Genomic DNA, 144179 nt, shown 5'->3' on the forward strand with positions numbered 1-144179 from the left:
AGACTATTCAAGTATAAAATATTTTCCAAAACACCACTGATTCTTTTCATGCAAGTCTTGCACTGTTAAAAGGAGAGGATTGTTTTTATTAGGCCATTGAATATAGGCAACACAATGAATTTATTAGTAACTTATCATCCATGTGTCTTCTGGCACTGCTAACGTGCTGTTCTTTGGGAATAGGCAGGATAGGAAGTGCACTAGATTTGTGATTTAACTCGTTTGTTCCTACTTTTTGGAACAGTCACAGGCTGATGGCAAAATTGTTACCAGTTGTGCAGTGAATGCGGGGTGCTCCACTGGGGTCAAGCTATGCTCCATGGGCCCAGCAATGGGCTGGGGGCAATGGGAGACAGATCTTACCTTGGCAAGGTCATGCTTCTTCTCCTAAACGCTCAAGTGTATTGGGTTTTTAAAAATATATTGACCAAATTGTGTTTGTTTACCATGAAAATCAGTAGAAAAGAATGCAGAGATGGGGTATCTTTGGGGTCACTCCTCAGCATGAGATCCGCAGGAGTGACGGAGGGAAGTCAGCCAGCAGTGAGTCCATGGTGTGCTCCAGCATGGCTGGGGAAGTGTCAGGGCTGGAGTGTGGAGCAGCAATAGTGGGTTCCTCTGGTTCAGGAGGTAGGGGCGGATAGGAAAGAGATGCTGAGCTGGGCTGAGGCTCAGGATACAGATCTTTCATAAAATATACCTTCCATAGCTTGCATGTGTCAATGTTGGCACCAGAAATGGGTAAAAATCAGGATGCCATTCTTGCTAGGAAAGACTATTTTAGTTTCATAAGTGTATTAAAGTGTACCTCCAGCCCATCTCCACATCCGTACCCATTAGCAGCTACACAGCTGTGCATCTGCAGGAAAAAGCACAAGAGCATTCCTCCTCCTAATGCCGCCCTCTGCGATGGCCATGTATGGAGCAAATTGCCACTTGACTCCTTTCCAGAGCTGCTGCAGCACTCCCTGTAATTTTCGCAGAGGCTCTCCTGGAGCATCATAATGACACTTGCTGCCTTGTTGTGGTCAGTGCTACTTTCATCACCCATTTGCAATAAAGCTCATTATTTTATGTTGTTTTCTTTTTTGGCCTACATTTGTCAGCACCTTGCTCTCCTAGCAGCAATTATTAGTTGAGGCATTTCTAGGAGAGGTTCCAGGAGGACTTCTCGTGGCAATGAAGTTTCACAAGTGGTGCTGCTGGACCTGCCCTGCCAGCCCTGCAGGGGTGGTGGGGACCCTCCAGCCTTTCAGGGGTGCCCAGATTTTAGATAACTACAGCCTGTACCCCCAAATGCTCACATCAAGATGCTGGACTGCTGCTAATGGTCAACATATAGCTTCATTTCTCAGGAACAGTTCTGCCCCATCCATCTGGGGACATGAAGAAACTTGAATGAGCAACGTTGTGCATTTGAGCATTGAAAATTAACCAGAGAACAAGGGTTTGTCATCAGACAATGAGCTCAGCTCTCAGGAAGTCCCAGCCTGTGCTCTACCCTGGGAATGTCTCATCAGAGCCACTGCTGGGGGACAGTACCTGGACAGCCAACACTGCTGTGTTAAATGAAAAATGGTTGGACCTCTGTTTGCTTTTCAGGCTTACAGACTGAAAGAAAACATTTTTGTTTTGTTCACAAGGAGCAAATCCAATAAAAACAGGCAGGTAATAAGAAGCATTGTGCTCAGTGCAGTGAGCTGGGTCTTTTAGACTTAGATATCTTCATTGGTGTTAATTCAAAACATCCTCTTCCAATTCTATATTTTTTTCCATAAATAAAGAAACTTATTAATCTCCTTATATGTTTTATTTTTGTTTTGAATAAAATGATAGAATTTTAATGAAGGGCAATCATTATACAAATACCTTTCATCTTGACAGAGCCACTTTCTGGTGAAGAACCATTTCCTTATTTATAGAGCCAGAACTGTGATCATCAGACATACTCACACAACCTCTGAGTCCTAAATCTGAAAGCTGTAAAAATATAATTTATTTTATACATGCATGCTGCAGGTTTACTTCTCCAGCTCAGGAATGAGAATACAGAAGCTGGTTTCGCTTTTGTGGTCGAATAGGTCAGTGCAGATTTACCATTTTAAACATGTGCAGCCATAAATACCCAACAAAACAAATTGTCGCTGTTGCTGTGATCCAAACCTCAAATTAAAAACAAACACAAATTAGAAATCCCCTTTCGAAGTCTCATCTGTCTCAAGCGGCTGAAATATCATCTCGATGACAGAACTTCTCAGATAACAACAGCAGAATGTTTGGGCTTTTTGGAGTGTTTTAACTCAACCTCTTTGTTGTTTGTTTGGAGTATCTTCATACTTTGAGGCGTTTTTAAGTTTCTTACTCTGTGAGCCATGTGATTGCATGAGAATTTCAGATTATGCTGTGGTTTTATTTTTTCAAGCTGGCTTCCAGCCTTCAGCATTTGCAGAAATGATGGCGAGAAGGAGAACCTCAAATCTTTAAGACCTGGAGGCACAAATAAAAAAAATCCTTGGGCTTAACATGATCTTGTGTTTATTTCCTGGTAAAGTTTGCACAGTTGAAGTTGGCATCAGGAGACAAGCAAGAAGCAGCACAGTGGAACATTCCTACACTGCAATGCTGGGAGCTGGGAGCTGAGGAGCAGCCCTGTTCTGCCCATCCATGGGATTGCAGGGGCTGCCCTGCAAGGGGTTTCAGTAGGATGCTGTTGTTGAATATGGCAGAACCAGAAAAATGGCTCATGGCAACCAGGGTATGGGGTGCGTGCACCGTGGAAATGGAATCACAGAATGGCTTGGATTGGAAGGGACCTCAAAGATCATTGAGCTCCAGCCCCTCGCCATGGGCTGGTTGCCAGTCACCAGACCGGGCAGCCCAGGGCCCATCCAACCTGACCATGAGCACCTCGAGGGTGGGGCATCCATGCCTGGAACCTGACCATGGAAATGCAATCTGGTCTTTAATGCAGTGAAAACAAGAAGCCTTGCTGCTCTGTATTAAGAGGGAACTAACATGTGAAATGGCACAGGCAGCAATGAGAAATTTAAACACATCTATCACGTTGGCTGTCTTGGCACGTGACTGCCCAGCAAGGGTAGAAACTCTGATTTGTAATAGGGAGAAAGGAGCAGAGATCTTGGCCTCGATATTGCACAAGAAAATAAAGTAAGTTTTAGATGAGAGAATGATCAAAGATTAAGAGTCAAAGAGAAAATGAGATATATAGCACCTGATTGATTGGGTCAGGATAATGCAGAGCAGTTCTTTGATACTGTAAGAGGTTTCATTTTATTTTTAGTCAGAACAATTGATCTAAGAAGTATTTGCAATGATGTTATATCAGTATATGCTGCCTAAGCCAGAGAAGATGGAAACAGAGAAGTGGAAGCTGCAGGCTCAGCAATGGGGGCTCACTGTGAAAATGGGAGGAGGAGACAAATGGATTTCCTCAGGCATTGATCCTCTCCCTGATCTATTTTAATACTCCTGGAGGAAACTGATACGTTTCCAATGATGGGTTGGACAAGGTGAGCGATGCCATTGTCAATAACGATGACCAAAATGTTGATCAGGAAGAACGGGGTGATCTTGATTGAAATAATAGAAATGGTATGAAAGTGAATAGCAAGAAGTGCTGCTTGGGCACTTCACAAGGAAAAACAGTTATTCCTTTTACAGGCTGGAGGTAAGAGAGGAGAAATGAGCCCTAGACCTATTAACCACCCAGAAATAATTGCTGTGAATGTGACATGACCTTGCTGAAAGGTATAAAGATGCCAGGATGTATGGCGTGAGGTATTTCCAACAGAGATCAATGAAAGGCTTGGAAATAGTGCTTATATTTACAAAGGGAGGGATTTTAAAGTTTTTTGGTGCTCCTGGTGTTTAGGACTAGAGTGAATCCGATGAGAGAGAAGTAGGAAGAGGCACAGGGTGGTGTGAACTCTGGAAGATGTGGACTTAGAGTTGTCCCATCCATCATACATGTTAGCGCCATCCATCACACCGGTAGCACAAAAAATAAGCACTCAGAAATTATTACATTCCCTCAGGTTCTATAGCTATCTCAGTAGCCAATGACTTGTTTATTCAAAGCAGAGTTAATTTCTTCCCATATGCAACATCAGCCAGACTCAGGGTCGACAAGCTCAGTCTATGTGTGTAGAAGCACCAGCATGGGATGCCCACAGCTCAGCGTGGATGCCAAAGCACCAGTAAACCACAGCAAAGCCCTGAGGGCCTGCAGTCCTCACCACGGGGCCTTGCTGTTTCAGGGTCATGGGTTCCAGGCTCAAACCCCCATCTCCACACCTGGATCCCACAGTCCTGGTCGTGGAGGAGGGGAAAGACTGGAAGCCGAGCCCCAAAACCCAACCCCAGACTGCACTCAGTTCAGCTGGATGAGTTTCTCTCTAGTTAAGAATCTGTTTTTCTTTAACCCGCTTACAATCACTGAATCAAAAACTTCCCCTTTCAGCTTCACTCTGGGAACAGAAAATAACAATTAACCTGATTCAGCTGTGAGTTAATTCATTTAATCTCCAGGTGCCCTTAGCCTTGAAATTAATACCCCTAAAACGCTGCTAAATAGCGCTCAGCTCTCTTCCTTTAATTATGTGCGTAATGAAGCTAATTTAAACAGCAACCAGCAGCCCGGAGACCCCACTGCGGTGCTGTGCCCCGTCCCGATGCCACCAGAGGACTTTTTTCAGGTTAGCTGCTTACCCAGCCAGGGATGCTGGATGCTCGCCGGCCCCCGAGCACCACCTGCCGACACGATGCCTTAAAGCAGGCGGGGAACGCGCAGCCCTGCCCAGAGGGGGAACGGCGGTCTCGTTGCGGTCTGTGGGGGGTCGGTTCTCTCCTTCCCTGTGCTCCCCCTAGACGATGAGATAAAAGGATGTTTCATGCAATTGCTGCCCGGCAGACGTGGTCCTGTGAAAGTTCTGCTTGTGCCGTGGCTGGAATCACTCAGAAAACTTCTGGAGATGGGCTCAGGCTCTTTTTAGGATGGACAGGCCCATACTAATGATCTTTATGAGTCCCTTCCAGCCTGGGATATTCTATGATTTTATGATGCTGTGTTGTCGTGGAGGAGAGCAGCGCAATGGGGCAGACAGTGTCACAGTGTTGAGAGACATCCCAGAGGTAGAATTGCTGCATCTGCAGTCATTGTGTCGTTAATGTTGGCTTGGGGATGGGCAAAGGTGTGGCTGATGGATGTGCATTGGGCTTAATTATGAGGCTGGGGAAGAAGAAAAGCTCTTGTGCCATCATGCTTGGCATTCTTGCAGCTAGGGCCAAAAATCGCCTCTCATACTGCATTGGCAGCAGTTATGCACACTGTCTCCCCCTCAGGCATGCTCTCCTTTAAGATATTCTCAGCAAAACAATGCAGCCTTAAAAATCCGAGGACTTTTGTGAAGGCTCACTTTCACATTGCTATGTGGGTTTTTAAAATTATTTTTGTTATGGATAATTTAATTCTTTTGGGCTGCATCCAAAGCAGTGTGGTCAGCAGGTGGAGGGAGGTGATCCTGCACCTCTGCTCTGTGCTGTGAGACCTCACCTGGTGTGCTGCATCCAGATGTGGAGTCCTCAGTACAGAACAGATGCGGACCTGTTGGGGCAAATCCAGAGGAGGACCACAGAAATGATCCAAGGGATGGAGAACCTCTGCTATGAGGACAGGCTGAGAGAGCTGGAGCTGTGCAGCCTGGAGAAGAGAAGGCTCAGGGGGGACCTGATGGAGGCTTTTCAGTATTTAAAGGGGGGGCTGTAAGAAAGAAGGGGACGGACTCTTCAGCAGGGTCTGTGGTGATAAGACAAAAGGAAATGGTTGTATACTAAAAGAGGTGAGATTTAGACTGGATCTAAGGAAGAAGTTTTTACAATCAGGGCAGTGAGGCACTGACACAGGCTGCCGAGAGGTGGTGGGTGCCCTATCCTTGCAAGCACCTGAGGTCAGGCTGAATGGTGCTCTGAGCACCTAATGGAGCTGTAGGTGTCCTTGTTCACTGCAAGAGGTTGGAGTAGATGGCCTTTGGAGGTCCTTTCCAACTCAAACAGTTCTATGACCTTCATTCAGGAGGCCAAACCAACCATCTCCTAACTGAACACCACTTATTGCCAATGGGTTGGGTTGCCATCCTTACATTGCCAGCTCCAGGCTTCTGAGAACCCACGAAACCTGAATGCTAGGAATTTTAGATGACCTTAGAGGTCTTTTCCAACCTTAATGATTCTATGGTTCTAAACATTGTCCAGGACTGTTATATGGGAACTGCTGAATCACAGCCTGAACCTCTGATTGATCACCTGAGGTGAGCACTGAGTCAGGCATGGAGCACAGGTGAAGGCAGGTCAGCTGTGCTGCAGGAAGGGGAGGAGCCAGGAACCTCTCCTAGACCCCATTTAAGAGCTGATTGCCAGGGGGAAAGGATCTTTTCTGGAGATATCTGCTGGGGAGTTCTGCAGCGAGCCCAGGACGCAGGTAAGCGCTCTATTCTCCTTTGTATAGTAACCTGCTTAGCCAAACGCTCTGGTATATTCCATAATTATAACATCTGTACATTCATTGATTATACAGCTATATGCTAGCATTCTGGCCACCATCACCTTTTTCCTCTGCTTCTCAAAGGGATTTTTAGAACCTGAAGCTGGCATTTAGAACGTGAGCTGCTGGATAGCTGGTGACCTGGACCATGTGTCACACAGCACTTGTGGCAGATGGAAGGACTGAAGTCCTTTCAATATTGGTTGATTTTGTGGAGTTGGAAACTTTTATACACTGGATTTTGTGTGTGTGTGTGTTGTTCGTTTGCTTTCTTCTTTGGGGGTAATTATAAGGAGTGATTTTTGGATAAAACAGTTATTCCTCTGCAGGATAAGTCACCCCATTTCATTGAACTGGAAGAGAGGGAAATGTGTGTGGAAGCTCCTAGTGGTTCCTTACCTCTTCCCCAGCAAAGAAGGAGGAGCAGCACCTTTCCCAGCAAATCATGGAGATGATTTTGTTGTTCTCCATACCACCACCTGCACAAAGCAGAAGGGACGGGACGGCAGCTTGTGAAACTTGCAGATTGACAGGCTGCACTTTGCAGCAGGTAACACACTGTTGATATCATCCTATTTGACTTTTCTACTCTGTTTTCTACTTAGGTTTTAGCATAGAGGTGGGGTTTGGAGACCCAAGAGGCAGGAGATCTCACCTGCACCACAATTTGGGTTGAGGAGGACAGGGATGTGTGCAGCAGTTCCCCTGTTAGAACATGGTGAGTCACTGTAGGACATCCCCACTTACATGAGAACCTCGGCACAGCATACTTGCAATGGCTCAAAGCACAAAAAGGTGTTGGAAATGCTGCTGCCTTCCCCCCCAGACAGCCCCTCCACCAGCAGCACTCAGTGTGAGAGCCCATTTCGCCTCTTGGAGAGGAGGTAATTATTTCTTGTCAGTTAGGCTCAATCACTGAGCTCTGGCCAGCTGGTGGTATATCACCACTTAGCCCCATTTACCACCATGATAGCCTTTCAGCTGCTCCACATCGCACAAGTTCTCTGTCATTGTGCTCATAAATTCGCCTTAAAAAAAATCATAAAAATTTATGAGGGAGGGGAAAAAAAATAAAGCATAAAACAGAGGCAGCTTAGAGAAAAGGTACTAAAATTTCCAAATGAAGATGAGGTTGTATACCCCCAGCTGTGTGAAGTGCAGTGATTGAGGGGCTGGCTGATGAGAGTTGATTGCCTTCCTCCTGCTCCTTGCCCCCATTAAGGGAGAAGTGCATCCTCCCTCTGGGTGCACTGATTAACAGCAGTGCAGGGGAGACCTGGGAACAAGAGCATCTTCTGTGCTTTGATGCTATCTGTGGGTTTTCCTGAGCCTTGTGAATGAAAATAAAGGGGGCTGTAAGAAAGAAGGGGATGGACTCTTTAGTAGACTGTTGTGACAAGACAAGGGGAAATGGTTGCAAACTAAAAGAAAGGAGACTTAAATTGGCTATCAGGAAGAAGTTGTTGTGGCAATGGTAGTGAAGCACTGGCACAGGCTGCCCATAGAGGTGGTGGATGCCCTGTCCCTGGAGATACCCCAGGTCAGGCTGGATGGGGCTCTGAGCATCTGATGGAGCTGTAGGTGTTCCTGTTCATTGCAGAGGAGTTGGACCAGATGGCCTTTAAAGGTCGCTTCCAGCTCAAAGAATTGTATGAAAACAAGCCCATTCCAGCAAACCTCAGAGCCTGAAGAGGTTGCAGGAATTGAAACTGGGAGGCATCGCTTAGCATAGAGGACAACATGTGGCAACATTTAGGATAGATTTACAAAGAAATTACTAGTTGGTTTAGAAAACCCAACCCATTGGGCCACCCTTTGCTGATGGGCTAAAATCCTTCTCACAGAAGTACAGTCCTTTTATCAGTGATATCTTGAGAAGTGATCATGAAAATGCTCAGCTCTCAGTTCACTCCCAATGCAGGTCACACTGCCACAGAATGGTTTTTCCAGGCTAGTACCTTTACCCTTCCTTACCAGCTGAAGGCAGACCTTGCTGCTTGTGGGCAGGGTGGTAATGGGCTGGCAGTTGGACTAGATGGTCTTAGGGCTCTTTTCCAACCTTAATGATTCTATGACTCCCCAGTGATCTTTGTGAAACAATGAATGTGAATGGGAGAGTTGACACTTGAAACCAAGTAGCCGTGGTGCCATGTGATCAGTCACTTCTCACTGAACTGATATTGCCCAGGGGCTGCAGATGCTCTGTTCCTGGAGATTGGATGGGACTCGGCAACCTGGTTTAGTACCAGATCTGGAGGTTGGTGGCCCTGCCTATGGCAGGGGATTGGAACTTGATGATCCTTGGGGTCCCTTCCAACCCAAGCCATTCTAAGTACTTGTATGAAGATGTTTTCTGTATCTAAGGCCCTGGTATTTCAAAGGCAGAACATGGAGAGCAAAAAAAGTGAACAATCTCTGATTGCTGAACTATTAAACAATACATATATTTACTGGGGGGTTCCTTCCACTTATGGCACAAGGGAGGGAGTTTATTTGGTTGCTTTGTATTTTGAAGTCCAGCACTAATTCTTTGTATTACATGTATACAGAGGAGTGTCTCAGCTCTGGAACTGCCTGATCCACTGATCCTAAAAAGGTTTTTCTTCCTTCTTCATGGTTCACCAGATCTGCTGGTCAGCTATCTGCAATTAACTCACTGCTCTCTATTTCTTTCTGGGAGACTCCCAGCTTACAGCAGAAGTCTGTACTTGTTCATACTGGAGTGGACGCTCTTGCACTCCACAAGATTTAATTGACTCTCATCTATATTTTAATTCTCTAGCTCATCCAATTCCTGTATAGTGTTCCAATCCTCCTCCTCCTCACGTCAGCCCTCCCTCGTGCATTTCCCACGCTTGGTGAGCACGCTGCAACTCCTTGAGCCTCAATCATTACCAATTAAGGTCAATCAAGACCAATTTTTGCAGCACTTCACACAGCATCCCAACATTTGATTTTAGAGGCTTGTTCGTTCCTCCCTTGGTCACTCCCTTTCCATTCCTCCCATAAGTAGTTTTCAACCCCATTGATTTCTTCTACCACTTTGCATTTATCAGCCTCAAGCTGAACATAGGGCTTTCCAGCCTTGGCACACACTGCTGTATACGTACTGCATACAGCTTCTGAAAAAATTACAAGTTCATTGGTGGGAGATTTTAACTCTAAAAGTCATGCAGACTGGTATGCCTGATCCCAACTGTGTTCTTAAGTAGAAAGGTTGTTTTCTGGCCTGTGCTGTACAGCCGTTAATCCTTCCTGTTTATTACAAGTGAACTGTTGTGCCCTGTGGTGCACAGTATAATTGATGGTGACCATATTGAGCTTCTTGGGAGCTCCTTTATGTCATAAAAATAAACAATATCTGAAAGCAGAAGGCTTTTATTGGACACGTCAGCATGGCTAAAAACAGTAGAGGAGCTTTTACACGCTTAAGCATTTCTCCTATGTTCATGCTATGAGACCCTTATTAGCCTCAAGATCCTTTCAATGATTCACACAACCACAAGCCCAAGTGCAGGACCATCAGCTGTTTCTTCATCTGGGACACCTTTGCACAGCTCTGGAAGAACTCCATACCACAGCACTGGTGCAGAAGTGGGGGCAGGGGGATGCTGACACAGTAAAACAATATGGTACGCGTAGCTTTTTCTGGCAATGTGGAAGTTCAGGTAGCTGAACTAGGAGGAGGTTTTTCACACAGAGGTGGTGAGGCACTGGCACAGGTTGCCCAAGGAGGCTGTGGATGCCCCATCCCTGCAGGCATTCAAGGCCAGGCTGGATGTGGCTCTGGGCAGCCTGGTCTGCTGGTTGGTGACCCAGCACATAGCAGGGGGGTTGAAAGTGGATGAGCATCATGGTCCTTTTCAACCCAGGCCATTCTATGACATCAAAAGACAACAAAGCAAACATGAAGAAGATAAAGTTTTATTCACATAGTGTTAGGTACAGTAAATATATTTGCACGTTGACACGTTAAACATGGAATTACAGGCAATAAGAACTTGCACGAGATCATTTTTGTGTTGCCACTTTTACATTCACTTAAATAAGTACGACAGAGATCTCTTATGCGAGTGGAGGGTTTGGTATAGCTCAGTTTTACATTCAAGAAATAAAGTGTGCAGATGATGCTGTAGAAAACATGAGGCAGATGAACCCCAGGTGGAGTCAGAATGATACAGTCGGCTGATGGATTTATATTCTGAACTGCTAATCAACAAACTGCCATCCAGATTAGAGAGACACGCTCTGATTCTCAATACACCTAAATGTACACAGCGTTTCAGACTTTACAGGTTAGGAAGGATCACATTCAGTAATAGTAATAGGAGGTAGAATTGTGTCAGCAGAGCTTGTATTACTAAGTGACAATAAAAAAGTGCTATTACTATCACTGAATTCAAGAACAGAACTCCTGAAAAAGCAAAAAGGATGAAAGAGTTGTTAATCCTGTTTCTCCTGGCTTGCATAAATGCTAGAGCATGTATAAAAACTCTGTAATTCTCCAACATCAGTAAAACTGCAAAGCAAAATTGTTATTTGTCCAGAGCTTTGGGATGGGCAGCATCTCCTAAGGTCTGACACCTGCAAATGAGGCCTCAACTTTAGGTACTGTAAGCAAGTCTGCAAAGAAAAATACAGGCTGCTATGCTTCTGTGTGGAGATTTAGGCTTCAGGTATCAAAAGAGCCACTGCTGAGAAGAAAACAGAATACTGCAAATGACTGTGTGCTATGCAGTTGGATGGGAGAAGGTCTGGAGGGAGAGGGATGAATGTGGAGTCAAAAGAGCAAGAACATAACAAGGATACAAATAGCCTCATGGGAATGGAAAAATGGGGGCAAATGAGACGGAAATGAGGTACGGCGCAGGGCAGAGGAAAAGAGCACCTGAAGAGAAAAGAAATTTGACTTATTCTAAGGGTACCTTGTACCAATAAAAATTATATTAGGTGACAGAGAAGATCAGCTGTGAATAAATTAGCATTAGCATCTCGTCTTTGGTGTATCTGTAAGTGAAAATGTGCATTCATTAGGAAATGAAGCAGTTGAAAAGTGTCAGTGCCTGGAAAAGAAATCCTGCAAAAAAAACACCTCCTTTTTATTATTATATGCATGGAAATAAAACTCTTAAGGTTCCAAAGTCAGCCTGGCAGACGCTAGGAAAAAACACAGGGCATGTTAAAAACCATCAGATGTATGCAGAGAAAATTCTGAGCCACGGAATGAATGTAGCATTAATACAGCAACGCTCTGTTCAAATTGTGATCTTCCAAGTAACTACACACAGCATTTGCAATACAGCTCCTTTGAACTGTGCACAGGTTCCTGTACACAAATAGTCTTAATCTGTAACACGGATTGAAATTATTCAGAGGGTTAAAAAAAAATGGCTTAACCTGAGCACTGTTACATGAGAAAAGGAATGTAAACCTGTTGAAAACCTGTGTGCATACAAGGCCCATTTCCAGTTAGTCAGGAAAATGTGTCTGACCAAGAAGTGAGAAAGCCACACAGGCACCTAGAAGACCCACTGAGATGAGGTTTCCCTTTGAGGTTTTGTTTAGTGCAATAGGGACCATACATTCCACCAAAGCAAGCAGAGAAATAGAAAAAGGACACCGTGTTGTAGTTAAAAACCAGAAACTAAACAACAAAAATAAAAACCAACCCTAAAAAAGCAGCATTACAAAGAACAAAATGATCCTTCCCAACCGTATGATACCAGAAGATGGTATACGTAAGGATCCAATATGAATCAGGTTTTGTACACAAGGCCCTTTGCTCATGTAGATAATAAATCATCTTCATGTTAAAAAAAAAAGCGGGTTACAAAAAAAACCCTTACATAAAAATCCTTAGGATTTCATACTAAAGATCAAATACTTCCAGTACTATGGTTATGAATGAAGCAGTATTTGAGGTAGCACTGAAACAAAAGCCCCGTTTACCCTAAATGACCCATTACCCTTTATAATACTGCTAACTTCCTGCAATCCATTCAGTATTTGTTTCCTTCACATTTTTTTCTCATCCAACACGCTGCTAAAAATCAAAAAGCACAAAAAATGATTTCAAAAAGGTTTGTCTGCATGAACAAAAACGTCTCTTGGACAGTGAGCACGCAAAGCCAGCTTTCTACCTTTGGGCATCACAAGCCAGGGAACAACCAGGATAGCAGGGGAAGGACAGAACAGCACAATACTACAAACAAATGTAGGAAATCCCTCCAGTAAGTCAAACAGGCAAAACCAATACATGAAACCCCCAGCCTCCCTCCACCCTCTCAGCCCAAGTATAAGGGCATCACACCACACACACATACACACACACAGTTACTTCATGCAACTACAGAAGTGCATACAGTAACTGCCCTATGTAAAGCTAACCAGGTGATATCCTACGTTTAAAAATTCTCTGCACCAAGTGAAAAGACTTTTCTCATGCCAAAGAGGTACATTATGTAAGGAAAAAAAAAACTATGAAGGACCTCAAGGTGCACATGTTCTCACCTAGTTTTGTTAAAAAAAAACAAACAAGCCTCATCTAAGCCCTTACAGAGGAAGACCAAACACTGAAGAACTAAAATGCTTCCTCTAATTGACATTTTAGTGGTTAGATGGCCTTTTTTTTTTTTTTTTGGGGGGGCGGGGGGGGGGAAATATGAAGTGAATTCTCTGAATTAAACTGGGGACTAAATTCTGTATCTGAAGATACTCTGCACAAAGGGTGCCAGTATTTACTCTTCTTACATCAACTCACAGAGGAGCTTTCTGGGGGGCTGAGAACCATCACCCTGTCTACATTTACTCTCCATCACTACTTGGAGAAAAACCATCAGCGTGGCAGTTTCTGTTAGCTGTGAAGATGCTACGGATCTGTCCTCCTCCCACCTAGCAGCAATTACACTCAGCTCTTCAAACACTCCAGTTGGTTTCACCATACAGTATGTGCCACAATCAGCTGCTAACATTGTGATGAAAACAAGTGTTACACGACCAACTTGAATTATGTGTAAAACAAGAACAGCCCAAACTTTGAGAACAGAATTACAAGGCAGACCTGTCTGTACTGGTACAGCAGAACCAAACAAACCTAGAAGCCCAGGCCTCAGTCTGACAGTGTATTCTATTTATTCTATTTCCCCTTAACAGATAGAGCTGTTTTTTAAACCCTTTTTTTTTTTTTTTAATGTATAACATTTTACTAAAAAACCACAACATATGGCCAATCTTTTAGGCCAATTCTAAGCAGAATATGATTAGTCATGAAGTGAATTATTCGCCAGTGCTACAGTGTGACAGACGAAAACAAAGCAATAAAAAAAAAAGTTGGCTCCATATAAGACCTACTGGAGTCGCCTATTAAAATCAATATAGAACTACTCTAATAAGAATGGTGGACAAATAATACACAGATCAGGGTATACGTATTGACTTACTAGCATCTTTATAAAAATTTGAAGATATACACGAAAACACATCAACATTTATGGAACCATATCCATTAAACTTAGATAAGACAACACAAAAATCTAACATAGCTAAGATGTGGTTGACTGTAAGCACTTCGAGTAACATTTTAATTCCAAAAGTTCAATATTTACATACTACATTAAACGCTTTGTTTGCATTTTGCATTGTATTTTGAATGCATGATCAAGAAAGAACAAGATAATGGTTGCAACAGATCTTCCAAGAAAGTTAACTTAAGATGTTCAGATTTAACTATGTGCTGAAAGAGAACATGGAAATAACACGTTCATCTAGCTTTACCTCTACTTCCTCGGTGGTTTTTTGGGAGGAGACACAACAGAAAGAACTAGAAGAGATGCATCGTTCAAACTGCTCACTTGCCAACAGATCAGTGTTAAGGAAGGATTTGAGAACTAACAAAACACAAACATTTTAACAAGAGACTCGCCTAATCGCTACTTTTGCTACTGAGTTTAAGATACTGGAAAGAAGTGGTGACAATAAGGGTGAGCGTGTGTATGTATGTGTATAATAAAATACATATAGACATACATACATGATGTTTACATATAGTTCTGATACTCAGCCACTGCAGTGAGCAGTTAAAATCACCAGCAATCTGCCCGCACTGTCTATGCACAAGCAATAACTGCAACCACCTTTAAAGACAACCCACCTCGTCATTAAACAAGCGTTGTTAGCATCGCCTCCTACATTTAAATAGATCTGAGGCAATTCAAGTCTTTGTTCCAAAGCCACCCATTTTTGTAATTGTTTAAAAACATTAAAAAAAAAAAAACAAAACTCAACTGAATAAAAATTCATAACACTTGTTTGGGTTGGCTGAACCTCAGCCTCTCTGGGATCGATTCAAAACCCAAAGCAGGAGCAAACTTCTACAAAGTTCTACGAACTTCTTTGACTTTTGAATCAAACCCATACCCTTCAGCTCCAAGAAACCCTCTAACCCCAACAACATTTGCTTATGACAGAACAGCTGATCAACTGCAGATGTTGCTACTGCTGAACTCAGCTGCTGGCCTGTCTGGCATTTGCACCTAACACAGATTTCCAGACACACGCTATTAATGCTCCATTCCTAGATGTCTTTCCGTTCTCCTCAGTACAGAGAAGCTGCTGTCTTAACAGTGGGGTGAATAACTGTTTAATGACTCGTTTTAAATATAAACATTTATTTAAAAACAAAAATAAAAATTACATAACCTGAGCAAGTAGCACAAAGGTCCCAGCGCTCATGGGAGTGAGGAACTAAAGAGCACTTAGCAGGGCTGGTCACTGCAATCACCTGGCATTGGTCTTCAGTTGGCTTCCACCGGGTGCTTCCTACCTGTGACTCTGTCCTGGGCTTACGTCTAACTGAAGCACTAACAGCACTGTATGCAGAGTAACTGTGCTGAACGTTAAGTGTTATGCATAAGAGGGGAACTGCACAAACAGGTACAAAATTAGCTTCTGTATGAATATTGTTCTGATGTTCTTGTGCCTCGTCACTGCGTTGTAACTGGGCTAACAGTATTCACATTTTTTCACCAGTGCAATTAAAAGCACCACATTACTCTGTTACTTCAGTGAACAAAAAGCAGTTCCCACCTAGAGGACTAGGTGGTATTTATTACTCAATCATTAATTTTAGCAACTTCTACTCAATTCAAAGTTTGGACCAAAACTGTAAGAAAGCCAATTAGGTCTTAGTGACTTTGGTTACCATTCGATCTTAAGAAATATGTATCTATGCTACTATAAACTTGCTTAGTTCATCCTTCTCCTGTTTTGGACCCCACTCACAGTTGTTTAATTACATACCAATGGTGCTCTTCTGTGGTCGTTCAGATGACAAAAAAAAAATAAAAAACCAAAACAACAAAACTTTTTGTAGGCTTAAGTCCCCCCATTCAATAGTAGGTGGAATGCTCAAGAGTATTCCTAAAATAAAGGGTGAAGCAAAAGCTCACAGTCTAAAAACTATGGAAATGTTCATTAAAAACTGCAATCCAATATAAAGATGACATTTTAAGAAGTTTATTCAGAAGTAACTGAAAAAAACGGTTCCTTTGGCAATACCATCTAAATGGTTCTAACCAAAAGGAAACATGGGTTTTGCTTTGAATAAAATATAAGCTCCTTAACGTTTGCACGTACTGTTGTGAACTGCCACGTTCACCAGCAGATTCACAATGTCCTTACAGTCTCGTATGCATTGGGAACAACACATCAAACCAAATCCTTTCAGTTAACGGGTTTCTTATGGTTCAGCATTAGTCACAAAGTAAATCTCAAGAGGAAAAAAAAAACAAAAACTAATCCAAATAAAGCATAAGGCAATTATGAAACACTAGCCGAAAAGAACTATTAGGAATACACCACTCTTCCTGTATAACTTTTTGGGGTTTTTTAGGTGAGCCACTAAATATTTCTTTTTTCCTTGTAGCTGGCAACATCATTAAAAACAATTTAGTTACAACTTGGAGTTAACTACCCCAGGATGCTACTGAATGGCAAAGATCCTTGTTTTTAAAAACCAAGGGAAAATACAGCAATGTTATTTCCTACACAGTGTTTTATGGAATAAGTGGAGTTGGAAGGAGAAAATGGGAAGTCTGTATTGGAATAGAAAATGCAGAGACAGACTTAACATATTTACAAAGATAGAAACTACAGTTTTCCAGTGTCACCTCCAAAGTTTCTCAGCATACTTCTATTCAATGAAGTAGACCACGTTTAAACCTATGCAAGAATACCTTCTATGCTCTTGGGTATACAACGTAATTAATGTGTTTTGTTTAGAAAAGTGAGCTCTCATTCAAATACCTCGCACTGAAGATAAGAGCAACCATTATCAAATATTCTTTGCTATGAAGAAAGTTTGTACATCTTTCGGTGTAAACGTTCTATCTCAAAGTCGCTGTGGTCACAAAGTAGTATCTTGAAGAACAGTGTCTACCTGCACTGTAGCTTTTTGAGGAAAAAAACAAAACAAGACTGTAGCTCCATGTGGTTACAACAGAATCTGAAGAAACCGAACAGAAATTCCACCTCTGTAGATCCTCCCAAGTTCAGCTCTTCTCGAGGACACCTTGCTGCTCTCTGTAGTTCAACATGGCATTTAAAAGACTAAGCTGAAAGGTTTCAGAACCTGATAGTTTTGTCACTGTGTCCCGTGTCGCTCCACTGTATGTTTCTGGTAGTGTAAGTAATTCTCTCAGCAGACATCACTCAACTATCAGTGCCACGTTTATGTGGGACAGATCTATCATGTGCCTGTTAAAAGAAATTTAGATCTGGTAATCAAGCTTATTCTAGGTATAGGGATCAGACAAGAAGGTTCTACAACGGTCAGTAACAAGCAGATGCTTGAATGGATTAAGAGAAACACTGATCAGATGCAACAAATTTCACCTTTTGAAGGGAGTGAGCAAACCAAAGCCAGCTGTGCTTAATTACTTACCTGTGGAATTTCTGTTGAAATGCTAAAGCATGTGCTGGCTCCTTAAATTTTGCTATGGCTTTCCGTTGTTGAGGAAGCATCTGTAAACTCTGTAAGAAAAAAAATCAAAATCTGTTGTTAATGAGCACTAAAAATTTCACTTAAAAAAACATCTTGCATGGAACCCACTGAAATCGTCACCCTTCTTTTCTTGGAACCTCTTATTGCTGTCCATGAAATGGAAACAGACTTCTGAGATTCAGTCAGGACCCAGGTGAAGCTGTTTGAGCTCATGAATTAAGCCACTGTGCCAAATGGAAAATTCAATCACTTGTTTAGCAAGGACCACAACTCTTCGATCCGATCCACACCGATGAACCAAACCCCGCAGCCAAACTTTCCTCAACTGAATGAGAAGCATTAAACTGAGCAGAGCTTAATTCACACCTAAGCACCTGGATTCATTCACTTGATCTGCTTTACTGGATCGAAACAGGGCAGAAACAGGAAAAAAAATGGCAGGAAAAAGTCATAGTTTTTCATCTCTGGATTGTATATCCTCACAGTATTTCAATACAAATAGGTAGAGCTTTTGACAGACACTAATAACCTTGTGATGAGATGGGTTAGGGCACCAATTTCAACTCCTCCCAGTAGTGAGGAACCATGTCACACACAGCTACCTGAAAAAGTTCCTAAGATGCATGCCTCCCATACTGTGAAAGCAGCATTTTCCAACACAAAACAGATGTGGTACTGAGGCCTCCAAAACTACAGCAAGCTTCAGCCTAGGAGCAGAACTCAACGTTCACGCTTCCTACCACAGCAGGAAATGCAAAGGTGTCTCCTGAGAGTCCTATGGTCTTTGTAATAATACAGACATAGAATCTCCTGAGTTTCTATGGAAGATAGCCATACAAAAGTAACAAATACCTTAATACCTTTACATAAAGGGATGTTCCTTGGGAAACCATAATCAACCCCACTCTGATACATTTATCAAGAGTGCCACACTTTGAGAAGTCTTTGTGAAATGATTTTTAATCCAACCAATGTGTTTCCTATTCATTCAATCAGCTTTTTAAGGCCAGATCTCAAATGCCAGGATGAAATGTGCTACTAAGATTGCCTACTTACAATCTTTTTGAACGTGTAAGACTCGAGTTGATAGCATGCTTATTTAGCAAAAGCTGTGGCATCCAATGGTCATATTTCTCTATTTTCAGGTCAGGCAATGCAGCTTTAGGCTCTTTCTGCAACTTAATCTATCCGTAGATTTTGAAGGCATTAACTTTGGCAGTTCTTGCATCACCTTGTAATTAAAAGGAAACTCCCCCACAAAATCATAGAAGTTGAATACTTCCATCTTTCCTACAATTTTGAAGTGAAAGCACAGGAAAAGTCAAGGAAATTATCTGCTTCAAATTTGAAATGATTGAGAAAAGAGTGAGAAAGAAAACCTGAAAGAAATCAGGCCTCATAGACTAAACAATCAAGTAAAAAGGCAATGTTCTTTATTTGCTAGACTTACTGATAGCAAAAACAAAATGTCATCATATTTTTTTCTCAGATATATGATTCAGCAAATCTGTAAGGTTCAGGTGGTTAATTTGCACCGCATACCTTTTGGAAAGCTTGCTACAAGAGAAAAGGTGCAGCTAAGTCACTGCAGTTTGTTGGTTGAAGCTAGCAGGAATAGAATTTATCTTTAAAAAATACTAAACAGATCTGATTTTTAATCAGGAAGCTCATTACAAAGCTAAGCACATTTTTACCAACGTGAATACTGTCAAGCTCAACGAAGCATCTAAAAAGGAACTTGGAAAACTCAGTTCTCCTACGAGTTGTTTGCTGGAGTGGATGAAGGAAGCATTCAAGTTTGTATTTTCCTCTTTACAGATGTCTCTTATAATCTACAGAGCTGTAGTTAATATACATTCTCTTCATATCACTTAACAGGCTAGAATGCTAAGTTTTAAAAAATGTTTTCAGATGATTTTTCAGTGGAAGCAGCAACCATTTCATTACCAATTCCCCCTTCATTCAGTTCCCCTGACAGTATTTTATATTTCAAAGCCCCAGTGTAAACTCCAACAATCATGATTTTCCCACATTCACCTGGTTAATGCATCCAGATGCAAACCACCTAAGTGGCACAGATGGGCCTCCTCCAATTGGAAGAGCTGTCCAAAAAAACCTACGTTCATAAACAGCTACATCTAAATTACCAGATCTAAATAGCAAACAGCGTTCATAAATATACTCAGCCTTCAAGAGACTCAAATTATAGTAGAGAAAATGGTGCAGAATAACTTTGTGTTTGTCTTGTTAAGGTATTAAAAAAAATTTTCATCTTGTTTTAGCAAGGAAGAAATTAGACAATTACTGAGCTAATTTACTTGGACTCTATGAACACCATAGCTTGCAATACCAGCACAATACCTTTGCTGACAACGTTTAATATCTCAACATGGGACACGATCAACATCGTGTTCTCAAACAAATTATTACCTATCTTACCTTGCATTCATACCTGCTCACAGAAGTCTCTTGAGAAGGTCTGCTGTCATTTTGAGACAATACAGACTTCCTTACGTTGCAGCTTAAAGCCTGAACTTTACGCTTACATGGTTAAAGGAACAACAGTGCTGATTGTCAGGCACTGAACAAGTCAGTACAATTTTGCTGGAGTGTGTAGGTCCTGACCTGCTGCTATCCTGAGCCTGAACAGATGGGCTATCGGCCGGGAATACAAACAAGTGTTCCACTTCAGTGGCAACCTGAAATAAAATAGCTGCATATTCATCTTAGTGGATGATTTCTGTCTCCTTGAATTCTGGATGATACCTAGCTTAGATCTTGCACTTAAGTGATGCTAACAGCAATATTCTGATGAAACTGATTTAGTCTGTTACCTGCAGAATTTTATACCTCAAAGGTGGTTTTTTTCAAAGCATTACCTTTATAGACTTACTCTGTAAGTTTTTCCTAGATGCTAGGAAAATACATACAAAATTAATTAATTCTGAATATCTTAATCAAACTACCTTATTAGTTTAAAAGCCAGTTTTTTGTCACCCTTCTGAAATAATTTGGCAGCCATTCCTTGCAGTGATCAAGTCAGTATTTCCAGCATTCATATCTTCAGGATAGCCTGACTGCTCACACATTCATTACAAGGTCATCTTGAAATAACCTCCTGGAAAGCTGTTCGCCACACAGACCACCCACTGTATTGTAGGCAGATTACTTGTAAAGAAAGCTTTAGAAGTTTCCAAAATTCCTGGTACTACTGTGTAAGATATTTCATTAACTTGTATAAGTATTTATTATTTGTAAATACATTAAGTATAATCTTAGCCATTGCAGAGCAAGTATGAAAACAGATGCTCATCTGTTTTCAGTCTGATTGTTGCTTCCCACAAAGTGCCTGATTTATATTTCCAGCAGAATATTGCATATCACGAGAGGTTTAAATGTTCATGATTTCTTTTCATAATGCTCATCTAATTCTGGAGAAGATTTTACAGCAACTTGAAGAGAATTATGTATGATTCTATAGATAACTAAATCAACTAATCTAAGATTTGTACATTTTTAACTATAGGTCTTGTTTGCTTTTGAAGCTAAAATAACCTTCAGTTGAAATTACTCCACGTTCAGAGAAGAGTTTTTTCTATTTAATAGCTAATTTCATGAACAGAAACAACATGATTTTAAAGGAAGTGGTTAAATCTAATTTGGGCTATCAGCCTCAATGGCTGCTCAACGATCTGCCTAAAGCATTAAACTGTGGACGCTCCTCCTACAAATTTCCATAGGAGCAGCCTTGAAGTGAAAGAGCTGCAATGGCAGCAGGTTGGAGAAACCACTGTCAACGTAAGGGCAGAAAAACACAAATCATAATAAAAAATAATTCTCCAGCAGCTGACAGCTAGTGGGAACCACAAATTGTTTTCATCCCAAAGAAAATATTTCTACTTGGCAATATTTAATACAGGCAACATTTGCAAAGTTCTACATTGCTCAGACAAGGTTCTATATGTCATTTGAACCAATGATGCCAACTGGTCCTACTGCAAGTCCCTGCAAAAATATCATTCATTTGGAAGAAGTGCCAGCTGTCCAACAGCATGAAATTCCCAAAAATGTCTCAAGTAGGCTGCAGTGGGCTAAGGATCTAGGACCATTAAACAGGTCTTCATATGCTCCTACTGACATATTTTCAAATATCTAGCACTAAAATAAACCTCTCCCTTATGTTCTCCCTTACAACGTTAAAGCATGAGTCTGTATTTCCCAGTGTACATCATGCTTCCCTTGGTCTGAATTCAGTATTATTTCATTACCTACTGATTTTGCAGTGTGCCAAAGGTCAGTCAGGGAAAGCTGGGGAAGGGCCAGCCACACACCACTGCCTTTGGAGATGCACTGCTTCTACCCAGAGTTACTTCTCTGCCCATATAATGCAGGGACACTGAAATTTCCTCAACAGGAGATTTCAGATTTGTCACATTGCACTCCACAACAACCTCTTTCTACGAGCAGTTCCTAAAACGAAGTATCACAATCCTTCCAACCATCACAGCTCTGAAAAAAACAACTTAATTCACATTTTCTCTTTAAGTTGACTCAGTCAGACATCAGAGAATGAAAACCTCTGCCCAGATCCACTCAGGTGTAAAGGATTGACAATGCAATAACTACTAGGGGATTTCAAATGACTTGTTAGTTTACAGATTAGGGCATCCAGATCTAGTATGTGGCTCTTACTGGAGACCAGCCGGAGATCAAGGTGAGATCAGAGGCATTCTATGTATTTTCTCATTTGGCTCTGGTGTAGTAAAAGAGAAATTACATCCTGACACAGTCTCAGTATTAAAAAAGTAAAAATGAGTAGGGCCAGGAAGAGTATTTTATGAAAAAGATTTTGGAAGCACACAGCTCATATTGATCTTGATTATCTCCTGTTTCTGTTTCTTTAGACACTGTCACTGGAAGATACAGATCTTGAGTAGGATGGAAAATGAAATAGTTGCAAACAGCCAGAATTTCATGAACACTCAATGCTTTTGACTGAGAGCTTGCCTACAGCTTTTTTTAAAAACACGTTAAATTTAACAACTCTAAAGCATCAGAAGCACTGACATGATCTACAACTGAACTGTTAGCAGTTACTCAAGAATGAACATTATAAAATGACCATTTCATCTACAGATATTTCTGCAGACCTACGCACTGGTCTCAAATTCCTCCTTTGCACATGTTTTATTCTTAAACCTATTCTTTTCCAGTATTCAGAAAAATAGTATTCAAACAAGCTGTATGATAGCAGCACAATAATCTCACAATAATGAGATGAGCAACAGGGATGATCTATGGTCAAGATGAAGACGAGCTTCTCTAGCTCACACACTGCTCTACAGCTGAACTGGACAGGCTCATTGTGGAGTTGCTCTTTTCTCCCCCAGCCCAAGGACACGGCAGGACTGACCATGCCTTCTTCCACAATCAATGGAGAGAGACTCAGCAGCAACAGCTGAAAATGTTTTTTTGTCTTTTTTTTTTTTTTTTTACAGGCATGAAGAACAAACAGGTCACCAGAGCAGTGCTGTGCACCCCATGAGCTGTGTCACATGGAGAAGAACCCTGCTGATGCTGGAAGAGCACTCATGTTCTGGGTGCACTCATCTACATGTGCTTGTCATTTCCATACCTAAGCCTTTTACCCTTAAAGATAAAATCAGCTTTGCATACAGCATTGGTGCAGATACCTGTCTTTCCTCTAACTGAGCGCTAGGTAGCACTATCACTCTAAGAAAGCAAAGAGAAGCACATCAACAAGGAAAATGTTTTCCCTTTCTGTGACCAGAAAAGCAATAACTACATACATTATCAGAGTAAAACACATAGTTGTAAAAGCATTCAAAATACAACTACAATCACAGCATTCTAATCACCTCTGATACATAACAGCAGCTCCCCACTCCACTATTAATTGCTCTTAAGACATCAAAATTTATGATCTTCATAAAGCAATACTGGGAATTTGCACTGATACTTCATGCTTGGAAGCATCTGATGAAAGAAAATTTAAGACAATCATGGAACAACTGCACAGGATGATTACTTTAGTGTCTAAAGAAGAATAAGGATGCAGAAAGGGACCACTTCTCCCCTGTATACCTCACTATCCACACTTGTAAAATAAGTCTCAAAAAAGTTGAAAAATTTCTGGACTTCTCAAAGTCTGACTTGAAATGCAGAATTATCAGCCTCCAGAATCATTAGCTAATTCAACCACCTCTTTCAAGTACTACTTCTATATACACAGTGAGGTGAAAGTTGATGATTTAGAACTTACCAAAGGTACAGCTGACACGACTGCAAGAACACAAGTTCTGTTACAGAAACACATATATCAGATCCCACTGGGAAATTACTTAATTTATTTCCCATAAACATACCCTCCTAAACTGGTCTGTGACACTGCATTTAGAAACCACCATTTGCAGTCTGCTAAAAAAATATAGTACTGAAAACATTCCTCAGTACATCTCAACTGCTTCTCTCAATTCTGAATGCTTCCTAGCAGGATTTCTATTAATCTCCTTCTAATATTCTCATGCAAGATTTAGTAAGTAAACACTGACTAAACGTGTTTTGGAACTGTATGAATAATTTCCTCGAGTACTACAGAACATGAAGGGACAAAGTATTTTGTGAGAGTACTTTTGCCTTCACAAACAAATTAAACCTCTCTGAATTGACGACATAAATAATTCAACTTTATTCCATTTACTAAATTGGGAAAAAGTGAGACAGAGCATACATCTCTAGGAAAGCACTGTGTTCTACAGCAGAGAGATAATCTTATTCATAAACAAGTCTCTGAGCAACTGAATTGTTTCAATTAATGCATTGCATTTGTCTGAAAATGTTGATCCTGTCAAAACAAGCACCCAAAATGGAAAAATTGGAGTTAAAAAAAACATTGTAATCGTCTGTAGGTTTCATTATCCACTGAGTGATATTTTTCAATGTACCAAAAAGGCAGAAATGGCCTCATAAGCCCTTCAGTGCTTTGAAAGCCTCATGGTCTTGCTTAAAGTCAGTTTTACTGACGTGATACTTCAGGACCTTTGCAGCAGATACACCTCCGTACATATGTCATAACCTTGCTTACAAACCCCTCCCCCTTCAAGGGAAATCTTCCAAAAAATAAATACAGAAAATCCTTCGAACCAGAATGTGTTTTCATTCGAAAAAGCAGATAGTGCTACATGGTGTAACACCCGAAATGAGTAGCCTTCATTAAATACTGTTACCCTAGGACTGCAACAACACGAATCGTACAGTGTAGGTGCAAGCCAACAATAACAACAGCAACAGAATATTTGTTCTTACATAATTTGGCTTTAACAAAACCCCACAGAATGGACGTGCTCATGTTATATATAGAAACAATGGAGGCAGTACAACAACTCCAAAATGAAGGAGAATCTTTTGCAGCAGGAGTGTGACGGTTAGCAAAATTCTACTGTACCTCCTCTGCTGCAATATAATCATGTGCTTGTCTTTGCTATCAGGTGTTGTGTGTGTGTGTGTGGAGGGGGGGGTGCCTTCAAACACGAATTACCAATAAACACACATTGTATTTAGTGTCAGGGAATTAATTGAGCTTTCCAGAATGAAAGACTTTTGGCACAAAAATTATAAACCAAGGTTGACCTACCTGAATGGGTCCCACTGACATCAGCAGGTTTTTCAGTTGGACATCAGTAGTTGATGAAGAAAGCCCTTCAACTGACACAATACAGGGCTGAGGTTTGCACTCCACCACTCGCAGGTTCTGTTTATTTGGCATCAAGCGTCCTCGGCCCATCTGGCCTGCTACTCCTCTGCCTCTCCCATGCATAATGACCTGCCAACAATAAAAGTAACGGTATTTTGATTTACTTACCCAGTGTTTCTGTTAACTACATTTGACAGATGATGTGAAAGTTAGCAATTTACTTAAAAACTTGATTCATGTACACGTCGACTTAAAACAGCTTGTTGCTGTTAGCTTATTTGAAAGGTCACATATTAACACATCCATCCATGCCTTATACAAACCTAATTTAGAGGGACAGAGTTAGAGATACTAAGGCTAAAAGCCTCAGCTTTAGCATAATTAGCCAGACAATAAGAGTCCCACACCAAAATACATATGCTGTACATCAGTAAGATTTAAGGATTGCTCCCACATTTTGAGTCTAGTCAACAAAAACAGCAATACCTCTTCTTCCTTTTCTCATCTCAGTCCAAAGATAAATTTCACGTACACACGAGACCAGCAAACTGCCCCAAGAGCTTCCAGTCTCTATTATACCAACCATTAGTCTGTTATCAGGATGGAGTACCTGTGTATAGCGAACAACTTTTTTTTTAAAGCTCCTTTTTCCCCCAAATCCCATAGGATCTTGAACTACAGTATTTGCCAGAGCAGGAAACGTGCGACTATTCTTGTAAATTCAAGGTTGAATGGTTAGAGGGAGAAAAAATTAACAGAGAAACAGTAACAAACATTCAACAATTAACACATAACATTGAGTTAGCACTCAACGCTTTCTCTTTTGGAGCAGGATTCATGCTTGGAAAGCCTATCAAAGGTCAACAACTCTTCCTCTCTGCATCAGCAAGGAAATCTTATCCTTACACGAAGCAGGAAGGTTATGGTTTACAGTTCGACACCAACAAATAGAAGCCCAAATCACTGTTATTTTCAGGGAGCATCTCAGCTTGAAAATGAACAGAAAGTACACACCAGTGCAGCATGAATGATCTGCCTGCCTCCTCCCAGTGAGTGATGAGTGTGAAAACCTCGTTATGAGCTCACCAACTATTTTGAGCAACACCACCTTTGAGAATCAACCAAAGAGCATCCTGACACCATTGTTGTGTACCCCAGTGAATAAGAGCTTAAGCACTTCAGAATAACTCTTGTTTTTTAAGTCAGAAAGCACATTGGATACCGTTCCTATAGTAGCTATCATGAGACACATGCCTTTCCCATGGGGACTACTGTGCTGGCCAGAAAGTCATCAGATGAAACAACTTGCAGGGATCACCAGTCTGTGCTGGATACAAACGGACCTCTGTAGATTAAATGCTTTATATGCAATTATGCATCTCCTGGGTCATGCAGCCCTGTGCTAGTAATTGACAAACAGAATGCTAGTTATGAGTATAGCAACACAGCTCAACAGTACAACTTCTAGCAGCAATATGCATCTAAAAATCACCTTTTTAGGTTGATGGATTCCCTGGATGTTTTTGACCCCTTGAGGAGCTGCTGAACGGATCAGTGTCTGCTGCTGTTGGTGCTGCTGCTGTTGCATTCCCTTTGTCAATGTGACCTTCCGCACTGGCTGCTGTTTCGGCTCCAGAGGTTGTTGAGGCCGCTGGGGCTGGCCCTCTGGATGAAAAAAGCCAGCGTCCTCTCCCCCCTGCTGAAATCAACAACACAACACGCGGCTCAATGTCTACGCAGTGCAAACGCTCGCCCTGAGAAACCTCCTGTGACATCAGCGCACTTAGCGCAGCGAGCTCTCATCGATTTGCCTATTAACCAGGGGCAGTTGCAGAAGGGTGTAAGGGCTCAGCCTGGAAATTATGCTTTACTTCATTTGGACTTCATTACTGACCACTATGTTCAAACCCAGATAGGTAAGGTATTTTTCATTTCTCTTTCCAAATCATTCTTCCTCCCGGGGATATGTGTGAACTACGTTCAGGTTATGAATATTATTTTTGTTTTGTTTCTTTCACAGAGATGTACACATTACAGGAAACCGTGAGAGCTGGAAAAGCTGCTCAAACACTCTGCTCATCTTTACGAGTCCAACCTCTCTTTAGAAAACAGTATTATATTTATTTTGTAGTGTATGTTTACGCTGTCTGTTCCTATAACAGCAACCTCGTAAGTTATCTCTGTCCCCCAACACTGCCCATGTTTGGAGCATTTAGAACAGCTCTTACCCCCAGGACTTTTTTGTTTAGTTTAAAAAACTCTTAGTACAAATATTTACACTCACAAGCACTAACAACGCCTCACTCCCCCTCTGATCCAATGACCCCTAACTCTCCCCACTACACCTCTAATTGCAGTGTACATACAGCACAAATAAAAGGTGAATGCACTGGAAGATAAGTGATTTGCTTGCATTGCCTCTGCCTGAGCAGTTCAGCTTTCTCTACAAACAGAAGGGCAATTTGTAGAATCATGGACTATCCTTACTTGGAAGGGACCCACAAGGATCACTGAGCTTTGCTCCACACAGCACCACCCAAAATCAGACCGTATGTCTGAGAGTATTGTCCAGAAATTCTTGAGCTCGTGTCAAGCCAGCAAATCAGGGCAGACACTGAAACACATCCCATGGAACAACAGACAGCAGAAGCAGTACCTTGTTTGAGCCTGACAACAGATAAGGTACTTCTGCTTCTGTAAAGTCCTTTGAATTACTGCATGCTTTCTGCATGGCTTCAACAGCAGAACTTATATTTAAGCTGGACTCCACTTCAGAACTCCAATCTGCTAGTATTAGCAAACCCTGTATTTATTTCTTTTTAAAGCGGCTCACTGCATTGTAAGATTTAACTGGGAGCACACTCGCCATTGATCAGAGCTGCAATAACAGCTGGAAGGCCCACAGCACTTACAGCCCTGGGATGCACCCAAGCCACCAAGGGAGCCAGGCAGTGGAAATTCATTAACCCGCAATCACACACCACTGTAACACCAAGAGTCAAGCCAAATAAGCACGGCCTATGCCTAAGCCCATGAAAAACCCCAGGTTAACCTTCAAAAGCTCTCTAATGGAAGGCATGTCTGAAGAATAAAAAACAATTATTGAAGCATCTTTGTTTACATAATTTCTTTCCCTTCCCTTAAATACTGATGAGTCAAAAGTCTTTCTGCAGCTGTACCCTGTGTCGCTAACCAGAGGGCGTCAAATGATCCGACACCATTTTCTGCAGATAAGGAGACAAAATACAAGGCTGCAGAGGGAGCATGTTTATGGTCCATGTGGAAATCTAAATCTTATCTTGAGTGGAAATATAAATCACGACACCTCTACCAGCATTACACCACAGGAACACCTACTGACGGCTGCTTGTTACTACATCTCCCCACAGCCACTGAGGAGAAGTAGCCCAGTAAGGTGTTATCTGGGATATCCTCACGTGCTCAAGTTCACTGGCATGCAACTCAAATCCCTAAACCATATACATACTCTGTATTATCAAGCATATGCAGGCAACAACTTCTCAAGAACTTAAATTCCACACAAGTCAAACCCCCACCAAATTGGTTTCATCACTGCCTCATACCATCTACACTTCAAAAACACCATCTGGCACAGGGAATCCTGAAGCTCTTCCTACTTAAGGGCTTTCTTCCACAGTATCCACAGTGAGAAAACAATAGAAAGTGGCATCTTTTCTCTACTTCTCATCACATTCACTTTCCCTCTGCTGAAATGAATGGCTCCACGTTAAACGTGGCTTCACATAAAATTCTGTACATAAACCTTCGAGATCAGTCACTAGAAGGAAATAATAAAGCTTTTCCTTCAAAGTCTGTCTTTGACTACAGCTCAAAAAAGAAACAAAAACAAGCAACAGCCCTTCTCTCCTGAAAACATAAGCACACAAACAAAAACCTGTACAAGAAACCAGTATTGAAATAACACTAAAATGAAGAGGATTTAAATAGCAGCATAAGCCTTATGCTCTGGTCAGATAATTTCCTTTATCCAACCTTACAGCAGCTGGAAGATTACAAAACTAAAAAGAACCAAAAATTCTAGCAGGAATTTAATCCTAAGAATTGGAAGTTCAAAGCTAATCTATGCTAAATGCCTGCTGTGCAAAACAACCATAAATAGTTGCGACTGCGTCTCTCCAAACCCAAAAATGATTCCTGCACATATGAACAGCGTACAAGTGAAGCCCTCAGGTACAAAACACATCATACATGCTCATTATGGAGACTTCAAAAGCAAGCCATCATTTCCCATAAATGCTCGGACGGCCAACAACCACCCAGTATTTAACTGGAAAGCTCAATTATCACCAAATAAAACTGTTCAAAATACAGCAGGAAACACACAATCACACAAAACAAACGCATAAACACACAATATAGGTTCGTATTCATGAGGAATATGGTGGGATATGCTTCCTGCTGGGGTTTCTCATAGGTCAAGACCCAACCCTGGGCTGAAACCCAGTCTGTGGGTTTCAAGTGTTAACACAACGTGCCTGCAAAATTCTCTCAGATGCCAATCTGGAAGGTGGAAGCATCTCTGGACTTTTTGTAAGTTAATACATCTCAGAAGCATGAAAACCTGTAAAAAACAATAAAGGAAATCCACAGGGTAAGAAACGGGGAAGGAGCAAAGCCTGCTGGCTCCTGCAAACAAGAAAGGAAAAAATGGACAGCTGAATCAAAACCTGGCTTTATAACCTTGCTCTAAAAACACTGCTCCTTGAGCGGGCTTGAGCTCCCTGACAGCAATACGCTGTTTCATGCACAGCTCTCCTGGCTGTAACTGAAGACAAAATTTGGCGTCAGTCTTAAATTAAAAACAAAACAAGGCAAACAAAAACCGAAAACATGGCTCCTAGGTCAGCGTGTGTTCAACAAGTGAAACAACAAAATCTCAGGTAACAAATCTAACCAGCTAAAAAAAGAACTGCTGAGAAAGATGTCACGCAGTGTCAAAACCAAAATGAGTAAAATCTACCCAGTATTAAATTAAAAGATGGCACTTTTAATTTGCCACCATTTTAATTGCCACCATTATCATCCTTTAAACTTATAAGGGAGATAATTGCTGGCTTCTTCGGGAATGCAAATGAAGAAGTAAGTCTTAAGCAAAACACCCATAAAGAGCTTTATCACCTGGTCTTAAAGCCACAAATCCTCTGAACATTACTTAGAGCCACATGTTCGTATGAGAATATTAACACTGGTAGATTGGCGTAACTGCAAACAGGACTGCTCCTGTGCTGACTCCAGACTTTCACTAGGGAGGCAGAAATAAGCAGATAAAACATACAGTAAAGCTACAGGTAAGTGAAGCAAGATGGTACTGCAGAAGCTACCCAAAATGACATCGGAATCATAGAAGCCGAATTGCTAACATCTCTGCATAAAATATCTCAGTTCCAACACATCTGACATCAACTTTTTCTTCAGGATGAAATGCTATTTTTTCATTAGCTTACATCACCTTTCCCCCCACATTTAAACATGTAGGAATAGAATGAGATGCTTTAGGTCTTGTCGAAGTACATTTTTATCTTTTTTTTTTTCCCCCCAAGAGCTTTTTTGGGATATACTGGACAACTCCAGATCTTTCAGAGATGCATCTAGCCATCATCATAGCCTGCTTCCTACAACCTGAAAGTGCTGAAGCCAGGTAGAACACTTCCCAGTTCACCCCAGTCCTACGGTAGGACCTGAGACTGATGAGTATCTTCAATTTTATAACGCAAACTTCCTCTTAAGTCCTCTACAGATAAGTGAATTTCATTTTCTGTCTGCAAGCCGATGAAGGAAAAATGTTTTTCTTATTCCCTACTGTGCATAATTAAGCAAAACTCAAAAGATCAAGACAAAAAAATCTGATCTACATAATAAGTATTTTTCAAATTTGACTGTGAAGGAATCTGCACCTCCTTAATCTGGAACTGGAGACTAACAAAAAAGAGAAATGATGTGATTACTAAGGCCATAAGTTTTAGAAGCCATGCCCTGATACTAATCAAGGCTGTTTGCCAATATTGACATCCTCTCGCTTGTCAGCGTTGTGCATTCAGAAACATGAAGAGCTTTCTGTCAAAAATGAGATCACAAATTCTAAGACCAGAATTGTATGATACTGCCTGAATTTAGTGAGCTGAAGCTTTGCACTCTATCATAATCACGATGATGATAGTTTTGTTACGAAGTTTATTTGCCACCAACATTAGCAGGACAAATTTATTTATAACAAATGCTTTAAAATGTACTGATAAAAATGCCTATTGATACTGTCAGAGCTTCCTGCGATTTGACAGATCAAATCTTATTTTCATTCTTAAACCCCATGAAGGAATGGTATCACCAACCCGCATTCTGTAGTGCGCAAATTGATTAATCCCCCTCTATAGAAATCTCAACTCTTGATTACACCTATCAGACGTTAAGCAGCATTATTCTAGAGTGACAACACTTGACAAATTCCCAAACCATTTTTCTCTGCCTTTGTGGCCCTGCTAGCTTGTATTAACCCTGATGAAAAATTAATTTTCCTTATCTTGTGCTAAACCCCAAAATCCAAATCCGCCAAACTGGCAACTCTTTCTGTAAAGGTATTATGAAAACCTCTAAAAGATTAATTGCATGTCTTCAGGTGACATTAAATTAATTTCTGTACTCGTGACAGACATTTGATACTCCGTACTGAGAGGACAGATAACATTGTCAGGATACACAGAAGGATAGTGGTGCAGTGTCCCAGGGCAGCCTCTTATGAATTCTCCTTTCGATAAGGCCATACTTCACTGTCACTGGCACTGTTAGAGATCTTGCAGCTCACAGACCTCACTGCACAGGTTTCTATTAACGACAACAATGCTGTGTCTATCCATGTAATCTTTATAAAGCTAATTCAAAATCACCCAATAGTAAAGGGATGTGCATGCTGGATAAAGCACTTAGAGGAAATAAACTGCTGATTTGTGTAAAAATAACCAGAGAACCAAATTTTTTTCTTATGTTTACAATACATCAAACTCTCTCCAACATGATGAAGGCTTGAATCTTGCAGGAAAAACTCAATCCAAAAAACATCTTGTGATTGATTTCCTTTAAGAAAGGAGAAACTCCTCATCTCCTACCAGTTTGAATCAATATTTCCAGAAATGAGTACTTCTGCAGTACCACAGAAATTAAGAGGAAAAAATATCTACCATGTTACTGAACTCATCTTCATTCCAAGGACAGCAGCAATTTACTGTTCTTTCACCAGCTGTACACATTTTCCTTTCTTCTGTAAACTTTTTCTTTTTCTCTGATACCACAATTGGATAGTCAGACATCACAACTGTGATCCTCACATAAAACAGTAAAGCTAAATTATGTATATAGCAAGGAAGACAGTCTTCCAATATATGTGAATATTTTTTCATCACAGTAATCAGAAACATAAGTTGAAGGTAAAACCCTAATAATTATCTGCTTTTCCACTGGAGTTCCAAGCAGGTATGAAACAGGCAGGGATCAGGGAATAGGAAGCCCAATCACTTGCCAAACATCCCACAAACCAGTGACACGAACAAGTGCTGTTTCCAAACAGCTGAAGATTTGTTTTCAATCTGTCAAACACCAATGAGAAACATCTGGTGACCTTTTATTTAAAGGCTTTCAAAGACCTCTCAAAGTCATCTTTTTTTTTTTTTTTTTGTAATTCAAGAATACAGCACTTTAAAAAAAAAAAAGATGAAAAAAGCAAACAGAAAAGCTCCTGCTCTCTGGTCAGGCTGCAATACACTGCTCAATGAATGCTTAGTCTAAGATACACTAAAGGTCTGGGCTTGGCTTGGAGTGCAGGACAAAATCAGCAATATCACACCTCAGACCTGGTAGAGTCACACAGCAGAAATATGACACTTGTGGTGCTTACCAGAAATATACTTATTTTTCCCAGCCAAAAACTTTGCTTAAATAAAAAACAAAAGTGGTTCCCTTCCTATGATACAAAATAAAAAGGCAGTTGAGCTGCTTCAATGAACTGTGTTTGATGACAACCTTCCAAGCCTAATGGTGTATGGATAAGTCAGAACAGCAGAAGAAAACGCTTCAAGAAAAAGCAGCCAATTCCACTTAATCCCATGTACTAGCAGGCTTCTTACCTTTAAGAATCACATCACGCACCGAGAGAAGTAAGGCATGGAGAACTGCTCAAAAGGCATGAGAGAACCCCAGCTGTGCTACACTGGTTTCACCAGCACCTAAACATAGCTGATCGGGTGCTCCATCATGACTACACGTCCTTCTAGCACAAAGACCCACCAGTTTGTTATGAGAAATATGTGTCAAAACTACAGCAAAATCCAGGTTGTGCAGTGGGAAATTGTTTAAGCATCACCTTCATCTTTATGTTTCTGACCACGAAATACAGCACTACAACTTAGATAACAAAACCCAAAATTTCACATCTCCCAATTCAGCTGATGGTACCACATCCAGGATACTTGATAGGAATGCTGGACACGCAGAGACATCACCAACAGAAAACACTCCTGTTTTAAAATCTCAGTGACCCAAAAGCCACCCAGAGCTCCTGAAAGAGCCCTTCCCAGCTGGACACGAGGTGTCACACTGCAATGGGAGCTTCCCTCATTTTTAGTTGCTCCAGCTTGCGTTCCTTGAAGCTTAAAACTAAAGACAACTTGAATCCTTCCCACACACTGCCCTATGCTTCTTGCACAGTCTCGGTCGGGACAAACTGCATTATCTCCATTTCCAGCCACTACTGGGATTCTCCCACCTCACAGAACCACAGCATTGCAGGGGCTAGAAGGGACCACTAGAGATCATCTAGTCCAACCCCCTTGCCAAAGCAGGCTTCCTAGACCAGATTACACAAAGAAAAAATGTGTTGATGTCAAAAAAGAGCAACTAATCAAGACAAGGACGACAAATCCACAGATTTATTTATTTATTTCCCTGTAAAGCAGATTCCCAGTCCTCCAACCCACTAGCAATATTACTGGAACAGGTTGCCCAAGGAGGTTGTGGATGCCCCATCCCCGGAGGCATTCAAGGCCAGGCTGGATGTGGCTCTGAGCAGCCTGGTCTGGTAGTTGGTGACCCTGCACAATGCAGGGGGTTAAAACTAGATGATCATTGTGGTCCTTTTCAACCCAGACCATTCTATCATTCTGTGACTTTAATCCAAAAAACAGCCTGCTCTCTTTATTATGCACTTCAACAGTGTTAGCTGCTTTTAGTCCTTTCCCATCAGGTAGCTGGGGAAACTAGATACTCCATAACACCAACATCATACCAATACAAACTCCACATTGTATCACTTACAATGGCAGAAAAGCTCTCCTTTGAGACTTAAAAAAAAAAAGAAGTGACAAGCAATATCAAATGCCTTGCTTCCAGGGTATTCAGGAGGCTGCGCCTCTTCTTCAATACACAATTTGAAAGTCTCCTGAGGAAAAGGAGAAACTTGTTCTCCAGTTTACAGTAGGAAATATTTTATTGCATTTTGGTCCCAAGTTATCCACAGCAATACTAAATTCAGTGTAGTTAGAATTATCTTCTCCCTTTCAAGGATTATATTAAAAACTTATAAAAAGTACTGCCTGCACCTAGTCTAACCCTAAGATTGCTAAGGGTGTCCACAAATACCCTCGTTTCCCCTGCACCTCATCCTCAACAACGCAGGACAGCCCACCTCAGTTCTATAAAGAACTACTCTGAAGTTATGATGTATCCTACCAGGACAATCCTCACTGGATATCTGGGAGGACAGTTGATTGCTGAGAAATATTTCACAAAAATACTGTCTTTTTCATAACTGAAATACCATGGGGCTCCCTGATTTACTTTTGTTTGTTTGTTTGTTTTCCCTTGATACTTGGAGGTGGAAATAAGAAATCCACATCCATTTGTGAAATATTTCTAGAGTGCTACCTTGTAGCTTGTGGCTGGCAGTCCTTTTTCAGCAGGATTTAAATTAGCAGTGCTTCAGTGGTCGCAACCATTCTGACATACTCTGAACAAACATAGTAGCTGAATGTTAAGCTATCACAGCTTCTGCAGCTTCTCCAGTCTGCTTGTACTACGGGCGTTATCCGGACCTCCTTCAAATGACGGGATGTGAACAAAACAACACGTCATTCTGCAGCTTATTAAATTAACGCTGCTGTGTGTGGGGCCAGTTCCTGTGTGCTGTTTCTCAGAGCTGTCAGCACTGCAGAGTTGGGCAGAGATACCTCAAGAACTTGTCATATAAGCATTAAGAAATCCTGATGTTTGTCAGTCCTAACAAATTTAGATGCAAGGCGCTATAGAGATTTCAAGTCAAAATGTTTTTAATTAAACTCGAACATACACATGCAAGCAAAAACAAATACAAACATTCAAGCGAAGTTGATTGATACGGTTACATTATCAAACAAGAATCATTTAAATCAGTGTCTCTTTCCATATTTAGAACTCCACATTCATCGCTTTCCCTTCTCAGTTACTTCGCGTAAGAATGAAGTTTATCTTCCATTCTGATTTTCTTTTTTCTTTTTACAATCCAAGGTTAATTTTGTGACAGACTTCTCACAGAAATCTTGCCAATACTTTCTTCAAGCTTTCCAGATGAAGAATCTCAGGTTTTCAGAAATTAAGATCACTAATAAGATATTGCATTTAATCCAATGGGGAACACTGAGATTTCTACGTAGCTTACATACATAAAAAGCTCATTGTGCAGTTTTCCACAAAGATTGGCGCATTCTTGGTGCAGCGTAAGAAATCAGCATTTTCAGGCCTTTGGTACAGACATATATCACTTTGTGCATGGCAGATCATTTTCTGGCTAGAGAAAATACACCCAACAACAATATAAGATGAATGAAAGATACAGACATTTTAAGATTTTATTATGATTTCCCACAGAACCTCCAACTAAATGAAAAATACGTTCAGCACTCAACTTATAAAATCAAGGTACAAACCTGTTCTTTCCAGGAATAAAGGCATTTACAGTATACTGACTTAAAGAATGCAGTTCTACTACGTACTAGAACTATGTACTGACAAACTGTTTGCAGAGCCCAAAGAAAATCACTATAGAAAGCATAAGGGTTAGAAAAATGTGACCTATCCAAAGGACATGACTGCTCAAAAACACTTCAAGAAGATCTTCAAAAAGAACTGGTCACAAAAAAAGGAAATATTTTTTCTGCTTCTTGACAGAAACATCTATAACAAAACTGTAGCAAAAAAAAAAAAAATCTGGCTTGATCTACAATAATCTAAAAGTACACATTAAACACTGAAGTAGATGGCAAAAGAAATCTTTATAACTGAGATCTCAGAATAAAGGGTGGACAAATCTGTCAGGAATGCTCTACAGCTCATCCCCCCTCAAGGCAGAACAAACTATTTATCTGGTCCTTTTGCTGCTGTTTTTCTGTAACTGGTTTATTTGGGCATCGCTTCCCGATAAACAACAGCCTACAAACTCACTGTTTATTCTTAAGCTGATCTTTAGGACTGAGTTCAGGCCCCTTTCCAAGCCAAGCAAATCTCAGACTTTTTGTAAGTAAAATATGCCAATACAAATAATTCTTAGTAAAATATCCTAGTATAAATCACAGAATGACTTGAGTTGGAAGGAATCTCAAAAATAATCTAGCCCCAAGCCCCCTACCACAGGCAGGGTTACCAACCACTAAATCAGACACCAGCTTGGGCTGCCCAGGGCCCCATCCAACCTGGCCTTGAGCACCTCCAGAGATGGGGCATCCTCAGCCTCTGTGGGCAGCCTGTACCAGTGCCTCAACATTCCCGCAAGTAAAGAAGTTCCCCAAGCTCTAAATTTCCTCTCTTCCAGTTAAAAAAAAAAAAAAAAAGTTCTCCCTTGTCCTATCTCTACCATGTAAAAAGTTGATTTCCCTCCTATGTATAAGCTCCCTGTAAGCACTGGAAAGCTGCAATGAGGTCTTCCCAGAACCTTCTCTCTTCCAGTTAAACAAGCTTAACTCTCTCAACCTGTCTTTCATAGAATCACAGAATCATAAGGTTTGAAACGACCTATAAGACCATCCAGTCCAACCGTCTCCTCATCACCATTGCCACCACTAGTACTAAACCACATCACACAGCACGTCATCCAGACGCCTCTTGAACACTGCCAGGGACGGCGACTCCACCACCTCCCTGGGCAGCCATTCCAGTGCCTGACCACTCTCTGAGAGACATAGTTCTTCCTTATGTCCAACCTAAACCTCCTCTGGGACAACTTGTGGCCATTGCCTCGTGTCCTGCTCGTTGCCTGGGAGAAGAGGCCAAATCCCTCTTCACCACAACCTCCCTTCAGGAAGTTGTAGAGTGCAGTAAGTCTTTGGAGGAGATCATATTCATGGCCCTCCTCCAGCCCCACTCCGCATCGTTCCGGCAGGAAAGTAGGATGCAGTATTCCAGCAGGACGCAACACTCCAGAGGGGGCCTCAGGAAGGCGCAGTAGAGAGGGACAATCCCCTCCCTCTCCCCACTGCCACCCTCTTGCTGATGCAGCCCTGGATACAGTTGGCATTCCAGGCTGCAAGCGCAAACTGCTGGCTCACGGCCAACTCCTCACCCACCAGGAGAAGGTCCTACGACCTTCTCCATAGGGCTGCCCTCAATGACTTCCTCTCCCAGTCTGTATACATACCTCAGACTGTCCCAAGTGCAACACCTTGCACTTGGCCTTCTCAAACCTCACGCAATCCATTAGGTTCATATAGGATCACAAATACTCAGCAAATATGCTGAACTCCTATTTCAAGAAAGGAAGACTCTGAAAAGTCTTCTTGGGCCTCAAATAAATAAAAAAAAAATTAAAAAAAATACCCGACCCAAGGTATTAATCTTCTAAAGATTATGCAACTGCTTCATTTTTCCAAGAGCATAACATCTAAATGGAAAACTATTCATTGTACCGCATAAATTCCTGCATAACTTAGGGGTGTACTGGAAAGGGACGGACATACCAGTATTTTCTTCTGGGGGAAAGGACAATTTGTTTAAAAAAAAAAAAAAAAAAAAAAAAGCACAACATCTAAGATGAGTGATCTTGATATGCAAACTTGCTCTGGTATACAGAAAATACTGAATATTTTCTACTTCTCTTTTCTCTAGTATAGTAAGACATAAATGAAGGCTGCTTCTACATCAGATAAGCTGAACAAATTATTTCTTGGAATTTAATTAGTAATTCTTACCATTCTGTTAAAATACTTAAGTAATATCCTCAAGAGAGAACATTGTAGAAACAGATGAAAGGCTATTTTACCTACTTAAATAACAAGGATTACCTTTATCTGAAAGGTCAGAGATGCTCAATAGTACTGCCCAGCAATACGGATAAATACAGTCAGAAGCTTAGATCATGAAAGATACTGCCCTCAAGAAATGAACCTTTCTCTTCTGACGTTTGTACGTCATAAATCTCACCAATACATTAAATACATCTCTTTAACTGTTAAATAAAAAAGTCACCAGCAGCACACAACCATTAGGCCCTGTTCTACATGTGGTCCTGCTGAATGCAGGGGAATAGCCCTCGCCTCCTGCTCCTGTTCTAGGTTAATTTGGACTAGATAAGTTTGTAATAGGGCTGGCCTCAAAACAGCCAGCTCTTCAGCTGACAGCTCTACTACCATGCTGCACTGCAGCTGGCAGGCAGATAGAAAAGGCACCTTCCAAGTCTTTACTGACATGAATCAAGAGCTTCAGAAAGGAACCTGCATTGTGTCTAATCGCAAACATCTCACTCGTACACAGGTCTTAAAAACACCACTGCACAAAAGAGCTCTAGAAAGCAAAAGGGGTACAAGTGATTACAGTTGAGAGCAACAGCAGGGCTGCTTAATTGCAGGGTCAAGTCAATGCCTGTAGATCAGAGGCACCAAACACCCCCTTGGCCAAAGGTAGGGAACCATATGAAGCACAAGAGATTGCTATACATCTAGGGTTCATACAAAAGGTGTGAAAATAAATTTAAAAGTTGGCGGGTCCTAAAAGGGAAACTAAATGTGATGCGATCTTTATTATACTAAGAGTCCACACAGCATTTAATTCTTTAAAATCCTGTCAAAAGAGACAAGATTGCTCCCCCACATTGCTCTTTTTTTCTTTTTCCTTGTGTGGTCAAAGAAACAAAGTCATATAGATTCAGCTTGTCACTAAATGATTAAAAATTAATCAACCGTCTTGATCAACGCTAAGCAGCTAATTGCAATGCCTGCTCTCATTCTTCCACAGTGGGAAGGAAAAATGAAATTTTCTATGACTATATGAAAAAAAAATAAAAAAAACAGAAAGCAATACATAAAGACACTGCTTTACCTTGGCAAAACCTCAGTATCTGAAAGTTAAGGACAGAACAAATCTGCCTGAGTGTATAATGAAAGAGAAACTACATATGAATGTAATGAAGCTAATTGCTTTTGTTTACCAAGAGATTTATATGAAACAAATCACTAAATCACTAAAACAGAGCACTACAATAAAAATTATTTCATTACAAATGAAAGTTTGGGCACTGACAACCTTTTGTTATGAAGAGCTGTATGCAGTGGTGACTGGCATTGTTTTGCTCCATCACATAATAAAAGATGTTGTGCATGATTGCTTTATTCAATTATTAATGAATAACAAAACTGTCATACCTCTTGTAAACCACTGGGATTCCTGCAGACATATCTCTATATAATTATTTTTTAGCCCAATAGAAACAATTTCTTTCAACCTCTGATACTTTCTTCTATGTTTAAGTTACCATGTCTGAGGAATCAGACACCCTTTAAGTCAGGTTGTTGTCAGCTCTAGTCAGTCAACAACATCCTTTGTGTTAATATTTTGAAAAAACATTATTATGCAATTGAAAGTATTAAGCATATTTTGACTTATGAGCTATATACAAGTAGCTAAGGTTTTAGTGTTTGATTTTCTCCATGTTACTATGCACTAAAGCCTAGCCTCCAAGGCTTCACGAAGCCCCTATTAACACAGGACATTCACTTCATTACAGCAGTTCTGTAAGTTCCTCTAATTAACATTCTTCATAATTTAAGAAGCATTCTTCTTAAAAAAAAAAAAAAAAAGAAGAAAAAAAAGAAAAAAGAAAAACCCACCATAAAAAAGAACAACACAAGAACACCCCAAAAATACAAAAAAATCTGCCCAATCTCCTCCATTGTATCACAGCATTCAAAATATCATGTCCTCCTCAACATAAAAACTAGACAGATTGCATACCGGCAAACATGTCCCTTCATCTCAGTTTCTCCAGAGCCCTAACAAATTAACTCATCTCTTCATTAAGATAGAAGAAAATCTGGTCTATAAACTTTCTAACCAACCCCCAGACCTTCAGTACGCATGCTGCCTTCAAGGCTGGCATTGAGAGTCATCCACAACACTGGTGCTCAAGGGACAATTCTACAGACAACAGACCCCTCATCAAAAGATAAGGAAATCTAATTTAGATGCAGAAGTGAAACGGTAATGTTTTAAACCCAGCCTCTAGCAGGAAACATCCCCCTCCAATATACTGCTTGAATTCACTTCACAACATGCTTCCCTAGAAAACAAAAACAATCTCCCCTTGAGTACAGAAGTCACGCTATTTCCAGTGTTTGCACCCAACTACATTATGTGGCTTCAACTAATGAATGAACAAAGCCTGGCCGTTTAACTGAACCTTACAAACAGCCATATAAGTCCTTTTCTCTGAGCCGTGCTCAGACCTACCAACCTTAAGCTACATGAGCTAAGCTGAGGAGTCTTGCAGACTCAAGTTACAAAGAAGTTAAAAGAATGGAGTATTATTTTCAAAAAGATGGTATCAGTGATAACTGTCTGACAGTAAAGCATTATGGCAAACATACACTCCTGAGTAACTGCTAGTAACTTACAATTTTGAAAATCTAAATTATGGATTATTGAGTCTGATAAATCTGCTCCTTCCCCCTTCGTCTTAGGCCTATTTTTTATTTTGAACTTACACGGAATGAAACACACAGAAACAAACCATGACAGCACACACACACAAGATGAGCCTTGGAAACTTACCCCTCCTGACAACTTAATCACCCTGACTTTGCTGCCGCCATGGGGCACATCTCCACTACCACTGTTTGTCCGCTGCATGACAGTTCTTTTCACGCCAGGTTTCATCTCCTGTGGCCTTGCTTGTACGGAAGCCACTCTAGCAGTCTGTGAGGTGGGCAGCGGTGCTGCAGCAGGTTTTGTCTGTAACACTTTCTGCGATGCCTGAGGCTGACTGGAAGACACTGTTCTGGTCTGCCTCAGCTGTTTCACTGGTTTCATCTGCTGTCCTTGATACTGCGTATTAGCCCCAACCTGCGAGTAGTCTGTGTGTTTGGGCTGAATATTGGGAACTACCATATCTTGCTTTTTAACAAGAAGTCTGTTTTTCACATTTTGCCTGGTCTGTAAGCCAGAGTGGGGTATGTAAGGATTGCCGTTGGTAGGGTACTCAGAAGAGTCATCGTCCTGTTGCATGTAGGATTGCTGCATAGAAGGTTGCTGTTGCTGCTGCTGCTGCGCAAGCCTTTCTAGCAATTCTCTCTTCCTAGCACCAGCCTGCTGCTGCCGTCTCAACTCCTTTTGTTTCAGAATTTCTTCTCTTAGACGTTTCTGCTCTTCTATCTTCAAACGATACAATCTAGTCTCTTCGTCTTCATCTGGATACTACAAAGGGAAATGCAAATTAATTTAGAAAATTCTCAGCATAAGCCTTGCTTGGTCAAAACAGAATGAGAATATTGTTTTAGAAGATGTCATAATGGCCTAAGTCTCTGAAGAGCTTCTGAAATTATCCCTGACATTGAGCTAAGGCTATTAGTAGAGCATATCTGCCAGTATGGTTTATTTGTTATTCATTAGACACAAACAGCTTGAATCAGGTTTAAGACTTAGATATAATACTTCCTAGAGAGGAAAAATAAAATAAAATACATGGAGCTTATAATACCAGTTAAGAAATCTTATCAGAATAGTAAAAAAATTAAGTCTTACAAATTGGAATTCATTTAGAACTTTCTAAAAGCAATTAAACTAAATTAATATAATTCAAGATATCAAAATATGTTTCAAATGGAAAGTAACAATACGAAGGCAACCCACTGTCACACAGGTTTTATCTTGCTCTTTTCTGACAAAGTAACAAAAGGTAGGGTGGTAAATGACCTGAAAGGCCCTGATTAGAACTATTGATTTTTCTCACAGAATTTTCAGCCTGATCTCAAACTCATTTGTCACACAATAATTGGTTATAATGAACAGCACAAGTCAATCTCTCTGACCTTGAACTCATGCACTCTCTTCAGAATCAAAATGTTGCCAAATGCAGTGCTGGAATATTAATGGTATTTAGAGAATGCCTTTAATATTCCACCCCTACACCCTTCTGAAAGTCTTATACACTACCAAGTAAGCTTTCTGAAGATGCCTCAACTTTGGCAAAATGGATTCTTAAGAAATGCTGTAAGAAATGGACAAGAGTCAAGGAAATGCAAATCCTCATCACCCTGGAAATGAAGATGCTCTTACAATACTATCACATGCTTTCTTTTACAATTAAAAAGCACACTTTTTAAATATACATTTTTTATTTTCAACAGTTTGTACTATTAGGTTAGAGACTTGTAGAGGCTGCTTACGAATGTTAATGAGCACAAAATCCTACTGGCAAATCCTGATACACAGGCTCTCAGGGAAACAATACTTCTCATTTCAGTAAGCTACTGCATAAACAGCATTAGAACATTTCTGAAAGGCTGAATCTCTGAAGTTTTTCACCTTGCACTAGTGAGGGTGCAATATCATGTCATCATAAATGCTTTTTTTTTTTAAAGCCCATACACAACTAAAGTGAGAAATTAGAGATTTTGTTGTTCCACGTGGCTTTTATTGTGGTACATCCCAGAATCCCCCCTCAATGTAGGGAAAAGCAATAGAACAAATCCAACCACAATGACAGTTCACAAATATAAAAGCCGAGTAGAGTTTGTGTTCACAGAACCCAGATACACAAATCCTAAACATGTGACTCCTGCAGAAAGAACTGCTTCTTTCCTGAGCATTTACTGACATGGATTTTTCCCACAGTGACTGAGAAAGAGCAGCATGTCTCACACCAAAAGTCTAGTCCAAACAATGGCTAAAAAAAGACTTACACAAAACTCAATTTTATTTTTCTTTTTAAACTGTGAGCCATAGTTCCAAAAGCAAGCCTGAAATTTTTTAGGACAACGCTTCATAGGACAAAAAGTTCTCATCTTTCTCTGTACTTTTCAGACTGTGACTCTGGTGTTGTAGTGACCCATCACTACAACAACTTTGCTGATAGATGGCAACAAATAGGAACATACTTCAAAAAACTGAAATGATCAAAAAGTCAAGAGCTGGAGATGCCAGACTGCTGTAAAAAATAAAGAACTCCTGAGAAACAATGCAAAATAAGACTCTTAAATATAGCCTTCATGGGATGAGAAAATTGAGAGAAGGATGATGTGCTATGATGCAGATTATACAAATTAAGCTTTCAGGCAGGCTCAAGACGTTACTGAAACTGTCCACACAGAAAACCTGTTCCACTTAATATGTTGTTACTCACTTCCTTTGCTCTAGATCAAAATATTCTGCATTTTACCTAAATGGGTCTGATCAACCACAGGAGCCAGTACCAAATTCACCATTGGAGGTAGCCTTGCATTTTTTTTCCTTATAGACAGGTGAAGGTGTCAGTGCTAGCAGAAGTTTGCATAACACCAGACCCTTCTATATCTAAAGGACAGCACTTATTATCAGGGAACTCTATGGCTCCATCTAACAAGTTCTGAAGGCCTTGGAAGATACAGATTCTGATCTGGAAAGTAAAGAACAAGTCAAAGACTACAAGTAAGCAGCACAGAGATGTGTACTTCATGGCATAGTTAAATAAGCCTTGCTGGCAGGCAAGGACCAAACACTCTGATCAGTATGTCCACATAGAATCCCTTGGGCAGATGAACTGGGTTCAGCTACACTAGCATTAAAATACAGAGGACAACTGGCAAACTGTATTAACAATACATGTTAAGTTTGATGAATGCTTAGCAAGATCTTCAGGCTACTTGATCTCAACTATAATCTGAAATTTTCCTTTCACAAACTCAACTGCTACTTATTGAATTTATAAGGATGCTATGAAGTCAACCTCTTCTTAAAGGGCAAGTTTTGAAATGAAAGGCCAAGAACTCTGAGGCTATATGACAACTGCAAGGTCAGCTCATTAATAGCTATAAGTAGGCCTAAATTCTTCATCTCCATAAGCAAGTAGCTAGAACAGTTAGGTTCTTAGTAAAATATCCTTGCAGCTAGGATAGGGAAGACCAAACAATATAAAGATACTGAGATTATTAACAAAATATTTGCCTTAGGAGTCAGGTCTAATTGCAACCAGCTCTGGAATGAACCAACAGCACAGATTCAGAAATGATAGCAAACTTCTCACCAGGATGAAAATGGAGATAGTTGAACACTCTGCACCCTCAGCTTTAAAAGCATCTCTTCTACATTTTAAGGAACTTCACTAGATTGAACTAGCAAGGCAGCACATTGGATCAAGAAGGAAATGGTTTGTCATGGTTGCTAACGATTTTCACCCCAGCACATTCCTCCTTAAGCAGTAGCACCACCCAAAGAAACAAACAAACCATTCTGACAAAAGAAGTAGAAATCTTTTGAAGATGTTGTGAAGTTCACAGCTTGTGTTGCATTTGGAAGTTTGCTGCCAAGAGCAAGGTTATATGTAGGTGAAAAAAAACTCAGAGTAGCTTTTTCCCAGATAAACTCCATAGATGCTTCACCATTTTTCTGTAGAAAACTCCACATGAAGAAGTCGTGTATTTTCTCTGGCTTCTCCTTTTATGTACAAAGTAAGAAAAGAATAGAAGAGCACAAAGTGAGAGAAACAAAGCAGTTCCCTTAGCATCCTGTTTTTGTGAAGCAGAGATTGTGTTCTTGAACACAATACATTCGTGGTTCGGAGGGAAGACCAAACCTTAGCTACAAGGTTCTTCTTCTGCCTTAAATGTTCAGAGGTTTTAATGGAAAGTGCCAAAAGAAAACGTTACAGGCTGCCTTTGTGAGTCTAGCTCAGCAACAGCAGTAAGAGAAGCAGCAGTCCTGAATTCTCCAGGAAGGCTCAGACTGGCACTGCTGAGCAAAAGACAGAAAGACAAACTAAAACACGTGATTACACTCCCTACTGCAATTTAAGTCCTAATATCAGTGACTTGTTTCTCATACAGTGAATTCAAATACCCCACTTTTTTTTAATTGTTTTTAAGAGGTCTGCAGGCTTTCCAACCCCTACAATTCTGTGATTCTGTGATTCTGTGTAAATGCAGAGCCATAAGAGCTGAATACTGCAAGTGCCCTGATTTGCAATCAAGAACAAGGACACGTGCTGCCAAGCTCATCCATCTCCCTAGCAAAATAGGTACAACCAAATGGCAGGATATACACAGATCTGTGTATTCTGCAGGTTTGTTTTTTGCAGGAATTTTTTTTTTCTGTTGTACCATTAGAAACATCATTTGTCCAGTAATTTACTACAGGTCTTCACAAAAGGTAAAGGCAAATCCAAATTACAGCATCTGTTGGCTGCCATTCAAAATCATAAAGTATCTTAAATAAAGGTAGCTAAATACACAACACCCATTTTACACTACTGATGACAGTAGCTCCTAAACCCTAAGAAGGTATGAGCTGCTACAAGTTAGTCTGAGTATCGTACTATGATCTTCAAACTGAAAAAAGACTGACAAGAACAATCTTCAAAGAACAAGACAGAAAGCACCATTATTAAAATCTGGAAGCCAAATCTACTCAAATTAGAACAAAAGATCAAATTTATACATGTACAATTTTTCAGGAGGTTAATACAGAAAAGATAATTTAGACACATCTGCTTGATAATTCAATACAGCAACTATTTTCCATACTCAGAGTTTATAAAAAACAAAACAAGAAAACAACTACCAATATAAGACCCAACAAATAAACACCCACTTCAAAGTTTGCTGGTAGAATGGAAAGGCTGTCCACAGCAGGGACATCAACTGCAATACCAGCTGTGATATCAGCACACTTCTGATTGTGCTCTACTAGTTTTTTCTCCTGCTTTGACCTCCAATATCTAGTTTCTACTAGAAAGCTTTATGTCACCTTCCTGCGTTTTCTTCGTCCTTCTCTTCAACACAAAAGCACTTAAGTACCTTAATTCCTCTCATCCTAAACTGACCTCGGCATGAGCAGAATTAGACTCACAGCCATTATATACCTCTCAATTTCATTGTAAAAATGATTTTTCAGACTGAAGACATGCAAGTTCACATCTGGAAAGTAACAAAGGCATTGAAGCCGGTATTTTCCAGTCACATAGGAACAAGAACACAAGTATGCTATTCAGAAATCTAAAACAGTTTTTAGTCTTCTAGTCACTTCGGTTGCAAAACCTTTGCTTTGTAGATGAGGAAAACACTTAACACAATATTGCCATTTTTGTGCTCCCTGAATTACAGGGCATCCATAAACATGTCCACTGGCTCTTCAGGGACAGAGATGGAAAAAAAGTCTTAATTTTCCAGTTGAAGACACTTGCAAAATAACCTGCCCAATTCAGTTATGAGCAAGACAGCTAGAAGAGATGACATAACTTTTTCTCATCCCAGTGGAAAGCCAAAAATCAACAAAAAGTTAGGTAATTAGAAGAAGACAAAATGCTGGAAAACACTGCAAGCTGGCTAAATGAGAAATTTAATAAACTACAATGCAACAAAAAGAGACACGATTATGTGCTTGAAAATGAAAGTTACTAGTGCAGCAATCCTCAGTCTGTGAAAATGAGAATAAATGGCACCAATAAATACTACTGCAGTGGCACAGTTGAAGGACAACTGCTACTACATTGTTTGCAGCACAGGCGTTCTCTCTTGGTCCACTCTGAAAACCTCTATGCATTTTTTCAGTACTTGCTGAGTGTACCTACAGAGGCTTTACCTGTATGATTAACAATACTAAACACTACAGGAGATGCATCCTTTTCTCAAGTGCAACACTTCTTTCCTTCTGTTTTGGAAGGGAAAGTATAACTTATACGAAACAGGTATTGCAAACTGCTTTCAAAGATAGCTTTCCAGATATTGTCAGAGATACTTCCAAACTAATGCCCAAAGTGCTCCATGACAGAAATACTAAGGGACTCTAAGATGCTTTAGATGGTGAGAATGTCCTTTGCAGAGGCCTTCAATATGCTCCTTTACTAATAGCCTGAAAGACAGAGACTTTCCTAAGAGGCAAAGCATTTTCTGCGACTTTGATTGTTCCAGGAAACTGAATTGAGGTAAAGGAAATTACTTCAACAAATTTTTCAGAAACTATCAAAATTAAAAACTGGACAAAGGATTTTTTATTCCAGTTGAGATGCTCCTGTATACAAGGTCAAACACCGCCAGCTATGGGTTTCTTTTGTGCCAAATTTGTGAAAATTAGGAATGGTCGTAACTAATTCAAGAACAAGATGTGAAAATAATCAGCAGCAGCTTAAAGGCAAGAAAGTATTATCCCAATTAAAGCTTTCAACAGTTGATGAAGTTGATGAAGGAAACTTGGTCCCCGAGACAAGTTTCATGAGCAACCGAACTATAAGGACTCACAATTTTGTCCAAAATAACCTGAAACTCAGAAATCATACAGGCTGCACGCTGTCATGTTCCTTTGGCACTTGCTGACATTCAGTATTAAGAGCACTATCAATGCAAAGCTACTCATTCTCTCACTCATGAAGAGTGCCCAGCCAACCTCTCAGATGTTTGGTTTTTTTTTGTCAACTGAAACTGTTTCTGCTATTGCATTAAAGAAAGTGCAACTCAGAAGAGAGGCCTCTAGTGGCAACAAAAAAATGCTGGATGAGTAGTACATCAGGTGTGCTTACAGCTCACAAGTCAGACTAGAAAAGTTTTAAGAGTCTTACCTCTGGTTCTGATTTTACTTCTGGTTTCACTTGGCCCACTGGTGTGACTGCCTTAGCTTTCATCTCAGGCCTTCCCTGCGAGTTTCCACCACTAGCTACAGTCTTGGAGGCAGACATCGTGCTGGTAATGGGTTTGACCTGAGCAGCTGGAGTAGAGGTTCGCCTGTTGTTGCTCACTTCCAGAGCGTGTGACGGTGCTATGGGCAGCTCCCGCAAGTTACTATTTCTTGGAGCAGTTGGCTGTAGTTGCTGATTTGGACGCTTGACAATATTTTGTGAGGGTGTGCTCTGAAAAGCAGAAAGGAAAAAAATGTGAGGCTTCTATTTAAAGTCAGACTGAAGTGTTTCCTGTTTCAGATTTTCACAACTTCATTGTTTGTCAAAAACAAACAAAAAACTTTTCAAAATGGCACTGTGTTTTTAATGTAAGAAGAAAGTATGAAAATAAGCACATTAACTTTTTTTTTTTAATTAACAGCAACACTTGATAACTTATTTAACATCTTTCTCAGAAATTGGCTTCACTATCATTTATTTTCTTAATTAAAATCATTCTTCTCAACTACCGCCACAATAATTTGAGCGCTGCTACAGATTGCTGTGTCACCCCAACAGAACATGCTGCAAACTCACAGGACATTACTGGCACCATGTGAACCAGAACACTTATTTGCAGTGAAAGGTCTTCAAACCAAAGCAAGTGTCAGAGAACCGGGCTTCCAAACAGTCACAGACTATCTGCAGTTTTAAATATAACGTAAACTTATCCTCCAAAATCCTTTACTGACAGTTCTTGGAAAATCTTTATAATTTCTTAATGGAGCCAAATCAAAAAAACACTGGCTACTGAAATAAAAAAAGGTACAAGATAGACATGCTATTTGTGGAAGTAGGTTATAAAATGACCAAGGTAGAGAAGGGAGAAAAAAAAAACAAAAAGGAAAAGAAAAGGGCAGAGCAGAAAAGGAATAAATGAGAATGAAAGACTACATGATAAGTTTTATTGCCCAAGCAGAACTATGTAAGACAACACTAAGTGGTACTTACATGCCTTGGCTTCATTGGACCCTGCCGCTGCTGACACTGCATTCTGTTGTTATTTGGCTGCTGCGGTGAGGCCTGTATGTGAGGCCTGAACTGTGGTTGGTTCATGGGCATCAAGGGCTGTGGTGGCCCTTGGAGATGATGATGGTGTTGCTGCTGCTGTTGCTGGTGATGATGCTGCTGCTGGTGATGGTGCTGCTGAGGCTGAGGCTGTGGCTGAGGCTGCAATGGAGGATGCAAGGGACCCTTCATATGAAGAAAAAGATTATTTGCTTTTAGTTTCAAAGTAATAACCTCTCAAAAAAGCAGCTCCAGCCTCCCAAGTCCACAAAACAACAAACTTGTGAGCAGCTATGGACCAAGCTAAATCAAAAATATACTGAGAGGAAAAGATGGATTAACAGAAGCTGTGTAAAGAAGTTCCATATTTACACAGTCAACAGCTTAAGTGGAAAAAGGCAAATGAAAAGCTTTCTGCTCTCCCCTTCTTTCTTCTTTAATTCCCCAAACTGTTCCTTCTCCAAACAAACATCACCAGACCTCAATATTTCCCTACATCAAAACACGAAGAAAACCCTCCAAATAAACATAGCCATGTGCATCACTCTGCAAAACCCCAAAATATCAAGCAAGCAGCTCAGCTCCCTCTCGGGCAGCAGGAGGCTTAGCTCTCTGCTGAGCAACGGGGCTGAGCAGCAGAGGGCGCTCCGGGACTGCCGTCAGTAGGACGGGGATATCGGGGCACAGGGACAGCCCCCCCTACCTCTGCGGAGCTAAAGGAATATCAGGAGCTATACGATGCTGAACCAAACAACATTACAACTTCTCTGCTTCCAGTAGCGTTAAGCAAATCGTGGTGTTTTTTGTAACTTTACTGTAGAAACAGGGCTGGTGTGTAGACCACTATCAGAAACAAGAGTGCTGGTAACTGAAGAAAAAAGGTAAATCACTTTTTCAGACGAAGTACTATATATAAATCTGCCTCATATCTGTTACCTCAAATAACTCAGTTTTAGCTGCATTACTCCTATACATCAACAAGAGTACAACACAGAACTAGGCCACCTGAAACACCTCTTTTAGGACCCCTCCATACTGCAAACCTGTACCTGCATGTTAGGCTGTGCATGTGCCGCGAGGAAGGGCTGTCCTGGGGCTTGTAGGAACTGCTGTCTCGGAGGAATGAAGGGCCGTGGATTTGCTGAACCTGGCTGGTTGAAGTGGAGAATTCCCACTGGACCTTGAGGCTGTATGTTTGGCCTTAGTGGCCTCTCTCTGGGAAATACAGGCTGCTGTCCTTGCTGGCTGAACGCTGGCCCGGGCTGGCTGAACGGCATCGGGCTCTGGGTAGGGACGGGGTGCGGACTGTTAAGAAGCGGGGGAGGCGGTGGTGGTGGGGGACTCCGCTGCTCAAACAAGTGATGGCTGGGAAATCTTGGATCTGTAGGAATCAGGAAAGAAATTAAATGACAAACCACCCTTGGGAAACAAGCGTGCTTTTGAACTGCAAACATTTCGTTTTGAAAAGTAACCTGAAATTGGTAAAAAAGCAAAAACGTGAGACTTCATAATTTTAAGACCTAATTTCAAGGTCATGTTTCTCTGGCTTCGGCCTCTTGTTTTTAAGAGGAATTGATGCTCAAAGCACCAGTACACTGAAGACAAGAGGAATTAAGAATGTCTTTTAGAAATGGATTACAGTGATTAGTGCTTAAAAGCACATAAGAACTTGTAGAACTTCTGCTGATCAGATATTCAGCAACTTTTTACATCCTTCTGGGTACATAATATATATATAGATATTACATACAGATGTTAAACATACACATACACACAAACTACTATTTTGTTTGCTATGCTCTAACATTCCAGCTAATATTAACAGATTTCTATAGTATACACATACTCCAGAGAGTATGGTGTTTAAAATATAACAAATCACAACAATTTGCAGCAATTACTTTGATACTAATTTTATTTTATAGTTGGAGAAATACATAAATCAATGGTCGACAGAAAACAACATCAAAAGAGGAGAAAAGAGACCAGGTCATTGGAATTTTTGGCATGCACTAGGCAGGCTACATCAAATACAGTCTTCAGGTTCTTCCTCAAAGTGCATGTTTACTTCACAAGAAGTATATTTTGTCACTTAATTGAAATGAAAAGGTTTACCTCCTAGGAAAAAAGGGTCTCTGTCCTGAGGAGGTGGAGGAGGGAGAGGTGGCGGTGGGGGAGGTGGGCCTCTCCACTGATCCTGCATTGGCAGCCGTGGGGCTTGGGAGAAGTTGGTAGGAACAGGTCCAGGTGCATGCTGCTGGAAGTCTGGAGGGACCTATTACATGAGACAAAAATAAAGACTACCATTCAGAGAATTATCTTTTGCCTGCTATAACTTTTTCTCCTCTTAAAATCTAATTGATTTATGGAGTTACCTACTATCATCTCTTCAAATTGGCAGCCCTTACTGAGTCATCCCTTCACAATGGAAGAGATATTAGACCTCAGTACAGTATTTTGAAATTAATTCACAATGCTTTAATAATCACTAGCACCACAGGAACGCCACTTATTCTCAAGCTTATTGAAATCCATGCAATTATTGACCTTCTTTTCCATTAATCCAAAAAAACCTGAACGTCTACTTTAGGAGACATTCCTGACATTTATCTTCTTAAACCATGCTATTCTGTGCCATCAATTTGGTACAATGTAAGCTACAGAAGTGAAGCAGCTTTACTTATAGTGGGGGAGGGGAATTGTGGCATTTGAAAATTAAATAAATCTTTATAAAAAAAAAAAAAAATCATGTCTACATATAATGCATCTGAAGCATTATAAGAAAGGCTGAAAAATTATCTTTCCACCATTAAGTTATTTCTTTTAAATGTCAAGTGAATCTATGTAGAGCACAAAGCAGAACCTTAATCTAAAAGGAGAACTCTGCAGAAAGAACACTCAAGTCAGTAACTTACACTATTATATTATTACCATTTTTTCTTTTACTTCAAAAGTTGACAAAGGATATTGACAGCCTCTGACAACAGAAAAGCTATGCCTCACATAAACCATTATATTCACAAACACTTCCTTATTATGTATGAGTAAATCAAATAAGCAATGAACATAATATCTAAGCACGTTCTTGTTTTCCACTTAATACAATTTTGAAATTAGTGGTGGCATCTGCTCTATCTCCATCTGGTGTTCATCTAAAACCTTAAAACTTGCCATTGCTGAAGATGAGCCTTTCAGAACAGATCTCAGAGCACACACTCCCTGCTAAACTGAATTACAGTCATCAGCAAAGGCTTATTATTTATCCAGCAGGCTGCCATAACCAAATATGTAGTCTCACCCTATTCTATTTGTACAGCAAAAATATTAGCATTTTGGTTCAAAAATTTCTTGCACAGCAAAACCAAGTATTTGCCCTGGCTACTGAAGTCTGTTCACCAAAGCAGCACAAAGCAAAGCTGCTTCTCACCACTCTGCAAGTAAGCTACAGCTGGGATTTACAAGGACCAGAAATATATATGAGAGTATCATCGAGCATCAAACCAATATTAAATCTGTGGCCTTCTTGAAAACATCTAAGTGGGGATATCTGAAATACTAAGACCTCATTTGGAAGCGAGACTACATATTTTATGTCATTATACAGCCATCAGCTGTAAATACTTTATCACTCAGAGATTAAAGGTTCTATATCCTGCTGCCAGTGCTCCTAGTCATCCAGTCTCCTGTGGGTATTTCATTTAGTGAAAAGACATCATTTTACACTCAAGCATGACAGTCTTTGTAACGTACATACTACTTAATGGTAGTTAGCCACAGAAAACACCAAGACCTTTAAATTTCAAAGGCTGTCTGCAAGCAGTAGCACTTGGAGGAAGAGGGAAATATTTGGGATGGAGACATTTATTTGTCCCATCAAAACCCATTCATGTTTAGCTGAACCAGCCCGTTCAATTCCAGTTGAACCTTCCCTCCAGTTGAAGAGAACAGCACCGGCTGCCCGCCAAACCTTAAGGATGCTGCCCCCTTGCTCCCAAATGCATCTGTATCATCACTGTGCACAGGAGCTACCAAAGGTCCTTTCAAACTAGGGTTAAAGGCAGTCCCTCATCTTGAAAGCCTTGGGGATAAAAGCATATTAAAGCACAGCTCTTTCAGTCACTGGGAATACACAGCGTTTCCACAAACCACACAGCCCAAGGGAGGCCACCAGCAAACAACTGGCAGTTAGTTGTTAGTTGCTGCATAATGCATACAGCTGCTCCAACAGAGGCAGGGGAGAACCCAGTTCACCAGGGCAGTTTTCACAACACTGGGTGGTTTTTATCTTACTTCTTATTTACAGCACACAGTCCCATGAGCGTTTATCAGCTGGGGAGGGAAGAAAATTCAGGCAGGTAACCTGCTTTTCTCCTATTTTCTGAGTGCTTTACTTTAAAACTCTCGAGTCTTTAAACAATATTTCCAATTAGTTTTCTCCTAATCCTACTTGATCTTCAGACACATTCTGCCATCCTCACCACTATCACTGGGTCCCAATCCCAGCTGGGATCCAGCTTTCCAGCTCTGTACCACCAGCAGGTTTTCCTGTCTTGTGATAGTCCATCAAGAGCCAACACAGCCCCAGACTCTCCTGCCTGTGCACTTAGTGCAGGCCATTTACTCTCTTTTTCATGCTTGGGAAGGAGAAGAAAATAAGAGCACACTGGGAAAAAAGAGATTCTATATCTGTATTTTAAATAAACACCTCCTCCCAGCAGCTTTCCCTCTTCTGACATCCTGCACCCTCATTATTATGATCGGATGCACCTCATCCCAAAGCAGCCCTAAATCACATCTGAATGGAAATTGCTGCTGAATTTCACACAGGTCTCAACATATATTTAGGCAAATATTTTATTTTTTGGAAAAAAAATGGAGCAATCATAAAACATATGAATTACAATTTCTTGGACAAAACAGTATTTTCTACCGTTTCACCCTTAGAATGAAAGCACTTCAGTCTCAGAATGGAAGTCTTGGGACAGTTCCAAGCAAAACAATTCCAAATGAGGCAGATAACCAGCAGAATATATTAGCTTAAACCACAGAAGTCTGGTAATGCTATGCACACTGAGAGCAGATTTATATTTCCCACCATAAACAAGCTTTAAACATTTCTGAAATAAACTTTATTCACTTCTAAAACTTTAAGGTATTTTAGATCAGAAAATGTCACACTTAGAACAAAGAGGAGAGCATGGATTAATTACAAAGTTACAGACACCACCAACCAGCAAGGTATTTTATTGCCACAAGCGTAAGCAATACTGGTACCAAGCTTCCCACAGATGCAAAGGTGTCAACCACATCAGAAGCAAATATATCCCCTCATCTACTTTCATTGACTTTAAAAAGTTACCCAACTGCAGAAAAAAAAGCAAATCCCATTAAAATGCACTGAAATTCACTCTGGTTTTGTTCACATTATACCTCAGAAAGTACATCCTACAGCACGCTTGGGTGAAAGCTCTGAAAGATCCGAAAACTCCGAAACCACAAAGGAAATCATTTTAACTCTTCCTTATCAGCCTCTTCCTCACAGTTCAGAATGCTGGGGGTTTTTTTCCCCCCCACTCAACGATGTTAAACTCAGAAGCTAGCAAGTTTTTAATAATAGTATTCCTGAATCCTAAAGCCTACCCTCTTTCTCCACTTCACATTTAAAACAACATGAAAATCCTTTCCACATCCTGCAATGTGCAGGACTTGTCTCTGTCAGAAATCATTAGTACTGAAGTGCTGTATGCGATTACTAAAGCAATGACCCTTCCCTGCCACAGCACTTCTCCACGCACAACGGAACTGAGGTGGTGGGTTTTTTGTGCTTTGTTTTCAATCAAGAAGTTTTGAGTGTGGGGAAGCCACAGAAGTATATGCCAGTGTATGTATAGCAAAGCAGCATGCTATAAAAACAATAGAGTATCATTAAGCAATACCCACTTATTTGATCACCTGCAGATTTTAACATCTGTACGAGGCATTTTAAAGAACTAGTAAATTATGACTAATCACATTTCTTGGCTGATAACCAAAGGCCAATCACAGAAAGTTAATTGCAAAGTCATTTGCTATTTGCAGAAAAATGAATTATCAATATTTGCTTCTAAAAACAGAAATTAGTTCAATTTGCTTCCTTCTAACGTCAGTGAAAAATGTCTGACCTCCACTTCTTTTTTCTAAACCAGATTTTCTTTTAGTACTCCTAAAAAGAGAATTAAAATTCTGCCCATAAACCACTGTGATACAGTTGGGGAGAAGTCTCTATTTTTAGATTTTATGTTGCTGGGATTTTTCTTCTGTTTCCAGCATTCAGGAAAGCTCCAACAGCGATGGAGTAATTTCACACACTACACATGAAAGAAAGTTTCAATCAGAGTTATTGCTTCCAAGCACAAACATTTAAAAAAAAAAAAAAAAAAAAAAAAAAAGCAAAATATAGTGAATATTTTTCCAAGTTTTGAGGTACTCATCTATTATTCTGAAATACCATCATATTTCTTTTTGCCAATTTCTAGGAATACACTCATACTACAACTTTATTTACGCCACATTCTGCCCTAAAAGTTGTACAAAGTGATGCAGCAGTTTTCTACTGATTAAGGTCTGAGGTTGCTTTTTTCCTTCTTAACAGCAGTCAAACTATAATTCTCAGAGAGGATTATTTTACCATTAGCACTAAACTCTACATTCAGCAAGTATTTGCTACAAATAATCCCCAAGTGACCGCTGGTATTTTGTAAAAAAGACCACGCAGTTATTTAACTTCAAAAATTAATGAAGAGCAGGTGCATAAGCCAGTTTTCATAATGGTCTATTTTTGATAAAGTAAGCATACTGTAACATAGATGCATAATAAATCCTTATATGCACAGTAGTTACCTCCATTTTTCATGGTTTTGCTATGCGGACAGTTTCAAATAACAAGCAACTATTCAATACACACTAAGCCTCCCTACAAAAAAATCATTTTAACTATTACCACAAAAAAAAAAAAAAGAAAAATCACTTTACCACCTCACCATATGATACATTTTTGGAAACTACTTAATAAACACCATGCAGTTCAAAACCACCTATTTTCAAGTTAAATTGTTCAGCTGAAATGCAAGAGAAAACTGCAAATTCATACAGTCAGTCAAGGCTGTAAAATTTAACTTCCATTCCCAACTGGGGCCAACTGTGACACTGGGGGAAGGGACAAATTATTTATGTGCCTTCCCAGCAAGACCCCACAGGGCTGGCTCTGATTCATACAGACAGCGGTTCTGAAGATTGAGTTACCAAGCATCTGCATGAGAAAGGACCAGAAGAGCACAGACTGCAGCTTTTTGGGAGAGGCTTCTCTCTTTCTCATCATTATCAGATTAATTATTCAGTATTACTATTTTTGATGTAGCATCATTATTATCGATCGTTTAGTATTCATATTTACTTTCTGTGTAAGCCAAACAAAATGCATTATTGCATTAATGTACTGAACACACAGATTTTTTCTTAAGCTACCAAAGTAATTTTGTGCCAGACTTCTCAATTCTTCAGGAATGCAAGTGCTGATTTCTACCATTTATTTTATCCTAGCAACATTTTGCAAATGCATAAAGTTTTATGCATTTTTTTGTGAATGCAAGAACTTAGAGCTCAATAAAAGAATCACAGCTACACTGGAAATGGGGTTCTGTGTGGATTTCTTAAGAGAGACAATCACAGACATTCTAGAAATACTTCAAAGCACATAATCACACTGTGAAGTACTACTGACAGGTATTTTGTCTTAAATCTTCAGTTTTGTAAAGTTGATCCTGACAATAAAAAAAAGTCTATCCACACTTTCTCCCCATCGTGCTCTGATTTACAATACTTCAAATTGACTTTTTATACAATTTTTCATGCACATTACACAATTTCTTCTTTTACTTCCATTATTCAATTAACTCACATGTTATCAATCACTTTTGGAAAAAAAAAATGCAATGCAAACTTGTCTACAATTCATTAGAGCTGTGAATAGCTCATTGAACACGAGTCTCACACTGAGGCAATCCTACCTTCTGAAAGAACACGAGATAAGGTTACTTTAATCCTTCCAAAGAACTGCACTATTTTGCTTTCCTTTTATCCCTTTAAATATCCTTCCTAGTTAAGAAATTAACATTCTCTCATACAATTCTTACACAAATTGTACTTTTACTTTTCTGCATCTCTTGTTAATTACATGATGTTATCTCTAATAATCTATTCATGAAGCACAGATAACTTTGGTTACCAATAAAAGGGAAAACTTAGCATAAATTGCTTAGCACAAAGTTAATCTTATAAAGCAAGGAATAAAGAGGATCTAAGAGCTATTATATGACTTATCAGCTTCTCTAAAAGGGTCACTCCACTTTTTTTTCCACGAGACTAATTAAATACCTTAACAATGTCATTGAAACTTCATGAATCTTTCAATAAATTACACCCTGCCTCTACAACATGTTTTCATTTATTAATCTCACTTAAAATGCAAAGAACTAAGAGAAGCCCATTGACAGTTAAGCAGGGCCACTCAGTTAATTCTTCTTATATGGTTTAAATGCAAAGAATAATGACCACTATAACCTATGACAATTAAAACTATAGCCATCTGTCACAAGATGTTAATCCTCTTATTTCAGCAGCTACCAGACTTTTTGAAAAGCCTTCCTCAAATGCCTACCTTCCAGTGCAAGGAACTGACTTTTCATCCTCTTGTGTAAGAAACCCCCCTCCATGCATCTTTAATATAGTTTAAAATTCTTCCAGTAGAAACGTACAGTATAATTATACAAACTGTGGTTTTATACACACAAGTTTCAAAGTATTTTGACCTACAGAGCACAGTATACAGAAAATAAATGATTCAGTGAAATTTAAGAATGAAACAACTGCTAGTTCTTGTACATGGACAGCACAGATTCTAATGTTAAGGTAAACTCAGTTTGGAAAAGAACAGTTTGATTACTTCTGTAAACCAACCCAAAATTAATTTTTAATATCAAAACGTGCCACATAACTTGAACAAGCTTCTCTTTGACACCGCACAGCTCCAAGAGATAAAGTCCACTGTGACACTGAAGTACAAGTGATCTTAAAACAGGATTTTCATGTAAAATCTGTATGGAAAATCACAATACTCAAGGCTCCAATATGGAATCCAACCATCATGGGAAACAAGTCCAAGGAAGGAGGGAAGACACGGATTGCTTGTTGTTTAGGCCAGCTCACAATCAAGAAACTAAAGGATATGGTCAACAAAGAAGTAGAACGGTTAACTCGTTCTTCAGCATGCTGTGACCAACCCAAACAGTTCAGGAGACTAAATTAAATTCCCTTATAAAGGGTAAATTCCTTTCCAGTTAAGTTTTGGTGCACCTCCCCTAACACATCAAGCACAGACTTGCTCATGTTGCAAATGAAGGCAAAAATGCTCTGAATTTCAGTGTGTTCTTATAAAGACACCACACAGTAGAAGAGCCCACAGAGAACAAATGGAGAGGTCACTCAGTAGATAGGCTTCCGGACTCTCACCTATTCTACCACTAAGGTATGGAAGTCACAAAATGAAAATCACCTGGACAAGTGGTCCCACTCACTCATGAAAATGCTCCAAAATGAAATGCAGGCAATAGGAAAGATACCACTGACAGAATCCCAGCTTTGGCTTTAAATTCTAAACTACTGACGTGCCGAAGAACCAAACTCCCTATCCATTCCTTTTGTATGGATGAAGAAAGAGTGTCTACAGCAAAGAGACACAGGTGCTACAAACAGTATGAAGTTGTAGCAGGCTGCACTGCTTGAGGGTAAAGAAAAATCAAAGCTCTAAGATCAGAGTAGAAAGTTAAGTGATTTTTTTAAACTGATGTTTAAAAGTAACTCATTTGAGAGCTTCAGTTTCACTTTAGTTTGTAGCCCTCTCCAGGGGTCTGGTGTAGAAGAACGTGTAACCACTCTTTACAGTCCTAACTTTTAAAAATAAAGTACAAAAAAGAAACATCACAGAACATCATAAGGAAAAGAAAGAAGAGTGCAACAGACATTAGTGCCAGGATGATGAAAAAGGAAGATGTTTATAACTATTTCACCTTGAGACAATAAAAATCATTTTCCATATTTCTGAGCTGAAAGCTAGCTTGTCTAATAGGAACAGATAAACATCAAGAAGCATGGTAGGTTTTGGAACACTTCAGCTTTCACAACTATTGGCATAAAAAGCATATAAAATGAATAACTTATCCCAAGACGAAGGAGTATCACATGGAAGTATTATTAGAGTTTACTGACCTGATGTATTTCGGTGACCTGCATGTCACTAATGATTAGAAGCAAAACTCAGGAGGCCAGTATTGCATTACATAATGGAGATCAAACTCAAAATTTCTACACGACACTCCAAGCTTGACAATGCAGTTAAGAGTTAATTTCAACACAATGTGTGAATCTCAAAGATCTGACCTGGGCGGTGAAGCTTCCCCATCCCCTTTCAACTAAAAGGGCTCAGATTACCCTACACCAAAATAGAAAGAAACAAGACAGCTTTGTAGAAAATACCATAATTTCAGCAAACTTAGACTTTGATTTGTAACATTTCAGATCTGATTGTTTAGATGTTAAGCTACAACATTGCTTATCTATAATTCTGTACAGAAATTGCACTTTGGGGATATTCTACACATCTCTGATGTTGCAAACACTCTGCTGAGAGGACTTTACACACCCAGGGCTATTCATGTGCTTGCAGGTTCTGCTCACATGTTGAAGATGAAGGCCTGAAAATGTTTTTTTTCCTGTGCATGGCACAGTCAACATGTATTACTCTTTTAAATTAACTCATTTTCCTACAATTAGTAGTACATCTTTGTACTATATCATTAATGAAGCATTTTTTCCTTTCATATGCTAAAGTAAATGGCAAGAACTGAAAGAACAGAAGGCAAAAAAAAAAACAGTTTACTGATAAGACTTCTTTTTTTAATTATAATGACAAATATACCAGTTTACCTCAAAAGGACACTTCTCAGCACAGTAAGCACTATACTATCATCTAGGACTATGTTTTAACAAACACATTTGAGCTTTACATTCAGTATTTAAGCACTAGATTAGTCTTAATGCATTGTAGTAAGAAGTCAATTGTATGTTGTAATTAAATTTCTTTGTAAGAGAAATCTTGGCATCAGCAAAACAGTCTTTAACAGTGCCTAATTAATGGCTATGAAACTATGCCCTTAGTACGTGTTTGTGTGTGCTTCAATAACAAATTCTGCTTTGCTTATAATGCTTAACAAGTTCAAACTTCATTCATACAAATAAATCAAAACCAATGCATTCGTACGCATACAAATACATACATGCAAATATCTGTATAAGTCTAAACACAAATACAAAACAATTTAAAATGCTATTTATATAATTTTATATATAAACTAAAACTTATCAAGTGTTCAGGTGACTGAGCACTTTAAGACATTCAAAAGCCATCTGGACACGGTCCTGGACAAGCAGCTGAAGGTGCTCCTGCTGCAGGAGGGGGGTTGACAAGCCGACATCCAGGTGCCTTCCAGCCTCAACTACTCTCTGATTCTCTACTTAGCAGATACCAAGGCTGAGACTGAACTGTAAAAATCTACTGTCATGAATACAAAAAAAAAGTTTAATTCTGCAACTCTGATTTCCTTGGTAGTCCTACACTGCAATTAGTTAAATGACAAAAGCTATGAAAAATTAAGTGCACAAGTTTTCTGTTTGATTTTCATATCTAAAGAGAGTGTGCACACTGGAACTAGCATAACAAGTTAGAACTAGCATAACAAGTTAAAGGGTTACTGCATTTACAGACCATCTATTTCCCTCAAATTTAATAGCTGTTACCATCATGTTTAGCTGCTGCTGCTCCCCCTGCAGATGGGAATTCATTGATATGATTAAATTTGATGGTATGATAATGTATGGTAATCGTGATTAATCAGAAGCCCACCAGCAAATGGAGGATGTTGGGTATTATGTCACCTGCATTTTAAACTGCATTCCCTTTATGCCAGCCTGACAATATTTGACAGCTGGAGGGTTCTCATGCTGCATCTGCTTGCTATTACTTATAGATCTGATAAGAGAAAAATGCTCATCATTCCTTCACTACCTTAAGTGCTGTAATTATAGAGGTTTGCAATCAAGTTGTGAAAACAGTAAGTGTTCAAAAGAAAATCTTTTTGCTAGCTGCTAAACAAGCTCTGTCTCACATTTGCAAGGGCTATAAATCTGAAAGAAATGTAATTTGATGCAGCAGTCTCATTCAAACATGATTTGCATGAAATGCTGTATAAAGCACTATCCAAGAAATGTCAATCAACACCACCTGATACCATGTATCCTGTTAAATGAAAACAAAATGCTTTCTACACTACCTGTGATCTGCTCTTGCTACATAGTAATAGACTGAAAATTTCATTTACTGTTAGTCATTATATTAAAGCCATAGCTAAAGCAGAGTAATTGTGAGAAAGTAGGAGAACCGCTTTCACAAGTGGCTTTTTATCTCCATTAACAGTTTTATCTCCAACATACGTAGTGTTGTAAACACATACTGGTTACTTACTGCAAATCATTACTTCCTAAATATCAGCTTAAAAGGACTGCCAGTACTGAGATGCACAACCACTTAAAAAGTGTCCTCACCACGAACACCAGGCAACACACAGCAAGACTTTTGCAACAGTTGCTAAAACTCTTATGTAGGAGTAATAATCCACGACCAAATTAGAAATTTTGGAAAAAAATTAGCTTCCTATATAAATTTTCCACAACAAACATGAAACACTACTGCAAGGAGTTTTGTTTCCAAAAGCACTGTAAATTTCTTCTTGCACAGACTGTAAGAGGCATTTATGCAAAGGTACACTCACAGGCCAAGGTCCATTGTGAAATCCATTACACTGACCAAGTTGGCTAAAACAGTGTTACAGGCAGATATGGCCAGCTCAAGAGCTAACTTACAAAATAAAAAAGTAGATCATATTCTAACATATCTCTTATAAATCAAATAACGTTAGTACTTTTTGGCTAAAGTTCTACAAGCAAATGGCAAAAATTAAGGACAGTGATCAATGACAGCAAAGCTGGGCACTGCATCTCTCACAAATTAAAAGAAGTGTTTTCTAAGTATCTGAATTTCAAACAACTTCAAAGCTGAAAATTTGCCAAACTGAAGGTTTCAGCAATGACTCAAAACAGCTAACCAATTCTCTGTTCCAGCAGCCATTTACAACAAGGACATACTGAAGTTGAATACTCCATGAAAATGTAAACAACGTTTACTAAGGTTTCTGCAGTTTAACAAAAAAAATATTCAGGTGTTCTGGGATGAGGACCATTTTGAAATAAAACTCAAAGGCAAATTCCAAGAGCAAATCACATTAAAAAATAACCCTCTTGGGAAGTAAAAAGACTCATGATGTAGAATATTCACTAGAGCCCGAGGACAGCTGCTCTACTAAGGTCTTATTTTTATATTGAATAAGACACAATTTATACACTGTACAATTCAACTTTTTTTTAGATTTGAATTCAACAGTTACTTGAAAGGCATCTACAGCACTAAAAGGTGTCCTATCAAAGGAGAAAGGCTTTGTGCACCTCAAAAGCCCTCGTGGCATAAGTCAGCCAGGCAGAGAACAGCGCAGCTTCATTTTTTGCTTCATGTCATTTCAGACCATTCTTAGTTCCAGCTCTGAAACTCAGAAGGATCAAATTTAAAGGAATGGGTCTGAAGGGCATGATGACACTTGGTCCATTTTTATATGTCCTTGAAAAACTGCACACAAATGACAAGTGAAAATCCTTTTGGTGTTAACTTAAATACAACTAAGTAATATTTGAAGGAAAAGTCTTCAGGCATATCTAGCATTCCAATTTCCTGGAATATTTCAAACTAGAATGTGCTGGTGAAAGCATATAAGAGATGAAAAGAATTGGACCATCATCTCAGCTCCTGAAAACTGCCATTCATAAGCAAATGATTTTGTTAGTTACATGCTAAGTAAGGATCTGGCCTCTATAACAGTCAGTTAGCAGCAACCTACATACAGAGTGCTCAGAAGCTCCTCCTCCGTATCTTTTTTATTTTCCTTTTGATTTTTTTTTTTATAACTTTATTATACCTTGCTCTTCTTTACAGAAAACAGTAAATGAAGAAAAAAATTATCCTAGATAAATAAATACCACCAGTCAGAAACCACAAGCGTTACACAAGAGGGATAACAAAGTCCCACACCTGGATTGGAACATCCATAAGAACTACTAACTTGGTCAGAAAAATGTGAAAAACTCAGGAGATCCATGCAACAGTTTATGAGTAAAACTTCCAGAGTTTTCTTTCCAACAGATTAGTCCCCAAACATTGTTACCTGAGAAACACTGACTGGGACAGAAAGTCAGAGAAAGGCATTTTACTGCTTTAAATAGAAGGCTTTAGATGATATTTAAAGCAACACCGCCAAAAGCACTCAGCTGAAGATGTTAGCTTAATCTCTTCTTTAAACAGCTTAAAGAAAACACTGCATTGGCACTTGCACAGTTCCAGGTTAACTCAAACACCTGGTGAAACACTGACATCAACTACAGTTGAAGTCTGAATTACTACTAAATACAGCCATCTGAAGAGAGCTCGTTCATATGAGCACAGAAGCCTCTGCAGAACTCAAGTCTTTAACTTCCAAGTCAGCACAACTTTACCACATTTCTCAGCTACTAACGTGTCTCATACCCACCATTTATTCAGTCCTACGTAGTAAACTACAGCTCTTAAATTTTGTTAAGACTAAGTCACCTTGAATCATTATAGAGTAAGACATGGACAACTTCCTTATTTGAGTCAAAATTACTTTAAATGTTCAAATAAGTTCAAAACACAACTGGATTAATTCCATCGTGTCATTTCCAGACTTCCTCTCTAAGCACAAGGAGTTAAACTTTAAGTGAGAAATAATTCAACAATATGCTTTACCCTGAAATATTAGAATTTAGATTGAGGGCTGTCGGTGAATTTAATTTGTCCCACATCCAAGACAATTCAGCTCTGATCAACATCGCCCAATTTAGTACTACATCATTTCTTACAGTTTAGAACCGAAACCAATATGCTAACATGTTCATTACAACTTTGTTCATTCTTCAATTACATTTGTCTGCAAAAGGTTTTAAGAATTAACCATTACATGTTACAAGTCACTTCATTAGCACTAAATTAGTAACACCTGGTTTCCAATGGATTTATGACTTGCAATTGAGTAGCAGTTGCTCTGATTGAAGCTGCTCTCACAAGTGGAGCACACAAGGGCTCTCTGGGAAGACCTCCCAAGTCTCCACTAGATGAGACAGGAACTCAGATGCTATCTTTCTTTCAGACAAGGCACCAGCACTTGTATGTCTCTCCCCTTCATTTTCACTTCTGCCACATTCAACCAAACAAAACATTCAGTTCAAAGTCATAGGGGAAAGAAGACCAAAAATATTTTTAACTCCAGAGTTTTAGAAACAAAGCAACCAGCAGACTGTTTGACTACTATCTTAAAATCAGGTGATCCTAAAACAAGAGTCAATCCAAGTGATTGCATACCCAGAGACTCCTTTTATAATGAGAAAAAGCATGAATACACTGCAGCCTGGAACACTACTTTGATCTTTTTCAAATGGCTTGTCAGCAAAGTTGTCTAACCACTGCTATACTGCTAAGAGTCAACATCTCTACATAAACAAGTGAATTATAACAACACAGCAGCGTTTGACATGTAACAAAGCAAGGAAAGGTAGTTCTGCAAGATAAAACATTCAAGTCAAAGTAAATTTGTGCTCAGCTCAAGAACAAACGTACTACATTTAATAAAACAAACATCATTTGTACACTGTGACACTTAATTCCTAATCCTAACTGATCACCTATGCAAAATTCATAAAGTACTTCATAAGGGAAGAACATATACCCATTTTACAAACCACTGAGTCATGGAGAGATTAAGCACCTTTCTCATGGCCACAGAGCAGGCTACTAGCCGAAGGGGAAAAAAACACTCAAGGCAGTCAAATCACACTGGATTCTACAGTTAAAGCTTTCTTTCTCCTAATAAAAGCAAATTACCTCGACTCTTTGCTAGTAGAACGCTTACATAAAATGGCAGCAAGTAGTATTTTCCTTCAGGCAAAAGGAACAACAGTCGTACTAAAAACGTTCACTGACTTTATTCCATTTTAAAAATGGGTGCACACAAGATTAGCGAGGCTGGAATACTTGTCAACTTTCAAAAACAAAAGTAAACAGAATTAAAATCTAATTTCACAGTCAATTTAAAAAAAATTAATTTCCAATTTTTCTACACTGATGTAAACATACTTCAAAGACGTCAATTACAATGCCTTTACAGATATTCCTTGTCCTTTAATTTCTTTTTAATACTAAATTGTGTTTATTGACACAAGCAAGTTAATGTCAAAGGAAATCACGGGCAAGATACTTCTAAAATGTTAATAAGGTTTCTGCTTAATACTACAGGCTCCGAAGGGAACTTCCTCTTAAAACCACAATATTTATGAACAGAAAGCTACCTGCACTTAAAACATTGACGCTGAAACTATGTAATGGATAAAGCTGATGAAACTGCAGTTTTACTATATAAGTTTTATAGAGGAAATGTGATAATTTGAAAACTCAGCCACTCTACGAAGTATGGACAGCAGTTACTCACCTAGGTGTCTAAAAAACACCCTGCATCAGAAGCAACCCAGTATGCACACAGCAATCAGAAGTCACAGCAGGTTTCCAAAATCTGCTGTTTTCAAATTCATCTGACCTCTGTGCAAGTAATTCACTGTGCAATACCACACCACAACCATTAACAAAGAACCATTTTTTGTGTGTGTTTAGGAAACAATGTATGTGCCGTTAGCTAAAAATGTTTAGGGAAATACTGTACTATATACTTATTTATTTATTTATTCTTATCTTGATACTCCGCAAACCACTTCAATTAAAACTTCAGGACAACAGAACTGTGAAATATCAATTAAAAATGATCAAGAAGGGCGTTTTTCTTCATTCATAAAAAAAGTAAAAATGATCACCATGAAGTAGTTAGGTATCTTGTTAGGCATCTTGTTTGTTTCGGAAGGTAGAAACATGCAAGAACACAAGCCCATTCTCTTTTCCAATGAAATAATTTAAAGGCATTTAAATGTCTGAAGTAATGATAAAAATGCAATTTTTCTGATTTTTAAAATACAGAAATAACACTGCTTGTTAGGCTTCCAGATGTTTTTCAAACAGCCTTTTATTATATCAAATAAAGTAAGGATTCTATTCATACAGAAAGACTCAAGTAATAAAATAAAGCCCATATTCCTCAAGATAAGATGCATTCATGCCTCTCCCACTGGAGAGATTGGTTCAACAATTTTACAGTTAAACAGAATTAATTCTACTCTCAAAAATCCATTGACCTTAAGCTTTTAACAAACATTTTCAACTGCAGAGTGTATTGTCAATATTTACAAATCCTTAAAATTATATTTCACTAGAACAGCCTTTATTTGCTATATTAATATTTCTTTGCAAATGTATGCTTATCCATATCAAAGAAGAAGAAACAGCTGCTACTCACAGGAAATCTCTGGGGTCCTACAGCAGGTCTTGGCTGGGCTGGAACTGGCAGCAAGGGCACTGAAACAAGAAGCACCTTTTAACACCATTTGTTTCACCTAACAGTTGTTGCTGTTATTTCCAAAAGAAGTACCAATAAGAAGCCATGATTAAAATCTGCTACATTTACCCTCACATGTCACAGTTCCTACAATTAAATTCAAGCAACCATTCCCTCTCCTGCAACATGCAACAGGGCAATTAGGATTCTCCTAGTTCATTTACATAACTTAATTCTGCATTTTCCAGAATTAGATTGCTTCTTGTTTCAGGGAAGAAAAAAAACAGAGTAAGTATTCAGCCAAAGATGTCTCTCAGACAAAGCTGACACAGACTCTGAACAATAAATCCATGTTTCAAATAGAAGGACACATGATTAATTCACCTTCCCCACTTAATGCCCCTCGTTTCCTACGTATGTCTTAGTGTCACCACCTACTCCCACAGCAAATACAGGCATAAGAAAAATCTATCTGGCATAAATCACTGTTCATGGGAGGGTACAATGAGGCAGGCAGGCAGCAGCAATTAACAGTAAGCAAAAGCTACTTCATCTGGCTTTCCCACTGTAATGGTGAATGCAAGTAAAATCTGTCTGTGTAATCACAGAACTGGTGATATCAGAAGACTTCTGCTTCATAAAGAGACATCAAGAATTAAAAGAACCCTCTTCTTGAAAAGTAACTTCTCCAGAGATAGGATTTCAAGGAGTCTAACACAGACCATGTAATACCGTTTCAATAAACTTATCCCCAAAAACATGACCCAAAACCACCACTCAAAATTATGGTATAACACAAAGAAGTAACTACTGTGGGATCACCGTGGAGACTGAATTTTTGTTGGAATCTGTAGTACAAAGTATAATGATAGATTTTTCTCTTTTCATTGTAGGCTCTCCTTCCTACCTTCCTTTGAACTGTATCAATCATTAAAGTAAATACATATCAGCGCTAGACAAAAGACGTACAGAAGTTAATATAAAGCATCAAACAGTAGCTGATATAAAATATAAATATAAATACAAAGCAATCAAGCAGTACAGAATGTACTTGCTCACTTACTAAAAACTATGAATAGGTTATTTTCCCACACGGGGGTAAAACTTTATAAGACTGAACTAGCTGCATCCAGCAACACATTTAGCTAAAATGCCTCAAGAATTTTTCCTCAGTAATACAGGCACAGGAGCTAGTGCACCAGGACCTGTTTTCAGTGCATGTCAGCTCTGAAGGACTAGGTGCAAACTGTGCATCAGGTTCCAGGACAGGATTAGTCCAATGGTTTCATCTTGGCTTCTAATGAAGATCTGCCAATTTCATACAATCATCACCACCTGAAAAAACTGACAGCAAGCTCTTGACAGACCTAGAACTGAAACAGCTCAGGTCAGAGCAGCAGGAAAAAAAATAAAATCACATAAGGTAATAAATGCAAAGGAGTGTCATCTGTACAGGCGACTCAGGTCTATTTTGGTATCCTGCCTCTGACAGGAGCATAAAGATATATCTGTTCCTTTAAACAAACGAATTTAATACCCCTGAAAGATTGTTCAAACTCACTGCCCTTCCAGTACCCAGTCACTTGCTAAAGCAGCAGAGAATTCTCAAATAAGGATTCATTTTCCCTACATTACATCTTGCACAGGATTGAAAGTTGTTTCAAACGCAGTATTACGTTGCTAGATGCTATTTTGAGAGGAGTCATTTGTCTTTGGCTGTCAATTTCAAGGCTTTATCTGTAAAGATGAAGAAGCCATTCCCATACTGATAATTTATGAGAATAATAATGTAATTTTTCCCAAGACATAAAACAGTTTTCAAAAAGGTAAATGGCATGAAAATTCACAGAGCTGCCACAAGCTGCTCACTAATAGCTCCTATCAATTTTGGCAGCACTACAGTAGCTTTGAAATAGTTATTTGTGATATAAATATTAAGGAGAAAAAAACCATTCAGTACTAAAATCACAGGCTATTTCACCATACATCTACTTCTACCATGTGATCCTCTGGTATTTGTGAATTGATCATACTCAAATTTGGACACACACTCAGCCAGAAATTTCTTCTAACAAGTCAAAAATAATTTACAGAATAGGATACAAAAGAAAAAAATTATGACAAGCAATCAACGGCAAGACATGGGATTCAAATGCCACAAAAGATACAACTGAATGCTAACAAATAGTATCTGCAATAGACAAGGTTTTTGACAGACTGAGCCTTTCTTAATCATTTATGAAGCTTCAAAGACCAAAAAACTACTAGAAATTTGTTTGAGAAAAATGGCTTGACACAAAGCAAGTGCTGGTTGGTTTTCTTGTTTTCTGAACTGAGATTGAAGATTTGCTTCTGGAACAAAGAAATAAGCCAATAATGGGATACTTCAGGAGTGCTTCAGCTCACTCTGGCTAAAGCTGATGGCTACGAGAAATCTGAAATGCTATTTTCTTCAAATAAAAGTGTCGTGACCATTCACATTTTAGTTTACTTTAGAAAACAATGATATACTGAGCACATTTCAAGATGAAAAGCCAAAAAAATGTTGAGAAAGAATACTTCTATGGCTTGCGAGTAAGAACACATACCCTTGGTGTGACAATGTAAGTGTATATTAATGACATAAAATTAGAGAAGCAAAAAAAAAATGCCAGTCCATGTGAAGAAACAAAAGCACACTTAAAACTAACAGAACCTAAGTGTACCTACCATGCACTTCCAGACATGGCATTCTGGCTTCCTGGCATCACACTTTAAACAACCGAACCCAAATAAAGTTTGCACTGACTGCACTCTCTGATAAGTAAAAAACCTCATGTTTGGAAACAGATTCAGTTGAGAATGGGCTGGATATCATCAAGAACATGAAATTAATTTCATCTCTTCCATAGTTCTGTTACGTCGAAACGAATGCTGCTGCATATCAAACATGCTTGTACTCCCAGCTACCAGTGTCTCTCTGCTGGGGCCTCAAGCTGGAGTACTAAAACTCTTGCTTGGTATTAAGAAGAAATTTAGAACAGTTATCCCTACACTGGAATTTCTATTTGCCATCTGCCTACAGTGATTGCTTAAAAATTCATCTTACTGTGCAAATTCCACTGAAGATTTTAGAATTGTGCTCATCTTCCCTAGAAAAGACATACGATGTCCTACATGTTTTCCTTCGGTGTGCAAATGTACACTTTCATGCAACATAACTCCACTACTATGTGCTAAGACTGAGATGGCCACTGTTCTCAGCCGCTGCAGAAAGCTAACTGCTCACTAATAAACAGATTTAAATCACTAGAATTTCTACAGTTACATTTAACAGTATGCTGCACATCTATCAGCAGAAACATTCAATAACCTTTAGTAAAATGGGTGGCACGAAGTGTTTTCTTACGAACCAACTGCCATCAACACACATAGCAAAGACCTTACTCGCTGACATGCAGGTGTTCTACCATTTGAAAAATCATTCTCTGGAGCTGCTCATTCAGAGAGGATGACTAGCCTTACCAATGAAGAAATGAACGTGCACACAAAGTCTGTAAGTTCTAAAAAGAACAGAATAAGGCCACGCTCAAGACAAAAGCAGACCTCAAGCATGCCCAAGGTGCCACAGGCTGAGATAACTGCCATAACAATGACAGAAAAAACTCAGACAAAAGAGATAACATACACTAGTATACTTCTGACATCAGGCAAAGGTAAAAATCCCCAGTAACCATTACTACCATCAGAAGGAAACCTGTTCACACAGCTACACAAGATGTATGGACTGTTTCAGAAGGAGAACAGAGTGGCATCTAGAATTGTCCAAAATCTATTTTTGCTTCTCGCAAAACAAGAATTGTTGCTCCGGAAATGTTAATAAAATTCACAGAAGGCATACATCCAAGACTCAAGGACTTCTCAAACTGCTTCCAGATAATCTGCCCTGATACCTAATTTCATAAGAACCAGATTTTATTAGAAAAGAAAAAATGAAATAATCTTAGTGGAGCAGCTACTGCACAGCCAACTGCAAGAAGTCTAACAGGTGTCTAACAGCTGGCAATATCCTACCCTGCCAAATTCCTGCCTTCCATTGGACAAACAAATGAAGCAAAGGTAATACAGGCTTGGAGATCTGCTAATTTAAAGAAGAAGAAAAAAAAAAAAACCAACGAAACCAGAAAACCTAAAGGTAGATACACCCACGTTGACCTTTCATTTGTTTTGTCTAGACTCAATCACAAATCAGCCTTTTCTTTATCCTCTTAAGGATAATGCTTTCCAAATAAGTAGCAATATTAACAGTTCTGCTTGCTGAGAGCTGTCCTAAACGGTGTACCCCGAAGAGCGTTTGTGTCAAGTGGCAGAAAAAGTGTGCTTCTAATACACTTCTACACTATCAATCAATCATAAATGCAGCACTGAATGAAAATTGAACACATACACACTGTTATGTGAGGACTACAGCTGGTACCTTTCACAAAGCAATTATACAATTATAGTTCAGAGACTACCTTCATGTAATTATTTTACAAAGACAGGTTGAGGGAGCTGGGCTTGTTCAGCCTGGAGAAGAGAAGGCTACAAGGAGACCTCACTGCAGCCTTCCAGTATTTAAAAGGGAATTGTGAAAAGGAGGAGAATCAACTTTTTACTTGGATAGACAGTGACAGGACAAAGGGGAATGGTTTTAAGCTCAAGGAGGGAAGGTTTAGATTGGAAGTCAGAGGGAAGTTCTTTATCAAGAGAGTGGTGAGGTGCTGGCACAGGCTGCCCAGAGAGGCTGTGTATGCTTTGTCTCTGAAGGTGTTCAAGATCAGATTGGATGGGGCCCTGGGCAGCCTGGTCTAATGCCAGATCTGGAGGTTGGTGGCCCTGCCTAGGGCAAGGGGGTTGGAATTTGGTGATCCTTGGGGCCCCTTCCAACCCAAGTCATTCTATGATTCTATATATTCTCATTAAAATAGGTGGGTGGTCATTCTGTGAATCCTTGGCTGAACTTAGAATGATATAGGGAATTCTAAACTGCAGTATGTACCTGGTACTGAAGACAAACATCTGCTACTTTTAAAACACATTCTCTTTACAGTTTTATTGGTCTTTGAAGGCCTTGGAGAAGCAAAGGTGATAAAGAAATGGAAATGGATTTACTAATCCCTGCTGGCCACAGTCCAACAGCAGACATACTACATCACTGTATTTTCCTTCCTTTGTACAATTTCCTTTTTCACATCACCTTGCTTAATGTTACAAAATATTTAAGGAAAAAAAAAAATCAGCCCGAAGCACATTTACATGAAGTGGTAGACAAATATGGTTGCATCCCCAGCAAAGAACAATGAGTTACATACTGATGATTGCGTTCAGAAAGCTCACCTTGTACAGGCGTCACTACTGTTCCCTTGAAATGGGGATTTATGTGTATGTTCTTCGGTTGCTGAGGTGTCACTGGCGGTGGAGTCATCATGATTCTAGGTGTTTCTATCTGAGGGGGCATATGTAGCCCTGGAGGAGGAGAAGAATGATGCTGATGCTGTAAAGGAAGCAGAGATTGTAACTGTTGCTGCTGCTGCTGTTGCTGCTGCTGTTGCTGCTGCTGCTGTTGCTGCTGCTGGTGCTGGAACAGACTCCTAACAGGTTGCTGGTGTGTTGGAATTAACCTCTGTGAATGAGTCTAAAGTCAGACAAAAGAACAAAGTCAATAGGCTTTAAAGTTCACAAAACCTGACATAAACCAGCACAAAAATAAGACACCTCTGGAAAACACAGCTAAGGCCAAATATGAATGGAAAAAAACTTCTTTCCCATATCATAAAATCAAATGGATCAATTAGCACAGGAAAGCAAAGGAAGAGACATCAGCACAAAGAAGAAAACAGCAAAGAGCAAGAAAAAAAATTCACAAGTGAACAGCAGTGCTGCCGGGATGTACACACATTGAGAACATTATAAGAATGCATTTATCTTCATGGGTTTTTTTGTTGTTGTTTTTCTGTTTTTCTTTGAACTGTGAAACTTCCTCATTTCATAGATTAGGGTTTGCATACGTCACTGGAAGCTGCCATCAGCTGTGTTAGGACGTATGTGATGAGTTCCAGTAACAAAGCAAATCCACTAACTTTTGCCTAATGTATAAGAGCCTGAGAAGACAGAACTAACAGCTGGAAGAAAACTCAAAATAAATTCAACAGACTCCTGAGCTATCAGTGCAGTCTATCTGTTCATACTGTTGGAAAGAAAAAATGTTCATCTGCTTCAAAGATGCCTTTCAAAACAAAAACAAGTCTCTTGTTCAGTATCTCAAACATGAATAGCCAATTTTTTTTTCTTTTTTTAAATAACAAAAACCAAGTTTCTCCTTCAGAGACACTCGTTCTTCTACTTCTGAACTCACTGATACTACAGGTCAGCTTTAAACCAGAGCTTTAAAATGACAATGCAAGAAGGATCAAGCACACAACCCTTTAGTAATAAAGATATGCCGCATCTGTTTCTTCCAGCAGTCATGAACGTCAAGCAAGGCAGCTACAAGGAACGCACAAGATATTATGACTAGCACAGAAATGTTTACAACACTGAAGATCAGAATAAGTAGCAAAGAGTGCAGCAGTACAGAAAAAAAATGATTCCATCTTCACAGTTTTAAAAATGCAAAACATTCCTCTGGCAGGGCTTTCAACCACCAAGCCATCCACCAGCTCCTGCTACAGAACAATACCTACAGTTACTGCTGTTGGAAAAATTCTCATTGTTTCATACAAATGACCTCATCCTGCAAAGGCATACACTGAGGTTGTTCTACAAGTCAGTTTCCAGTACACCATAACAGTTAGAAAAACAAGCGTGGGATACCCCTGGATCCTACACATTGCTTGTCTGGATGGAAAAAGTAACATCTTCTAGTTGTGATACAAAGTACAAGCAGAAAAATAACAGTAACAAAGATAAATTTCAATTAAAATCCTACGGAATTAATTTGTCTAGGTGTGATTCTTTTGTTTCAATTTGATTCCACAGTAGAATGGTGAAAATACAAATCAATTTTTATAAGCTGCAAAGCATGACAAAAAGAAAAAACAGCTCCACAAAAACCCTGAGTTACTTTATATTTATTTTTACTAAGCTACTGTTTGTAACAGGGACTGAACACATCCCCATACTGCACCTATCTCAGAGGAATTATCTTACTCCTCCATGCTCAGTCAGGGCCTCTACTGCCTTGCCTGTTTGTATTTGAGTCAAAATTTGATTTTCATCTGCAAGCTTATAGATTCCTCAAGGCTGGTAACAGGATTAACCCCATGCTTTTACAATCATCACATTATTCAAAGCTCGTTTGACCTAACAGAACACCAAAGGAGTAAGAAGTGTATGTTGGAATATATATTCCACCTTCATAAAGACATGTGATTTAGAGTGCCTTCTCTCCATCATTTCCTGAAAGCACATCCAAAGAATACTAAGGATTAAAAGGTACCATTGTTGATGGTGTGTTTGGCAGCAGTGCAGGTCTGTGATCCTTCATTCTTCCCCTATCATTGTCTCTCCTTTGTTCTCCCATTCCATGGCACATAATTGAGCCTCCTCTTCGCCCTCCTCTCCTTGAGCCGTATCGCCCCTGTTTAAGCTGCCTTTCCCTTTCTTCAAATTCAAGTAATGCTGCTTTGGCTTCTGCAGAAAGTTCTGTTAAAAAAAGAGATGGAAAAAAAAAATTAACCTCAAGCTCAAAGCACAGAAAATACCAGGGAAAAAAAACAATGCTAGAACCATAGAAACATCCCTGAAACTAAGAGAATTTTTGCAGGCACTTTGATCTCTTCCAGGTGACATGTTAACATTTCATTAATGACACCTCCAACAGGAAAAAAGCACACGCACTTGTGTCTGTTGCACAGGCAAAGAACTGGCAGGTGACTGAAAAAAACATGAACTAAAAGGTTTGTTTTTCTTCTCATGTATCTGCAGAAATGCCAGGCAGCACAATAAAAGACCAAGCAATCTTTACTATCAAGGATCTGTTGAGCCTTCCATAAAAAGAGATTCAACCCAAAGAACGTTTAGCACATGGGCATATTCCAAAGAAGGACACTGCTGCCAGTGAGCTGCATTTTTACTTTGTGAAACTACTTACGTACATTTGATGTGGCTGATGAACCAGCAGTACTTCCCAAGTTCCACTCAGAGCACACTTCAAATTGAGTGCTCAGCTCAAGCCTGATACAGCCACTGACAAGTCTGATACACACCCAACCCACATCACAAGCAAACACAAGAGAACAGATGGTACTCAATGAAGTCTGCCAAACTTAGCTAAAAATTGAAACAATGCTGATAAAATTAAGAAAATTATGCAGTAACAGGGCCAGGTAATCAAATTACTTGGATATGTAGAGAAAGTCTACAGTAGAATCACCAAACACCCTGACACCTCCAGCAGTGCCACTCTTGAGGTATCCATTATTTAAAGGGGAAAAACTTAAACCCAAGCAGGCAGCTGAGCATTTCACCACATGCCAGTGAGAACCTTCACTTTCACATTTAATAGTGCAAAATTAAATAGTCTACATCCAGACTGGATATGGCTCAGGGCAGCCTGGTCTGGTAGTTGCTGACTCTGCCTGTGGCAGGGGAAGTGAATTTAGATGATCTTTGAGGTCCTTTTCAACCCCAGCCATTCTATGATTCTGTGATTCTACAAGAAATGCACTCCCGACCAAAAGAAAAAAAACAAAACAAAACAAAACATCTTTTGAATTCACATGAATGGCAGTCAGAGCAACATTTCCATTTTTCCATTTTTAAGAATTCTCCTCTTAAAGGAGGCGAGGCACAGAGATCTGTTTCCAGGATAAAACAGCTACTTGTTAATACTGCAAAATATGAAGATGAAAATAAAAACATTTTACATCTGACAGCACTCTTAAGCTGAAGACACTAATATGATGCTAATATTTCTTGCAAGTGTAACAGACAAAGCTACTTAACCCACCACCTTCAACATCTTTATAAGTAATCTCAGCTAGTCTTTGAAATGGAGGATTGACAAAAGGGCACAAAAGATTGAGAACAGCATATTCCCACTGACTCAGCTGTTCTTACTGAGCTACAGATACCAGCTGTACAATGGACCTGCAAAGGCTGCCATTTCATGTGCCCCAATTTTCAGAGGTATTTGACACCTACAGAAAACAGGGGCTCTTTGATTCTTAAAAGTTTAAAACTGGTTGACTGTCCAAGAATGCAGCAAAATGACACTCTACAATCCCAATACCTGCCATAACGTTTCCTATGCCATTTCTGCATGCTGGCAATGAGAAAAATTTCTCTTAATTTATAGTCACACCAGATATTCTTATGAAATGGCACCTCTGCTTTAGTACCTGCCTCAAGAGATCAGCAGAGCCCAAGACAAAAAGGTTTCTTCAGCAAAAATCTCATACCATGCCTAGACAAGGGGCAAGGAATCACAGTCCCTGAAGTCTTTTTTACAGTAAGCATACACATTATGGATTACTGAGGAAAATTTAGATCACTATCCTCTTATACAATGCAATCAAAAACATGAGATGCATCTAAAGCAATCACCTTATCCACTGTTGCTGTCAGAGGTAGTAAAAGCAGGCAGAAAAAAACTGGGAAAAACAGAGCTCTCATTTCAAGCCTCTTTCCTTGCCCGAAATCTCAACCATAAGTTAGCACGGTGAACACAAACTAATCAGAACACAAAAGAAAGTAGTTCCTCAAACAATAACAACAATTGTTACCAGTTTGTGAGAGAGTCTAATTCTTCTTTTTGTTTTTTAATGTTTTAGTTTGGTGATATTAAAGCTTTTTTTTTCCTTCCTATTCCCTTGGGGTAAGCAGATCCGATGCAAAATGGCAGTTCCAACTCAGTGAAGAGTTCATCACATGCACTAAATGCTATATATTCCTCACCAAAGATAATTCAAAAGATTCAGCATTTTTAGAAATCAATGGCCTAGCTATTCTACAATCTCTCTGTTCAAACACTTTAAAACAATTACTTACTTTACCATGGATAAGAAAATATTTAGGAGAGATCCCAGCTACATTTATCTATGAGATACTCTATTTTTACACGGTTTGCCCTGCACACACTTACTCTGATCTTGACTGTACAGTCTCTCACATGCATGCAGTTAATGCAGTGAATCAGCAATTATTTTTCTAGTGTCTCTAAGTGTCAAGATTAATTTCAATATCCCTAGTAATAAAATGGTTTCAAATGACATCTTTAATCAGCAAGAAAGAATGCACTCCTCCAATAGAGACAAGCTGTCACAAAAGGTCACCAAAATGTGACAGGATGAAAATTACGTTTGTAACTTCAACTGAAATGTTAATTTCTCTGTAAGTGTTTTCTCAACTATGTTCAGATGTTAAAGTAAGGAAATGAGGCTCTACAACAAAGTTTCATTTTTAAACCAGCCATATTTACAGAGCTGCCTTATAATCTCACAAGCAAGGAAAAAGCATTTCCTGAGAACAACTTCATACTATGTGATCAGTTATTTGGTCCTTTATCAACAAATTAAGACACAAAACTAGTACGAATAGGAGCCATTTCATAACAGCAAGATTGTATTTTGTCCAAAAAAGCAGGTTAAACAAGCTTTTACAAATTCACCCGCATTTGCATTATCTTCTCCTTTTAAGTCAGAGCTACATCCTAAATTACCCACAGAAGCAAGTCTAATTCTAAGCACTACTCTTCTAATATTCAAGCTGCAGTATAGGTTGTCTTCTCACTGGCTAGTCTCTTTTCCATACGTACAGACTAAAACCATAGATATGAAAGTGCATGCAACTGCAAGCCACTTCGCAATCATGTACTGAGATTCAGCCATTCCAATGTACTCTTATTTTTAAGAGAACCTGTTCTGTAAAGTCACTGGCACCTTTTTTACAAATAAGATACACTGTCTTAGGGTTGAAAGTACATTTGGAATGCAGAACAGCCAAAATGCCCCTTTTCCACGTAGATAGTTTTTGTGTGAACTCCTCCAGAGGGTTCTTTCAGTCCTGTTGCCATCGTGATCAACACTTCATTATGAAAACAGTGCGAAATGATGGCCTTTAATATACACCTTGCCCAAAATCATAAGAAATCATGGATGAGATGGATATCAATGGATGAGAAAGATATTAATTTAAAAACAAAAAACAAAAAATCGTACACTGCTGTCTCCCTCACAGCACACAGGGACTCAGAAAGCCTCAAAAAACACAAGGCAACTTTGTTCTATTTACAGACTGAAACAGGGCAGCTGTACAAAAGTTGCTTATCTACTGCTTCTTCTGAATAGTGATAAATTCATAAACCTGAAAAGAGAAGATGGGGCTTCCATATTTTTCTAGCACCCAAATAGGTTTGGGGATCAGCAAGTTATAATTTCTCCAGGCCAATCCAGCAGTGGGAACACAATAGGTTCTGAACATATTCCTGAGAGGGGAAAAAAGTAAGCAGAACAGCTATTTGACAGCAGAACACAGGCAACAAAGTCTAAGCACTATTCTTCTAGTATTCAAGCTCTAGTATAGGTTGTCTTCTCACTGGCTAGTCTCTTTGTTATATGTACAGACTGAAACCATAGATATGAAAGTGCATGCTTAGTGCATGCAAGTGTTATAAAGTGAAAATCTTCCTCAAGGAATTCCTTAAAATGTATTCCATGACAATAAGCAGTAAAACAAAGATCAGGCAGCCTCCACTTGAGAACAGCACAGCTTTTGAAGACAACACAGAAATGTCAAAGAAAAGACACTGCGCTCGCGTTCAAAATGCTGTAAGCTTAAACGTTACCACCAAGGAGACGGACACAGCACACACTGAAAATGACTGCAGACAACCTGGATAGAGGCCAGTCTAAGTTAAAAGAAGGTCATCCTATCTTTCACCAAAGCAGTTGTCAAAAGTTCTACAAAGCCTCTTAAGTTTCTTTTATTACAGCTCTTCAAAATTGCCACAGAATCTCACCCAAAGTTTCTGGAATGTTTCTCCTTTCTCTTGTCACATCTGAGAGTCTAATTATTGTTCCTTCTTTCCGTTCAGTTTTGAAACGTAATCTTCCAGACTCTTCATCATCATCTTCCTCTTCATCAGATTCCTCTTTTGTTTCTTCTTGAAGTTCCAGAGATTCAATAGCTGCCTGAATCACAAAATACAGACGATAATGCAAACTGAAAATCTACTTTCTTGATATCAGTGAGATTCAGAAGAAAAAGCTTCCTTTAAAAGATTGGTTGCCACTATATATTACAAAAAACTCAATGAATGTTAAGAACTTAGCAATTAAAAAACTCAGAAACACAACGTATAATCAATTATATAGTAATATCTACCAATAAAACATTCTGTGCTGCAATGCCATGAGAAATACAGAATCTCCAATAAAAACCATCACCAGGTTGCTAACTGCTTTTGAACACACTTATTCCATCTCTGAATTGACTAAGAGGCAATCCTGGGATACAACCAAATTCAAGTAACCCAAACACTCATTTTTTACTTTTTATTTTAAATTTCTTAACAACTACAAGAACTGCATTGTAGAAGAAAAAAATGCAGATAACCTCACATTTCTCAGCTTCACTCCTTTAGGTATGTATAATTGTAGTTGTCTTTATTTTTTTCTACTCTTTGAATATTTCTGATACGTAATTCATTGGGGAAGAGAATGGATTAAATGATTGCATAACATTTGAATATACTAAATTTGTATATTGGAATGCTGCTCCCTGGTCCTCATTTACTTGCCAATTCTCTCTGTAACAGAGAACATTTATTTAGATGAAAATGTCCCAATTGAAAATGGATTTCTCACTTTCAAATTAAAATATGTAAATAAACGTCATTTCCTGCACTGGCAAGATAAAATTAATGCTTAGAATGTTACACAAGTTATATTTAATTTCTGGAATTGAAAATTAAAAATCTTCTAATGTAATACGATTTTCCATAAATTATTTGGTTACTATAGTTGGCCATTTTTTGTAGAAGCCTACTTGCTCATTTCTTAGAGGCTGCACATGCAATTTAATTCTTTGTGAAGTCACTAAATACATCACAACTTTTACATTGCTTGGACAGTTCAAAAGTGAGTGAAATATAACATGCAAAAAGCGGTTTAATCTTCTAATTAACCAGATTGGTGCAGTAATTTATATGAAAAAGGCAAAAGGTGTCAGTCAGGCAGACAGATACTAAGTCAAACATCAAAAAAGGAATTAATAGCAGAATAGTGCAAAAGATTGCCTATTTCATCACCCAGGAGCCCACTTTTATATTAAAAAAAAAAAAATCACAAGAAAAGATAGGACCTGGCAAAACATCTTCAACTTATACAGGATTGCACAATGTAAGACCTTAAGCTCAAAGCTTCACCAGCTTTGGTCTCGTGTGTTCAGTTACTGGGCTTTATTGAGTTACTGATCCCACCTCATTTCCGATTACTGTTTATCCAATCTGAGCACATATTTAAGCATTGTACTTCCTGACTTTGTAGAAATTCTTCAAGGTAAAGTTAACCAAACAGTCTAAGTTTACAAAAAGCTCTAAGCCATATATTTTTAGAGATATTTATTTTACACACAGGCTTATCATATCAAATAATAAAATTATAAACAACAGACAGGATGGCAGGCAAAGGAAGTCCTTCAAGATTGAAAGAAATGCAAGCCTCAAAAATCCAAACTGAGAACAACTGGTATGATTAACATATCCACATGAAATCAGAACACCTCACAGGAAAGGCAGTTGAAACCGTTGGAAGAAAGGAGGCACGTTAACAAGGAAAAAATGTTAACATAGTTTAATAAAAACAAGGAACAGAAACAGGAAAGCTAGAAGTTTTCTGATTTAGCAGAGGGTTGTTAGGGTATGGTTAGGTTGTGGTTGACTGGATGATCTTGAAGGTCTTTTCCAACCTTGGTGATTCTGTGATTCTTCCAAGAAGGAAAGGCACAGCACAATACCTCCACCACATCTACACTTCAAAATACCTTAAAAGCCATAATTTCACTGTTCCAATGCTCGTTTTCCTTCAGGATCATGAAGTCATGGGACGGTTCCTTTGTGGGACAAGCTCTCATTATGCTGAGCACCTTGCTCTACTTCAGAACATAAAAACCCAGGCACATCTACTCTTGCTGCACATGCCTCTTAAAAGCTGTGCTCGTCCAGAGCTCTGCACATAGTTTGGACTGAAGAATCAGGCCCAGAATGGTTAACATGGCCATTTCTCCAACTTCTCTAGACCTGCATTACTCTATTATTCTCACTCACTTGATAACAACCCCGTGGTCTTTTGGGTCTAACTCACATTTTTCATCAGTATAATGCTCACACAACCTATTAACAAATAACAGCCACACAAGTGTTACCTATCAAAGGAAAAAAATATATTGAAAAGAGCTAATAAAAAAACAGGCACTGAGGAAAGGCAAGGCTTGAGAATGCTGACTGATGCCCAAGTCTGATTATACCTATTACTGAGGGATTATTTAGCTGAGATGGAGACGTGAACGTGTCAGACAGTCAACCATATGTTCTCTACATACAGTACCAGGAAAGGTTATCTGAGCTGTGTAGGAAAACACACCCTAGCCCACCATTTGTTTAATACCCTAGCCCACAACAACACAACTTGTTTAAGAGCTGTAGCACACAAGATACCCTTTTCCATTATCTGCTAGATAGGATGAATTGTTTTCCTGGTATTACAGTATACAAAAAGATGCTACTTTTCAGGAAAGAAATCAAGTGCAAGCACTGAATTAATAGGTAGAAGTACTTAAAGGACTCTAATTAATACCAGCTAATGGTGAATCCCTCTACACACATGAACAGCCCTGGAACAGCCACTCCACATCACCTGACTGGCCAGCCAGGGCTTCTTAGCAACTCTCCTCAAAAGAAGCTTCACATTGCCCGTTATGATACTTTGTGCAAAGTTCCCCTAGAGCTTTGCTGATTTTTCATTATTAGGAGAAGTAATAATGACCTTTCCCCTACCATCCTCATCGGATAACTACGCCTTAAATCCCAGTCACTGCCCAGAACTCCCCATGCTGGGTTATGACCTGCTACAGAGCAATGAGTGTTCCTGCACCAACAGCTTGCCAGGCAGCTGCAAAACTGATAACAGGCATAGAAAGCCCAAGGAAAGCAGCACAAAGCACTAGTCAGCATGCTCAGTGCTGATCTTAGTTCAGCATCCTAAAGATGGGACGGGGAAGTGTTCTGGAGACCTTTCTGCCATAATGCCAAGAGGCACAAACCAGGTAAGCACTGTAAAGGCTAAGTCATATTTCTTCCACAAGAAAAATTAGAAACGAAAAGAATCTTTTATTACTTTGCTGGCCTCTGGTAGCCCCTGCTTATCTGCTAACACTAAGCAGCAACTGCTCAATCCTAAGGGATCAAGAAATAACAGAGCAGTTAAGAGGGCATTACATCAATTCCAAGGACACCTACAGATGGAAAATGGGACTACAAAACAAACCTCAGAATTTCTAAGTATTTTTTGAAAAATATTTACAATCTGACTGTTCTGATTTGCAGCTTGTTATCATTTTCCTCCAGGCTGATAAGCAGTATCATGAAACTTGAGCGAAAGTGTAACACTAGAGATCTAGCTAAGCATAGAATGAACGCTCTCCCAACAAACACAAATGTTGGCTTTTTTTTTTTCCCTTTTATGTCTCTATTTTATAGAAAGAAAACAAGTATGCAGCATTTCTTTTTGAAATATTTACCATCTAAGTCCAATTTTTTTTACAAGCATAACTCAAGACATGGCTTAAAAGTATGCAATGAGAAACCTCCATCACTGACTCCACAGGAGATTGGTTCCAATATTAAAGTGACAATGGAATTATGAATTCTAATTCATTTTTAATGAATATTTTCTAGAAATAATTAGGGATATCATTCTTCTGAAAATATTTGGAACACAGTAACTCATGTAACTGACAGTTTTACTACATTTATTTGCTGCTGAAACACCTAGGCAGCAAGTCTTCCTTTCTATCTAGTGAGGACAAAACCATTTTCCGTAGTTTCCAAGGAAGCTCCACAGAGTGTTGCCACATTTCAAAATCCGAGTTCTAGGCACCAATTCAAATTAAATATCATGTGAGAAAGTATGCCTCAAAGCAGTTCTAGCCTGGCACTCCTTCCCACTCGAGTGCCACTCCAACAGGTCCCTCAATTCTGTTTTTATCAGCCTCCCCCATCGAGTTTCAGTCCTTCAGCCAGTGGGATTTTCTCTTGACTTACAAATTCTTCATGCAATACAGTACGGTGTTCATTTATTTGGGAGCTTTTTTTGGTCAAGGTTTTGTTGTTTTTTTTTTTTTTAAATGGGGAAATTGCTTAAGATATAGCACTGCAAAACACTTCAAGCTCTTTTCATTAACGAGATGCCAATTTTCAAAAATAACACTATTTAAATTGTACTTTATTTAACACGGCTCCAGTCTTGCGCTCTGTCTTCCACAGGAGAGATGCCAACGATTACTCGTTTGCAAGCTGTGAATGTTATCAGATTTAGTGAGGACTGTACATTACATAACATCCAAATAATAAAAATGTTTGTAGTTAAAGACATGCATCTGTATCATATGCAGAAGTGCATACTCTGGCTCACTCTCCTTGTGGTATATTCTTTGGGAGAATCCAATTGGTAGCCTACATACAAAAGTAAATAAAACACACCTGGAATGGAAAAGAAATAAAAAGATAGTACTATCTTGGAAATAAAGCTGTAGCAATCTGCAAAGCATGCAAATCAAGTCAGAATATAGATCAAGTGCATAAAGAAGCAGACAAAACATTTGCATTCCATGTTGAACAACTTCTATTAAAAAGTCAATTAAAAACGCATTCATGTTGCCTTTTGAATAAAAACAACTGAATTCTGAACTAGAAAAATTTCAACTAATCAAGAGTTCTGTAATAAATATTCCCTATATTCTAAATACAAAGCTGTGCTTTCTCTAAGCAGTAAGTTTGACAGAGAAATCAGTACTTGATTTTATATAACACGCAGTGCTCTCACCATCTCACAGAGCCCTTGGATGCAGATAGCACAAGTGCAGACTGCTTTTAGAACACAAGAGAACTGTTTATCCAGTGAATGGAGAAAAAGTAGTTCTTCAAGTGTTGTACTAGTTGTTTGTTTGCTTTTTTTTAAGGATAAGTTTAATACAAACGAAATAAATGATATTTAAGTTATATGTGGTTGAGGATGTCACACCTGCACAGAAGAGTAAACACTACAGGCTGTCTTTCAATATCTCTGCTCCTATACCAAAGAATGCTATTTTAAGTTTTATGCAACTGGAGAGTACCACAGCACACCCATTTGCTAGCACCTCAGAGAAGAATGCTCCTGTGTCTTTGAGGAATTAATTTTCTGATGAGTTCAGTCTCCGCAGAGGGCACACACTCTGACTGCACTTCTCAGCAGGTATCACACTCAATCCTATTTAATTAAGAACTGGATAAAAGTAATATGAAACCAGATTCCTGGTGGGGAAAGGAAAAAAAAATCCCTCTGCAGCAAGCATCTGGTGTGGAAGGCAAATTAGTAACAAGTATGATATCAGTGTTTCAGGCTGTAAGATATACTTGAACAGTTTTTGGCACATGCTTCTTCCCTGCAAATGAAGGAACTTACCCCTCCCTTCCTAACCAAAGAGCTAAAGTGAACTTCACAGAAATTTCTGTCCCAATACAACTTCTTTCAAAACAAAGACTTCATCTTTGTCATAATATTCATATTATGTTCTCACTCATCCTCAAAACGTGATACCAGGAAGCTCCACCATCACTCTTAACAGCAGGAAATCACCTATCTGAAAAGTGATGCACCACTGCTACCAGAGATTTTAAACAGCCTAACCACAGTGCACTGTCATTGTTCTCCTACTCCAAAGGATTTCTAAAATTTCTAATGCTGAACCTAAGATTAAACACAAACACTTTGAACTCTCCTACAATTATCAGCCCAAGGTGCAGAGAGCACTCCGTGTACCCAGCAGTGCTATTACATTAGATGCTATCACAGCTCATCTTTATATAAAAAGAGTAATGGCACCAATAATTCAACACTGGCAGAATTGCATTGGTTCTTACCCAGCAATACTGCCAATTCTAATTTTGAGACAACTCAATTTGGTTTTCCATTAAATTCATGACATACCTCTTCAGATTCATTTGTCATTGTCTGTGATTCTTCCAGCTCCTCATCAGCTGTATACTCTCCTTGTTCTTCCATTGCTTGCTGATTGTATGACTGCATGTAATCTTCATCCTAAAACAACAGTGCAAGAAACTGTGAAGACACAGGCCAACTTTACAGAAACAAATCCATCAAGAAACAGGCTCTGGATGCATTGTTATCATTTTCAGAACTGGATGATAATTGTATCCATCAGAATTCTCAACTATAAGTGATAGATCATAGGAGGCATAATTATTAGGCTTTTAACTAGATCATAATTTCAATATTATTAAAAAAAAAAAAAAAAATGTTTTCATTGTTTCCAATAATGTCATCTCATAAAGCTGCCATCTGATTCTGTACTTCTACATCCTTTGATGAAGCAAGAATTGCAGTAATTTCTTTCCAGAAGACATAGGTACCCACAGCATACACACATTAACACCAGATTTTAGTCCAACAAAAACAAACATTCTTAGAAAACAGAGATCATTTACAAATGAATGAGTTACATTCTGTACAGTTCTCAATAACTCCGTATACTTCTGATCAATAAAGGAGAACAAAAATGTCCTCTCATGAAGTCTGATGACGTTTTAAGACATCTCACTGGTCACATACAGTGTTAATTAAGATTATATCATTTATCTAGCAATTAAAGCCAGCACTTGTTCTCTAACGTACTGTTTAAAACATACCAAATTATGCAGGTGACATTTTCTGAACTAACCTCCAATCTCTTTATTCAGGTTTAGACAGTTCTCAGTTACAAAAAGGATGAACAAGCAGGACATCAATCACTTTGGGATATTAGCACCTTAAAGATGTCTTTAGCAGGTCAATAATCTTTTCACCTTCGAAAGACTTTATCAGATCTTGCCTAAAGCTTGGATAAAAGCTTTTGCATTAAGTACTTCTAACAATTGGCAGTGTATCTCCACCACACAAAGCTGTTTTCTTCTTTAAGGATACAATCCTCAAGGTCATGATTCTCAACTGCCTTCCAGCATGACAAAGGAGCATTACCTACCGCCAAACAAGCTGTCAACACAAACTTTGTCACAGCCTAGATAAAGAAACTGGCAGACAGTGATAATAGGTCTAATTTCCCCTCCTCCCTAGGGAGGTAAACAGTTTTCAAATCAGTCTGAAACCCTATGCACGTGAAGCAATGTTATCTTCGAAGATACAATAGAAAGAAACTCACTGGAAATTCATCCAGGGGTTCATTGATTTCAAGGTCTAGCACTTCATCATCTTCTCCAGGCTCTTCCCCATATTCTATTTGGTCTTCTGTCAGTTCAGGATCGTTGCCTTCGTAATGTCCTTCCTCAGAATACTCTGAAGCATACACTTCAGGTGCTTCAGATTTGTCGTAACCAATTTCATCTTCTCCTTGGTTGTACCCAGACCCATGTTCGACTGATGGATCGTTGATGCTCTCAGAGAGTTCGTATGATGCAAACATGCCGGACGTAGCATTGAGGCTAACCGTGACACCTTGAGAACTGCAGCGTAAGGGCAAAAGATTAAAAGGCTGAAGTATAAAACCCTCAAGTGTGCACACAAAGGCTGAGCAAAATAATACATATTTTGTGAGTCTATGAATAAAATTGTACCTCACACACTATTTGACTCTATGCCATGCTCTCACAATGCATACTGTACTGCAGCTTATCACTAGCTGCAGGCTATTTGACCAGGGGAATCAAACCAGCCAGATGGTTTAACAGGTCAAACTGGCAAAAGTCCTGCTCAGTAACCAAAGCAGGCTGGATTTAATTTTAATTCCAAGACTAACAGAAAATTCACTAAGTTACCATAACTGCATCTGCTTTCCCAATCTCTCAAACCTGTAAATCATTTTTCAATTGTATGCATTAATATTGTTCATTCTTAATTACAATGAATTTGTTTGTTTGTTTGTTTTTGACAGATTCACTATTCTAATATAATACATATTGTCAAAATTACAAATACATATGCATGTCTTCTAAATGCCTAAGATTCTAAATTAGTAACAGCACTGGTATAGACAAGGAATAGAAGCAAAATAAAACATCAAGAAGATTATCTGGAAGAAAAGCAAAACTCAGAATTTACTGTTTGACACAGCTAGTGTCATCAACACAGAAAAGAATGACTCATTAACACAGACCAGTTATAAAAGCAGGGACAAAAAGCTCTTTGATTTGAGAGGTTCTGGGTACAAGGAAAAAAAGATTGCTTTTTGTTGTTGCTTTTTAAATTACATTCCTATTATCAACCATTTTCGTAAGTTTGAAGGCACAAAAATCAAGGCAGCTTTGAGCAATTTGCATCTATCAGATGGAGAAGATTTAACACAACCAAGACATTATGCAGGATTATCATTATCCTCTCAACTATAGAGGCAGACGAGTTTCAGTGGAAACAAAGGGAGAGGAGTGGACCAAAGCTTTCATATCCTGGCAATAAAGCTGCTAAAAATGCAATAGTTTTCTACAGAAACCTGCTTCCACTACTACACTTAGGTACTTTCTCAGCACTAATACAGTCACATAGCTATCCCTGCTGCCCATAGCTCGCAAGGAGGAAATACAGAGCAGAAACAGCAAGGATTTCCCATGCTGAAGGGAACAGACCACTCCTGCAAGGAGGAAGAGCAGCCAGTACAGAGATGAATGGTCAGAGATATTTTACCTCACCATCATCAAGCCAACAAAGGGAGGCATCCCCATGTCCTAATCCAGACCAAAGACAGGAAGGAGGTTTCAGAGCAACACCAACATAACCATTCAGAACATACACCTGCACAGCATGACACATCAAGAACAGCAGCACCCGAAGGAAGAGGTCATTAAAAACAGCAGTCATACTGCATTACAAGCATCTTCCAATACCTTTCAATCCAGCTCAGAACTATTAAGGCTTGCTTACAAGACATCCTTGTAAACAGGTTGTGCAAAGTTTTGCAAATTACTTTCTGCTTGATAGCTGTACTTATTTTGTAAACATTCCCCAAATGAGGTTTATCAGGAAGAAGAATCCAAGGAAACCAGGAGAAGCAAATGCAATCGATTGAGAGCTTGAACTCAAGAACTTTGGACTTACTGTACAGGCTTAATAGGCTAAATAATATTAACTAATTCACCTTGGACTGCATAAAGTTAAGAGTTAATTGCACATGCAATGCTATGATACACAGCAGGATCACATACAAGGGGAGAAAGGAGGAGAGAGGTAAGGATAGAAAAGACTCAGCACCTCCAAAACTTTGAGAGACTCTGTGGCAAGGTTGGCCCCACAGTCTCTCCCTTTACTCAAATAAAGAAAGGGAAAGACACTCCTCTGCCTCTTTTTGGGATAAAGATAATTGAGCAAGCCTATTAGAACCAAAATTTTCACAACACTATTAAGACTGCCGTTTGGATTTGTAATGCACCTAATTTAAGTGCTAATTTAAGATCTGTATCAACATACATCATTCACAGGGCAGACTCCTCAAGCTCCCAAACAACTACATCCTTGCTTAACCCTAAAAACCTCACACAAATTTCCTGCTGTGTACTCTATACATATATTTAAGCCACGGTTGAAGCTTTATAAACTCTGGAGCTCCACTCCTCAAGATATTCAGGGATAAGATACATTTTTAAAAGCAGAATGGCAGTGAAAGGACTTGTCAGGAGGAGAAAGTCTACTGCAACAGAAACAAGGCATAGAACACAAGTTCTGCAAGACTCACAGATAGTCCTAAACAGCACAGGAGATGTCATTTCTTCAAGTTATTACTATTTTTTTTAGTATAGATTTTGATTAAGTTAATTTTATTCAAATAAGCTAAACATCATTTTACTCATTTGCTAATAATGCTACTGAACACACTATATAATACACCATTAAGTAACTAAGAAGCAAAAGTAGGTTTCAAATATATAACAATTTCAGTATAGCTAATAATGAAACTAAAGCTATCATCAGTGGTAGCCATTAACACTTTGCATATATTGGTTGTGCATGTAACTTCACAGTTATCCAGAACACAGGCTTTAGAAAAGAGATACCGAAATTCTTGTTCCTCTTCATTGTCACTCTGCAGGAGGTCATCATTCAGCTCTTCATCTGACAAGTCTGATTGATTCTAGATTTCAGAAAAAGTCAATCATTAACAGAAGAAGTACACAAAGTTTAACTACAGAAACTACTTAAACTTCTGAACATTGGCATTATTTTTTAATGAGGAACATATTTCAGACTGAGACCATATCTCCAATGAAATTACCTAATTCAAGAAAAAACAACACTAAAAAAACAACAAATCTGTAAATAAACATTTCACAGCCTTACTCAGATTTGCCCAGCTATCTAGACTTTCACTGAGGTATTCCCATGCGTAGCTAAATATGACAACTCATTTGAAAGACCAGGATAAGAGAAACGTTAACATCAGTGCTCCTATTTACTGCCTTGTGACCCTGATGTATCAGGCAACTCAAGAAAAACACCCAGTTACACCTCTTTCTAAAGGGCAGAAATACTTAGGAGGCCGGAGGACATGATGTAATGATATTAAGAACATTGACACAACATAATTTGCTTTCAAGTGAAGTAAAAATTTATAAAATATTGTGACTTTTCTAAACTCCTTATTTGCCAATCATAATTTCACTTTCTTCATACACATTTTTTAATTATTTTGTTCTAAATAATCACACACCAGAAGGAGAGAACCACGGCTTTGCTTATCCACATTATTCCCATCGCTCTGAAGTAACAGGGGCAGAAAGGTTACACAAGGATAGTACTGAAAGTACTGAGATAGGATTAAGTAGAAGCAAGTTTAGATTGAACAGCTCAGGGAAAACTCCCCAAGAAGCCTAGCACTACTCCACCACTCAAGTCCATACCCACACAAACTGCTGAGCACTAAGACATAAAACTGCAAACACAACGAAGGAGGGCACAAGTCTCATCAAACACTGGAGAAATACAATACTGGTAATATTCACACAGATTAATTTCAGTAAGTGAGCAGCTTTATCAAACTCACATTTTAACTACTGTATATATACAAATATAGTTAACATTTGGATAACATTTAACATTTTGGATAGCCGGTCTATCAGACAACAGGATTTCCTATCTTAACAGAAATTACTGACAGAGCAATTTCACAAAGCTAGCTTTTAATATTTAGAGTGTGGAAACCACATCAATTAAAACTCAACTTCTACCGGATCTGGGTGACTTAAGCCTAGTCATCTTCAAACATAACTTTAAAAACTATTTCATAAATTAACTCATTTAGCAGATAAAGGGGCAAGGGGCAACTAGCCAGTTTTGATTTCCCAAGCATTAAATCCTATCCCCTCCTTCAGGCATCAGTTCTGTTATACGGTTCTATTTTGTAAATTCAATTATGTTCTCCAGCATTAGCTGCTCCTTTCCTTCCCCTTAGCAGGGGAAATCCTCTGCCTACCTGCTCCACAAAATAGTAGCACTACCTACAGATACTATTGACTTTTTACGTTCTTTTGTTGTTTTACTTTTCTCACTGCCCAGGATGAATCAGAGCACCTCACACAGACCTCAGCACTGCTGGGAATGAGCAGCACAACATTACTGGTATTCTTTAAATAGCTTTACACAGACAGGAAACTGACAGTTTAAATGAATTCTCAGGAATGCTTCAGGAAGCTTTTTTTTTTTTTTTTTTAATTAAGTCAATTTGAACTTCAGATAAATCAATTTAGAGAATCAACTCTTTTTTGAACTGTATGTTTCAAGAACAAATACTATTTCAGAAAAAAAAAAACTTAAAATTATTAAAAACCATCATACTTTGAGGCATTTCACTAAAAGACACAGGCACAGATTGCTCTGCTAAAACAGCAGATCTCAGATACTCGAGCAACATGGTTGTCTTTGGGGATGTTTGATACATGAAAAGTCACATCAAATAACTACAGTGAACGAGATGAATGAAGTTCACATTTCAATACGCATAACAACTCGTTTAATGTACATCTCTTACCTTTTTGCCAGCAAGCAAATCCTCTCCAAGCAAATCATCTTCAAGTTCACTGGAAAATATTAAGACATTTTTCAAAGCTGAACCTCAGAAAACTGAAAGACACATTATTTCGGGTACATGGCTTAGGAAAGTAACTTGAGAATTTTTACTGATTCCACACAAAGCTTTCCTTTCATCGAAACATTTAGCAAGTTGAAAAAAAAGATTTTAAAAGTAACCGCAAACCAGACACATTAAAGTAACACTGCTGTTGTGCAAACACTTCATTTCTCTTTATCCCTTTCCAAATCCATCCTATCATGACAAAGTACAAAGACCTAGGCAAAGCATATTGCTTTATGACATGATTAGCCAGATCCCTGCTCCAGGTCCTCCTTTTTAAGGCCTCTTGGGCATACTGTCCAAATTGTTCCTTCCCACTTCCCCACAGAAGCTACAGGTGAAACAATGCCATGCTGCAGGCAGGACTCAGCCTCCAGGCTACACCATCCAAGCTGCATTTGAAGAAGAAAGCACTTGGAAACCAGCTAACCTGGGAGGCATTAAGGCCTATAGATTTTGTGAAAGCTCCAAGCTTCAGGAGGAGGAAATAAAGACAGGTCGAACAGACATCCGTGGGACTACAGAAATCAGATCTGTGGCTCTCCACCACTTTGGGAATGACTAAGAATTCAGGAAACAAAAATACAAGGTTTTGGCTCACAAAACTTCTTCCATCATATAAAAATCTCTGCCATAAAGAGGATGCAACAATAAGGAACTACACTCCTATGATTTAGAACAAGTTGTTCTCTCCTCAGTGAAAAGGTTGTCTAGCCCCAGGAGACCCACCCTTCAATACAAAATACTTCTTACTGCCAAATGCCAATATTAGAACAAGCACGAGCTAATACTAAAATGAGATGACAGTGATTTGATGTATGAACTCTAACTCAAGAATCAGAATCCATTTTAACCTACACCCACTTAAAAAAAAAAAAAAAAACCCACAATCAATCAAATTACATACAAATTAAATACCCCAAAGTGAGAACAGTCCTTATGAGCAGAATCAAAAGCAAAGATAGTTTTCATAGTATTTCTGCCCACAAAAAAAGAATGTATTTGCCACTCTTTCAAAGCAACTAGAAAGCAAAGTCATATTGGAGTAAATGTGTAAGAGCTCTTTAGAGCTCCAGAGGAAGACTTAAAGGCAATCCCAAGGCATAAAGCATTGCTAGAGTTGACAGATAAACCTTGTTAAGACCTAGCTAGTGTACAGATAGCGCCTGAAAACATAAAAAACAATCTTCTGAGAAAAGTGATTATTTTCTATATCAGCACTAAATAGGATGTTATCATCTGCACACAGTATTTGTCCGTAGTTACCGATCTCAAACAGTTCCAGGAATGACTGAACATTAATAGCAGCTGTTCTGTGATCACTGTGAGCAATATTAAGCACAAATTAGGCCATAAGACATACCACGCATTCAGTGAGTAGAAGAGCTAGAATTTAAGCCCTTCATTTCAGAGACAGAAAACTTTCTGTAACAGAATTGTTTCCAGAACAATTTAAAGCCAAACCCAAGGTAGGGAAACAAGTCTGATCTCTTCAGCACAGAATCAGCTGCCAGTAACCTGACAAATGCACCGAGATTTGAAAACACTTCCCAGCAGTACAGTCCACCACTGACAGCTTTTAATAAATAGCACCAAACAAATTGCAAGAGACAGCAAGCATGTGTTGCACAAACATTCAAAGACAAAAGCAAGTCAAGCTAGTAAGAAGTTCGGATCAGAACTGTAAAACAATGAAAGATTGACTTTATTGTCTAAATATATTTAGGGCTATTCAACATATCACTAAAAAACTTTTGATGTGATTACTTTCCTTTTTAAGAAAGACTTGATCAATAGAAGTAATTGCAAACATACTCTAAATATAACATGACAATCAAAAAAATTGCACTAGCACATAAACGAAGCTCATAACAACTGGGAAATTGTCATAGTTCATAGTGTTTTTCTATGTTTACATTGTTTTTTTCTTCTTCTAAATGAGCAAAGTTGGTTACTATTTGAATAAACAAAGAAATAGTGGAAAGCCTACACAATAAAGCATACATAGCTCAAGCTTCTTTTAAATAGCTAAATCTGAAGTTACAGGTCAGAAGGAAGAGGAACCAGAATTACCAGATCTCACTTCTTAAAGCAACTAACAAAACCACTACTACAAGATTTTAGGTCAGCAGGGAAAAATAGAGAAAACCAAATGGCTGCAAGCTGATACCAAAGCCATACAAAACAAATTAAGCTGGAATAAAAGTACACACCCGTGACAGTTCCAAAGGAAACTGATCCTCACTATCACCAAGACAAAAGTCATGCTAATGCTGCAGTTCTAAGAAAGTAGGGCTACAGTAATCAAATAGTTTGCTGCTCTCAGAAGAGACAGACTCATTACCTGCCCTTCTTTGACTTCAATATTCATTGTTCCCCCCACTGAATAAATTCAGCTCACCAAACCAGCAAGAGAAAATACCCTCAAAAAAGAAACACAACAAAATGGAAGACATTTTTTGCCAGTACAGAGAAACTGTCCCAGAGGAGAGTCAGAAGAAATAAATGTCCACAAAAATCAACTATCAAATCACTTTTGTCGTCTCACTGAACAGCACCAGAACGGTACATTTCTCCCAAACTCAAGTTTGCAGCTACTTCTAGAGATAAACGTATAAGTTAACAGCCCGTGATAAACACATCAGATTATATGGGCCTTTCTGGCCTCTGATTTCATGAGCATGCCCCATTAAACATGAGCAGTAGCAAGGACAAATGTTTTGGGAAAGAATGTTAATAAAACCAGAGAAAAGTAATGGGAAAAACTCTCTAAGAACAATGTGATATTTGTACTCCAAAATAACAAAACCCTTCTGATTCTCAGTAATCACCCTCCACTGTTTGAGAACAGAAAGAGCTGGGAATTCAAACTGGTTTACATGCCTGGGGGATGGGACTCTTAAGAAGCAATGCAGTGCATGTGTGGATGGATGACAAATCAGCCCCTCGCCCTCCTCCCAGAAAAGTAAGGAAAAGTTGCAAAACGAAGCACGAGGAATCAAAAAAATCCCATGTTCATTTATTATTTTCAGTAAACCACGTCCTATACAGAACAGGGCCAGCAGTTACAAAGTTTCAAGCAATTATGTTAGGCAATAACATACTCAGGAGCAAGGTATTCACAGTCGCCCAGACAAACACAGAAGTCAACACTTCCACAAGAGAGCACTGCAATCTATGAAAAAGTAGTATTAAAATATTAATAATTCTAACATTTGCAAATGAAATAATGCTCCATTAGATAAATTTGTAGGAAGTATTCTCTCAAATGATCAGCAAGATGACTCGGTGATCAGCCTGGTGGATGAGGGAAAGGCTGCTAACATACTCTATATATGCCAGCAAAGCTTTTGGCTTTTTGTCTCCCATAGATTTCTCCTGGGGAAGGTGGCAGCCCACGGCTTAGACAGATACACACTTTGCTGGGTAAGGAACCAGTTGGAGGGCTGGGCACAGAGAGTAGTGGTGAATGGAGTTAAATCCAGCTGGTTACTGGTCACGAGTGGTGAACCCCAGTGTTGGGGTCTGTCCTGTTTGGTATCTATACAGATGACCTGGACAATGGGACTGAGGGCACCTTCAGCAAGTTTGAAGATGACACCAAGTTGAGAGAAAGTGCTGACCTGCCTGGGGGTAGAAAGGCCCCTCAGAGGGACTTAGATAGGCTGGATAGCCAGGCTGAGGCCAACGAGATGATCTTCAACATGACCAAGTGCTGGGTCCTTCACTTTGGCCACAACAACCTCATGCATCACTGCAGGCTTTGGTAGAAGGCAGGAAAGCTGCACAGAGGAAAAGTATCTGGGAGTATTAGTCAACATCCAACTGAACATCAGCCAGCAGTGTGCCCAGGAGGCCAAGAAGGCCAATGCCATCCTGGTTTGTATGAGAAATAATGCAGCCAGCAGGGGTAGAAGGTGATCGTCCCTCTGTACTCAGCTCCGACAAGGCCACATGTACTGTGTTCAGTTTTGGGCTCCTCACTACAAGAAAGTCATCTAGGCCCTGAAGCGTATCCAGGGAAGGGCAACAAAGCTGTAAGGGGACTGAAGCACAAGTCCTACAAGGAAAAGCTGAGAGAACTGGGATCGCTTACTCTGGAGAGCAGTCTGGAGAAGAAAAGACTCGGGGGGACCTTACTGCCCTCTACAGCTACAAGAAAGGAGGCTGTGGTAAGGTGAGGGTCTGCTTCTTTTCCTGTGTCACAGCAACAGAACAAGAGGAAACGGCCTCAAGTTGTGCCAGGGGATGTTCTGGTTGGATATTAGGAGAAATTTCTTCTCCTAAAGAGTGGTCAGGCTCTGGAACAGGTTGTCCAGGGAGATGTTTGAGCCACTGTCCCTGGAAGTTTTCAAGAAATGTGGAGACGTGGTACTACAGAACATGGTTTAGTGGGCAACGTTGGTGGTAAGTGGATGGCTGGACTAGATGATCTTAGAGGTCATTTCCAACCATAATGATTCTATGAATCACCAGTACTGAACCTGAAACCACTTCCCTTACAATTTTACTACAGAATAAATAAAATACAACTTCTAATAATAAATCAAGAAGAAAATGAAAGCAAATTTGAAAGACAAAGCATTTGTCTAAAACTCTGTGTTTCAAAGCCTCAGCTTAGTGAAAATACTCCATAACCTTTCTCAAGTCCTATGAAAATAGCTTTGCTACCAGGGGTTTACCCGTAGCAATGCACTACTTCTTCCAGTGGGGTAACTGTTTGACTCTTCCAAACCACTTTTTTACAGTAACAGTAGCTCAGGACATGATTTAGTAGAGGGTTGTTAATAGTTAGAGTAGTGTGGTTAGGTCGTGACTGGACTCAGCGATCTGTAAGGTCTTTTCCAACCTGAGCGGTTCTATGATTTAGCCATTCTAAGCCAAGGTAGGAGAGCTACAAAACAAATGGGGCCAATCAACATCTAAAAGTCTACCATGAAGTCAGCAGCAAAAGGAAAAAAGAAAAAAAAAAGATATTCTACTACCAACATTTGTCCATGATATTGGTTTCAGTAATTCTGAGGTGTCTCATGCTACCTCAAACACGACATCACATTTCTGGGGCTGGGAGGCAGCACAGTACAGCGAGTTGCCTCCAACAAGTTATTTTAATTGCATTCTCAAAGCAGATCAGTTCCTTGATGCAGTTAACCATCCAACCCACAGCTGTGCTGGCATGACAGAGCAGCAATATCCTTCACAGCAGAACACTGTACACTCAAGATATTGTCTGAGTTCCTTATTCATTCTTACTTGCCTCCTAGAGCAATAAGAACTGCTCACTCAGCCTAGCAGGAAAGCACGGAAGAGGAAACTAACTAATCCCTTAGGAATGACAATAAATGCAGAGTAGCTGGTTCACTCCCAGGGCTCAGCTCAGTGGAAAACTACTTACAGTAAAGTTTGTTTACTACAATCACAAGAGTGATTATTAGATAAGACTTGTTTCATTTTTTTCCCCTTTTTCACAGTGAAACCTGGTGACAACTGGCACAGTCTGAACAAGCCTCTCAGCTGCCAAACAGGAATAACAAAAAAAATCAACTTCACAGGAAGTGAAAAGTTCTCTCCCATAAAGAACAGACAAGTCAAATCAGCAGTTAGACATAGGTTTTTTAGAACACACACACACTCTCCAAAAATAACCAAGTTCATGCATATTTCTAAATCCTCATAGCTGTCATATATTTTTCAATAGAAGGTCATATGTAAGCTCCGTTACCAAAGGATTTTGAAGAATTTAAACATCTATTTTAAAAATCCCCAAATTCAAGTACTAGCAAAAAATCTGTTTAAGCCAATTATTAAGACTCTACTAAAGATGTAGAGGAAAACCAGGACAGTAATTGTAAATTTAATTACACACCACAAACGCTTTATACTTATCTAATTTTAAATAGCATCTCTTCATAGTGCTCTCTATATTCCTCAAGGCAAGTATACATTTGGCACAGTCTAACATCTGCTGACACAGGCATAACAACCAACATCTTCATTAGTATCTAAATGTGCACTACTGCAAATGTTAGAATACAAAATGTGAGAATCAGAAAACACAGCGATGTCATTTAATATACAGAAGCTGAACATAAAAATATTCTACTCACCTGTCCCACTCATCATCTCCAGCTCTTCTTCTCCAAGATCTTTCTGCACCAGGCTTATCAAATTGATCAAAGTCATCATCTGTTTAAAAACAAAACAAAAGAAAAGGCAACTACGTGAAATAATTCTTATTGAAATTCAAGGTTGTTTCTAAAGCAACCACTTCAGAGACAGAAGCTTCCCAGGAATTCATGAAGCTCAAGCACACTGGAGGTCAAGGAAATGATGTCCAACAGTTCTTTGTTTGCCTTGTGCGCATCACACCCATCCATCCACACCGGGGTCCTGGAAAGGTACTCTGAAAATGGCAGCAAGCATCAGCACAACACAGGAAGGCACTGGCAACCCCAAGAAGTCGAAGGAAGCGAAGGAAGTCAGGCGTAAAAACCCTTCAATTGTCTCAGCCAGAGTTTAAAAGAAAACAAACTACACAAGAACTGGAATTAGCTTACACTGTTACTAAGCATACAGATATCCAGTCATCCTCCAGCACAATCTGTGCTCAAGTCTTTGTCTAAGTACAATGTCAACGATCAGCTGGTTTTCTGCTTTTCTGCCCTTAACAAGCCTCCAAAAAAAAAAAAAAAAAAAAAAAAAAAAAACACAAACCCAAATCTACCTTTCCTCTTAAAACTCAATCCCAACATCCTTTAGTGAGCATTCACCACATGCAACACCACATCTATTCACTTCTTCACATAACCAAAATACAAGTATTAGTGACCAATACAAATCAAAAAGAAAAAAACAACATTAAAAATTGAAACTTCTTTTAAAAACTGCTGGCTTAGTGATGTTCCCATTTTCTATCATACGTAACTATGAAAATAAGACTGCTCAGTATGAATTACAATGCAATAAAAGATGTGTGGCAACTCGCTGCTTTTGAAACAGTAGACAAAAACAACTCTCCTTGATTCCATTTACTGCCCTCAGATATGGCTATATTTTAAATGATATTCTGTGTTTTCACAACTAAAACAAACTCCGAACTTCCACCTCTCTGCTCAAACATCCACGTACCACAATCTCCTTCAATTCCTATCCTACTTATAAGGAAAAGCCAGATATTCAGACACAGACTATCCTCCTCTTGAACACCAAATTATCCAATTTTGTGGTCACTAAAAGAACTGCCACATTGTTTTCCCTAGAATCATTCAAGACCATGCAGCAGGGATTATCACAGTGGATTGCCATTTTAAGGCAGAAATACCCTGCAGTGCCACTGTTCTTACAGCTGAACTGCAGTAATGCACTCACTTGATACAACCACCTACAAAGGTTGTTTAAAGTAATATGCCTGAGTTTGCAGTAACCCAAATTAGGAATGCTCACAGACTAAGTCAATGGAAAACAATCATCATCACCACAAAGTCAGCAATTTCTTTCTATGATCTGCCTGTTTTCCTTGCAAAAAAACCTGAGGTTTTGTGTCCCAGGTACCACCTTTAGAAGCATAGAGCATTTCATTATAAACCAACACAGCTTGAAGATCTTAGTTCTGTCATGATGAAATCCAGCACACAACTCTTACACAGATGGACTTGAACTGCAGCTAAGTTTAAATCTAGACAACACGCACCAAGCTATACGCCAAAATCTTCTTCTCTGTTAATGTTACTGTACAGCAAAAAAGAAAAACTCTTCACTACAACTCAGTATCTTTCTAGGCCAGATACTTCTGTCTCACTGACAGGAAAGTGCTTCCACTTAATATTACTTCCAACGATGAGAACAAATTCCTGCCAAATTTCTAGTGCATGTCTGGACCCCCATTCAGTCACTGACACAAACTTCAACTCTTCCAACCTCTCAAAAATCCTCCCATTCTACTGAAGAGCAACTCCTACCAAAATCCAAAGCTGCATTACACTCTTTCAAAACTCTTTTCACAAGTGCTGTGTGGCAGGATGCGTCCCAAAGCCTCAGCAATGCCCAGTCAGTGTGTGTGCAGTGAGTGGAGCTTCCAAGAGCTGCTCCAGATGTCCCCATCACTTCCTTGCCATCATTTCCCATCTCATTACACACTTACAACACCAGGATCTTTGTGGCAAGAGAGGAAGCTTTTTTTTCTAGGCTTTATACTTATCTGTCCCTTGGCATTTGACACTGACAACAAGCACCACAAATTATACCACTTTGCCATGGATCATCATCGGAACACAAAGTAGTTCTTAAATCTCCTTTAGAAAATCAGGTTACCACCCAGCCATGGACCTGCAAACATTATTCAGTCCCAGATTCAAGGCTTGAGACAGCAAACACTGAAATGGGCACCGAGGCCTTACACATGCAGTGCCACTTGATATTTAGCGTATCTCTGGCAGAGTGGCTGGAGGTTTTGTTTCTGAAGCTATGTTTTCCAATCACGCAGGCAAAAACAGTTAACAACAACCCGTATAACCTTTGTAGATGTTTCCCCCTGAAGAATTCGATCTTTGTGTCAAGCATGGTTAAGTACTCATAAACATTAACTTTTACAGAAAGACAAACAATCAGCACCGGGCACATTGCAACAGAAGACTTTTTCTTACTTGAATAATTCTATCTTATGTGGAAGGTGGAAAGGAAAAAAAATGAAGGAGGGAAATCCATGAACATAGGGCCTCTAAGCAGGAAAATGTCCACTGCAGGATGTGAAAGACGTTATTTCTTGCAGTGATATCACTGCAGCCAGGGATCAGGGATGGAACACTACAACTGCTGCCAAGACATGTAACACAACAGCTAGGGCTCCTTGTTGCAACTCATGTTGTTCATGGCAAAGCTCACCAAGGCGTGTGTAGATTAATAGTATTGACTGGAACATTCTGACAGTTGATCACTAAACACAGAGAGCCTCTAACTTCCAGGCAGCACTGTAAGGGAAAGAACAAGACCTGTCACATACCAAAAAAAAAAAAAAAAAGCATTAACTGAATGACAAAACAGGAAAGACCAGTTATTTAGAAAAATGAAAGAAAGAAGCCAATACTTGGTTATTCCTCACGGCAGCACTGAGAAAATCACCATTTGCAAAGCTGCAAAAGAGTTGCAGGATGCAGCAGAATGACCAACCCTGGCTGCTGTTAGGCCTGCCTGCCTCACAGGGCTCTGGGCAGCTGGAATCCAGAGTAAGCACAGACTGCCAAACACACTTCATCCCCTACACTAAAAAGGTCTGACTACTTCCTACTTCACCTGGTGCAGCTAGAGCAGAGCTGTAAGCTGTTGTACAGCTCATTTTCTCCTCTTATCACATCTGATCTCATTTGTCTTTTTGTGGCAGTGGTCTTTTGCTCCCCTCCTCCTACCTTATTAGAACAATTTGCCCACACTAGAAACCCACTGAATTCAAGCCTCATTTCCCCTCTGGCTATGCTGATGGTATTTCCTACTCTCTGGTCCTCCTTTCAGTAAAACTTACACTAATAATTTTCCATGTAAAATGGTCCTAAGCCACACAGTCAAAGTCTCACAAGTGTGGGAGGTGAATCAGCAAGAACACTGCAGAGCAAAGCTCCCACATATCTCAAAATGGTACCAAGGCAGCCCAAAAAGGTCGTTCTACACATAGCAACTGTTGCTAAGATGGAATATGTTACTGTGTTACTGCAACCCAAGACTTCCAGCCAGGGAAAAACATTTCATGGTCACACTGTTGTTGCTACAAAAGCACCCGTACACTCCGTGCACGGTCTCTGGAACCTCTTTCGCAGTTCAAAATCATGTACTTTGGCCCGCTTCAGTATTTCACAACCAAAAATACCAAATTTACCACTACTTTTAGGCATTGAAAAAGCACCAAAGATTTCTCCTTAACCTAAACAAGATGAAGAAAGGCTAAAACTTGCAATGAAGATCCAGTCAACGGAAAAGAAAAAAAATTATCACATGCTGCTTATGCAACAGGCTTTTAAAAGTAACTAGGTGTACTGCTTCTGGGCACAACTGAAGGAGGCTACTTTAAATAAATAAATGGGGATAAAGGAAAAGCCATTACCTACATGGAAAAACACTGCTTCTCTATGCTTAGATCTGAAAACAATCATCTCCATCTTGATCTCTCCCATTCCCCAGTGCTGTGCTCGAAACACTCGATATGACAACCTGACAAGCACGAGTCGCAAGATCAAAAACAGTGTACAAGCTTATCTGGTAAACATTTTCTTCATGTTTCAACACAAGTACTGTATAGCCTAGATTTCCATTACTTGAGCATACCACTTCAGTGCTGTTGCCTTCCTCTACTGAATTTTCTTTCACATCTCTTGCTATGTGATACAGGCGAATAGCAAGCTTCAAGAGGAACAGCCATGCCTAAAACATGGGGTGGAAACATAACTGTACTATTAGTACCACCTGAATAAAAACTTGTGCTTTTCTTGTTATGATTAGTTACAAGGTCAACACGAACCCCTGACTTGTGATGCAAACCAAACGTGATGAAGGACTATGACTCCTGCTTCACTTATGACAGTCAAGCTCCCTATCATAAAAATTGCATTCATTCAAACAACTGTTCTATGCACAGGAGAACACATGCAGGAGAAACACCCCACAAACACAAACAGTTTAGTTTATGTGTTTAGAGACAAATATCATATCATCTTCATGTTGGTAAACAATTACTCATACAAGCCTCAAGCATTCAGTGATTAAGCATCTGTCACAACACAGCAATTGCACAACGTGTCCCTCAGCTTCTGGATTTCTTCCCACGTTTATAGCGACGCAAAGCAAGTCGCTAGCTGTAAGAACGGAACGAACAGTGATATGCCACAGGTACTGAAGCTCCTCCTGATCCGTGCTTGAAAGGAGTATCTTAAAGGAGGAAAAAAATAAAAAAGAAAAAAGGTTGCATTTAAACCAAGTCATACAAAATGTTTCCAAAGCCTGCTTGGAATTAATAATATATTTGCTTTGGAAAAACATTAAGTGTCATGATTTCTTGCCTCACAAGCATGTCTAACAGTGAATGAAGGCCAAAGGCTTAAATGAAATCCACATGAGCTCAGCTCCCAAATGGCTTTGGACACCAATGAGAAACTTCAACTCTTCAGTGCCTTTCATAGCCAGCAAACATTGGGTGGACCAGCAACACTACTTGTCTGGAGGTCCCTTTGGCTGAGCCTGAGACAATCAACCATCTTTAACATTCTAGACTGTAAGTTCTATATGACCTAAAATCTTAAGTCAAGCATTTGATGTAACAAAGTTTGGGTTTGGCTTCAGCTTCGTAAAAAAATAAAAAAACAGCAATAATAATAAAAGCAAGTGATACTCTGGTTAGGCTAATAATTATAATGACCTTAAATGATATAATATGTGGAGAAATGTAGCTCTTCCTTAAAGCCTTTCAAAACATTCATACGTTTAGAACTGCTATGCTTGAAAGTAAATATGCTTGTAGTAATGTTTTCTGGCACTCGTCCTCAGCTGATACAGCAGCCCAGACATACTTCATGATACAGGTCTCTGTCACCCTGCAGTTTGAGTGCATACATTTCAGTGTAAGTGTCCAGCTGCATCACTCCATCCAGCAGCATGCAAAACCCAGAAAATGAACCACATCCAGGACTCTACTCTCATTCAGGCATAAACACAGAAGCTTTACCCATTAAGGTGCCAGTGCTATCAGAGAGCAGACGATCAACAAGTGCTCTTGCTTAGTTTTAGTGTGAATGTGCTGAACCATCTCATCCTGAACAAGATTACTACCATCAATTTAAAGCTACATTTTAAATATCAAGAAAAAATTTCAGCAGCTATACTGTACAGTTGTTATACTGTAACATTCAATGTTTGCTCTGGTCCCAGTTTTGCATGCAAGTTTGCACTAAAGTTTGGCAATCACCACCTTAACCATATCAACAGACTGACAAGCAACTGTAAGATCTCAGAGCACACGTGAGCACTCGATCCTTATGAATCAAGCCAATGTTTCCCAAGAGCTTAAAAAAAAAAAAAAAAAAAGTGACCAACAACTCTACACAATCTACACAACAGACAAACCAACTTCCTTCCTTCCATCCAATCCGACACACACAGTGTTGAGCAGACACAGCAGTTCCGTACTTCAATTATCAGACCCGCATCATATCCTTGCAAACAATCTGCATCTGCAAGGACAAAATTCTTCACTTTGCCAAACATTATGTCAAAACGGTGTCACACTCAAGTTCCATTTATTTTTCCAATACTTATTTTGCACATCTTTACTAATCATCTGTAAGCATCCTTAAAAAATAATAATAATAATAACAATAATAAAACATTTTGTTGTATTGCCACAATTTAAAGTCAAAAACAAACACTCTGAGAATGAATTCTAAAACATTAACTCCTCAAGCTGAAACCTGATCAAGTAATGAACAGCTCTGAAGCCAAATAACCACACTGTCCTGGTCTTTTCACCTAGGAAGCCTTTTGCCCAATTGGATATCACTATTGACTTTAGATAGCAGCCTCTTATCAAGAAAAGTTGTGTATGCCATTCCTGTAAATACCAGGCTTTTTGAAGTGAGTTTAGAAGTGCACTTAAGAACTTCCACCAGGAATTTTACTTGACTAACAATAAGCATGCAATAGACACTTCTGCTAGTCTGTTTTTCATTCAATAAAGTGTTGCAAAGTGACCACCCAGATTAAAACCTCTACTGTTTCCATAGAAAACATATCACATTTAATGGACCATGGACCACCATTTATTGGCCCATTCAACTTTTCCAACAGTTTTAACACACAAATTGAAGTAATTAGAAAGTGACAGTTTCTTTAAAATACCCTTCACTCACAGCACCAGCAAAAACACTTTCCCACAAATCAAAAATGCAAACATTTACCTCCACATTATAAGTAACCAAATCACAGAAAACAGCACAAGAGTTTCTGTAAAAAAACTTAAAAGAGTGCATGTAACATCTTCAACAGCAATGCTCAGTATATTCAGAATATTACCAGTTGGTGCTGCCCTCCCGAGCCCAAAATTTTCAATTTTTAAATTTGGGAATTTCCTTGTAACATTTGCCTTCAGTGATTGCATTTATATATCTTGCTCACCACTGTTTGCTTAACTGGTAGCAGTGTGAGCACTCCAGCAAGTGCAAGCCACGTTCTTCTCTGTGATGGCTACCAACAACAAAAACAGCACAGAAAATATCACAAACCATCATGCAAACAAGGACCAATGTGTTAAGTAATGACTGATCAGAGCTACCTAACCTGCTATTCCCAGTGAAGGTAAGGCACACAGCTCCTAAAATACACACATTCCCTAAAAAACCCTCTTGCATGGTTCACAATGGGGTGTTTCAGTCTTTTCTTTAAAAACCACTCAAGCAATAGTTTTAGGATGTGCTTGATGTGCCCATCAGAACAGCACTGGGTCCAACCATCATCTAGCATGCTGCAAGTGGAAGCCTAAAAGCAGCGCAGTGGTGCAGCCAAGAACCCTGCGACCAAACACCGACTTCGTTTTACACGTTCCAAGCGAGACGCTCTGCTTCTGGGTTACCTGTGAAACAAAACTCTAACGACCGCCGAGATTAGCGATCACTTCTTCAAACAGATCACACGCCGTAAATGCACGAACATGGAACCAAACGAACAGAAGCTTCAAAAGTAAACAGACCCCAGAACGCCTCCATTCCACCCGGGGATTCGAACCGGCGCCGAGGGACGAAGCGGAACGAAACCGCGGCCCAGGAGAAAGAGCCAACGGCCCCAGCAGCCCCGGCACCGCAGGAACGGCGGCCGCAGGGCCAACGGCGCGGCCACTCCCCCTCACCCCCCGGGTCGGGCTCCCACCGCGGCCCCTCGCGACAGAGAAGCGCCCGCTCCCTTCCGCCCCACCGGCGGGCCCCGCGCAGGCCGCAAAACCCACCTGCTCCACCTCCCAGCGCGGCAGCCATGGCTCCTCGCCGTGCCCAGGCGGCGGCAGGCCCCGACAGCGCCTCCGGTGCCGCCCCCGGGAGCGGCGGGGAGAGGAGGGAACGGGGAAGGGCCCGGATTCAGCGCCCGGCAGCGGCCCCTCGACACGCAGCCACCACCGGCGAACAACAAACTACCACAACATGGCGGCCGCCACCGCCGTCGCTGTCGCCGCCGCCGCCCTCGCGTTGCATGATGGGATGGCGGAGGACCGGTCCCTCCCTCTCATGGAGGGAGGGCGGTAGGCACCGCTGGTTGGTCAACGAGAGCCGCGGACGGCATCCGCTGCGCACGCGCAGTGCTCTCAGCCTGAGGTTTAGATGGCTGGGCGGGCTAGGCGAGAGTGCGCATGTGCGGGAGGTGGAGCGGGCTGAGCTGCGCGCGGATGAGGGGCGGGAGTGCGCGTGCGTGGTGTCCGCGTTGGGGTTGCAGTTGTGCGGCGTTGGGTAGCGGCTCGTTTGGGCCCTCGGAGGGTCGTAGAATCGCAGAATCGCTTGCAGCGTCAGCGCGCCTTCCTCAGTGTCCTTCGAGTTCGTCTTCCTCCTCTTCACCGCACCACCCAACCCTTATGGCTGAGAGCAGTTTCCCAGCGCTCCACCAGCTCCCTGGGCAGCCTATTCCAATACCTCCCCATCTCTGAGCAGAATTTTTTCCAAATATCCAACGTGACACAGCACTCTAGATCCAATCTGCCTGCAGGTTAAAAGTCCTTTTCCACTGCTCGTTTCTCTAGGCATTTCCGTCCTAGTTCGGTAATACACTCCTTCTTTTCAGAGGACTAAGTGACTCTGTGACCACAGGGCAGATCAGGTCACTGATGTCGCAGAAAACTGACCTTTGAGAGCCAACCCGTATTAGCTTTCCTTCTAATGGGGGAACAGAGCTTGTGGCATTCTGAACTGAGCAAGTTAAGGAGTATGGAAATGTGCCCTGATACACAGCAAACTTAGTTTGTGCTATTTGTAAAGCCCAATGTGAACTTAAGGAATACTGTGGAGCCTCCTACAGCAAGACTAGTTCAAGTAACAAGTAAAACTTTCCCAAGTGGACAAGCCCTCATGGAAATAATTAACAATGTTAATATTTAAATTATCAACAGTATCTGATTAAAGCCACGCTAAGAGAATAGGGAAGTTCTCATGTCACTTTGCTCCAGGCTCCCTGAAGACTCATCCCTGCATTGCATTTGGTCTCATTTTTTAGCTTTGCTTCACAACTGTACAGCTAGAGATTTATTCTTGATAGACTTCTGTACACTCCAATTTTAATTTAGGAAACACACCACCAGTAGGTCAGCGCTCGTAACTTAATACATAGTCCATCTGCCCAGCTCTGATTGCCTCACATGGAGGTAGAAGTAAAATGTGAATCCTAGAAGGTAAAATGCGAATCCTACTACTATCAGTGGTAAAATAATGTGACAATTCCTGTGGGGCTGGGATTTCAGCCATCACGTCTTGGTATCCATCTTTCTTTTGGGTAACTGTTTTGCAACGCAAAAGGATTTCCTGGGAGTTCTGCGATCCCTTTAAAGACTGCAGGAAAAAAATATGGGGTGAGAATGTCAGTCTCAGCAGCAGGTTGTTACATTTCACAGCTCTTGACAGAAATCTCTGTGTTCTTTCTGGCTGAGGGTGGGAAATGAAGTTATTAAATGTAAACAGTATGTACAGTGAACATCGGAGTGGCATTCAGATATGTGAAAGTATACTTGATAGGCATTCAGTATTCTATTTTTGTGCTTATTTTAGTACCGATTTGACTTTCTGTGACTATCAATCCAAATGCAAATCAAGTTACCAAGTATTTCCTTGCATATGCTTAACACATCTATTTAATACCAAAAAAAGGAGTAATAGGATAGTTTACTCTTAATCTCGTTGTTAGTACATAGACTCTTCAATCATTCTGTATAATTCTGGTACAAAGAAAAGTGGCTGCTTCTGAATGCCTAAACTTAAGCAGGTCTGGAACAGGGACCCAAACTACGATGACAGAAACAAGGGTAGTGGCTGTACTCACCTTCACTCAGATGAGTTCTGTTTCCTTTCTGTGAGTTTTCAAATTCCAGGTACCATAACTGCTCTGGATTCTCAATAAAAATTCTTACTTCCACTCAGTTCTAGCTAACCTGTGCTGTAAAATGTGAGTATGCCCAAGTTCTTTCTGTAAATAAGAGATAACATAATTGCCAGCTTCGGGAAGTTTTAAACCCATGAATTAAAATGCCTCAATCTGAACCAATCACCAATTTATTAAATAATTCTGAAAGTTCTACAAAAAAATGTACTTGTCAGCATGTCTTCCAATCTGTGATTGGGAATCCTACAGCTTGTTTTACAATGGGATTAAAAAAACAACTGAGCAAGAACTCAAGATGCCTTTAACCCTGGCTCTGCCCTGGCTTGCTGCATTACTGGGGCAGCTTACCTTTCATCTGCTGTAACACATTTCCCTCTGTAAACTGGGCAGAATACTGCTAAACTATTTTTTTATCTAATTAGGTAGGCTTTTTTACTCAGATTGTTATTTTTTGTTTGCACACTGAAATGGTTGAAAGCCATAGTTTAGATATCCAATAAAGCAGAATTCCAAGTTAATTCCACTGAACGCTCCCTGCAAAGAAGGTAAGAACAGTGTTATCAACAGTAAGTGGCTGCTAACTCCTTAGAGAAAATATCTTTTTGGCTTCTCTTGTACCACAGTAGTCTCTTCATGAGCTTTCATTCCAGTTCCACTCAGCCTGATAAAGGAATAAAATGAGTTTTGTTACTTATATTTATCAACTATCTTATACGTTTCCTATGCAGCCCAAGACAATTTCTTTTCATTAAGTGCGGCCCAGGCAAGACAAAAGTTGGGTATTCATGATTTAAAGGATACAAATGAGGTGTGTGAAAATGAATTCACTCTATTATACGTGCCTTTGAGCCTGTTGATAAAGACAGCAGTCCTCAGGGGCTGCAGTGCCTCTTAAAAGGTATACACAGATGAAATATGTTTTTCTTTTGAACATATTCCACATAAGTGCAGAGGCAGAAGAGGAAATAGGGAGGACTTAGAAATCAAGTAGATGTCTTCATGAATGAGAAGAGCATGAGAATTAAAACAATGGAAATATGATAAAAAATGTGATTAATTTTGAATAGAAGATATTTGAATAGAAAACATATCACCAAACTAACCATAGCTTCAGAACTTCAGAACCTGTTCATGTAGATCATCTGTTGTTATCACTGTCATTTTCACTGTTTCCATTCCCTGTTCTTGTTATTTATTTATCCATTCGGTGCAGCTTATCTACCTTGTCTGCAACCTACTTGATGAATCTTATTTTGGTTATGATTTCTTCAGAGCAACATGACCCGAGGACCACTGAAACAGCTGCTGGGTGGAGAATGGGCACCTTTGTGTGCTGAGAAATGGTCCTAACAAGCAGTGTGCCTGTCAAGTGTATTATTAATGTGTATTGTATGAAGTCTCTAGAAAGCTAGTCAGCCACCAAAGATCAAAATCTCAACAGACTGAATGCACTGTACAGTGAAACAGAGTACAAAACATAAATTATCACCAGCACCAACCCAGGCTGAAGGATATACATTACAGTCTAGGCAGCATAGCAGTAATAAGTGAGCAAGGCAAAGGGGAATGAAGCAATACTGGCCTCCAGATATACAAGCAGAGCAGCTACCAATTTAACTCAGCATGACATTTGTGTAACGTGTGTCCCTTGGCTGATTCTCTGGGAATCAAAAGAGAAAGGGGAGCTGGACATCTCGGCTGCAGGAGGAGATTCCAGCTGTAGCTTTGGATTCCAGGTACTGCTCTGGACCCCAGCGTTTGCAATATTTTTAGTAATCTGGACAAAAGTAGTCAAGAAACTACAGAGGAACCCAGATGTGAAATATATTACAGGATTTTATTTGAGTATTTTTTCAGTCTGGACCCTGGAAGTCCTGTGGGCTTTGCAGAACAAAGGGCTGCACCAAGAAACTGACTGGTGTTAGAGGCAGCAGTTGAAGCCACGTGAAGCTAGCATGTGTAAGGCAGTCCTTATGAACGACTCAGTGGAAATAGAGTGGAAATGTATAATGCGTCTTAGGCAAAGGAAGCTGTACCCCATGAATGACTCCTCAGAACAAGTGAAAGTTAGAATTGTTTCTGGAGGTTTCTTAATGAGGATACAATATAAAGCACTGGGGATGTTCAGGTTGGTTATCAGAAGAGGTTCTTTATTGGAGGGTGGTGGGCATGGAACAGGCTCTTCAGGCTAGTGGGCACAGCTCCAAGCTGCCAGAATTTAAGTAGCATTTGGACAACACTATCAATCAGATTATCTGATTTTGGGGTGATTCTGTGTGGAGCCAGGGGTTGAACTCACTGATTCTTATTGGTCCCTTCCAACTTGGCATGTTCTATGATTCTATAATTACTGGTCTTGCCTGAGTGCTGAGTTTGAGAATGGACTTTCTTCCTTTGGATACAAGCTGGCCTGTATCATACCTTACAGAGTAATGAGATTAGGATGACTTCAGGCAAACCTCAAAGCAGCACAAGAAGCATTAGAGGCTCAGTCTCTTGTGACCCATGCCCATGAGCAAAGCCCTGTGCTCTGTGGAACCCTTCCAAACTTGGAGGCTTTCTACACAGGTACCAAATATTAGCTGTCATACATTAACTTCCCGATCTTACATTCCTAAAAACTCCTCATACCAGAAGGCTATAATCCTGTTAAGGGCCTCTGGGAACCACTGCAATGCATATAATAGTAGCAATAATTAGCTCTACTTTAATTGATACTCTGTATTCCTCAAATGTCAGGGAAAATTTACTTTGTTAAGCCAACAACTTCTTCCCTGGAACTCTACAGGCTTTTCCAGAATTACACAAGGGATGAATTTGGATCATTGCTGGTTCCTGGCATAAACTATCAGCTGTTGATTTTTTGCCCTTTAAAACTTGGCAAGCAAACAGGAGGAGTTTGCCAGACATACAAGAGCTGGATCTATGCGTTTAAGGAGAAATCCTTAGGGACTATGCATAGAAAAGAGTGCAATTTGCTAGAAGTATCCAGCTGTGAAATCCAAGCCCTCCTGCACACCACCCCAGCAACTCACAGTGTATTTGGACTGGCCTTGATACCAGTGGTTCCTGGAAGCAGTTTTTGTTGCCTTCAGCTTTATGAAACTGTGGATGTAATTGTAGTGAACCCTCCAGATGCCTTGAGATGCTAAGCTTATAGAATGGCCCTAACAGGGTCGATTTTGTCTGGCATAATCCAGAGCAGTTTTATGGGCACATCTATTTATCTCAGTAGTCAGTTATCCTCATGGCCAGGAGCTTAACACTGAGCATATAATTGGTATAAATAAATAAAAATAACACACTTCAAAACTGTCATCATCCTCAGTATGAACAAGATTCACATCTAGATCTTTGTCTTACTGAGCACCCAAGAATTTCAGTGTCCCATCATTCATGGAAAGACATCACTGTCACAGTAATACTTGAGCTGCACAATCGAACAATCCTTAGGAAGACTAAATGTTCTGTAGCTTTATCTGTCCAAAAGTTAGATGCCTAATCTCAGCTGGCTGTGTTATCCTATTCACTTTGCCTATATGGGCTAAATAATGAATCTGAGTTACGAGAGATTTGTCTCAGTATAAGTGAAGGGGAAAAAGTCCCAGCTGTCTATATGGAATATACTGTCTGTATTTTGATAGGAATGAGCAACACTAAACGCAGTAGCAGATTTCAAGTCTCAAGTTTGTGTCATTCCCCAGGAAAAGACTCCTGACGTGCTGAGCTTCAGTGCATGTTGCGAAATCAAATCACTTTTGTCTTTCTGGGCTTAGTGCATAATGGTTTTAGGCTATAAGGGACTTCTTCAGAGATGCATAGATAAAGGCACTTTGTTTTATGTGTTATCCATATATCCATAAAATATCCATATACTCAGAATAGTTGTTGCTAATAAAACTCAGAAACAGTTCACTCTAGCATGTTGTCAATAAGCCAATTAGTGAAATGAAGCAATATGTGTATTAGAGTTCTTTTTGAAAATACATTTGTCTATTTGGAAATTTGGACTGCATTTAGTATTCAAGACCTTGCTAGTATGATACTTTGTGATAGTTGTTACTACTGACTAGTTTCCTTCTTCACCCTGATACATCTGGGTGTAAATGCACTGAGTGATATGAACGTGAGTAAGTGAAATTGTGGTCAGGACTTAGACCTTTTCATGTGCTTTACTTTAACTGGGTTTGTTCCATGAACTTCACGATATATCTTCACAATTAAATTCAATTATATATATTCATTTTAGTGATCTACTGCATCGGTATTTTATTTGGGCCAAAATTCACAGATCTTTCACATTCAACTATTTTCCTCAGAAGAAAGATGGACAGAATTAGGCCCTACGTTTCAAATCAGTTTCATCCTGAGGCTTTAGTTTATCTAGTCAATCTCACAGATTTATTTATCACAGCCTGTCCAACCTAAGCTTGGCACCTTTTTATAATGAGTTCCTTGCTGCCCAGGAGTAGGCTATGGATCACAACCCATTACAACATGCTGTGGTACAGGGAACCGATAGAGATGCATTATCCAATGCAAGCACAGTTTGAAGTGCTATCTTGTATAACAAATTATTGACTTCATTGTATTTAGTACGAGGATTTAATTAAGCGATAAGGCCCATCATAGTGGTCCTTCATCTAACAGATAAGGATTTACTAAGCTTATCCAGGAGGTCTTTATCTGAAAGATAAGGAAAAGGTATATAAGGTGCCTTCCCCTGTTTCTAAATCGTTAATTGGAAAGACCTTCTTTGTAAGTTCTAGGTTGTTGTCTTCATGGCTTAGTATGAAGGATTCAGATAGACTTTTATAAGGTAGGCTTGAGCAAGAATGAAAGTTAGCTGTGGCCTTCACTGAATGAATAGTTTTTGGATAGTTTTTATTTACAGTGTGCCCAGTTCCAATTCAGGGCTGGAAATATTGGAAATTTAGCTTCTGATGTACATGAAATTTTCCATGATACCATGGTCATAAAAGAGATTCATTCATTGCTATGTTTATGATTATGATTATGTTATAAAGTTTAGGGAAAAATACAGAGGTTACGTGAAAGAAGAAAATGAGGGATACGGCCTTTTAATTTCAAGACAATCCTTTTGATGATCATGCTGTCAGCTAAGCTAAATGATGCCAAGATCTTTGGTCCCTTACCTTTGTAATTTGAGGACATAATAAGCAGAAAACATGTAAAGAAATGCAAATAACAGTCAATTTAAATAAGGTAAGTACAATGGGAAGCACGTAATCATACTAATGCTGATTCCCAATGAATAAGAACGCAGAGAGATTGACAGAGAAAAGAGATACGGTTTATATAGAGGCACCAACAGTCTAATGCATGGATGAAAAAGGACAGGATCTTTGGACTTAGCAGGTTTAATGCCTAATGTTACAAACACTTCTTTATGTAATCCTTTCATAATGTTCAAGATTGTTTTAAAGCAGTGAGGCTGTTACCTCCCCCTCTTTCAGGAATGCCATGATGCAACATGTGATATCTTCAGTTTACAAGGTGACTGTATCCTAGGCAAATCCATACTTGTTTGGGCTTATTTGCTGACATAATCTTTTAGCCTTGGTGGCGTTTTTTCCTTCTCAGCCCTTTTCCTTCCCATCCTAGTGCATGCACAGAGAGCAGTCAGACTTTACTATGCTTTGTAAATCAAGATCCCACCATGTAGTTCTATGAGTCCATAACTGACAAACACACATTAACTACGTACACTTCAGGGATCTGGGACATATCAGCCCCACTGTTCATTCCATGTCAAGTTGCTTTCTGAAGGCTCTGTGAAATTTTCCTGCATTTGCAAGCATCCAAGAATCAGAGCTGCCAGATACTGGGAATTTGGTGGGTTACTGCCCAAAGCAGTTGTCTACCACATAAATTGATAGTGTTGGCAGCTCTGCTTGTGAAAGACTCCCTGTTCCCAGATTGTATTAATCATCCTGCCCTGCACCTGTTCCAGCTTGAATTCTTCATGCTTGAGCAGGGGCAGTAAAGCAGGGTCTGAAGGGATCAGATTGTATTAGAAGTGCTTGGAGCAATTCAAGCCAGGACCAAGTACCAGTTATAATGAGACCCTCCAGGTTACACGATAGGCAAATTGCCTAGGTAGTGAGTGGAAGTTTGTAGTGCTGCTCCCAGCCTGTTTGTTCAGTAGCTGGGGATTTCATTGCCATTGTTGACAATCTGACACCCTTTATGGGCAATCAGTTCCCTTTTTTAAAAGTATCTAGTACAGAAGCAATAAGCCAGTGGAAAGGTGTGAATTAAAATTTGTACACAACTAACGACAATTACTCAGATATTTGCTTAGATCTGAAATCCCAGCTGTGGAGCTGGGATTATTCTTTCTTGCTCCCAAGTAATCGCCTTGTGAGCAATTTTTCTACTCTATCTTTTTATTTATTTAGTTGCAATTTTGAAAAGTGGTTGAGCTTCCTGACTCAGAGAAAGCTGTGTACATGGTCCCTCACCTCTGTACACCTTTGTGTAGCCTCCCATGCCTGCTAGCCCCCGATCCAGGTCTCTGATGGCTCACGCTCCAGAGCAGCCAACAGTACTGCATCCACTGCATCCACTGGCCTCAACAGAATAACTTTCCCACCGCATACCTCATGCTTATTTCACTCAGAAAAGATGTTATCTGAGTGCTGCTGTTGGGCACTCTGCTCTCCCGTCCTTTCCTAACAAGTGAACAAAGTCAACCTCCTTGAATTATACGTCTATCAACACAGAATTATTTTGCTTCATATCTTTGAATGGTAAAATATAGAAAGGGATTTTTGTTCCCTGAAATCACACTCTGGCAGGAGCTGCCCCAGTCAGAAATGTCTGTTTTCTCTCTCTCTGCGTAGTTGTTGCATTACAGTAGTGTGAAAGCTACAGCTGTGTGTCCACTGTCATTATGTATTAGAATTCAGGAGTAAGGTAATGATATGCAAGCTTGATCCTTCTGTAATACTTTCCTTGGAAGTACAGTTCTGCCTTTTCTGCTGTCAGCCTGCATTTAGAGTGCAGAGAGTGCTGCATGACTTGAAAGCAGCAGTAGGCAATTTCCAGTCTAAGCCTTAGACATTTACATATTTATGCTCACTTCAGTGGAGTAAATATGCTATGAATAAATCCTATTATGTTTGAAACTGTACTTACAGTATAATAAAAACACACAGTATGGTTGTGCAATCTCAGATTTTCTTTCAGTGTCAATATGGGCATATATTTACTAAATTATGCATTGTTAACATGGTATTCAACTTCCACCAGCTGTTAGAATACCTTGTATAATATGAGAAAATAATGAGGAAAAAGTCCTTTTGTCTTTAAACAATATTTGAAGAGAAAAACACTGCTGCAAGTGAAATAGTTCTGCAGAAAATGGCCAGTCCTCAGGCTGATTCTATAAAGACCAAAGAGCCAATGCAGAAAGAAAAGGACAAAGCAGTGATGTGAAAGAAGCAGAAGACTACTAGAAGAGCAATGCCTAATCAGAGAGTGCGAGTGACACATATTTTACTGAACAGAACTTTTTATCTACACCTGCAAAAAGAAGATTTTCAGCCCTGCACGGGGCCAGAGTTCAACATGCAGAGGCAAAGACTCAGTTATGCTCTGTTGTAAGATCCAATAAGAAACAGTGTAAGGTGTCTTCTCCTTAGAAACCAGTGTTGTCGGGCAGTGCAGGCCCTAGCTTTTGGCTGATGCTTTGGTGGAGGCAGCTCCTGAAAGGGTCCTGGAGGAACTCCGTGAGACGGTGGGCTCAAGCCTCTGCCATTGTTGTTATACTGCATCCCTCTTGTGCCAACATTTCTGAAAGAACACTGGTTCCCTCCCTCTCCTGAGATGGAGGAAGACTTTGCTTAATTAAGCCATTCTGAAATGAGAGAGGACAAATCTGGCTGTTTTTTGTGAGCTTTCACATTGCATTTAGTAATATGTGTGATGCAGTTTTAAATTCCATGTGACGACCTCAGTTCAAGTTTACCAACGTGCTGAACATTTTGGGCCAGCTTGCAGCACTCTTGCAGGTGGTAAACAATACTGTATTTCTTTGGCAGCTGTGCTGAAATACAGAACTGCTTATAAAATTCAAATGCATCCTTGTTATCCTTCTCTTTTGGTTGCCTCCCTGAAAGTCAAGCTGGAATCCCAGTGTTGGAGAGCGATGAGTAGTAGAGGAGTTGCTGTGATCTGTGTTTATCTCTGAAGAGTAAAGCTTAGCACTGCTGAAGTGGCTGGGCTTGCTTTAGGACTTACAAAACTTGCTTTATGCAGAGTTGACAGGTACTGGATATTGCAACTCTTGTTATTGCCCCTTGCGTCTGTATTTCATTACGTCTTGAAAATCTTACCAAGAATTGGATCTGCCTTTCTCCTAACCTTTGAAGCTGTCCTTACTCCTAACATCTCTGTCATGGTCAAAGTGTGAAGATGAAGCATCAGTGTGAGCAGCAGCTGGAAGAAGTAGCTCAAGAAACAGAAGAAATATCTTGTTTACTGTCCATCACTGAATTGTGGATCAAGTTTGCCTATGCTGCAAAGAGGCTTCTTACAGTTCACTGAAGTTTTGGTTTAGATAAAATAGAAATTTCAGTCTATTAGGCGTCAAAACTCTCAAGGAGTATTTAAATTCTGAACTGTCACAGGACACTTATTCAGTCATCAAAATCTCACACTGATTGTATAAGATAGTTATTTAAAAACTCAAATGACTGTTGGGATGAATACAGTGGCTACATCTGTTCCAGCAAAGAGGAAAGGCCAGAGATTACATCTGGCCCTGAGTGGCCCAGCTGTCTGAGTTGGTACCACAGAACAGGGAGATTCTGCCATTAGTGCATTTTAAAAGTGTGATTCACTCTGACTCAGGAAACAAAACCCCTCTTTTAATCCAAAGATTCAGAAGGAAAGAAACTATTATTTCTAACCTATTATTTTCTAACTGGTCAACTCATACAAACGTCAAGGAGACTGAAGATCGGTGTTTCAAAATTGTTTGGTATCATTTGTAGACACAAATGTGTACAGCTTCATTTGGAGCTTTCAGTATTCAGTATTGATCCTGTGAAGCAGCAATCAATCAAAGAACAATCAAAACTTGAGGTTACTTGCAACATTTTGGGTCTATTTACGCATGAGCATGGCATGCAGGCTCTTGTTCATTACTGGTGAAAATGCATAGTTACTGGTAGTAATGATAGTGGAAAATAGTGTTTTGTAGTTGAGAATGTGCTCTATCAAATACTGTTATTGTGCTCTTTGTATCTGTTGTGGTTTCCATGGAAATAAATAAGAGGTGTTACTACGTGTGACCTACGTAGATACATCCTTAGAGTCACAGTGTCCATGGGTGTAAGGATACCAGGGTGAACTCATTTACAGCTGGCTCAGGATGCAGAAACAGCCTAGCCATAAGAACATGAGCTCCAGGTACTAATTTATCAGAGCCAGCCTGTTTCCCATACTCATTGGGCTGTCCCTCAGCAAAACTGCACTGTGAGCGTAGAACTTTGGATGTCCAAAGTCATATAAAAAATTGGACCTTATGGCAGAATTGAATTCCTGTCCCATAAGTCTCAGCTTTATACAGAGCTGTTGAATCATTGCTCCTCTCCAGGAGGTTACCTTTTCTTTCTGTTGCAAATCAAAGACGAGTCTCCTGAAGACACTCCTTCCACAGAGTGCAGACTATTGGCTATTGGTTCCAGAAGGACCCTAAAGTAGTTTATGTGCCTATCTATTGAAGGGACAGTAAAATCCTTTCAAGTCTGTAACAAATCTATTTAAAAGTCGAGTTTGTTCAGATTACAGTCAGTAGGAATTCTGCTACTGTTCTTCAGAGATCTTTGAGAGTGTGAAGACCTCGAGTTTTCATTTTAAAAAATGAGGATTGGTACTGTATGCAGAGAAAACTTTTGTACAGGCTACAGTAACTTGACAGTTCTTCTGCTGAGGACAGGGAGCACCAGAACAAACCAATATGCCTTAATTAACAACCATGTCTACTCAGTACAACTGTGGTAACACTGATCATTTCCTGAGAAGCTGTGGAAGAGCCTTGGCTGAATACAGAGGCTTTTTTTTTTTTTTTTTTTTTTTTTTTACTTCTACTTGATTTGCTCTTTCAGAATCAAATTACTGCGGTGTTTTGAAGATAAATAAAATCTACTAATGAATATGTATATGTTTCCTGATGTAGAGTTCGTCAGTGAGCATTCTAGGGCAGCTTTATAGCCTGCAGTAAACAAGCTCCTTTGAAGTTTTTACAGATGTGAAAATGCAGTCATTATGTTTGGTCACACATCAGTTTACTGATAGTTTACTGATTTAGTTAAACAAAGAAACTAAGCTCAGACAAAATAGTTCAAGACAAGAAGACTTTAACCTTAAATGTAAAAAATATCTTGAAAATTGTATTTAAAGAGCTGCAAGACAGTTAAAATATCTTTTAACTAGCTTTATTTTTTACCTAAAAACAAAAACAACCTCACAATATTTTTCTAATCAACTTAAAGAAGAAAAGAGAATGAGTTAAGAGCCACTGGAGGATTAGAATCATCCATATGAGGGCCACAAACCTATGGAGTCTATAGTGAGCAGTGCTAGCTGTCCATCATGCTGACTTCATGCAGTGCTCCATGGAGGCAGCGGTGGCAGCCAGGACCTAGAGGCAAACGGCCACAGCTCATAGCCCTGAGCAGTTCCAGTGGTGTGAACAGCTCTGGCTGCATGGCCTTTTGGTCAGCAGGATCAGGATCACAGTTAGCATCCTTTGACTCATCTGTGATGGGAAGCCATAGTGGATGAGATGAAATCTTCAGCTTTCCTTCAGAAGTAGGGGGAAAATGAAGTGCTAGACACTTAACATTAGACTTCCAATTTTCTCTTTGTTGTTTTTAACATTTCAATGTCAGACTTTACTGAGAGAATCATCCTGATCCATTTGGTACTACACAAGCTCAGGGTAAGACAGCTCCCGTCCCAGCAAAATGACTGAAAGGCAAAACGGGGAAGATTGGAATGGGAATAATGGCTTGAGGAGACAGCGTTGCCTGGTCCAGATTGTAATTGTGATGTCCTCCTCAAGTCTAATCCACACAATGGCAAGGGATTTGTGGCCAGCAATCTCCTAGATTCTAAAGGTGGGATATTCATGGAACAAGTAGCTAGCAATTAGGTCTGCAAAGCAGTAGCATTTATCACTAGCAAAGTGCAAATCATATTGAGCCAGTGGTCTCCTTTCATTTATGGAGTTATTTCTGCAGATTGTTTGTTTCTTTCATTCTCAGAATTTGGTACCAAAATGACCCCTAAAGCTGGATGGTAGGGAAGACATTTTACATCCTGAAATGAGGATCCCCCTGCTTTCCAAAGGGAAGAATGTTTTATCAGTGTGTGTTTCAGATTTGTGCCCTGTCCTGTTGGTCTGTGCTCTTGGAGTCCCGAGGAGCAGCTGGCTAGCACAGGCTGTAGTGCTGAGATCTGTACCCAGTTACACAAACTTGAGATTTTTCCAGCAATGAAAATACACATTTTTCCTAATAGAATCCATTTTGCTAGGCTTACCTTTATTTTATCAAATTAGTGCTATAATTAATGAAATCATAAAACTTGGTAAGTGCAATCAACTATATCTGCAAATGCTGTTTTAACTACATACCCACTTACACCATCCAGCCTTTCTCCAACTGATTTGTGCAATAACAATCAAGCAGTTTCCTGACAGCAATGCAGAGACATTGTGATAATTCTGTGATAAGTTAGTATAAATTAACTGAACCATTCAGATCTTTTAGGTGGTACCTTAGCTATCGTTTTAGTTCCCTTAATTGGTTGCTTGTCCTTCTCTCCAAACATGGATATGCCTGTGAAAAGACACAGCTCATTTTTTGTATGTCAGCAGTCTTTTACCTTCCCATAGTTGCTAAGAATTCATTTGAATTTTTGTTTGTTTTCATGTTCTGAAGCATTTCTGCACTTACCTCTAGGGGAAGAAAAAAGGATTGTGTTGGTTCTAGGATCAGTGCTGTGCCAAACAGACCGTCCAGATCAATCTGCAGTCATTAACGGTCATTAACGGTCATTAACAAATGGGAGCCCACATACTCACTCCAGGGCTTCAGTCACTTGATGAGCAAGATCTGAAATGGGTTTTCAATCTATATTCCATCTACTTATTTCAGTTAACTACAGAAGCTTCTCCTACCTGGTTCCTTCCTGGTTTGGATGTTCTTAGTCATTCCTACAGGAAAATCTGTAAATTTTGTAATCCCAAAAGCAGATGTGTTTGCATGTAAACGTATGAATTTGCTTATAACTATCAGTGTGGTGGCTTCCTCACCAGTGGAAGTTGTTTAAGTAGAAACAGACTATTTGGTTAATGATGTTTCTTAGCTTAGTGAGACTCAGCAAAGGACTTGGTGAAAATCTGTTGACTGTTTAATGTATGAAATGAGACAAAATAATTGTCACAGTCCTTTCTCGTCTTGGAGGCCTATGGAAAGTGAAGCTGAAAAATAAGCATGGATTCCCCATCCCTGGAGGTGCTCAAGGATGGGCTCTGGGCAGCTTGAGCTGATGGATGGAAACCTTCCCACGGCAAGGGCTTGGAACTGGGTGATCTTTAACCCATTTAGGGAGGCCACTACTATTCTGCCAGCAGGAACTAGTCTAAGGTGCATGACTGCTACTGACCACCTCCATTGCATTCAGCATTCTGGGCCTATATATTTACATTATCAATATGAATCAACTGGAAAGTAAGTGACTCAGTCACTGATAGCACAAGCTCCTGCTTTTCAAGGCTGTGCTTTCCAAAATCGCTGGAGGTACAATGGCATCTGTGGTTCTTTTGGAGTGTGCTGATTGTGCTGTGAACAAAGCAGGCTGACAGTGCTGCTTAGTGCCTACGTTTTGCAAAAAGTGTCTTCTGCATCAAGCTAGGGGAGCTCTACCATGAAACATTCCTGGTTGAAAGGCAGGCTCTGCTAGAGAAAGAACCCTATGTCATAAGCTGGCCTTGGCCCAGCTGTTGTCGTGAAGAGCTGGTGTATATGCAGCAGTTGTTATTGCAAGAAAAGGGCAATCCAACAGACATGGTTCTTGCGGATGCAAAACACTTGTGTGGGTGTCTGAGCCCTGAGTGTGGGAGCTCCAGCCCCAAAGATGCGGAAGTATGGCTGTGCCAGGCCTTGGCTGGGGCCTCCACGAGCTTAGGGGAGCACAACAGTTCTCTCTTGGCATTTTTGGGAAAAGTAGCTGCTGTGGCTGCCAGAAGTCACCCCAAGCGTTGCTATAGCTCCTGCAGCACCCCGAGCTGCTATGCAGCCCCAATAGGCTTAGCACAAAGCACCCCAGGAACACCTCTTCCTTTACCCCATGTCTCTGCATCCAGTGCTGTGATGTGCAGCGGTCAGGCCAATGTGAAGAGGTGACCTCATGATGTCATGGAGTTGATTTGATTCATTTTTAATGGATTAAAAAGAAAAAAACAGCAGATTTTCTCTTGCAAGTTTAAAACAGAGCAGCATTTTGTTCTCCTACTCATTCTTACTGTTGTTTTTTTTTCCTGTTTACTTCTTTAAAAATTTTAATATTCACTTCATCTCCTTTTGCCTGATAGGAAATAACACAAGATATTGGGGATTATCTTTTCCCTTTTCTGTTTGCTTTTCTTCTTGCTATTCAGTTGCTATTTCATATTTTTCTGACTATTGCAAACAGTGCAGGGAAAACTGGAGAAAGCTTAAAAGCATCACTTATATTGATGGCATTTATTTTTGTTTTCTATTTTTCTCTTTGCAGTGCTTCCAAACCTCTGCAGTTTTGACAAGCTGATTATTGGTCCTACAGCCATTTGAGAAGTTATGTGCTGGCTCATCTAGCCCATCTAGCACGGTAAAAAATGATCCAAAAAAATATGCAAAGCAAGACTAACCAAGGGGACAAGAATAGTTATATTTATTCTAACTTTTTCCAGAGATTTGTGGCTGGGGGAATGGGAACAATACCTGTGCACTTAATGCTGCCCTGTTTCTCAGTTGCTACGGGACCAAGATTCAAAGACAAGTTGAGATCTTATGCTGGGAAATAAGTGAACACAGACAGCCACCAACTTTGGTGGGATTTCCCTTAAATTCAGGTTATGCATAGAGAAATATTTATAGGCATTCTTGTTGTCTGTGTGTGCTATAATCATAGCACAGACTGACTGTGAAGACCCAAGTATAGCCATGGTGTGTGATGGAAGTGGCTGCTAGTTGGGAAGGATAGCCAAGGAAGTTGCTGGAATGCTTGGATATGAAATGGATCTTCAAAGACCTCTAGAAAATGGAAAGGAAGCATATTGAGAATAATTCTAAGTTAACTAAAAAGTGATAATATTTTCCACTTAAACATCTTAAAAATTGTAGATAAAAACAAGATCCTTTTGTCCCCTTGTTCTTTTTTTATCCCTTTTTCCTCTAGGTGTTGTATTTCTGCTTGAATAAAGGCATTTTTTTCCTAAAAGATTTTAAAAGATTTTCCCTCTCATTGCAGCTCTGGCTTAACCATCTCATCCCAGTATCCCCTGTGTTCTACTGCAGGGAGAGCAGCAGAACACCCCATAGGTGCTGCCCAGGTGTTTGTTTGTCCTCTCTTCAAATCTGCTGCCATCTGAAGCCATTGCCACGCAAGCAATGGGTGAGGAAGGTCTCACCCAAGACTTTCACCTCTTCCTTCTGAGTGGAAAGCAAGGAAATGCACCATCATGGTTTTGCTCTTGGAATGGAAGAGAGAGCCAGGTAGAAGAAGCAGAGGAGAAGGAATTATCCAAGGGAGCGCTCCAAGGGTACACAGCCAGCTTGAAGGGAGAACAAAGCTGCATTAACACTTCGGTTTGTTGCTGACTTTTCGGCTTGGAAAATTGCCCATTTGGCTGCTGAGGCAGCAGCCTGGGTTGTTTTGAAAGTTGGCTGTGAATAGAATGCAAAGGGAATTTTTCCCCTTCAGATTCATGCATCACTAACCATGCCAGGCGTGCTGCTCCGCACTGTACGCCCTGCATGAATAAAGCAGCTCACAGAAAGAACCGACGTGCCTAATAACTTCGTGTAATTTGAACCAAGCCTTTTTGAATTTAGCTCATTTGGGGAAGGAAAAAAACACTGATGTTGCAAACGCTTATGCATCTGATTAACTTCACCGCTTAGTTTAATTTGCAGGATCAGGGCCTGAGTTATCAGGAGGCTCCATGGCATTACAGCCCTTCTATACATCTTCATTAGAGCATCTTTCTTACAAATTTGCTTTCAGTGTGTTTTTATAGCTGCAGCCATAAATAGGTCTGTATCTGGCAGCAGCAGTTCTTGTGTCAGCTCCTCAGCACCAGAGTTAATCCCTTGTCCTCCTGACAGGCACAGGGCAGTGCTGTATCTAGGGATCGATGTGCAAAGTTGCTGTGTTGCTGGTCATTTGCTTAAAAAATTGAGTAGATCATGAGTTGTAGCTGGCCCATTTAGTTGTCCTTGACCTGGACAAGCTGGAGAGTTAGGCAGAGAGGAATCTTACAAGGTTCAACAAGAGCAAGTGCAGAGTCTTACACCTGGGGAGGAATAACCACATACCTCAGTACAAATTAGGGGCTGACCTATGGGAGAGCAGCTCTGCAGAGAAGGACAGCAGGTTGGCCATGAACCAGCAGTGTGCCCTTGTGGCCAAGAAGGCCAATGGTATCCTGGGGCACTTTGAAAGCAATGTGATCAGCAGGATGAAGGAGGTGATTCTTCCTCTCTACTCTACCCTGGTAAGGCCACGTTTGGAACACTGGACACTTTCCTGTGCAGCTTACTGTTGGGAATCTGCTTTAGCAGGGGGTTGGGCTGAATGATCTCCAGAGGTCCCTTTCAACCTCTACTATTGGGTGATCCTGTTTTTTAATTATATATGTTTAGTAAAAACAAAATTATGATTTCTCTTAAAAATCACGATTTTTCAAGATGGAAAGCCAGGGGGTTTTCCCCTAACTTCTATTCCCTCTCCTTTCCATCCTGGCCTCTCTTCATTTCTCAGCCTGTCTCCTCTATTGTCTCCCAGTCACCTGCCACTATGCGGGGCCACCAGGCAGAGCATGCATGCATGAGGGCTGTTCTGCATGCCTACAAGGAATACATGCCTAAAAGGATATCTGTTCCTTTTGAATTTTTTTTTTTGTGACTTGTATTTTTCACATGTGTTTGTGTAAATTTAAATTATAGTAAAATTAAAGGAGTTAACTGTAAATTAAAACATCCTTTCCATTATTTGCAGTTTTCAAGTGTTCTAACTTTTTCATTTGGTTACATCACTTGGTAAACAAAACTTGTTTGGATACCTTACTGCAGCCTTTCAATACATAAAGGGGGCTTATAAGAAAGATGGAAACCTTTTACAAGGGCGTGCAGAGATAGAAGAAGGAGTAATGTCTTTAAGCCAAAAGATAGGAGATTTAGATTAAATATAAGGAAGAAATTCTTCCCTTTGAGGATGATGAGGCACAGGAAGAGGCTGCCCAGAGAAGCTGTGGATGCCCCACCTCTGGAGGCGCTCAAGGCCAGGTTGGATGGGACTTTGGGCAATGTGATCTGGTGGGAGGTGTCCCTGCCAATAGCAGGGGATTGGATCTGGGTGGGCTTTGAGGTCCCTTCCAACCCCAATCACAGAATCTAAGACTTGGTACCTTCAGGAGCTCCCATCCCAGGTCATCGCCCTAGACCAGAGCTCAGAAGCTGGGCTGGGAATGGAGGGGAAAGATGTATCTAATACTGCTGGAAAGAAAAAAAAAAAAAGAAAAAAAAGAAAAAAGAAAAAAGAAAAAAGAAAAAGGAAAAAGTTATCTCTTTGCTCTGTTTTCAGACATGACCACAGTTTTCTAGCATGACCACCAGCATCAAAGTTCTTTCTAGGGAAAGGAGCTCACCTGCTGACCTGGCCCTTCCCCAAGGACATCAGCCCTAATGAAAGTCCCCTTTCTGTGAAACTTCCAGTTTCCATAAAACTTTCAGGTACAGTCCTCCTTCTGTAAAACTCCCCTTTAAAACCTGCAGCCCACAGACTCAGGAATAGATCCAGTTGTGCTGGAAAAGTGTGACTCAATATTAAAAGGTGTGATAATCAACCCTGGAAAAGGAGCACTATTGATGCTTAAGTCAATAGCCGCTCCTGGCCATAGGGGGACTTTCTGTTCCCGCTGTGTTTGTTTATTTCCCTCCAGGACTCAGTGGGTCAAGCAGCAGAATGGAGACCTGGAAACGCTATTTAGTTAAGCACACACCACACATTACTGAGAGCTGCAGCATGTCCACGGAAACAGGATTTACAATTAGTGTTTTCCCTAAATCTGAGATTGCCATTGCCAGTCTGTCTGGTGATTATTTGGGGGTAAATGCTGATGAGTCCCAGGAGTCAAACCCAAAGCCAACCAGCAAGGTTACACACCATGTTGCACGTTCCCTCCTAGAGGTGCATGATCTTCTCCTAGAGCCCCTTTCCTGGAGTCATGCGAGCAGAAGGAAGTCAGGGATAGGCTGAAGGCCTCATAGACACACCTGGCCCAGCCTCGTAGGCTGGCTTTGTTCATCAGGCTCACCTGTGTGCTGTGAGCTGTGAGCCCCAGTATTGGGGAGCACCCCTGCAGCACCCTTCTCACAGGGCATTCTCGTTTTGGTGGTGATTCCACCTGGTTCCAGATAACAAGGCTTTGGCATATATTGACAGTCATGCACACAAGGGGAAAACTCCCCATCTGTGGTCGTGTAGCAGAGAGACAAGTGGCTGCATTTCTTAACAGATGGCATAACAAACTACAAGAAACGCTTGTCCCCCTGAGACACATAACCTGACATCAGATAGCTTCAACAACATATTGAAATAAGTCCTCCCTGATGAACACCGTGGCTTCAGACGCAGCCATACCTCCCTCCCCGAATCCCTTGACAAAGCTTTGGGCGATGGAAGCCCAGCAGTTTTGAGAGGTCCCACCCTGCAGCAGGATTCGGGGTGGCGGGCTGAGCAGCCACCGCGACGGCCCACAGATGCTGGAGAGCTGAGCTGAGAGCGTTCCTCCATAAGCATTAAGTCGTTTCAAGCTGAATAACCTCTTTGTTCTGAGAACTGCTTACTTTAAACAGCTGTGGGATGAGTTTTAGCATTTTACTTTGGGGATAATAGACTCGGGCTTGTCTAAATGGAAGTGGAGTTGGCAGAAGCACCTTGACAGGCAGGTGCATCCAAAGGTTGCCTTTGCTGTTGGAAAGCTCTATGGATTGGAGCAAAGTGTGGCAAAGTGGGGAGGTCATCCTGGCCTTCACGATATTCTGAACACGTGAACAAAGGTTCAAATATGACCACACTGGAGAATCTGGGAACTAAAAATGCCAGTGCTGGGCAGCTGATGGTGCCCGGCCTCTGCCCTGCAGGGCAGGGCTCCCCATCTCCAGGACTGCTGATGCTCCACAGCAGTGCAGTGACAGTCAGCACCTCCCTGTCCTCGGTGGCTGCAGTGAGCAAGGAAGCGAAGGCAGCAGCCTGCCTGACATGCAAATGGCATCAGCATCACATGGAGCGGGAGCTGGTGGGGAAACAAACATTAAATTAATTTAGTTCACAACTCTCCTGTAGGGTATGGGATCTCCCTGTTTTCCCAGGAAGAAGTCTAAAGAGATTAATGTCAAAAAGATCCACTAATTTTGATGACCCAATTTGCATGCCTAATGACCTGATTTTTCAGAACACTTCACATTCTCTAGCACTTTATGTGCCGGAAGGACAGTGCCCTTGTTTTCTTTCACAGCAATGAGTGCTCAGCAGTTTTGTGACTCAGAACTTGGGGGCATTAATTTATGCATTCAGAAAATAAAACCCACACAATTACTGAGACAAAGCTTTCGATGTATGGTTTGGATGACTTGGCAGTATCTCAGGGAAACTCTTCAGCAGGGACAGAGATAGGAGCCAGTTCCCCAGGACACCATTCAGCTGCCTTCATCGTGTCTTCTTTCTCCTCCTCAAATTTCCTGCCTCATTCACTGGGTGCTTTCCAGCTTCAGTAAGGAGTGAGAGGGGAATTCAGCAGACACCAGGCTGTTTCCCAGCAGATATCAATGCATGTGTTTTCTGGCTTCTCTGATCCTTATTTTCAGACTTGATCAGTTTGTGGAATTTCTTCTGTATAGCACAGTATCCTTTTTTAGATCTCTCATGCTTTGGCACATCAAATCCAGCCTCTGAAAAACTCACTCTCCTGTTGAACACATGGAGTGGTTGTTTTAGTTCCTTCCTGGACTCTGCAGATGTTGGTGTTGAACTCAAATGGCACCACAAGAAGGACAAGCCACCAAGGTCCTGCGAGCTGCTCTCACATGAGGGAACTCTACCCTTCCACCTCCCCCAGAGCCACCAGCATGGGGATGTGCTGTGCTGGTGGGAAACCAGAGCAGAGAAGGTAATTCATCCATTGGGTAAAAAGTGCATCACAGCACCATCTTGCTGTAGAGAAACCCAGAAGGAAGTGTTTAAGTGGCTTATCCATGTAGGATCACCCACAGAGAAGCTAAATACAGGAGGAGTGTAGTATCCTTTTGGCTGAGAGAGATTACATGTGAAATCACAAAGGACAGTGAAGGAGAGAAATGCCAACTCTTCTCTTGAAATCAAATGTCAAATAAAATCAACAGAATTTAATTAAAATGAGAAAAAAAAGCCCTAAAATAATCTTTGTATTAGACTGAAAGCTCTTTCTCTTAAGAACTGCAAGCTTAATTTTTGGTGTTACAGTTAAATAAAGACATGCTTATCTGATTAACTGTAATCCTCTCATGTTTATTCCTTGAGTTGGAGGCCTCATAGAAATGTGTCTGAGGTTTAGGAGTGGGACCAAGGACAGCCTGCACCTGGCCCCTGTGCCCAATGGCAGTGAGGGAGCTCTGCAGCATCACAAGCAGAAAATTGCCCAGCTGTTTGGATAATCTCTGCCGTGATCAGCACCGAGATGTCAAACAAACACGTTTGCCCATCTGCTCCCACAGTTTGTGGTTCTCACCTGAGAGTTTTGGACTTTCCCACCTCCTTGCATCAGAAATATCCTATGCAATGGGGATGAAGCTTTCCTCAGCAACAAACAACGTGCTAGTGCTGACCCATGGCAGGCAAGCCCCTCCTGATCCCTGATTCATGCTCCCAAGAGGAGAGCCCACCATTAAAGACAAAGAGAAGAACATTTTCTAAGTTGTTTTGGTTTTTTTTTTCTGCTCTTTTGTCTGGGCTGAATGAGCTTTCCCTTGCTGCCATTAGTGGGAGCCATAGCACAGAGCAGGGCAGGACCCTCCTCCGCTTGGGCACTTCCTCCACTCCTGCCCGGACTGGGATTTCCTGCTGCAGGAATTGCAGAGGCCAAAGTCTCACAGAATGCCTCAGGTCGTTTTTTGTTTTTTGTTTTCACTTATTCATTTATGGAAAGAAAATGTGGTTTCTGAGGACAAAAGTTTCCAAAATGTGTTTGATGAATTTTCACTAACCCTCTACTCATCCCCAGGAAATTTTTAGCGCTTCTGTAATAAAATAGTTGAAATTTTCATTTTTAAGTGTCCTTTTAAGCCAGAAAGTTGTCCACGTCTGCCATTTCCCATTGTTTCCATATACGTTTGTGTGCTCACAGCAATTTTTCCTGTGAGAAAATGCCACGTACTCCCACTGAAAAATCATAGAAACATAAAATGAGTGGTTTGGAGAAAATCTTAAAGATCATCCAGTTCCAAGCCCCTGCTGTGGGCTGGTTGCCACCCAGATGCCCAGAGTCCCATCTAGCCTGTCCTTGAGCACCTCCGAGGTGGGACAACCACAGATCTCTGGGCAGAGGTGCCAGGGCCTTGCTGCCCTCTCAAGTAAAGAATTTCTTCCCAACATCAAATCTAAATCTCCCCTCTTTAAGTTGAAAACCCTTGCCTCTTGTCCTGTCACTATCAGATCATATGAAATATAGGCCCTTCTCCTGCATGTAAGCTTTCCTCCATTACTGGAAGGCCACAGTAAGGTCTCCCCAGTGCCTTCTTTCCTCCAGGCTGAACAAGACCAACTCTCTCAGCCTTTCTTCATAGGAGAGGGGCTCCAGCCCTCAGTGCATACCTGTGGCTCTGTAAATCATGAGTTAAGCTATGCCAAATAGCTCTCTCTGAACTCCAGTCTTCCCATCAGATAGCCAGTTTCTCAAGTTTTGCACTTCTTTCTTGGCAGAAGTTGCAATGTACATTAACTACAGCAGGCATCAAACTCTCACCGGGTTGCTCTGATAGCAAGACTTCATGAGGTACTCACGGTAGGAGCAGATACGGTGTTTGCAGACCACTGCAAAAACATAACAATAACACAGGGCCAGATATCTTTCAGTAACTTTTCCCATTTGCAGTGTGATAGTACATACAAAGAAATTACTCTTCTGCACTGGGAAATGGCTCTGGTTTGGTTTCTTGCTCCACTCGTATGCCAAGACACTCCTCTTTGGAGAGACCTTTAATTTTCCAGGGGCTTGAGGAACGGTCACACCTCCATCAAATCAGTGGCATGTCGTTGCTTTTGGAGGGGATGGGGTCAGGCCCTTCACGCTTGGCAGGAATTTGTTAGGAAATGCTTTGTGCGCCATACGGATAAACAATCCGAAAGCTTTTCTGATTTGGGAGCGCAGCTATGATAGAGGTGTGATAAAAGAACAGGCTCCAAAACATGAGTGATCATGGTGGTCCTCGGGTGAGTTACAGTAACATTTCAGATACCTGTTTATTTTAGTTAAAGGAGAAAAGTTTCAGTTACTGTAGACTTAACAGATTCTTATCTGGTAGGAAATATGCTTAGCAGAGGACACACTTCAGTGTGGTTTCATTGTTAGCAGACCTTCAGCAGTTCGTGTCAAATATCAGTGTAATGGACTTACACACGCTATTGATTTAATGACAACTATCACTGCAAGGAATTGATCTAATGTTTTCATTAGACTTAAAAAATGTTTTAACAACAAGTTCATTCAGAACTGGATAATTGCAAAGCCCTACATGGCCAAAGATCACATTCCCTGTAGAAGTGTAGTTTAGATGATCTTTTTAGAAGATAAGTAGATTATTAATAATAGAGGCACAGTTAAGGGAAATTAAAGCTAGACTTCATGCCTTAAAAACATAAATAAATTGAATTATCACCCATTACATTACTGGAGGGAATTTTCTGAACTTCTGAACAAATCTTTTAATGAATATACAATGGCATTTTGCTAGCTCTGATGGGCATAATGTAGACATTTTTGTTATCCATCTGCCTTGGTTTTTTTCTATCCTTGCTCCTCTCCCAGTGGATGATAGCAGAGATTGAGCTCTTCTGCTTGAGTTGAGAATAAAATTTTCTTCATTTTTAACCATCTCATGCTCTTCAGTGTCACCTGGACAAAGAAGGGCACTTGGTGGGAAAATTTAGGAGATAGATGCTCTTCCACTGAGTTAATCAATGATGTTGGACTGCCCTCTGTGGAGTACCCATTGCAATGGGTCATGGTATGCAGGTACAGATGGATCTTTGGTGGTGTGCATTGCTTACTGCTGTTTGTAAGGAACTGCAGCTCTCAAGATCATGGAATCATAGCATCGTTTGAGTTGGAAGGGACCCTTAAAAGTCATCTGGTCCAACTCCCCTGCAGTGAACAGGGACACCCACAGCTCCAACAGGTGCTCTGAGCCCCATTCCGCCTGACCTTGAATGCCTCCAGAGATGGGGCATCCACCAGCTTTCTGAGCAACCTGTGCCAGTGCCTCACCACCCTTACTGTAAAAAAATTGTTCCTTATATCCACTGGCTCCAGGAAGCCAATCTTGAACCTGGTTGAATGGGTGTTTTTTGTGTCCCTGCATCCCTTGTTCTCTGATTGCTTTTAGAACAAGGTGCTCAGATTTTTAAGCTGGATCTCAGACAGCTTATGGTGGATGTCTGAACTAAAGAGTAAATAATGGGATAGCTTCTGAACGTGGTAGACTTGGACTTAACTGGAATAAAGCCTGGCTTTCTCCCTTCCCTCCTACTTATTGGATGATTTTATTCTAAATTATATACATTTTTTCCTACCAGCTCTACTTTTGCCCACATTCTGAAGATAATGTAATAATTCATGAAAATCTAGAATAAAGTTAATCTAGATCAGTGATGAGATGGAGCAACTCTGGGCCACCACGTCTAATATATACCACCTCAGAAAAGTGGGTACCAAAATATGAACATCCTCTTCCAAGAAAAGCTCTGCCCTTCTCACTGTTCTCATGTACCTTTACTGAAGTTCGGGACTCTGGCTGGCTGAATATATTTCCAGCATAGCTAGATCAACATCTGTTTGGGACCAGCACGCATTTTGGGAAGACAAATCCCTTCACAAGAGTTGCAGAGAGCTGTAGTACTGCAGGTGAACATCCCATGCTGTGAGACAACGTTGTGGGTGTCCACATGGAGGCCTTGCAAGAAGGCTACTGAGCAACATGACTTTGGCTTTAAATAACCTCCATGGAAGTTCAACCACTGTGGGAAACAAGTATCTCCACCTGTCCTTTGGGCAGGGATTTGGGGCACTTTGAGGTGTAGAAAAGATTAAAGGTAACGTTCTTAAATGAACAGGGAGATGCATATGCCAAAATATAAGTGAGTAATCTAGAGCATGATACAAAAATGCAAATGTGAGAAGAGAAGGAAATCAGGACACTGTAAGGCATATTGCTTTAATTCAAGGAGCAAAGGGATTTGAGTGGATTTCTAGGGTATAATGCAATACCGAATAATGCAGTGTTTATGTCAGATATAGCTGATGAAAGCTCCCAACAGATCAATGCAGAAAAAGGGTATAAATCAGTAGTATTGGAAGAAATCACTTGAGAGCAAATCTCAAGGTGGGGTAGTATATTCTGACACTCCCTGCAGTTGAATACACTTAATATGAAACAAGGTGGGAGAGAGGAGAAATAAATCCAAAAGGCACTCAAAGAGAAAATGTAACTTCAAAATGTCATCTGCAGGATCTGTCTTATGCACAGTGTGGTTCTGGGCAGAGAGGGCAGCAGGCAGGAAGAGGGCACGGCAGGGCCAGTCCTATGGAGCTGGGCAGAGGAGAAGCTCTTTTTGCAGGCAGGGAGCAGCATATTTTCCTGCGGGGCACCCCAACGTGCTGCACAGCTCTGGGTCTGTGGACAGATGTGTGTCATCCCTGTCTCTCAGGGCACATTTCCCTGTGTCAGCTGGGTGCACCGCTTTGCTCCAGGTGGTGCATGTGAGGGCAGGAGGCACAGGCTGTGTCATCCCCACCTTTCTCTCCAAAGCTCAGTTTAGCAGAAGCAGCAGCGGCATCCTGCTCTTTTCTGCCTGCAGAAATCATTTTGCATTCTTCTTCCTGCTTTACCTTCCGCTTGACTTCTCTATCTACCTAGAGCTTAGTGTGGAGCAGATAGGTAGATAGGCTTCAAGTTATCCTCTTGTGCATGAATGCCTTTTATTTTTTTCCCAGATAAAATTCCCTGACATCTCAAACTCCTATCTTGAACAGATATTAGACAAGTCGCCTCATCTATAGGTATTTGCAGCGCACACAAAGCGATAGCTAAGTTGTGCTTTCTGTCAGAAAACACTTTTTTTCTGTGTGGGCTGGAGGCGAGGGGAGAGGACAGGTTTGCAATCACCGAATAATAGAATGGTTTGAGTTGGAAGGGACCCTTAAAGGCCATCTGGTCCAACCTTCCTGCAATGAACAGGGACACCTACAGCTCCATCAGGAGCCCCTTCCAACCTGACCTTGGGTATCTCCAGGAACATCCACTGTCTCCTTGTCCAGCCTGTGCAGCACCTCACCACCCTTGCTGTCAGAAACAACATCTCTTCTCCATCTGCCACTCACAGATTTCTGCCAGATTCCCAGCCCACTGGTCAACCAGCAGCAGTGCCTGTCCTTCCCCTACTAATCACACACCCAGTGGCTGTGCCTCCTTTGACCTCTGCTGATAGTGGCTGTATTTTTACCTCAGTGCATAACATGAAAGATTGAAAACCATGGCTCTTAAAGAACTATACTCCGCTAATGTTTTAGCTCTGTGCTTGTTTTGTGGGTTTTTTTTAGTACCTTTAAAGGCCTCTGGTTTCTGATGGGTTGATGGTTGGACTGGATGATTTTAGTTGTCTTTTCCAATCTTAACGATTCTGTGATTCTATGACTCTGATCCTTTCACCTAAGAAGAACCATGTACATTTTTACTTCAATCCAGTACCTGAGCTATCACAGACTACTGAGTTACCTTCATGAGCTCACGCCGCATTGCATTTAGTATGTAGTTTTTCACCTGTTATTAATGGCACTGTGCATCATCACACACCCTCAGGCCCACAGTTTACCCAGCTCCCCCTTTCACTTTTTAAAGGTTAATTTACTTCTTAAAGAGCCACCTGGCTCAGTATTATGGTGCTTAGAGCCCCCACTGAGAGATGAGGGCTGCAGCCCCATGTCCAGCCCTCAGGGGCTGCACCGTTTACACACAAAGCCCAGGGGAGTTTGGGGATTAAGTGCTCTCAGGAATGCACACACTTCACTTCTTTCAACTTCATTTTCAGCCCTTTGCCAGTGATTAAAGTTCAAGGTCGAGGTGCATCTTTTCTCATGGACATTCGTTTTGATTCCTGATGTGCTTTGCTGAAAAATCTCCCATGTACAGAGAAGAAGGTGACAGCATGTCAGAGAGCTACATATTTGGTGCTAGCAGCGAGTCAATCAGACATCCAGGCAATTACCCTGCTTGGGATGACAACTGAGAGATGTGTTTATTCTGTCTCCAGGAATCTCTGTTATTTTAGGATCCTTTCCAGAGTGCAACCAGTGCTAACTCGTCAATATGTGGAGACTCTTGTTTATGCTTTGGTTTCCTATCTGGGTGGGATTATTCAGTTATTGACTTGCTGGCCCCCACTCAACCTTTTAAATTCATTTCTAACTTCCACACGATTTCTTGGCAGGAGCTGCAGGCTGTCTAAGCCCAAGCCTTCATATCTTCATCTGTGCTGATGAATCTTTCAGCTGCTTTGCTGTGATGTGGCACCTCACTACCATGGCTGAGATTCAGCTCCCGAATCCCATCCCAGGGATTTTCTGTTCCTTTCCGGAGCTGTGCAGCCCAGAGCTGCCCTTGCAGATGAGACATGTATTCCCTGCTTGAGGTATACAGTTCTGCTCTCCTAGGCATTGTGCAAGGTCACTGAGCTCAGGAGCATCACTGCGGGTCGGTGCCATGAATCCTGCAGCCGACTCTTGCCTGAAATGGGTACAGGATGAGCACACTGCAGGCAGCAGATCTATATCCTACCTGAACCTGATCAGTGAGCTAAATACATTCTGCTCCACAGGAGCACCCCCTGCCATATAAGCTGGAGGCTTCCCTCAGGCAATAAGCAGATGAGGTTAGCTGTAACAAACGTTCTTATCTTTTGACACTTTAGTGGGGAATCAGTTACTTCTGTAAGACAAGAGGTGTTTATAAAGGTGTTAGCTCTTCTGACAGGCTGGGGAAGGGAAGTCTGGAAGCTCAAGAGCCCCCCCTGCTACCCCCAGAACATCTTCAGCTGCGGCAGAAGTTATAAACAACATACAGAGCAAGCTCAGGCTCCTGCTTTATGTCTGAAAAGATTCAATGGCTATGGAAGTTGATCTGCCCACAGAACAGCCCCCCAGGCAGGAGGTGTGTCTGCAGCAGGGGATCCTCCTGGTGACCTTCCTCTGGCACCCCACCTTGGGCTGCAGGAACCCCACTCAGAGCCAGTCCTCTTCCTGCTAAAGCCATCCACCTCCATGCTTCTCCCTGTGCAAGGCTGGAGGACAAGGAGGCATTTTGCAGGTCAGGGAGGCCTGTCTCTATTCCTCTGCCTAGAAGCCTTGTTATTACAGCAGTAGCCTCTAGCTACATGTGTGAAGAGGAGCACCTCCACCAGGCATCTCCTGTAATAATGATTCCTTTTCTTCTCTGAACTTGTGAGCCACTGCTGTAGGACATTAAGAAGGTGAATCCAAAGAGGGCCATGGATGTAGGGTCATTCCAAGTAAACCCTGACGGGACACAAGAGAGGAGTAAGGTAACAGCAAAATGATATGACAGCACATAATTGCTGATATGTGCAATTACCAACCACTTATCCAAACAGCAGTTGGTCTTAATCTTACAACCTTTTTTCTTGCTAAGGGTATCAGCCACTAAATTGCTTCTGCTTCCTCTGGGACCCAAAGTAATCTTTAGGCTTGAAATTGAGGTATTTTCCTTCCTTTTCAGTACCTACATTTCTTTGCCTTTTTAATATTTGAAGCAGCATTGTTCCACTGTTAATCTTGATAAAAAATGAGAGCTACACATATTATTGAGACAGAGAAAGAAAAAGGGAGAATGGAAGGGAGAGAATATACATATATAGCTTGTCCTGGAGACAAGCTATATCTACTGAGGCATTGCAATGGAGCTCTGCATAGTGCCCACTGCTGGCCAACAGCTTCTTATGGGTGTGGAATACCTTCAGTTCCCATTGCCCGTGGTGGGAACTGGAGATGGTCAACTTTTTGCTGGACCAAGCCCTCATGCTGCCATCTTGCAGAAGCAGAGCTTGTCTTTCTCTCTGTGCTTTGCAGCATGGAATATGCAGATAATACCAGATATGTATAAACAGAAATCCTCTGGAAATGTTTGGTGAACCAGGTCATTCAGCAAATATTTCAGAGGATTGTTGTTGACTCAGAAAATGGACTTTTCCATCATCTCCATTTGTAAATTAAAAGGCTTACGTGAATATTTAAAGCATTATAAGGATGAAAGCCGTTTCTGTGCAAATGGCAGCAGCCTTCTGGAGATGGTGCTTCTCAGGGCTGTCTTTGCATTTCTGTTCTCACTCTATCGTTGAGAAGCAATGAGGACCAAGCTGCCCAATAATACGCCTGGAAAGAGCCCACAGCCTGACAGAGTAGCTGGAAAGAAGATGAACAAGAAGCTGTCCAAGATATCTGAGTCTTCTCCTCTGCCCGGAGATGTTGTGGAGTCTCCTTCTGTGGGGAGATTCAAAAACCACCTGGATGTTCTCCTTTGCAAACTACTGTAGGATGCTGCTTCAGCAGGGAGTTGGACTGGGGGATCTCCAGAAGTCTCTTCCAACCCCTGCGTTTCCATGACTCTGTCAGTCAAGAAATTTATATTTGCTGTTAGTGAGATCCTCAGATACAGGGAACCATCGTGGTCAACAATGTGCTTTACAGCAAGAGATCACTTACGGTCAAATGAGACTGAAAGCTAAGAGAAAGTGAGAGGGTTCACACAAAAAGTCCACAGCAGAAGAAGCAGCAGCTCCCAGCTGTTCCTATGGTGCTCCCAGGTCAGCATCCTTGGGCTCTGCTTCCTCTAAGAGCCTGGGTTGGCATCAGAATCCAGTATTGGGCTGAGGCGTATGTGTCTTCCTCATCTTAGGGCAAGAAAGCCTTTCCAGTACACAAACGATGGCCTGAGTTTGGGCAAGAGAATGAATGAGTGCCCACTGCTGCCTATGAACATATAGGCCAAATTGGGATGACTGCAGTGGGTACTGGTGTAAGAAATAAAGCAATACAAATAACTAAGCATGCACTCATATAATCTGACTGTAGTGCATACTGCCATTATAGTTTATTCATATATTGACCCCAATATTATCAGTAGACATTTATTAAACAAAATCCATGTCCTGCACTGCTAATTGTTAACATAACTGAGGGTTCGTGAACCCATCTTTCACCACATCACTTACACATTATTTAAACAGTGTTTTATTACATTTATTTCTTCAGAGGCAAAAACATTTCCTTTCCATGCCTGTCAACTGATTTGAAAACTAAATATCTAAATTGCTGTAGTTTATTTTTCATGATGATTTCTATGTTGTTTCAGCATTAGCCTTTGAGAATAAAACAAGAAATGCAGCCTTCTCTCGTCTTAATTTTGGAATATCAAAAGAATGCTTTCTCAGGAAAGAAATCTTGGCACACTTATTAACAGAATGAGCTTTAGACCTTGGTTTGGATCTTCAGAAGCAAGCAAGGTGGTTAGATGTCCAAAGCCAGTGTCTTTCAATAAGAGCTAGTTAGTTAAAATTCAGAGGCCTCCTTCAAAAGCTCATCCCTAATCTCTCAGAACAATTTCTACTTCATTGTAATTAACTGTGGATTTAGACTTCAGCATAAATTCACCTTGACTACAATTTACAAAAGCATCTGGAAGTCCTATTTTCAGAACAGCTCAGGTCCCAAAGAGCCTAAGCTCTGCTGAAAGTCCCCAAAGCTATGAATGCTATATCTAAAGTGTGGCACCAGAGAACTTTCTCATACTTCTGAGTTCAGAAATGTGCCTCTGCTGTACCTCATTCAATCCCACAATAAGACCTGGGCACCCATCACCTTCCTTTCCCAGAAGATCTGAGGGTGTCCAGGCTGGAAAAGGGCTGTAATTGCCCACACTGTTTCTAGACCTGGTGAAGGTGATCAGGATAGGGAGATGTGTAACAAAACATACCCACCCTCATTGTACATAGACCATGGTTGTAGGGTTTAGGGACCTCAACCTAATGCAGTGTGTTTTAGTTTGTCTTCCTTGGGGCTTTGGCCATTATCTATTATGGTCCCATGAGTCACACAATTACAGGAAGGTATTTTTTATCAGGATATTACCCTCCAAAAATAAGGGAAAGGTTTGTCTTGCTAAAGAACAATAGAATCACAGAATCATTTAGGTTGGAAAAGACCCTTAAGATTATAAAATCCAACTTTTACCTATGGCTACCAAGTCCACCACAAAACCACATCCCTAAGCGTCATCCACATCTCTTAATCTCTTATCTCTGGAGATAACAACTCCACCATCTCCCTGGGCAGGTTAGGTGGGTATGAGTGAGTAGGACTATGAAGTACTCCGAAGTGGATGTAGAGAATGGACAGATGTAGAAATTAGCTTTCTCTTTTCAGGTGAGCTGTTTACGATATGAAATGTAGAGCAAGTTTTAAAAGAGTTGCATAATCGTCTCCAACACTGGATTGCCACCTGGCCAGAGTTTTTATTTACAAATTGGAAGTTAGGTGAGTAGGTTTGCACTGGTAACCAACAAAGCAAGGATCAATTCCCTGTCCTGTAGCCAAAAGGCATGACACAAATTATATCTACATCCATGCTAAATGCTCTTCACCTCATGCTCTCACTGCATCCCAAGTTGCCCCCAAAACACCTCTATGCTCTTGAATAGTGGTATTTAGAATGCTAGCAGCTCAGTGACATAAAGGATACTGTGCAGAGAGTAGTGGTTTCAAACAGGAATTTCATGCCAAAGCTCAGAAACTCCACTTATTAAGCTTTTGTCAAGCTTGTCACATTCAGCAGTGTTCTGGGTGCAAGGATAAAGCACACCTCAAGCAGCCTTTCCATCTTGTCCTATATTTCTGCCTCTGACTTTGTGTTTCTTGTCTAATTGTGTTGGCTGCTGAGTAATTATTTTCATGGAACAATAATTTTAACAGCATGCATTTTATTGGAGGTGCAAATCATACATAATAACATACTGCAATTTTCAGTTAGAACTTTCTTAATGTGCAGAAGTCATTGCATTTTTTCAACAAATATAAGGGAAGAAATGCTCTCTCTTTTGTTTCCTCCCTTTCCCTTTTTCTTGGAGAAAACAATCTCCAGATTTTCTTGGAGCCAATTAGATCCATTTGAAATAAAGTACTTTTATTTTGGAACAAGAGTGTCCACATGGGGAGTTAATAAAGAATAATTATTCCTCTCTAAATTCACATTCTCAAATACTTTGTGTTAAATCCCCAGCATAGGAAAGCCCTAAATGTCAGAGGAGGTTAAAAAATAGTAGAGTCAACAGAGGAGCTCTATCATAACATAAAGCAATGACAATAAATCTGTCCTCTATGCAGCCAGCCCAAGCCAGCAATCAGAGCCAGCCAGGATGGATCCAGGCACAGGTGACCCCACTCTCACTGCTCAGCCCTTTGAAGCCAGCTGCTACACGTGTCCATGGCACAGTTGGTACATACACTCTGTGTAGTGATGTAATGATGGTGTCAGGCAGGAGGAGCGAGTTCAGGCACATCTCAGAAAGGAATTTTGCTCAGGGATGGATGCCTTTCGCGGTTGTTCTCCCAGCTGGCTTTCAAGATGTATGTATGCACACACCTTGCAGAAGTGGGAATGATGTGGAATTGCAGATTTGTCCTTTTGTGTTGCCAAACTCTGGTTTTATTAAAACCAAGTATTTGTTTTCGTATTACTATGAATTGAGCAACAGTTAGTTATCTAAAGCAGCACTGAGGGCAAGGTTCCTTTTCTGTGCCAAGAAGCATGGCTACAATGGCCTCAGGGGAGGCTGGAGGCAGGAGCCCACTCCTCAGCCTCCCTGGTTTGACTGATTTAACTGGCATGACAGTGCAGCCACAAGCAAGTGAAACATAGAATCATAGAATCTTTAAGGTTAAGAAAGACTTCTAAGATCATTTAGTCCAACTGTCCAGCTACCACCAACATTGCCCACTAAACCACATTCCTCAGAAACACATCCCCACGTTTCTTGAATACCTCCATGAACAGCGACTCTTCCATCTTCCTGGCATCCAGTGCCAGTGCCCAACCACTCTTTAAAGGAAGAAGTTCATCCTAATATCCAACCTGAAGTTTAGAGGCCAGTCCTGTGTTTGTCATCCAAACCTCTGTGCTGGTGGCATGGAGGATTTACATTCTGAAGATGGTGAAGGCTCTACAAGGCAAGATATATGAGGAGCAGCTGAGGTCCCTTGGTTTGTTTAGTCCAGGGAAGAGGAGGCTGATGGAGGCCTCATGGTTAGACTTGATGATCCTTGTGGATCAGTTTCAACTTAGGATATTTTGTGATGTTATGATTCTATGATCCACAAAACTATTTCTGAGGGAAGAAAGTAATGCTAAGATATCACTAATGTCTGAGCTCAAGTTTTAAACAAATGCAGGGCAGAGCAATGCTTATATTAGAAGTGATGCTCTGTTCAGTTTAGCTTTTCCCACTGAAACATTCACTGCAATCAGCTCCCTTGCAGGGTTCTCAAAGAAAATTGCTTTTTCTCCAAGAGAGGTGATGCAGTGGCACAGGCTGCCCAGGGAGGTGGTGCAGTCACTGTCCCTGGAGGTGTTCAAGAAATGTGTACTGAGGGACATGGTTTAGGTGGACAGTTGGACTTGATGATCTTAGAGGTCTTTTCCAACCCTAGTGATTCTATGATTCTATGATCTGGCAGACATAAAAGGAAGCTCAGGTCCTTTCTCAAACCCCAGAATATCCATATTGTTCCAGGGAGGGGTAACAAGATCAGTGTCTTGGAAATGAGGGAAATGAGTATGGATTTGAACTATTTTTGGAAGAATTTCACTCCTTTTTGAGATATCAAATCCCAAGATTTATCACCAGCAATTCAGCACCATCATAATGTGCAAGGGGTGGCATGCTGAAGAGAGGAAGCTGTCAGTGTCTCTGTTGGTGCATTGGTGCTGGCACACAGGGGAAATTACTTTGGGGACAGAAGTCATAGTGCAAAAGCTCAGATTAATCAGACATCAGACGAAATTCAGCCTATAGTACTTTGCAGGAATACATACCATATGGAAATGGATAGAGTCCTTGAGCTGTGAGACAATTAACTGGTAACTAGGTCAAATGCAAGGTGTGAGGATGCAGAACCTGGCCCCAGGCATCTATGCCCTGCCCTATGTCACACCCAAGAGCTGGAACAAGATTACTTTCCAGTCTGAGGGGAAACAGTTATATTTAAGTTTATTCAGACCAGTATCACTGGATGGTGTCCAAAAAGTTATCCTCTGGAGTTATGCAACAACACTTTGCCATTCCTGTGCTCAAGCGATCCATGGAAATGCCAGGGTGTGAATGAAATCCTTTTTCAGCTGCTTCAGGTCGAGACAGTACAATCCTTCTTCTGTCCAATTTCCAGCTGCGTGGATCAGGAACCAGCAGCACAGGACTCCCCATCCCAGTCAGTTCCCAAAGGAGGTTTATGTTCACATTCCCACTGTGCCTCCTCTTGCATCTGGAGGACAGCTTTCCCTATTTCTCCTCCATCTGATTGTTACTGTTTGGTCTGACAAATGCTTCTTTCTCTGGGTTGGGGTAACGCTAACGTAGGCTTTAAGGATGAGAAAGTCATTGGGTAGTTACTGTGGGTGTTGGTTGGGGTTTTCAACTCGAAGGACTGCTGGACCAAAGACTACATTACCAATTTGTGAAGGAACCTGAATTCACCATAAATGCGTGAAGATGAAGCTGAGGAAGTGAATCTAGGATGAAGCAGAATGCTGTTGGATGCAACGTGTCACTTCAGAAGAAAGTTAACTGAAGACTGCAATGACCATACAAGAGAACAGAGAACAGTACCTTCAAAACTACAGCAATCCAGCTTCAACTGAGACCTGGGATGGCTGCTGACCTCATGTCACACAAGGGCTGTGTGCTTTTGTTCCTTCCTCTTCTCATTCACTGCCAGCTGATGTGGTAGGAAGAGGTTTTCTTCTCTGATCCCTCCATGGCCAAGTCTGAGTGGAAAACTCCACTTGCTGTAGAAATGTGCATTCCTCTGGTATTGATGTCAGCTGTGGTTATCACTTCACATTCTAGTTCAAACTAAGAATTTATCTCCAGAATAATTAGAAGGTTTCCAGCACCTGTAGCAATGATTCATGGAGATTCCTGGTGGGAATAATGAGTGAAGTAAGAGGAACGACGCTGGCACAGCCCCAGACAGATCCACCAATTTCTTGGTTTCAGGTGGGGAGAAATTTCCTTTTCCAGGTGCTCTCACAGTATGCAGTGCTGCCAAGGACAGATGTCATGGAGCCTGGGTCATTTCTCATGCCTTGCCTCTTTTTACTGCTCTCCAGAACTATACAGCAGCTGTATACCTCTGGTACTTTTCATCCTTTTTTGCCATATCCTGCCAATACTTGAAGGGAGCATATAAACAGGAGGGACAACAGCTGTTTACGAGGGTGGATAGTGATAGGACAAGGGAGAATGGTATTAAATTGAGATGGGGAGGTTTAGGTTAGATATTAGGAGGAAGTTTTTCACACAGGGTGGCGACGCACTGGAACAGGTTGCCCAAGGAGGCTGTGGATGCCCCATCCATGGAGGCATTCAAGGCCAGGCTGGATGTGGCTCTGGGCAGCCTGGTCTGCTGGTTGGCGACCTGCACACAGCAGGGGGTTGGAACTGGATGAGCAATGTGGTCCTTTTCAACCCAGGCCATTCTGTGATTCTATGATAAAGTTTCTTAGGACTGAATTGTCTGAATTGACTTTTTTGACATGTCCCATTATTGTATTTCTAAGATAGATTGAGAATCTTAGCATCTCTCAAAATACAAAACTATAAAAATTCTTTAAGATCCTTCAGTGAACGATCAAATTCCAACCCTCAGTAATGAGACAGGAACATAGCTCAGGCAGAACCCTTGTCTGAAGAGCAGCATGGATCTGCAGGCTGCTTAACCCAAAGAAAGCGTTTCAGAAAAGCACAAGCACGTTTTCCAGCTTGTCTAAACTATCATCTTCAGATCCCACATCACCTTTGAGGACTGAGTGCACAAAGAATTCTGTACAATGAACAATTGCAGAGAATATCTCTGTGTGTGCCACCCTGGCTTCTGCTACAGCTACAAGCTAAGATAGGTTGCACTCATCTCCTGAACATTATTCCTCACTACATGCATTGAATGGAAAATCGCAAAAATCCCCTCTCAGACTCAGTTAAACAGCTCTGAACATCTTTATTGGATACGTTTTCAGTCAGGGACTTTCCTACTGAGTGGATTAAACTCCATCTATACACAGTAATATTTCTGACTTTGGATGTGAACATGGATTTATGTTCCTCCCACCACTGGTTTCCAGCAGCCTTGGAAATAGCACATGGTCAACACGTGAGGCCAGAGCTAGCATCTCTCAGGCAGCAGCGGGCCCCTGTGCCAGGAGCAGGGTCTGCACCACCTAGCACCCACCCCAACAGCCACGCACCCTTCCTGGGGGGCCCTCCCCAGGAGTGCAAAGGGAATAATGTGTCTGTGACCCATTTGTCCCCTTTGTGCTGAGATTACCCGCCACGACACCAATCACTGTCGCTTTTGTGATTTATTTCCTTGTTCCTTAACAACAAGGAGCCGTCTTAAAGCCGTGGGAGATAAGTATGCTCAGTGTGTATGGACAGTGCTTAGCGAAGCAGCTACCAAATTGTATTTTGAATAACGTCCCTGAATTTACTAATCTCTGCTTATAAAGGCAAAATATTTACACTACTGAGTCAAAGGCTGGGATCTTCAGTTTGCTCTTGGTCTGTTCCTCTTGGATACAAATGCAGATTTACCATCAGCTTCTCTGGGAGTCATCATCAGGCCAAAAACAAGGGCTTATGGAAATACCATCCATAGCTCCTAATCCTCTGCTGGAATTGTTTCCAGAAAGACTATACCGTCAAACCCTTCTTCCCCTTACTCAGAAGTTACATTTGCATTTTATGAGGTACCCCCATTTACACTGTCCTTTAGTAAAAAATCCAAAGCAAGCAGATATTTCTCTTCCACACAGCTTCTCTTCCTCAGGAAGGGGAAGAATTTGTTTTTAATCTGCATGGATCCATCCGGTCAGGTCAAGCAACCTGGAAATAGCAAACATTTATGTTCTGCTTTCCAGTAGAGACAGAGCACCGTTACCATGGGTGAGAAAACCAGTTCTCAAGTTGACAGGGGCCCAAGTCAGCCCTTGTTGGATTCAATGGAATTACCACTTTGGCTTCAAAGGAAATTGTTCATAGAGTAAATGCCTCATGAGAGGTAAAATTGGAAGTAAAATTATATTTGTAGACTTCCCACTTCCAGTCTTCCCTTCCTTTGCACACTGCAACTTTATTTCTTCTGGACAGATAGCATGAAATCACTTCCATAATCCATGGGCAGGTGTGCTTTGCAGCTCTCTGTTGTTCCAGTCTGTAGCTTGCAATTCCTGTGCAATGTGAGCTCGCCATAATGTTGTCTGCCTATAGGCCAGCTTGATATCATTACCCCACAGCAAACACCTTACAGGCTGAGTTCTGCAATGGATTGGGCACTGTCACACTGCAGGGTCAAATAATATAAGGAGAAAATTGTTTTAATAAAAATAAAAGGTTCCAGGGAGACCTGATAATGGTCTTTCAGTATCTAAAGGGGCTATAAGAAGGAAGGGGAGACTCTTCAGCAGGGTCTCTGTGACAGGACAAGGAGAACTGGTTGCAAACTAAAAGAGGGGAGATTAAGACTGCATGTAAGGAAGAAGTTTTTTACGATAAGTGTGATGAGGCACTGGCACAGGCTGCCCAGAGAGGTGGTGGATGCCCTGTCCCTGAAGACACCCAAGGTCAGGCTGGACGGGGCTCTGAGCACCTGATGGAGCTGTGGGTGTTCCTGTTCATTGCAGGGGGTTGGAGCA

The 144179-nt window shown here is 40.4% G+C and overlaps 1 protein-coding gene across 4 annotated transcripts; it reads right to left on the bottom strand.

The window, feature by feature from the left end:
• Positions 1-13495: 13495 nt before the first annotated feature.
• Positions 13496-105697, bottom strand: RBM33 (RNA binding motif protein 33). 4 transcript variants are annotated; one of them, XM_042888163.1, is made up of 19 exons: positions 105470-105697; positions 97605-97683; positions 91396-91444; positions 89426-89502; positions 86587-86887; positions 85359-85469; positions 79130-79301; positions 74609-74814; positions 72508-72664; positions 67111-67169; positions 51560-51719; positions 50494-50825; positions 49388-49630; positions 48341-48628; positions 41368-42009; positions 26765-26971; positions 25213-25401; positions 17499-17587; positions 13496-17311 (listed from the first exon to the last, which is right to left on the bottom strand). In XM_042888163.1, exons 1-19 carry the CDS (start codon positions 105495-105497, stop codon positions 17263-17265), a joined length of 3438 nt encoding a protein of 1145 aa, XP_042744097.1. In that variant the 5' UTR covers positions 105498-105697; the 3' UTR covers positions 13496-17262. The 4 variants fall into 4 exon arrangements, with proteins under 4 accessions (XP_042744097.1, XP_042744096.1, XP_042744098.1 ...); XM_042888162.1 differs by having other exon boundaries at positions 72508-72805; XM_042888164.1 differs by lacking the exon at positions 26765-26971 and having other exon boundaries at positions 72508-72805.
• Between the last annotated feature and the right edge of the window lie 38482 nt (positions 105698-144179).

Source organism: Lagopus leucura, unplaced genomic scaffold (genome assembly GCF_019238085.1).
Source record: "Lagopus leucura isolate 7727_CA_CO unplaced genomic scaffold, USGS_WTPT01 Super-Scaffold_100157, whole genome shotgun sequence".
NCBI classification, from domain to species: Eukaryota; Metazoa; Chordata; class Aves; order Galliformes; family Phasianidae; genus Lagopus; species Lagopus leucura.

Excerpts from the sequence above, each read along its gene's own strand:
- RBM33 (XM_042888162.1), bottom strand. The coding sequence starts at position 105,497 with ATGGCTGCCGCGCTGGGAGGTGGAGCAG. Across the intron at positions 97,684-105,469 it reads CGCGCTGGGAGGTGGAGCAG|ATGATGACTTTGATCAATTT; the intron begins GTGGGTTTTGCG and ends GTTTTTAAACAG. Across the intron at positions 17,312-17,498 it reads TTTCAACAGAAATTCCACAG|GCACATGATAGATCTGTCCC; the intron begins GTAAGTAATTAA and ends TTCTTTTAACAG.